Here is a 127893-nt window from a genome sequence, read left to right on the forward strand (position 1 = left end):
TTAAAAACGAGTCGGCTCGACTCGGCTCATGAAATTAAACGAGCCGAGTTCGGGTAGATGTTTAGACTCGATTAAGTGTAAAATTATACGAGCTGACTCGCTCGACTTGTTAAAACCAACTCGTTTAGCTAAATGAGCCGGGTCGACTCGATTTGTGAAATTAAACGAATCGAGTTCGGACAGAAAATTAGACTCGTTTAACTAAACGAACTGGTTCGACTCGATTAAATTTGACTCGAATTAGGCCCGGCTTAAAACTCGACAGGCTCGACTTGTAATACCCTATCTGTGTATATATGTGTCGACTGTGTGTACTGAACATATTCATCTAATCTAAAATTCTCAATCAATTTGTTACGCACAAGATGAATTATTAACAATATTTGTGTGGAAACTGGGCAGTGGACGACAACCCGACTTTAGTTTTGTAGTTGGATGGTTAAAAAGAACATGTACACTTTCTAACATTGTGTTTTTTGACTTTTACGAACTTTAATTTCTATAATTTATAATATTTTTATACAAATATAGTTTATAGTCTTTATTTGCATACTTACAAAATATTTTGATTATATTACTTGTTTATTCAGAAATTTTATTTCTCATACTTTTTACACATCGAGAAATTTGATTCAGATTTAACAAATGACACGAAATTTTATTTGTGCAGGAATTTTACTTCTTCAGATTTTTTTTTACTCATCCATAAATTTGATTTAAATTTAAACAAATGATCTCTTAAATTACGAGAAATCAATAATACTAGGTTTTTCTAAAATAAAATTACAAATTTCAAAACAAAAGTAAAAATTGAATCTTGAGTTTCTTTATGGGGTGAATCTGCTTTATAATTCTAGGCACATTCACAGAAGCTTGAGGTTTGGATGTTAAATTGATTAGATCAAGATGAAATAAGTCTCTAAGAAAGACCAGCTAAAAAATGTAATAAATAATTTAATAACTAACTTAACAGCACGAAGCTTAGATAGAAGAAAGAGGAGGGAGACAGATCAAAACTAGTATGAATGTGTTGGGTTAATTTTATATGGTAAACTGGTGACTCTTTTCATTAGATTTATGATCGGAATATAGTGGTTACACTAAAAAGTTTCTTTGACGAAGAGTGTTTTCTTTTGTTGATATTATTGTATCATTCGACAACTATGTATAGTGTATGCTGACAAGGCCTAAGGCCTACTGATATGAAACCACAAGCACAATAGACAATTATACAGTAGGTGAGATGAAGCGTTTAAATCTAAACACATTAGATTACGGTTGTTAGGGAATAAGGTGGAAAAAAGTGTTGGACGAGAAAATATTAGAATTTTTTTTTTCGCTTGATAATATTGTATTTTTCAACAATTTTTTCCGTCTTAGAATCCGGATCCTTGGATTAATTATCTGGTTTCTTATAATCTGAACCGTGATCTTTGTTATGAGAAATTTACTTAAATTTATTAAAGCGACTTATAGAGTCTAGTCAGTCAATGTTGTCAGCTGCTTCCTAGAAGATAACTGAGTGGAGTTTGTCAATCAACTTTTTCAGCAACCAGCTCTCTCCTTCCTCCCAAGTCCTGATGAATTTCTCATTCTTTCTCTGAAACATATAAGAGCTCCTTACTTCTACTAGACACTCAATTCTCGCATTCTCTTTTGTTATGCAAAATGGCCAGAGGAGAAGAGCCTGTGATCGGAATCGATCTCGGAACCATGTACTCATGTGTTGGAGTTTTTCAAAACGGTCATGTAAAGATAATTGCCAGTGAGCATGGTGGGAGGAAGACACCATCTTGTGTGGCTTTCACTGATACTGAGAGGCTTATTGGCGAAGCTGTAATTGACCAGGCTGGGATGAATGCTGCTAACACTGTCTTTAGTAAGTATTCTTGCTATTTTATGTCTGTTTTCGGTAAGGATCGAATTAGGACAAATTTAAATATTCACGCGCACATATTTAAGCAAAGGCCATCGTCTTAACACGTTCAGGTTTTGGGAGGATCGAGAACTTAACATATCCGTTAGGACTTGGGCCAAATTTTATTTATTCTTCATAGGCAGTGTGGTGATACATTTTTGTAGCGTTTCTCACTTCTTAATGTTGCAAAAGCATTAATTAAGATTCAAGTTAGCCTATAACTGACAGAACTATTGTTTGTATGATCCTAACAAGAACTCTGTAGTTTCTTCACTCCTTTACCTCTAAACCATTTTATAGCTTAAGATCTAGACCTCGAAGTTCACGAGTACAACCGGCGCTGATGTATTTTTCAAACAAACTACTAAAAAGTTAGATAATGTAGCATTATTTTTGGAATAAGTGTTATTGTAGTGTCTTAAGATTAGCAGACCTATTTAAGATAATACTCCATTCCGATTTCTGTTTAATCTGTCATAATCTCCGCATTATCTGTGAGATCAGTTTCAACCCTAAATGCTCTCCCTTGCTTACCCAAAATAATCAAAAACATAGGTTGGGAGGGGACTTTTGTTACATTTTCCGGATGACTGAGGAATAAGATCTGAAGGCGCATAAAAAAAAATTAAGTTGATTACAAGTTATTCTGCTAAACGTGTCCATGATCTGATGTTGCCTGTCCAAAAAAAGTAATTCTTATCCTTGTTACTAATATTGTGATTTATAAAACAGATGCTAAACAGCTGATAGGCAGAAAATTCAGCGACTTGTCTGTACAGCGCGATATAAAAAACTGGCAGTGTAAAGTGTTCTCAGGTCCTTTGGAAAAGCCCATGATTTTGGTCAATTACAAAGGTGAGGAGAAGCAGTTCTCGGCAGAAGAGATCTGCTCCATGGTTCTCGTAAGGATGAAGGAAATTGCGGAGAAGCATCTTGGAACAACAGTAAGAAATGCTGTTATCACTGTCCCTGCTTACTATAATGACTCTCAGCGCCAAGCAATTAGAGATGCTGGAACCATTGCTGGCCTGAAAGTAATGCGCACAATTGCTGAGCCAACTGCAGCTGCAGTTGCTTATGGTTTTGACAAGAAGCTGGCAGGAATCGTTAGTTCAGACGGGGAAAAGAATGTGCTCATCTTTGATCTTGGTGCTAGTAACTGTAACGTGTCTCTTCTTACAATGGAAGATGGTATATTCGAAGTGAAGGCTACACATGGTGCGAGTCAGTTTGGAGGGGAGGATTTTGTTAATCGTATGGTCAATCACTTTGTTGAGGAGTTCAGAAGGAAAAACAATAAGGACATAAGTGGTAATGCGAAATGTATGAGAAGATTGAAAAAAGAATGTGAGAAGGCAAAAAGGTTGCTCTCCTCTGTCCCAGTGACCAACATTTATTTGGATTATTTTTACTACGATGACAGTTTCTCTGCAAATATAACTCGTGATGATTTCAATGAGTTAAACAAAGATCTGTTTGAAAGTTGTGTGGAGCTGGTCAAGAAGTGTTTGAGGGATGCGCGGATTGATAAAAGACACATCCATGAGGTGGTCCCTGTAGGTGGATCTTCTAGAATTCCTAAAGTGCAGCAGTTACTGAAAGAGTTTTTCAATGGGAAGGAGCTGTCCATGGGTTTAAATACCGATGAGGGTGTTGCATATGGCGCAACTGTCCAGGCTGCGGTTCTGAGTGGCAGAGGCGACGAGAGGTTTCAAGACTTGATGCTGTTGGATGTTAATCCCTTATCCCTTGGAATTGATATTAATGGTGAAATGTCTGTCATTATTCCTAAGAACTATAACATTCCCGCTAAAAAGTTTAAGATTTTTCCAACCACTACTGACAATCAGGTTGCCGTGTTCATCCAAGTGTTTGAGGGTGAACACAAATTGACAAAACATAACAAACTGTTGGGAAAATTTGTATTCTCTGGCATTCCTCCTGCGCCTAGTGGTGTTTCAAAGTACATAGTGTACTTTGATATCGATGCAGATGGATTGTTCAATGTTTCTGCAGAAAATGAGAATTCAGAGCCGTTGGAGGAGATAAAAGTGCCAACTTACGAGGATAGATTTTCAAAAGAAGAGCTTAAGAAGTTGGTACAAGAAGCTAAGAAGTACAAAGCAGACGATGAAGAGAACAAAAAGAAGATGGAGGCAAGAATTGCTGTAGAGTCTTACTTCTATAACTTGAAGAACATCATCAGTGACGAGAGACTAAGTTCCAGATTTGGGGTAGCCAGCAGGAAGAAAATGAAGGATGCTATTGATATCGAAAACCTGTGGTCAAATGGGAACCAGTTTGTAAAGTTGGAGAACTTGGAGGAAATTATTAAGGAGCTCAAGGGACTCGCAATATTTTAACAATGCTGCACTTCTGGGAATCTTGATTTTGCCGTGTTGATAAGTAAGAATTGCTCGTTTTCCAGTTGATCAGCTTGTGCAGAGGGGGTATTCCTAAAGATTGAGGAGGGTTCTGTCAAGGTCTTGTACCTGCTTGTGTTTGCTTTGGTTGAAAATTCTGTTTTATATTTTATCTGGTATCATGTTCCATTATACAGCTTATATTACGTGAATATAATATAATTCTGGAAAATAATTATAAAATGTTACCTGGGTTATATGGTGACACATATGACATAAATAATATTCAAATATTAGAAAAAAGACCCAACTATATAAAAATATTAAAATATTCATTATAAATGACAAGTAAGATCTTAATTCATATCCATACCCATATTCCATATATTCCATATATACTTAATACATGCTAGTGAATACAATGGTACGGATATGAATAGTATGAATAGATATAAAATTTTAATTATCTATTTATTAAGATTATCGCAATAGTATGAATAGATAGTATTTATAATACTATTTATTCAATAGTATGAATAGATATAAAGTTTAATTTTTTATAAATAAATTTTTTCTATATGAAATCAACATGGATAATTTGATATTATACGAACTAGGAAGAGTAATCGTGCTCATCGTAGTTTATATAATTGTTGTTAATACTATTATAAATTTGCATACTTTTTATCTTTTTTTTTTGATAAAAATCGTGATTTTTTTTTTTGTATTAATAATTATAAAATCTTAATGGGAGCTCACGAAGCGCGGGCATAATTGCCTAGTACAATAAATAACATGTAATATTTGAATAACAAAAAGAAAATATATAATTTCCATAAAAATCTACTCCCTCCGTCCATCAGATTCTTTACAGTTTTTTTTTGATGTCCCATCCAATTCTTCACATTTCAAAACTTAACAAAATTAGTCGATGGGTCCCACCACTACTCCCTCCGTCCCTTTTACATGTCCACTTTGGAAAAAAAATTTGTCCCAAATTACTTGTCCACTTCTCTTTTCAAAGCAACTTTTTGTATGAGTTTTCAAAAAGTAACAATTTTCAATGTTTAACTAATATATATATAGGGGAGGGTTCTGGTACAAACTTACAAACTTTTTTTGTTCAACACATATATAACTTGAGTTCAACATTTTTTAAGATATTTTGTTGAACATCGATTAAAATTGTGTTGGAGAAGTACATAAACTAATTTTTTAATATAAAAACTAAGTTAAACCTATTATATAACCAAGAGAAAAGTTATATGGAGACCACTTTTTTTGGAGACCGTGGAGACCATTATATTCTGCAAGTAAAATATTGCATAAAAACATTGCAAAACTCATAATTTTGCAAATCAAAACACATTATTTTGTGAAATATGTACTACAAATATCACAAATTCATCAAAGTTATTGAAGAACATCTATGTTTAATAAGTAGAATGTGTATGTTCTGCAAATTGAACAAATGTTCTGCAAACTAAACATATTCCGCAGGACAAAACATTTTGTAATATTCTACATGCAAAACATACATGATATTCAAGATTTTAAATGATATAAGAATCTTTGCACAACCTGTTTTGCAAAATTATGAGTTTTGCAATATTTTTATGCAATATTTTACTTGCAGAACATAAGTGGTCTCTACGGTCTCCAAAAATAGTGGTCTCCATAGAACTTAACTTATTTATATTTCTAGACCCTACCCAAACCCCAGAGGTATAGTTTAAGCATCTCTATAAATGTATTCAACACAATGATAACTAATGTTCTACACCCAATGTTGAACCCCAGTTACAAATGTGTTGAATGCACGATTTATTTATGCGTTATTTTTATAATTGTGACGTTTTTTCAATAATTTTAAATATAAATACTTTCTATAACTAAGGATTAACAGGTTGGGAGAATAAAAAAAATTCAAAAAAAAAGTTTGTAAGTTTGTAAGTTAAAAAAGTTTTTATTTGATCCTATCCCTATATATATATATATACACAACTCTATCTAATTCATTACATTTATTAGAGATATGTATGAAAACAAGATATCCAACTAACATTTTTTTAAGATACGTTATTTTTTCAAAAGGGACAAGTAAAAAGGGACGGAGGGAGTATCTAATTTTTCCTCTCTTTTCACGCTACTTTTACTCTCTTTTCACATTACCTTTACTCCACTATCTCCTTTTTATACATTAAAAATTAATGGGTCCCACCACTTCACCCAATTTTCTTTCTCTTTCACTATTTTATACGTATTTCTTAACCTCTGTGTCCAACTCCAATGTAAAGAACTCACCGGGACGGAGGGAGTACTTAGATATGCAATATCTAACAATTAATATCATTTAATATCTAATTAGCAAAAACAAAACATGCAATATCCAAGAAAATCCACAAGATATGCAATATCCCAGAAGATTTTTATAGATTTAATTTCTAACAATATTTATTACTAGTTAATACACAACAACTATAAATATCATGCACATTTTATTTCCAAGCATCATCCTCACATCAAAGACATTATTCATTTTGTTGAATTTATAATCAGTTGTTTCTTAAGACCTAGTATGGAGAAGGCTCGAGTCAACAAAATTATTTCTCTTCTTGTATTTTGGTCATGGTGTGCGATATGTCATGTAGTTCTACATAGTTAATCTATCAATATATATTATAAATAATATAATTTTGTGCTTCGTGATCTCTGATGTCAATGAAATATTATTATTTTTGATAATTTATGCAGATTTAAAATTAATGGGAACAAATGCATCAGATACACAATGCAAAAGTGACAATGATTGTGATTTAGTATGTACCGATAAAGCCAAATGTGCAAAAGGTGAATGTCAATGCGTACTTTTTGGTTACGTTCCTGGCCCTATTCGTGGTCATGGTTTTGATGATATGTATGGTAGGTAAACAAGTATGCAAGAATGGTGTGTGCAAATGTGTAGGACATATCGGTGACGAGAATGAAGGACGCGGGGGCATTTATTAACATATGTATAATGATTATTTTTTCAGTGATATCAACTTAATGATTAGTTCAATTTCTTGCTCGATTACTTTCTTTGTTTTGACTCGATTTTTTATATTTTCCGACACTAATTAAGTATATAAACTTTTTTCCAACACAATACATATATTAAGACAAATGAAAGTAAAACAAACATCATTTACCTAAAATTACTAACCTTCTAATTTTTTTTATTTCTTTGGTCACAAACTGACTTCTAATTTAACCTTGAATAATTTTTTATTTTCAACAATATGAAATATTCTCAACTAGTGACGCTTCATAATTTGTTTTGGGGCCAGTTGATAGAGGAATACAATCGACAGAGTAAATTAAATAAGAGGATGTAAAATCGTGATCGGTTACGTGATTAGAGTAAAACTCAAATAGACAAAAAAAACTTAAATTAATAAACATCAGTAAAAAATGAATTGTATAGAGTCGAACCAAAATTAAAAAGTTAGAAACAATTAATTTTTTTAAACTTTATTAATAAATTACAACCAAACGGAGAAAATCAGACTAATTTGATTATTAAGATAAAATCCTTTTAATAATATATATATACATATATATATAGAGAGAGAAATCTATATATATATTATATTATAATATATTATATTATATTATATAAGTAATATATTTTTAATATATGCAATTTTTTAAGTTACTAATCTCTAAATTATTAAGCAATGTGTTGTTAATTTTCTTAAATGGCAAGTTGTAGGGGGTGTATTCCGTTGAGATTTTAATGAATTATATATTGAGTTTGTGAATTTTAATGGATTGTATTTGATTTAAATTTTATACAGATTCTTAATAAAAAATGACTGAGTTGATGAGAGTCTTTAGGATTTAAACACGATACTTCAAAATCTCATAGATTTTGGTGGAATTTCAAATATCCTAAAATACACCGAATAATCTAAAATATCCATCATTTTATGAAGTTCAAAAAGAGCCATGAGCAATTGAATACCATCAATGGATTTTAAATAATCCAAATTGAATACCATCGAATTTTAAAGCATAATTTAAAATCCTGATTGAATATCACCAGATTTTGTAGCATAATTTAAAATCCTAATTGAATATCCCATGATTTGATCATTTTTTAAAATTCGAGTTCAATACCCTCGAATTTCATAAATAAAAAGAAATATTTACAATTCCAATTAAATACACTCTCTAATTTAGTTTTATGGATTTCTTTGATAATTTTAACTTGCCACTTGAGTGCTTGAGCATGGATTGTCCATATATATATATATATAAGGATATATTGTCCTTCTATGGTCACCTTGATATCTCGATTTATTCTTACTCATCCTATCATTGGACAAATAATTCTGTAGACTTCAGGCCCGCGATATTTTCACCCGAGAGTTGCAGGGACTAAGAGCTTTAAGGTTTATAGTAGAAATATTATTTCAATTAAATTTTGTTTATATTATCTCACTAGATTTTATAATTTAAACCAAATTAATAGTGATTAGCCCATGTTTTTATTTTAAAACTGTCAATTACAGCTGCGCTTTCGACGTCAAATATCTAATATATCTGCTTTCTTGTAAGAAATGTGCACCAATGTGATTCGAGGATCATATTACATGTGATTTAAAACAAGTTTGTGAGAACAAAGAACGGTAAGACAATCGTCCATATCATGATAAAATGCAGAACTATATATCAAGAATAACAATAATATGAAATATGCGATATTAGTTTTTGATTATGATCGACAATTACACAAAGAACATGCACCATCGACCTAATGCGAAAAATGTTTGACAACAAATTCTATAATATCTGTTCCTCGAACAATCGAGTATGAACGAAATCATTGTTACCAGTATTACATACACATACGCCCTTATCACAATCCACAAAATCACAGGCCATTCGAGGACAGTCCGCTTTAGTTTTGCATCGGGCAGCATTTGAATTTTGTAAAGTGCCTGGATGAATAAATTGATATACTTGTTAAATTAATTAACATATTATAAATTATTCTCTATGTAGCTCTATAATGTAAACATTGCAACTTGGTGAACAAGATAGGACATACCGCAAATCATAAGCAATAAAATAAAAAACCCGCACGTGTTTAGTGAAAGTTTGAGCATGTTGTGCATAAAAGATACTAGTACTATTTATCGATATTATTAGTAATTGCAACGTACAAGTTTCATTGTAATATTGCAATTGCTTATATAATTAACATGGTCCATATTGCATTAAATAAATGTATTAATGATAAATTTATTGTCTCCAGCTAACATGTAATATGCCAGGTAACGATAAATTTATTGTCTCCAGCTCACATGTATATGCTAGTCTCCCATCAACGAGTGTGAAGACTATCATTCAGTTTTATACAAACGAATCATGATCTTTATTTGGGGGCTTGTGATGGACTTGTAGATTACTCAAATCTTTCTTTTTAACATCAATCATCAATCCCTAACTATCGTCAAATTTTCATTCAACAACATCTTATAGCTATCTATTTCTTTTTTTTTAACTAACTAAATCTCGCTCCAACTTGGCTCATATTTTTTGAGAAAATAATTTTTTCATAAACGACTTTTTAAAAATTTCCCGTATAGGATTGGACACCTTATTCCTCTTTACCTATCGCCCACCTCTTATTCATAAGACACCAATTATAAGCGCTTCCCCGGAGTTGGTAGCTTGCAAGACTAAGTTTAACTTGATGATTTTTTTTTTCCATCTCTAAACAGGATGTAATCATTTATCGACTTTTGAAGGTGTTAGGTAGATTTCTCGAAAGGTTGGGGACTTGCCTTCTCAGGATCCGTTTTAAGGTGTTGATGAAATTTGATATACTCTTAGAAAAAATCCATTTAAAAAAGTGATGTAGAAATCAGATAACTGTTTTGCAATTTTTTTGATATTTATATATTTTGAGTTATAAGATAAAAAAAATAATTTTTGGTGAGTTTTAATAGTAAAAAAAGTTTTTTCCAAAAATATATGGGAACCTGCTTTTCCTAAATATAATTTTTGAGCTAAAAGCCGCTATTCGAAAAATCTGCTTTTAAATATAACAAACAGTTTTTCACATGTTTTTCAATAAGAAAATTTATGTTGCTGTTTGTCATAACAATGCCAAACGGAGCTTTAAACTAAAGTTGACTTTTTGATTCAGTTGTTTGTTCCCAACCAATGTCGTTGAAGTTTCGCCAATTAATTCATCATATTTATATCTTTGTTATCATTGTTATTACCGTTTCCGCTTTTGTTTCGTTGGTGAGTTATGACTGCTACATAATTCATTTATAACTTAATCATAGTACAAATAGCAAACAATATTCGAACAAATATGCATGACAAAATAAACGCAATGCTTGAATTTGTACTAGTAAATTGACTGAAAAAGATAATTTTTGACGACTTATAAGCCTATAATATTGTGTCACTATGTTTTTGTGATTTTAATGAGTTGTAGATTTAATTTATGTAACTTTCAATTTTTTATGTGATACAATAATTCTGATTCTACAATAACTATGAAATTATAAAAATATCAAATGAGGTGTTTTATTTGAATTATGAAGTTAAATTTATTTGTATAACTCAATACTTACGAATTTACACATATTTAAGTTAGAAAGTGAGAAAAATTGACTTAGATATATCTAAATTATTAGTAATTTATAGAGCTTCATTTCCTTGCATATATATTATATTAGACTATATTTTTCTATGTTGGTTTCTAGGAATTCTATTATCATTTTGAATTTTATTTCCTAATTAATTCATGATATTTCAGGTTTAGTTTTAATGTTTAAATGAAAGCTAACTGTCTGAAAATTTATATTAATACATTTCAAATTTATTTCCGTCAAAATACATTTAAAAAAACTAGACATATTATACTAAGTTTAGAAAAATAGGCTTTCGGCCCAAACCAACAAATATTATGCTCCAATAACACAATATAAATTGTAAAATTCTAATCAAATTTTGATTCTGATATTTAAACCATATATGTATGAGTTTAATTGTATACATTTTATTTGAGATTTATCGAGGAATATTAAAATATTAATTATAAATAACAAGTAAGACCTTAATACAATAAATAATATGTAATATTTGAATAGCAAAAGAAAATATATAATTTTCATAAAAATCTACTAGATATGCAATATCCAACAAGTAATATCATTTAATATCTAATTAGCAAAAACAAAACGTGCAATATCCGGAGAAAATCCATAAGATATGCAATATCCCAGAAGATTTCTATAGATTTAATTTCTAACAATATTTATTACTAGTTAATACACAACAACTATAAATAACATACACATTTCATTTCCAAGCATCATCCTCACATCAAATACATTATTCATTTTGTTGAATTTATAATCAGTTGTTTCTTAAGACCTAGTATGGAGAAGGCTCGAGTCAACAAAATTATATCTCTTCTTGTGTTGGTCATGGTGTGCGGTATGTCATGTCTACATAGTTAATCTATCAATATTTATTATAAATAATATAATTTTGTGCTTCGTGATATCTGATGCTAATGAAATATTATTATTTTTTGATAATTTATGCAGATTTACAATTAATGAGAACAAATGCATCAGATCTACAATGTAAAAGTGACGGGGATTGCAAATATTATGCTGAATGTGTCGATGGTAAAATGAGATGTGTAAAAGGTGAATGCCGATGCATACATTTTGGTATCCCTGGCCCTCAACCTAGTCACGGTTTTGATGATGATAAGAAAGTTAACAACGAGGTTAGATGTAAAACAATGAGAGATTGTTTAAATTATCTATGTTTAGTAGGTAAACAAGTATGCAAGAATGGTGTGTGCAAATGTGAAGGACATGTTGGTCACGAAAATGAAGGACGTGGAGGAATTTATTAATATATATATATGTAATGATTATTTCTTGAGTTTTATCAACTTAGTGAATTAGTTCAATTTCTTGCTCTAATTACTTTTCTTTGTTTTGGCTCGATTTTTAATATTTTCCAACACTAATAAAGTACATAAATTTCCCCCCCACATAATACATGTGGTAAGACCAATGAAAGTAAAACAATCATCATTTGACTAAAATTTCTGACCTTCTAATTTATTTATTTTTGTGTGTCACAAACTGACTTTATACTTAAACCTCAAATAATCTTTTATTTTCATTTTCAAGAATATGAAATATTATGAACTAGCAACACTTCAAAATTTGTTTTGAAGTTATTTGATAGAGGAATACAATCGACAAAATAAATAAAATAAGAGGATGTGAAATAGTGGTCAATTACATGATTAAAGTAAAATATTGGATAGATACAAAACTGAAATCAATAAAAATTAGTAAAAACAAAATCATATAGTTGAACCAAAATTAAAAAGTTGAAAACAAATACAAAAATTAACTTTATTTATCAATTACAAAGAAACAGAAAAAAATCAGACCAATTTGATAATTAAAATAGCATCCTTTTAATAATTTATATACATTTTTTATATAAATAATTATGTATTTTTAATATTAGCAGTTTCTTAAGTTATTAATCTCTAAAATTAAAATTGAGCAATGCATTGTTAATTTTTTTATAGGGGAAAATTCTAGGGGGTGTATTCAATTGAAATTTTAAAATTTTTTATATGATCTATGGATTTTAATGGATTGTATCTGATTTTAATTTTATACGGATTCTTGATAAAATATGACAGAGTTGATGAGAGTCTTTAGGATTTAAACAGAATACTTCAAAATCTCAAGGATTTTGTTGGAATCTCAAATATATTCAAATACACCGAACAATCTAACAAAATTCATCATTTTATGAAGTGCTAAAAAATTCATGAGCATTTGAATACCATCAATGAATTTTAACTAATCTCAATTGAATACTATCGCATTTTAAAATATACTTAAAATTCTGATTGAATACCACCAAATTTTGTAGTATATTATAAAATCCTAATTAAATATCCTAGGATTTGATAAATTTTTTAAAATTCGAGTTGAATACCCCTAAAATTTCATCAAAAAAACAAATCTTTTAATTCAATTGAATGCGCTTCATAATTTAATGTTATGGATTCCTTTAATAATTTTAACTTGCCACTTGGGTGCTTGAGCATGGATTGTCCACATATATAAGGATACATTGTCCATCTGAGGTCACCTTGATATCTAAATTTGATTCTTACTCATCCTATCATTGGACAAATAACTTTTTATTTGGAAATGTTACAAGCACCGTGATATTTTCTCCCGAAAGTCGCAAAGACTAAGAGCTTTAAGGTTAATAATAGAAATATTATTTAAGTCAAGTTTTGTTTATATATCATTAGATTTTATAATTTAAACCAAATTAATAGTTATTAGATCATGTTTTTATTTTAAATCTGTCGATTACAATGACGCTTTAAATATCAAATATCTAATATATTTGCTATCTTGTCAGAACTTCGCACCAAAGCGATTCGAGGGTCATATCACACATGATTTAAAACAACTTTGTGAGAACAGATAAATGTAAGACATGCGTCCATATTATGGTAAAATTTAATTTATTAAGCTTGTTATATTAATTTTTAAAAATATGTTGTGATTAGTTGGATTTAAAAAATCGAATCGGCAAAGTAACTTGCACAATTAGTCAATCAAATTGGCAATTTCTGTATTGATAAGTTGTTCAGTTTCTTAAATATATCTTGCACTCAAGTGATTTCATCTGTTGATAAGAAGACCAGGTGATTAGGTTACATATTATCTTGTGTTAGTTCTCTAATTATTTAATTTATTATGTCGCGGTCTTTATTTATGAATACTAGTTGATGATCCGTGCCAAGCACGGGTTTAAATAAAATTTTAATTTTTTTTATTTATTGGAAACATAATATTTTTTGAATTACATTATCATATTTTTATTATATTTATTTAAATTATTATTTTTAAATGTTATTTAGATTATTATTAATTCGATATAAGACTTTCTATATATTAAAATTTGATATTATTTTTGTAAATAATGAATTTTAATTATATAACATATTTAAGTTAATTAAATTAAAAATTCCTTTAAACTTCGGTATTAGTTTGTCATACAAACAACTACTATTCCTAAGTCTAAAAGAACTCCAACCCACATTAGAATTACCCATTCTAACTCTAAAATAATTACGGATTAAATATACATAACACATATCTATTATAACTCTAAATTAATTACAAATATTAGAAGTCTAAAAAAATTCTTAAGTTAAATAACTTAAATATGTTTTTTAAATAAAATTCGCAATAAATAATGAAATAAAAATAAAACAAAATAATAATTGAGTTTCTTAGCTTATTTTTTATTTTATGTTCTTATATCTACATAAAAACTCTGTCGACTTATTATATTTATTTGATAGGAATTTTATTGAGTTGATTCATATTTATTGGATAGAAATTTTACAGAGTTAATTCCTATGTTAAATTGTTCGATAAATATATAATTTGTAATTAATTTAGAGTTATAATAGATATGTGTTATGTATATTTAATCCGTAATTATTTTAAAGTTAGAATAGGTAATTCTAACGTGGGTTGGAGTTCTTTTAGACTTAGGAATAGTAGTTGTTTGTATGACAAACTAATAGGGTTGGTTCAGCTGGTTAAAGAGAGGACATAGGTTTACCCAGTGCGCACCCGAAGGGTAGCGGCTGCGGGTTCCTACGTTAAAAAAAAAAAAAAAAATATAGAAGTTTAAAGGAATTTTTAAGTTAATTAACTTAAATATGTTTTATAAATAAAATTCGTTATTTAAATATTTAATTTATTTTATGTTCTCATATCTGCACAAAAGCTCTTCTGACTCCCTATATTTATTTGATAGTAATTTTATACAGAATTCATATTTATGTGAAAAGGATTTTATAGAGTTAATTTCTAAGTTAAATTGTTTCAGTTCTAAAAATTACAATATTTAGTTATATTGGGATAGAATTATATACTATGAATAATCGTTATGTAAAAAAGTCATGAGCAGTATAATGACCAAATTTTGGTACTGAAACGTGATTTCGCTTATTAACAAAGGGTATTGATTGTTTCCGGAAGTTCTTGCAAAAATCTAATAAGAGCAAATTTTTGTGATTAATTTATGAAAGGTCCTACCATGCACAATCAAGCAGACAAATGGAGATGAAAAGAAAAGATTGCCCAAACACGCCCTATATAGGATCCAGCCATTCAAGATTAATGGATTGGTCTGAAGTCACATTCTGAACTATTAGCCAGGGATTTACTTGTAGTTACCGTTGGTAGAATTCTGGAACATCGGTTTCGTTGGTGAAAGTGATCACAATGAGGTTACTCTGCTCTGAATTATTGCGGCCTGCAGCGGCTAAAATTTGAGTTGGCTTGAAAAATGATGTGTATGAACACATTGAAATTAGCCTTTTGCTGTCTGAATTGTTCATAGTCAACTTTATAGCATCCTACATCGTCCTATTGATTTTTTTTTTCTATGCAGATTAGTTATTTCAGCAGAAGAACTTTATGTATTTTTATTGACTTTATATTTGCACTTTTTTTTAGGGTTTTGGAGAATGGCTGGTGAAGCAGAAGGGCCTGCAGTTAGGATTGATCATGTGCTCATGTGTTCCATGTACAAATTTCAACTGTTTATACCAATAAAATTACAGACCATGGCCACACAATATGATCACAATTTTACGCCTTGTAAACCTATATGTTATGCTATCATATCGAAAAATGAATAAATTTAACCACTTCAGAAAGAACTTATGCGTCAATTCTCATCCAGATTGCAGAATTACTGGATTTGAAGAAACTAATGAAACTCATTCAGAAATTTGCAGTTGACTAAAAAATGCAGTACAGTATATTAAGCCTTTTGTTCTCTTAAGCTGCTCAAAAGTGCGAATGCAGATTTTATTTTGAAGCTGAGAAGGCAGATTATATTAAGCTTCTTGTACTAATATTTTAATTAGTCTTTGTTTTGATGTTGTATTCCCGTTTAAAAGTGTTTCAGTTCTAAATTGGCTTAATGACCTTTTAGCCCTCGAAGTATGTATGAATGTTCCGATGCGGCCTCGATGTTTAAAAGCGTACCTTTCGACCCTCAAAGTATCCGATACGTACCTTTTAGCCCTTTTCCAAAAAAACGGTATAAATCGGGGGGTAAAGTAGAGAATTCCTAATTTGGGTTAAGTTTATGCGTACCCTTTAAACCCTAAAGAATACAAAAAATAGAAAACACAGTGAAGAAGCTCGAGCTGCTGCGGATAGAAGAAACAAGGCGCGATTGGGTGTGGATTGAAGTCTTAGATCGTGATGGCTAGCATAAGCGACAGCTCCGCTGGTAATTTCTTAACCCTTTTCTCAATTGAATATGATGATTAACACCCCCCCCCCCTTGTATCTGCATCATTTTCATAGGGTTTTTGTTTTTCTGTATGATTATTTTCCAATGTTCATCTCGTGATTTTGTGATTAAAAGGTGATGATGCTATAATGTTGAGTATGTTTCATGGTGGGTCTTTGAATTGGGTCCCCGTTACCGAATATGTTGGGGGTAGAGTCACCGTGTACAATTTTAGAGACCAGGACGAAATTAACATGGAGAGTCTGAGAGCATGGAGTAAAGCTCTGGGTTATGGGGGTTTGAGCTGTCTCTATTATAGGATTCCTGATAGAGATCTTGATGGAGGGTTGGTTTTATTGAAAGATGAGAAAGATGTAGGAGATATGTTGTCATTTGCTATGGAAAATGACAACAAAATAGATGTTTATGTGCAACATTCTAATCAGGAGTTTGAAGAAAATTTTGGAGGGGTGAATGATGCAGCTGAAGAACGCATGAGTGTGGATGAACTTGAGGACTCTGATTTTGCTGAATCAGATTATTCGATGACTGATGATGACTTGCTCTTTAATGATAAAGTTGATGCTGGAGTTGAATGGGTTGGTGTATTGAGGGCTGGACTGGGATTAGCAGAAGAAGTGCCGTTGGAGCCAGAAGATGAAGAACAGAGTGAGTATGACAGTGATGATCTTGAAAGCTTGGATGGCAATGATTTAGAGGAGGGTGAAGGCAGTAGTAGAAGGAAAACATTTCCAATCTACAAGGACACAGAAGATCCAAAGTGGACAGTTGGGATGGTTTTCACTGATCACAAACAATGCAGAGAAGCTATAATGAAACATTCAGCTAGTGAAGGTAGAGTGATAAGGTTTGTCAAGAGTGACAGAACAAGGGTGAAGGCTGTGTGTAAAGCTCCATGCCAGTGGTCTCTTTTTGCCTCTCTCAACTTCAACAAAACCATGCAGTTAAAGAAAGTGGGCCCAGGTACATTTTGAGGTTATTTGTGTCTTTTTACAATGCCAACTGGGTGAATGCATATTGTATTTATGTCTTCTTTTTCTGACAGAGCACACATGTGCTAGAGAGCAGAGGGGGTTACCTCTGATAAATTCAGGATTCTTGGCAAGGAAATATCTGGCAGAATTCAGAATCAACCCCTCTTGGCCAGTGAAAGCATTCCACAACACAGTTTTAAGAGATCTGCAGCTGGATATCAAGCCTCACATCTTGAGAAAAGCAAGGAGAAAGTGTATGAGAATTATGAATGGGACACTTGAAGAGCAGTTCCAGAAGCTGTGGGACTACAGGACAGAGCTTCTCAAAAGGAACCCCAACTCAACAGTTGAGATTGACATAGAGCCAGGTATTGTATCTAATTATTTCACTTTAAAATGCTTTATGTGTACTTTTTTTTTAAATTCCAGATCTGTGCTTGTAGGGGCTGTTGGAGTCTTTAGAAGGATGTACATCTGTCTAGGAGGGCTCAAGCATGGCTTTAAGCTTGGTTGCAGGAAGTTCATAGGTTTGGATGGCTGTCACCTGAAAAGTGCTTACAAAGGTCAGTTACTCTGTGCTGTGGGTTTAGATGGCAATAATTGTATGTTTCCTATAGCATATGCAGTAGTTGAGGCTGAGAAACTTGATTCCTGGAGATGGTTTGTGGCTTATCTTGTTCAAGATTTTGATATAGGCCTAGGTGATGGTTGGTCCTTCATTAGTGATAGGCAGAAGGGGCTTTTGAATGTAGTTCAAGAGATGTTACCCATGGCTGAGCATAGGTATTGTGTTAGACACTTACACAATAATTTTAAGGGTAAGTATGGGGGTAGGTCTTTGAAGGACAAGCTTTGGGCTTGTGCTAGGGCATCAAATATTGAGGCATTTCAGGTTGCTATGACCAACATTAAAGAGGAGAATGAGGGTGCTTGGAAATGGTTGACAGAGGTTCCATTCCATCATTGGACTAGATCTCATTTCAAAACAGAGTCAAGATGTGATCTTCTTTTGAACAATATGTGTGAGAGTTTTAATAGGTGTATTTTGGGGGCTAGGGAGCAAGGAGTTCTATTGATGTTAGAAATGATTAGAGAATACCTGATGAGGAGGCTGCAGACAAAAAGAGATGAAATGGTTTCTTGGGAGGACAAAAAATTTACTCCAAAAATCTACAAGATTATTGAGAAAAACAAGAAACTGAGTGGATCTTGCTACTCCACATATGCTGGTTATGATGAATTTGAAGTTACTACATTCACTGGTTCCAAGTATGCTGTCCATCTAGGAAACAGGACCTGTGGGTGTATGAGATGGGACTTGTGTGGCATACCTTGCCAACATGTCATAAGTTGCTTGAATAGGATGGGGTACAGTGTAGAGGACTATGTTGACAAGGTCTACACCACAGCCAACTACAAAAAAGCTTACTCTGGAATAATCTATCCCATGAATGGTCACAATTTGTGGGAGAAGAGTGGTTTAGTAATGAAACCACCAACTGTTGAGAGGCAACCAGGAAGGCCCAAAAAAAGGAGAAGACCAGAGATGCCAGACTTAGTTGAAAAGGAGATTGAAGGTGTGAAGACTTTAAGCAAGAAAACTCAATTAACTGTGAGGTAGTAATTTCCTATATTTTCTATATTTTTTGCCTTTTTTGCCTTTTTCTATGCTTTATAAGATTTTCTTACATTTATGCAGGTGTGGGAAGTGCAAGGAATTTGGCCATAACAAAAGGACTTGCCCTTCACTTCATCCAGTTGAGGCAAATGCTGAGGCAGAAGCTGCAAATGCTGAGGCAGAAGCTGCAAATGCTGAGGCAGAAGCTGCAGATGAAGGAGATAGTGCTGAACTGCAAGAAACTGCAATTGATTATCCTGACCAAGGTCCACCCTTGACTCAACAAAGTCAAGAGTTTGAGGGACCTCTTGTTGAAGAAGAGGGGGACAGTGAGGGTGAAGCTGCAAGTGAGGACAATGAGGGTGAAGCTGCAAGTGATGCAAGTGAGGAGAGTGAGGATGATGAAACCCCTCTAGCAATTGCAGCAAAGAAGATTAGGCAAATGAGGATCCAAAAAATGGGGTTGACAACAACCAAAGATTCACCTATCATGGTTGCAGCTGGAAAACTGAAGACCCTTAAAGAGATAATGGATTCAGAAAAGAAGAAGGAAACAAGTGTTGCAGAGGCTCAAGCTGTTGAAATGGAGGATGCTAGGAGGAAGACTGTGAAATAGGAAATGCAACAGAGGATTGACAAAGGCAAAAATCCAATGAAAGTCTCTGAGATTGAACCTAGGAGAAGCTACAGATTGTTTAGGAAAACAGCTCTTAACAAATTCACAAACACAGTGGATACCCCAGTTGTCATTGATGAGGCTGGGGAGGAGGATAAACAACCTCCACGGGTGCAGATTAATTCTTACACAGGCCCTATGAAACTAGGGAAGAAACAACCTCCACCAGTGAAGCAGTATAAGGCCATTGTTGGTCAAACAGAGGTAAAGTCTGCACCATTCTTATCACATGGCAGAACTGTAATCACAAAGGGTACATTGGCCAAAGCTCTCGGTGCTTTGAAAAAGAGTTATCTCCCAGGTTCTACAGCAAAGGGGAAGGATAGCCAACAGCCTTGATTTTAGCAGTTTTTCTCTATTATTTTGTAATGCTATGACATTGGTACTTTGCCTACTTTCTGGACTTAATTTTATTTCAGTTGTAATGCTTTTGGGGATGTTTTGTAACTTGATCTTTTGCAAAGAATTTAATGTAAGCTAATGATTTCCATTCCAAAACATCTACTTTCATTTCATTACAATAGATGCTAGTACATACTGCATAGTACAACTAGGGTAGTTCTAACACACTAGGTGAAGCATTTTTGTTTGCCCTTACAAACACCCATACTATTAACAACACAAACAACAAAACCAGTATGGGCTTTTTTCTCTTCACGGGTCTGTTCACACCAGCTGCAGCCTCATTTTTCTTTGCATCATCTTCGAGATTTCGAATGCGCCGCAACAGTCCTGGGATTATTGCTTTTGATCTTGCACACATGGGTGGATCAAACCATTGGTGAAAGTTACAAGCATTGCTTCTGTTATCCTGCAGTTAAATTAGATATAGTTAGATTACATTTAAGAACAAAAATGAGAGATTAGAATCTGCTTACCTTGAATCTCATACATCCCCAGAATTGCCTCCCCGGATTAGAATCAGTCCACGATGTCTTCAAAGCAGCAGCTGTTCCACACCTACAGTTAGGCTCCATCTAGACAACTTGTTCTGTTTTACACAAGAAAATGACAACACACACAACTATGATACATATATATATACACAAGAAACATCAAGGGCAAAAGGGGATGGCGGGAGACCTCCAGATTTTTGGAGGGAAACTGAGGGTTAAATGTCTTGTTTGTCCCCCCCCGATTTATACTGTTTTTTTGGAAAAGGGCTAAAAGGTACGTATCGGATACTTTAAGGGTCGAAAGGTACGCTTTTAAACATCGAGGCCGCATCGGAACATTCATACATACTTCGAGGGCTAAAAGGTCATTAAGCCTTCTAAATTTTTATGGTCTGCACTGTTTACTAGAATTATTATCTGGGAATTGTAGCACTGTTTGTTAGAAAATGGTAAGTTTAAGACATGGAATTACCTTAATCTAATTGTTGGAGGTTGTTCCTTGTAATGAGGACTTAAACTTTCATGTTTGGATCTAAGACATTTTCTTAGTGTAATCCATAAATAAATTGAGTTGAAGTTAGTAGATGAAACTAAGACATTTTCTTAGTGTAATCCATAAATAAATTGAGTTGAAGTTAGTAGCTTGAAAGTGGTAAAATATGTTATGTGGGTTAGTCCCACATTGATATTGGAAAGTGAGGTTGGTGGCTTTATATAGTACATGTGCAAGTGTAGTGTTCAACTACTAAGGCATGTGGGTGTGCAAGGTTGTAGTGAGCGCCCGCCGCCGCCGCCCCGGGTCGGGTCGAAGGGCGATTTGGGCAAGCTAAGTGATTTCTGTCTTTTCTTGTCGATTTAAGGTACCTGATATATAACTGCCTCATTGTTGCGCTAATATATATAGTTTAATATTTCCAACACTGTTCACATAGACTCTTTTCATCAACATGTAGCTCATATGGGAGGATCATGTTTAACTTTGAATGCAGGTAAGCAGTTCAATATTAATATAATAAGGAATATAATTTCTGCGATGAAGATAAAATGCTTATGGAGCAAATATAACTTGGTCAAAATGAAATTACTCTCTGAGAGGAGACTTTAGATCTGATCAGAGTATCAAACAGACAGACCTTATTAGACAATTTGACTAATTTAGATTAGGATGAAGTGCATGTGTATACTATAAGTTGGTAGGGAATTTGCGAGTCAGTTTCTCAACCTCTAACTTCATCTTCCGGATTTTCTATTTTATTTATTTATTTATTTTAAACGTAGGAACCGCAGCCACTACCCTTCGGGTGCGCACCGGTTCTTTCTCTGCAAATTAGTTTTCTAAACAGAACATCTCTTTATTTTTATTCTACTTTCTATTTTCAGTTCTGCATTCTGCTTCTCCAAAATGGCTGGAAGAGGAGAAGGACCTGCAATTGGAATCGATCTCGGAACTATGTACTCATGTGTTGGAGTTTAGCAAGGCATGTTGGATTTTATATAATCTTAAACCACGCTAGTTAATTATCATTATTGTTTTTGATTTCATTTGCTGTAATAACGAGTGGCTTGATATAAGTCAGCTACTAGCATCTAGGACCGTGATTGTCTGGCAGTAGAGTTGGTTTAGGAATTTTGTTGGACTCATGTCCTTATTTCTGGCTTTCCAGTTTTTGAGTCTGTAATCTATTTATGCATTTTTCAGAATAAAGAAAAAAGCAAGACTTTGACGAGCAAAACAAAAGCTTTTCGATCTCTCTCAGTTATATCAGATTGTTGATATATGTTTATTAACAACACTTGGTATCAGAGCTGAAGTTCTCTATGAATGTCAAAGACGCCAACAATGGAGATGAACAAAGACAAAGGCGGTTCAATCGATTTGAGTTACCCAAAGGCACCGGTAGAAGAGAAATTGGCATGGCTATGATTTCCAGTTTTATACTCCTATCAAATGTTGATTTACAGCTTCTTCTTTTTTTTTGGTAAGGAATGTTGATTTACAGCTTTATATTCAAAGCATACATGATTTATATACTCTTTCTCTTATAAACTGTTTTACAATTATATCTTTCTTTTATTCATATTGATACTGCTGTTTATTCATATTGATACTGCTATTTATAGCTCACCCTTGCAAACTATGTTCATACATGTTCCAGATGCCTAGGACTTGAGCGTTAGCTAGGAGACCTGTAGCAGGGGCTCTATCCATGCCCCAACTTTGGATCTTTTGAGGTAGAGTAAGTCAGTCTTCTAGTTCTGATTTCAATACTAGAGCCGATCCTGGTTGAAATTGATTTTTAATTTAAATCATTTTTAAAATATGCAAGTTTTGAAATATATGTTTTTACTTTCTTTTAAAATTAGAGGTTTTAAATTGTTTTTCTTTTAATGACACCAAATTCAAATTATTTTTATTGACTCCGGAGAGATGTCACTATGGTAGAGTTATATATTATAATAAAAGATTTAGAGAGCTTCATTATCTTGCATTTAGATTATATTAGACTATATTTTTTATGTTGGTTTCTAGGAATTCCATTATTATTTATAAAAAAAATCTAATTAATTCATGAAATTTCAGGTTTAGTTTTAATCTTTAAATGAAAGTTAATCATCTAAAATGCTAGGCCTTTATAATTTAGATTTATGTCTATTAAAATTCATTTAAAAATAATTAGACATATTAAATTAAGTTTAGAGTAATAGACGTATGGCCCAAACCAACTAGAATTTATCCTCCAATAATACAATATAAATTGCAAATTTTAGTAATTAACTAATAAGTAATTTTGATTTTGATATATGTAATTTTGATTGTGATATTTAAAACTCAAAATGACACATATCCAAGTATATAATATTTTTTGAGCTTAAATACATTAATTTTATTTGAGGATCAGGGTGGAAATATTAAAGTTCTCATTATAAATGACAAGTAAGAATTTAATACCATAAACAACATGTAATATCTAATTAGTAAAGAGAAAATATATAATATGTAGAAAAATCCACTAAATATGTAAAATTTAGGTTGTGGAAATATCAAAGTTTTTATTATAAATGACAAGATAGATCTTATCTATTGCAATAAGTAACATAAATAATTAGCAAAAATAAAACGTGCAATATTCAGAGAAAATCCACTAGATATGCATATCGAGGAAAATCTCTAGAGATTTAATTTCTAACAACATTTATTAATAGTTAATACAAAACAACTATAAATAACAAACATATATCATTTACAACCCATCATCCTCACAACAAGGACACAATCATTTTTGCACAACTTATAACCAGGTGTTTGTTATGACCTAGTATGGAGAAGGCTCTAATCAACAAAAATATTTTTCTTCTTGTATTGGTCATGGTGTTTGGTATGTCATACAACTCTACATAATTAATCTATCAATATATATTACATATAATATAATTTTGCTTAATGATATGTGATACTAATGAAATATTATTGTTTTTTTATCATTTGTGCAGATTTACCATTAGTTAGATTAAATGCATCAAATAAAATATGTAAAATAGATAATGATTGCGGAATTTCGGCATGTTCCAGTGGTGTAATGAGATGTGTAAATGGTGAATGCAAATGTGAACCATTTTATTTTGACCCTGCCCCTGTCCCAAGTCAAGTACCTAATGATGATAAAAAAGTTAGCAGTGAGATTAGATGCAAAACAGTGCACGATTGTGAAAAAACTGTTATATGTATGATAGGTAAGCAGTATGAAAGAATGGTATGTGCAAATGTGTAGGATATATTGGTCACTAAAATTGAAGGTCGTCAGGGCATTTATTGATATATGTATGATGTTCGGTGCTTTAATATTATCAAGTTAATGAATTAGTACAATTCGTGTTTGATTACGTTTCCTTGTTTCAACTTGATTTTTTATCCGACGCTATAAACACACACACACACACATACATAATATATATATATATATACACACACATATATATACATATATATATATATATGTATATGTATATATGTATGTTAATGATCAAATACAAACTACAAACTAATCTAAGCCATTAAATCAAGCTAATGTAATTGCCGTCCACTCTACCCTCTCACACATATTCCACAGATTCCCTCCATTTTTAATTTGATTTTTCACGTCAATCAAATCACTTTTTTTGAAATCCGACTTCACTGTATTTTTCTTCATCTCCCAGCAATCAATTTCCATACCATATTTGATATATTTCGATGCGATTTATAAATTTTTTATTTTGGTTTTTAGTTTTTATTCTAAGAAATGTTTGTAGTGGAGGAGCATCCTATATTATATATATCTATATAAAAGAAGGCTCAATGGAGACCAAATATTTTGGAGTCCTTAGAGCATCTCCAATGGGAGGTGCCAAGAGGGGTGCCAATGCCATGTGGCATGACATGGACCGGCACTCTCGTTGGCACCCCCATTGGAGATGTTGGAGTGCTATTGGGGTGCCAGGTGAGTTGGCTTTAGGGTGCCAAAAGTTGGCAACCGATAAAGTAGGGTGCCAACTTCATTTGTGGTCCCAATAATACATAAAATATAGATTTGTGGTCTCAATAATACATAAAATATTATTTCTCTATTAATAAAGTTGGCATCTTTGGAGTGCCAACCATTGGAGTGTATTTTTAAAAAAGGGTGCTAAAAATGATTTGGAAGAGTGTGAATATAAAAAATAATATTTTGAGTTATGTGTTAAAATTGGCACCCCTTGAAGGGTGCCAGCCATTGGAGATGCTCTTGGAGACTACAAGATCTACCGTTAATATAATCTGGCAATTAACGAACATGATTAAATATTTTTGTCCTGCATTTCTAGTAATATTCTTGTCCTGCATTTCTAGTAAACAACAATTGCAGAACATTGTAATTTGAAGAATAGATTCTTGAGATATCATAGCTTCAGTTGCTTCAAGATCATCAACATGAGTTTTAGTTTTAATTCAAAATTATCTTTATAATTTACTGTATTCTTGTCGTAATGTAGTATTAATAATTTGTCCCGCATATTTGTGATATATCTAAGTGTTATTTTGTCTCGCAACAAATTCAATTCGTTGCAGGACAATAACGATGAGTTCAGTGCCAATCATAGCAATGTCCAACTACATCTTTGTTTTGTATCCAATTATTATTTTTATTTTATTAGGATTTCGGTGATTGAACACCAATATCATGGAATTATTATTTTATGTTCTGCAGGATTTAGAAATTCTGCATGTTGTTCACTGATTTAGAAGTGCTGGACAGGAGGACCTGCAGTTAGGATTGATCTTGGGACCATATGTACTCATGTGTTGGATTTTGGAGATGACACCATCTCATGTGGTTATTGCGAGTGTTTTTAATGAAGCTTAGCAAGGACATTAATTCTGATGAGGCAGTTGCACTGGATGTCGCTGCCATAGCTGACACGATGATTAGTGACGAAGGTGGTGGAATGATTAATGTGATGCCACTGGATATTACTTCTGAAGACCTTAGTAGTGGGAATTAGACTGTTCTATCTCCAAAAAATACAAGCTGTCCTTGACTTGGTATTGATCCAAGTGTTTCAGATTAGGGTGCTGGTCCCTGGCATATGATTGCCAGGGAGGGGTTAAGTAACACATGGTTTTCTGGCTGTCGGATGCATATCTAGCGGCCAGGATTATAACATTTTTCTTAAGACGTCTAGCAGTTTTTAACCGCTAGACGCTAGACAGATTTTCCCCTTCTAGCGGTTAAAAACCGCTAGACGTGTTAAAATTTTGTTATAATCCTGGCCGCTGGATATGCATCCAACGGCCAGAAAACCATATGCCAGTTAATCAGTCCACAGCCATCGATGGCTGTGGACCAGGACCCTTCAGATTATGCCTTGTTACAATATGAATGTGTATTATATCGAAAATATAATTACAGATTATGGCCACACAATATGATCAACAATTTTATGCCTTGTTAACCTATATGATTAGTGTATAATGTATTATATCGAAAAATGAATAAGTTCAATCACTTCAGATAGTACATATGCATTGGTTTTCATCCAGATTGCAGAATTACTGGATTTGAAGAAACTAATGAAACTCATTTAGAAATTTTCAGTTGACTAAAAAATGCAGAACAGTAGTATATCAAGCTTTTTGTCCTCTTAAGCTGCTCAAAAGTGGGATAGTATATCAAGCTTTTTGTTTTCTTAAGCTGCTCAAAATTGGGAATGCAGATTTTGTTTTGAAGGTGACAAGGGAGATTATATTAAGCTTCTTGTTCTATTTTTGTTAGTATTAATTTGTTTTGATGTTATATACCCATTTAAAAGTGTTTCAGTTCTAAATGTGTATGGTCTGCTGTGATGTTTTTAGATGGATCTTCACTAACAAAATACCAATTCAAAGGAAAACAAGCACCAGCACTTAATAATAAGATCCAGAACCAAGTTGCTTACAATGAAAAGAAACTAGAACAGATAAACTGGACAATTCGAGAAGCCAGAGTCTCCTTACTAAATTGATTAAACTAAAATGATATTCTCCATAAGCCCCTCCTCTCAACCCTAATTCCTCTTATCCCCTCGCTTCCTCTTGCTGTTCAGTTCCCTTTCTACCCTTGGGCTTCCTTCTGTTGAATACTAGTAGCTTAGTGGGCTGGGCCTGATCTGTAGGCTGGGCCTGATCTGTTACATTACTCCCCGCCAGATCCTGAACCTTGTCCTCAAGGTTGAAAGCTGGGAAACGTTGGTCCAACAAAGCAGCTTGTTCCCAAGTAGCATCAAATGAGGGCAGTCCTTTCCACTTAATCAGTGTGACAGCCCGAGAATCCGGGGGTCTGGATTCTGACGTCACCACATAAAGCCATTTTAAAACACTTTTGAAAACCTGTATTTATTTGAAAAGATAATAAAATCAAAGGATTTAAAACTTGAAGACTTTAATAAAAGATTTAAAAGAAAACACTTTAACCCCCTAAAAACAGGATCGCATCCAGGTCACAGTATTGAAATTAGAATCAACCGCTATAAATAAACAATGTCTTACAACCTCAGATCATCTTCGATGAGAAGAATCACTGCCAATCTATTTAAATTATGATTACAACTGAATCTCAACAATTCTATCTAGAACCAACCTTGACAATCTCCCTGAACATTTCCACTTGTCCTCTGTATACTCTATACTCTGACTCCTCGCCTAGCCTTAGCCATACTCGCAACCTCAATCATGCAATTCATCGTTAAGCTTTTCTGAAATGGTTAAAAAGGAATAGCAAGGGTGAGCAACAATGCTCAGCAAGTGTATATAAGCAACAATAGTCCTGAAATATTTTATCAGGGTTCACAAGTTCAGGATATGCAATTGAAAACTTCACAATTCTTATCAGCAATTGAAATCAGAATTCAAACTTACAGAAGAATTGTCGAATTGGATTCATCACATTTTTACTTAAAAACCAAAGGTTAGGCTGCTGATCAGTCACGCACTAACCCCGAACATGGCACACAGCCCTGTTCTCTATACTGGATCCAAGGCACACATTGGCCTATAATTGACCACGTATCTGGTCTGACCACGAATCTGGTCCACATATTTTATAAAAACTAATCCAATTCTAACAATTTAAATCAACAGACAATTGAAACAACAGAACAAAATCATAATCATTATCAGCAACAGAAATATTTCAAATCAACTTTTGGGAATCAACATTTCATAAACCACAGTCTGTCTTTTGATAAATCATAGTTCAGGAAATTCCTAACTATTCAGTATCCTCCATTATCGGCTAAGCAACTGAATTTAGCCTGCTAAACCAGCATGACAATGGCGGGTTGAATAATCAAGAAGATCCCATTTCATTCTAGGCTCTAACTATCACTGAGCAACACATGCTTCAATGACGGTTTGAACTTCGAATTAATTTGTAGAACTGGTATTTTTAAAATCTTGAGGATTGGAAAGAATGGATCAAAATAGAAAGTTGAGAGTAATTAGGTGTTTGGCTTTTCAAAACTTGGAAGAAGAAAACAATCATGGGATTCATTCTCAGAAGTAAGAGTTTGTTTGAGAAGGGTCTCAGCATAAACAATATCATAATCTTGACAGAATAATCAGAACATGCAATATATATATGAGGAAGGATTTAGGAATACTTGCCTTAAATCCGCCTCCACACCCATAGCTTAATCTCATCTTTCCAATTCACAATCTATGCATATCATAACCTCCAGACCATCTCTGTATATACTCTATTCGCAATACGACTTCGCTTTCTCGACTCGTTCCTTATTCGCTTTGCAACATCGTTTGACCTTCTGTACGTCTTCAATCGTATACGCCTCGTCCAAATCCTTTACGAGAATAAAATACTACCATAATTACTAAATAATCTATTGATTCTTATCTTATTATCAAACTCGGTATCATAACCTATCGCATATACATATCACGTATATCGATAGCATTTAACACATAATCACATATCACCCTATATAATCTCTATGCACTTATCAGGTATCACTTAACATATAATCATGCTTTGACTCTATCATATAGTCACATCATACTCCATGTAGCATACTACAACTCAATAACCATATATATCCTATTGAAAATCTGACAGCGTCTTGTCTATTTATAGGACTATCCATCTGTTAATCTATTTCAACCAACAACCAATCAATCAACTCAAATTCCTGTAATCTACATATTCTTATCCAACATTAATCAAGATAAGATGCTATGTCTCCCAAATCATTTATCAAATCAAATGGACACGTATTTCATATAATCATCACTATATAGCAAATAGATCACGTATAGTCACATTATGCATTTTCAACAATCTTTATACACATTGGAAACTCAATCATATTGTTACATTATATTAAACTAGAGTTTCTAAGCTTTAACCTCTTTTTCGTTTCACTCGATTCTGAATTACGGATCAAAAGTTATTAACAAAACAGTTTTCTAACTCCCTATCGACATATAACATATCACACAGACAGCAGACAACACATTGCACATAAGGTTTCCCATCCCAATCGATATCCAATCAAGTCTCAGGTTAAAAATGATTTTTCGAGAATTTTCTGGAATTTTCTAAACATTTTCGGAATTAAAACAGGTAAAAGAATCCATTTTTGAATAAATAATCAAATCCGATTGCTCAAGATCGGATCCGGAATCATTTGAAATCATTTAACGAGCCTCAAACATATTTTAGAAAAATAATCCAAAGCTCGAAACTATTTCTCGGAATTTTTAAATCAAAAGAAATCATTAAATCTAATTAATTAATCAATTAAAATCAATTAATAATTAATTAAAATAATTAATCAATTAATATTAAAATTAATTGACCAATTAAAATAATTAATTACTAATTAAATTTAATTAATAAACTAATTTCAGATTTATTTTTGAATAAAGAAGTAATTAAAAAGCATTTTTGAAATTCAAATAATTAAATAAAACAATTTTTGAAAATTAAAATCAAAAGGTTTATTTTGTAAACTTTTGAAAGTTTTCGGCCAGGGTTCAAAATGCAACTTTTCAAAGTTACAGGGGGTGTTTTGTAAGATTCAAAACTTGGATACGATGACTTCATCATCTTTATAAGTTGGGTGGCCAAACGGCAATTTGCCGCCGGCCACCACTAACTTCGCCGGACACGGCGCTGCCGCCCCCCAACATGCATCAGAAACTCCAGAAACAATGTATACACTACCAGGATCATGTTCAAGTCGTTAAAATCAGTAACAAATCGAAGGGTTGGCCGTAAAATCTTAATAAACAACCGCCGCCGGCGGACCCATTTCCAGACTCCGGCGACTCCATTCGAATTCCAACATATAAACTAATTACACGAACAAATTCATCTCCTCATGCTCTATCCAGTGATATAAGCCATAACAGCCCAGATTTAGCGAATTAAAAACCCCCAATTTCCGATTGAAAATATTCATAATCCTTCAAGAACATTCAAGAACACAACCCAATAATCAAACCCAATTTTATATATGTTATCGAATTCCAAAATCGACATATAATATATGAAAACGAATGGCAGAAGATGCTCTACAACATGGAATCATCAAATCAATCAAACAATCACGTTTGCAAAAATTCACTATTTAAATCATAATAATTCGAATTTTATAAAAATAAAATAAAATCACCTGTTCAATCTGCATATAAACGGATGATTATACTAGATTCTACTCGTCAAGAGCTTCGTTTTGACTATTTATACGCCTCTATCCGATTCCAATAACGCCTTCAAATCCTCGTTTGATTATGAAGAACACGAAGAACACCCGTTCGTTTTCTCTCGGTATTCGTGCAGAGAAACTGACGAAATGATTATACGCGCGAAATAAACTGGTAAAGGATATTTATAGAAGAAGATAAGAGAATATTCCTTGAATATGCTTTGGAATATTCCTGGAATATGCTTCACGCATTACGAGATAACCAGATAATTATTAACTTTAAAAATATTAATAAAACCGTACCGGATCATTTACGGGACAAACCGTACTCCGGATCGAAAAAGTTAAAACACGAGAAATGCTCAGAATGTCCCAAATAGCTTAATGGCGAAATTTTCCCGAACGCCCGCGGGGTTTAAAATGCTAAATAACTATTTTAATATAATTAATAATCAAACGAGATTAAATTCACAAATCGATTCTAAAATCACGTAGCAATCCAAAAATCGATATGAACATATCTAAATAAACTATATTTTATCCTGATCATATAGAAATTGAAATATCTCAAATCCGAACACATATGAGCAGTCAATTCAATAAACCAGATAACACAAATCTTACAACAATTTATATAAATATCACATACTATTCATAAATTATCAGGAAAATACCCAAATGTTTTATATTTTATTTTGAGAATATAAAAATTGAAAACTCGTGATTGCAACATATATAAGCAATCAAAATAGAAAACTAGTCCTCATATGATTTACCAAATATTCATATAATATTCAGAAATAACCATAACTAGTTACACGACCATTACACACGTAACACTTAATCAAGTAATGCATATATTCAAATATTAACCATCTAACTTTCATGACCAATCTCTGTATTTTCAGAAATAATTTTTGAAATGAGTTTTGAAAGGACACTCATATATCCATATATAAATCATTTGAAAATATCTAAATAACATATGACTCATTCTGATAATATCAATAATTAAACCCACAGTTCTAGCACATATAAATAACGTTTACAGAAATTCAATTTGCACCAAAATTCATACAATATTCACATTAAATTATCATAACTAACTAAACTCACAATTCCACATGCAACACTTAGCCATATAACAATAGCAATCTTTTAAATCTTTAAAATCAATTATATAAAATATAATTTTGAAAAGACAACCCTGTATTGATAAAACAATAACCCGGAATTTAAATATAAAGTTTTGAAGACACATTAAACTGGAATAAAATATTGAACTTTATTCCTTTCTCTCTAAGAAAATTACTTTCATAACAATAAACAATTTTTGAAAAATCCGGGTCGTTCAAATATACGAAATTCCAGAAGAAGAGTGCACAATCTGTTTAAACCTTATAATTTTACATCACAATTATACTCATACTACACAGACTATTCATCTTTTCAGATAAAAGTCAATTAAAGCCAATAATAATATTCAAAAACTTATCTCGATTTTAATAAACTAATTCTTAAAATCTGGGATGTTACAATCAGTATCTCAACTTGCTGGTCTGGGGTCTGTCTTACTGCTAACAGCTGCTCCGGTTCCACACACAACTCCATATCTGCTGTTAGCTGCTCAGGGATCGTTGCTCGCACTACTTCTGTTCCAACATGTCTTTTGAGATGAGATACATGAAAGACTGGGTGAATTTTACAGCCCTCCGGTAGTTCCAGTTTGTAAGCAACTTCCCCCACTCGCTGTATTATGCGAAACGGCCCAAAGAATCTGGGTGATAACTTCTCACAAGGACGACGAGCCAACGAACTTTGTCGATATGGCTGAAGCTTAAGAAAAACCAAATCCCCAATAGTAAACACTAAATCCCTGCGTTTAGTATCAGCTGAACTTTTCATATGGTGCTGGGCTTTAAGCAAGTTGGCCTGCAGTTCATCTAACACAGCGTCTCGGACGCGCAGCATCTCGGACGCGCAGCATCTCGGACGCGCAGCATCTCATCAATGGAGTCGACTGGGGATTGTCATCTTCCCAACCTGTACAATGACGGTGGTTCACGCCCATAGACTACTTGAAACGGCCTAAACTTTGTTGACAGGTGTGGGGCTGTGTTATAGGAGAACTCAGCCCAAGGCAACCATTCCGCCCAATTCTTCGGTTTGCCCTGGATAAAACACCTGAGATACGTTTCAAGCCCCTTATTTACATTCTCAGTTTGACCATCCGTTTGGGGATGGTACGCGGTGCTCTTCTTAAGCACTGTCCCCTGTAAGCGAAATAATTCAGACCAAAAATTGCTGAGAAAAATACGATCACGGTCGGACACGATAGCAGAAGGGAACCCATGCAAACGCACAATCTCTTTAACAAAAACTCCTGCCACTGTCACAGCACTATAGGGATGGCGCAAACCCAGGAAATGAGCGTAATTGGACAAGCGGTCCACAACAACCAATATCGAGTTATACCCCTTTGGTGACGGTAATCCATCGATGAAGTCAAGAGATACCTCTTCCCACACTAAATCTGGCAAGGGCAATGGTTGTAACAACCCCGCTGGGGACTGTTGTAAGGCCTTTTGTTGCTGACAGGTCTTGCACTTCTGCACATACAACCCGACATCTTTCCTCATACTTTCCCAAAACCAATCTCCTGCCAATCTCAAATAAGTCTTCAACTTCCCCGCGTGACCTCCCATCATAGAGTCATGATACTCGTGCAACAACCCAGGAATGAACGCTGACTTCTTAGGAATCACAACTCTCCCTTTGAACATGAGAGTGTCATCAACCACTGTTGTACCCTTTGTGAGTTGTGCTCCCCTGAGTGAGCTCTGTTTTTACCAGCTGTAGCTACGAATCCGCCGCTATCTCTTGGCGTAGCTTGCTCCAATCTAACACTGGGCGACATACTAACGCCCTCAACAGAACTTCACCTGCCTGTTTACGCGACAGGGCGTCTGCCACGCGATTGGCTACCCCAGGTTTGAACTGCACTTCAAAATCGTACCCCATCAGTTTTCATACCCACTTCTGATACTCCAACCCAATTTCACGCTGCTAGGTGATGAATTTAATACTCTGCTGGTCAGTTCTAATTACGAAATGTCGGCCTAGGAGATAACTCCTCCATTTCTGTACGGCTAAACACACAGCCATCAACTCCTTCTCGTACACGCACTTCTGCTGAGCCTGAGGACCTAAAAGCTTGCTGAAAAATGCCAATGGCCGTTGGTCTTGCATTAGTATTGCACTAATACCAAACCCGGATGCGTCGGTCTCCACCACGAAGCTTTTCTGCCAATCTGGCATGGCCAGTACCGGGGGTTGTGTCATCGCACTTTTCAATCTGTTAAATGCAGCTGTTGCCTCTTCCGTCCATCCAAACTTATCTTTCCGCAACTGTTCAGTAAGCGGTTGAGCAATTTGCGCGTAATGCTTGACAAACTTACGGTAGTACCCCGTGAGCCCGAGGAAACCCCGTAAGGCACGCAAATTTGCAGGCACGGGACAATCCATGATTGCTTGCACCTTCTCCATATCAACCTCCACCCCTTTCTCTGAAATAACATGTCCCAAGTACGAAACTACCCGCTGTCCAAACTCACATTTCTTCTCATTTGCGTAAAGCTGGTGTTCGGCTAATTTACTCAACACCTGGCTGACATGATAAACATGTTCACTATCAGACTTGCTGTATACGAGGATATCGTCAAAAAAAACCAGCACAAATCTGCATAAGTATGGACGAAACACATCGTTCATTAGAGACTGAAATGTTGCGGGCGCATTCGTCAAGCCAAAAGGCATGACCAGAAATTCGTAGTGGCCGGCGTGTGTATGAAAAGCAGTCTTATGCACATCCTCAGGGCGTACCAAAATCTGGTGGTACCCGGCTTTCAAGTCGAGCTTTGTGAAAACCTTTGCACCGTATAGCTCATCAAGTAACTCTTCAATGATCGGAATAGGGTATTTGTCCGGTATTGTCTCCTTGTTCAAAGCCCTATAATCAACGCAAAACCGCCATGACCCATCTTTTTTCTTAACTAGTAGTACTGGACTAGAAAACGGACTAGTAGATGGGCGGATCACCCCAGCTGCTAACATATCTTGAATGAGGCGCTCAATCTCATCCTTCTATGATTGCGGGTAGCGGTAAGGTCTTACTCCCACCGGATTACTCCCCTCCCGCAATGTGATAGAGTGGCCATGGCTTCGCTGTGGAGGTAAGCCCGGAGGCTGCTGGAACACGGTGTGGAAGTCATGTACCACAGACTACAAGAATTCAGGCACCTCACCCCCCCCCCCCCTTGTAGCTACACATCCATCCATCTGGTTACATTCCATGAGATACCCACCCCCTTCCTTCCTTAAAGTTCTGATCATAGCCTTCAACGACAGCTGAGCCCGGACCAAAGACGGATCCCCAACCAACTTCACCGGCTGTCCATTCATATCAAAGATCATCACCTGAGTTTTCCAATTGGTAATAACCGTTCCCAGTCTCTCTAACCACTGGACACCGAGTATAATATCAGAATTGCCAAGCTCCAAAGGCAAAAAATCAGTCACGACCTCCACCCCTCCATCTAAGTGTAGCTTGACCCCTTCACAGATGCCCTTACCTCGTATAGCCTCTCCGTTTCCCAAATGTACCCCGAAACTGCCCGAGTCCGTCACCACAAGGCCGAGTTCCTTTACTACCCCAAGTGCGATGAAGTTGTGCGTCGCACCCGGGTCAATCATGACTACCACTGATCGATCCTTAACCAAACCCCGCAACTTCATTGTTTTGGGACTAGACAACCCAATAACTGAGTTCAATGAGACCTCAAGAGTGGGTTCCTCCACCGTGGTTACGACTTGCTCCTCCTCATTTGGGCCCTCCATATCCTCCCCGCCATCCATCCACAACATGCTCAACTCCTTTTTAGTGCAACAATGGCCCATGCTCCATTTACCATCACACTTGAAACACAGACCCTTAGCCCTCTTTTCCTGAAATTCCTTGTCGGAGAGCCGACGTACTTCACCTAACAGCTTGGGCATTGCTACAGTACTGGTCTTAGCCCCAGAAACAATCGAAGTTGAGTTGGAATTGTTATTTTACACCAACTATGAGAAAGATTGTAGAAGGGGGGGTTGAATACAATCTTTTACAAATTTAAAAGATTCAAGAACAATACACTAAGAACACAATAAACAGAAAAACACCAAGTATTAAAAATACGGGTGGATTGAATGATCCACCCGTGAGATTTTATATAGAAGAATCTGTGGATTGTTTTACAATTCGCACAGCTGCTGGTTCATCACTCAAAACAAGTTCTAACTCTCAGATTTTTCTCTCAAGTAATTGAACAAGTTCAACTGATGCTACTAACTTGGTTATATACTCCAAGTTTTACAAAGCTTTTAGCTAGATTACAAAATGCACTCTAATCTAAAAACAATGCTGCACAACTTTGTCTTATGCATGCTTTCTGAGATGTCTTCATCTTTGACCATCATCTTGATTTGATCCAGATTGCGCTGCATGAGATAAGTATGTTTCTGCTTCTTCTTTATTTTCCTAATTAGGCTTCCATGTCTATTTTAGTGTAATTCGATCCATGTGATTTGTCAGACTTAAGCTCTAGTCACTTTCAACTGCTCTTTGCTTCATCAGTTGAAGGTTCTGGTTGCTTTCAACTGCTATTGACTTTATCAGTTGAATGCCTGGCTCATCAGTTGAATGAATTACAAACTCCATCAGTTGAATGCTGTTCCAGTCTTATCAGTTGAATTCCTCAGCATTATCCATTGAACACTTTGTCTTCAGTTGAATGCTTGATTTTCATCAGTTGAAACATCATCCAGTCTTTATCAGTTGAACAGTTACATCTCATCAGTTGAATATCCTTCACTTAGATAAAATTACATGGCATTGGATATTTACAATTAGCCATCCTATTCTACCCATCCGTTGATAATTCCCAAAGACAAGAAGTGTAACAATTACAACTGAAATTTGATAAAGATTCTAAGTAAGACATGTTACAAAAATGTTTATGTTATCATCAAAAATTATTGATTCCTAACAATCTCCCCCAATTTATGACTGGAGAAGATGCAGACATAAATTCTACACTTGATGATAACAAAACATTAATAAAATAAAATGCAGAATTTAAATACAAGAGTTAGAAAAGATTACAGATGATTATGCTCCTCTAGACTGAGCAGTTACTTGTTCCTAGAAGATCTTCTTCTTCTGGACTTAAGTTTTTCTTCAAGAATATTAATCTGCTTCTGAAAGATCCTGTAGAACCATTCTTCATCACTATCTTGTCTGTTGAGCTTGGATTGGAGAGTCTTCAGAGTATTCAAGCTAGCAACCTTGAGTTGATCTTTAGGTCTGAAAAATCTCCTAACACCTTGATTGTCCCTAAATTCCATGACTGGAGTAGGTTCATGATGAATTTTCTTTCCAGTGTAGGGAATTTTCAGCCTTCTTTGTAGACTAGCATCTGAATTCCATTCCTTCCTGATCTCAAGGATTCTCTTTAGTACCATTTGCTTTGCAGGTGGTGTAAATCCTCCAGTCCTCTTCATAGATCCATATATTTTTGTTAGAGAACTGAATCCCTCAGAATTCAGAACTCTGTGAAGAGGCCAGATGACATCACCCTTGTTTTTGTAAGAGAATACCAATCTTTCAGGTAACTTTGAAGTTGCTTCTATTCCTCTTACTTCTTGAAGATCATCCAGCTCCAGATCCAACTCAGAAATTTCTTCAATGTTAGCAATGATGAGATAGTCATCAAGGTTCTCAGGTTCTTTTGGAGGTTTAGGAGGGTTAGCCATCCTCTTAGCCACAGACTTGACTTTCTTCTTTGGCTTGGAAGATTCTTGGACAAGAAAAGCTGGAATTGGAATATCTTCCAAGTCAATTGGCTCCTCCTTTGGCATTATTGGCTCATCATGGAAGTTGACATCTGGATGTACTACTGTGGTATCCTTGATTGGAGAAGAAGGCTTTGAGATAGACTTTTCTGGCACTTCTTCTCTTCTCTTGGCTGTCTCAGGCATCTTAGTTTTAGATTTGACTCTCTTTTTCTTTGGAGAAGATTCAAGAGGCAATCCTTTCTCATTTAAAAGCTCAGTTGCCAACTCCTCTTCCAGCTCAATAGCATACCTTTCATCCACCTCTATTTGGTTCAAAGAGAGTTGGGATTCAAACTCCTCTTTTTCACATTCTCTGGCCACCTCTTCAGCTTTTGCAAATGAGTAGTGAGGATGGCGAGTTCCAATAAACAGCTTCTGGCCTTCTCTGTAGATGATGGCAAAATGAGCCTTTAAGGCCACATCTGCACAGTCTTTATAACTTTTGATTTCTTGGCCCAAAAGCTTGTACTCATTTTTGTCAGGCCTGGCTAGTGGAAAGTAGATTGAGCTTGAGTCTTTCCCAGGCTTGGAGTAACCACAATTGTTTGGAAACAGAATGGGCTTGAATTCATTCACAATTGATGGCTCACCCTTTTCTGTCTTGGAAGGGGTGACAATCTCAGGTGTAATCACCCTGAGAATTGTGGTTGTGGTTGGAAAAGAGATTTGAGCTGTGGTGGCTGTAGAAGATTTCTTGCCCAGTTGAGCCACTCTCTTTGCAATGGAGTCCAATTCTTTCATCCTTGCAATCTTCTGCTTTTCCCTTTCAGTGTGGAAAGGGGGAGGAATTTGACTGATCAATTCTGCAGGAGTTGGTAATTCTTTCTCCCCCTTTTTGTTAGCAGCAAGTGTAGGGGATGAACTGGGAAGTGAAACACCAGAGGCAAGAAGAAGATGTTGAAGCAGTCCAGTCTGAATTCTTTGATGCTGCAACATCTCATCCATTCTAGAGTTTAAGGTATAGACATTTCCTTCCAGAGCTTCCACTTGCTTTTCCAATTGGAGTTGTTTTTGTGCAGATTCAGAAAGAGCTGATTTAACCTGAGCTGGAAGCTTTTCATCAATTTGTTTGGTCAAGTCAGTCTTAACAGAGGCAATGAGAGAATTGAGATGCTCTATCTCATGCTGAAAATGGAGAGATTGAAACTTGTGAAGCTTGAGATTGTCCAGAGCTTGACTGGCAAGAGTGGCAGAAATGGCTGGAGGGGAGGATGAGCTTCCAGGTTGTGATTGAAGAATGGTGGAGGCTTGCCTTTCCAGCTCCATGCTAACAACAGTGGCATTGGCAGATGATAAGTGGTATTTATACACACTTATAGGCCTTCATTTCCACTTAAATTGGTTGATTGTACTTAAGTGTGTAGTGTCTTTTGATGTGTTTTTATTGTTTTTCTGTGCAGGTCACGAGTTGAGGTGATGAAGTGATTTTCTATCATTTTAGGTTGGTTTTGGTGCATTATTTGCGAGAATAGAGAATTGTGGATTCACCGAGACTTGAGATTTTGTGGGTATATCTTCTACAAACCCTCACGAGAGCACACTCGTCCACTAGAGCTATCTAGGGGTTTAAAGGGCTTGTTGCATGTGCGAAATGCAACCGTGATCACCTACGGAAGTGGTACTAGAAGCGAGGAAGGACATGCACGCGAGAACGAGCGAGAAACGAAGAAACGGAGCTGCCAGTGCAGACACTAGCGCGCCCGCGCTAAGTGGTAGCGCGCCCGCGCTACTAACTGCATCACTAGCGCGCCCGCGCTAGAGTAGCGCGGTGGCGCCCCACTGAAGCTTCCCGGGCCGATTTTTACAGCTTTTCTGATGGATTTTCGCAGCGGCCGAGGCCCGGTTGACTTAGTCAATGCATTTTATTTCTCGTGTGTAAAAACCCTAGCCTCATAGTAGTTAGAATATCGAAACAATATCATAGCTAGTTTTCTTTTGTAATCGAACACATTATCAGTTGTATTAGATCGTTCTTCGCGAGGAAGTGACAGTTTCGAGCAAGATCGTGAACTTCAATCTGTAACGTGTGATCTTTATTATTAATTCAAGCATTTTTATTCCAATTAAGTCTTGTCTTTTCTTTATCATGTTTTCATTAGAACCCATGATGTCGATTAGTTCGATTATGAACTAACCGCCTTCATGGGATTCTAATGGATTTATCGATGTAGTCTAGTAAAGAATATTAATTACTCGATTTTGTGACATATGTTGATTTCTTTGCATGAGCCGTGCTTATTCTTCTTAGGAGCGTAGCTAACTTCTAAGTTGTTTGTTAATTCTTTCTGAAGCGAGAGTGGATGATTGAATTTAGAACTATGCCATGTAAACATAGGATTATGTGAATGAAACATAATTTGTGGTAGACTTGAACTATTTTTATCACCCTGTGTAATCACGATAGACGACTTGTTATTAAACCTCTCTGCTTACACTACCGCTATAGAGATATAGGGTCTGAGCTTTGTTGGTGTCCATGAGATTTCTGTCTTAATTGCGGATTTTGATTGGTATGATACGTGTGCAACGAGAGTTGGCATGTATTACTTTCGTGTTGTCTGATTAGGATCAACAGTCGCATGTTAATCAGTAATTTCAATTCTAGATGAATTCGATAATGAAATTAGAATCCCATGTGTTTTCCTATTCTGAATTTGATTAGTAAATTTAGTTATTAGTATAAAAGAAACCATCCTTGTTAATTGTCTTGGCAGTGAAAATTGATCATACATTGTTGCATAGGTGCGTATTCTTAATTCACCAGTCTCTGTGGGATCGAACTTAATATATTACTTGTGATCACGTGCGCTTGCGTGTAGATTTCACCGAACAAGTTTTTGGCGCCGCTGCCGGGGACTCGGTGTTAATTAATTAGTTTACGTACTTGTCATCAGTGTGCATTTAAATTCACTGACTCGGATTCTTTTCTCACTTTTCTTAGTTGTTGTTGTATCTATTGTTTTTGTTTAGTTATTTATAATGTTTCCTTTGCCTCCTTGGGACTTCAGTTCCAAGTGAGGTAGCTTTTACTGCGTTCTTGGCTGTGTTTGTGCTGTTACAGGGTTACAATGGAAGAAGTCGATACCTTTGCACTTCTATCTTCCATAGTTGAGGCATATTCGTCGAAAGCTACAGAGCCGACCTTGTATCCGATGAGTGTCGATGAGATGTCACAAGTTGCCCCTACAACATACAGCTTCTGTCAAGTTTGTGGTGTTCAGGGTCACTATAGTTATGAATGCTCTTATAACCACTTCAACTCTCAGAATACTCAGTCGGGACATGGATATAATTATCAAGAAGGATATGAGTACAATCAGTATTCTAATTCTTATGATCAAGAATGGATGGATCAACCAGATTTCTCTTACATGGACAACAATTTTGGTGATTTCCCATATCATGGTCAACATCAATTTCAAGAACAAAAATTTCAGCAACAATGTTATGAAGAACCTCCAATGCAACAATATGATCAGTTTGAGCAACAGTATTATCAGCCTCAATATGAGCAACCACAATCTCAACAGTATCAATATCCTCAAGTACAAGATCTACAGGTTCCTCAACCCACTGTAGAAGTGCTTTCTGATCAAACAAATGAGGTATATGATATGTTGGTAAACATAAACAAGACGCTTAAGGAACTCAAGGCTACACAACTGATGATGGAGGCTCGACTTGAGCGGTTAGCTAGTTCTTTTACTGTCGAACAACCCGATTCTTCTCCACTTATAGCCACCCAAGTTGAAGATGACATAAATGCTACCATTCTTACAAATGATGGAGATTGTGATAGTTTTTCGACCTGGGATGATGATGTGCCTATTAATAAAGAGGAAGATCGTGTCGCTGACGGCAAAATCGATGAAGTTGTTGTTATGGACCGTGTGGGCGATGATGAGGTGCATGAAAAAAGCAATATCGAGTTGATCGTAGTTTCTCCTACACCAGGTGTGCTTGAATTACATTTCCTAAAGGGGATTAGCTCAATCAAGGTTGCTCCATGTTCTGATATTGAAAATTTGGCTTTCAATCCAACCTCTACCCCTATACTTGAGAGTACATGTTTTAAAGCTGACATGATGATTGTCCAAGATGATCTTACACAAAATCTGGTGGGTTATCCAGTCCAAAAGGCTCTTACACTTCAACTCTTGGAAAAAGAGGATAGCAATTTCATCTCTTTATTCAGTGACATGAAAGGCCAAGAAGTTCTTATGACTCCTGTGAAAGTGAAGAGTTCTGAAAAACCACCACCCGAGCCTCCACCTTGTGTGAAAGTCGAAGGAGTTCGGTCCTTTAATGGATGTGAATTTTTTCGTTGTTTTATCACAAAGTTCTCTGAAAGTATAAATGTCGATCAATGGTTACTTCTTGAAGTGACAATTAAGTTTACTAACGTTTGTTTGGAGACTTTCTACAGGACAAAGACAATATTTGATGCTCTTGATTTTATTTGTGGTGGCGAGATGTTGTTTGAGAAAGTGGATACCCCATTTCTTAAACCTAAGCAATATCCTCCACCGGATTCACCTCCGGCAGAGGAGGGGGAGGACTCCGATTAGGTACGTGTTCGCTCTAGCCTTTTTACCGCTTTCAATGGGGACATTGAAAATTTTAAGTTTGGGGGTGGTAATCTAAGGAAGAGCATATTATTATAATGTAGTTTATTATTGCATGTGTTAGTTAGTTCATGTAGTTCACGTTTTTTTTTATTTTGCTTTGATTATTTCTCACGTTTTTTTTTATTTTTCTCACGTTTTCTTCTATTTTTCTCAATTTTTTTTATTTTACATGTTTAGTAGTAATTGTCGTAGTCAGTATCACGAGCATTTGCATGAATTATGAAGTTAAGCCAAGTTAATTGCCTATGATGAGTTATGTGCGTAGTTCTTGATTAGTAGTTTCAATTGCAATGCTAGGTTAGTACTTGGAAATTGCTTGTGTTGGAAAATGTAATTCACATATGTTCTTGAGATAGGATTTAGACGAAATTCCATGAATTCTAGGATTGAATTGAGCATCCTTCAGCTTAGGTCTGTAAATCTTAAGTTTGGGGGAACTGAGGAGTAGATATGCCTTTCTAAAAAAAAAAAAGAAAAAGAAAAAAAAAAGAAAAAATAGTAGTAAATAAATTCACTAAAAAAAAAAAATAAGTGGTAGAATTAACTAGGTTGAGCTCATTAGTACTCGAGTAATTAAGTCTGAGGGGACTTTGTGCCTAACAACCTAAAGCCCTTCGTGGTTTGGGATTGTTGACCCAACACTCGCTACATGGGTACTAGTGCATAAATCTTTAGGGATCTCAACCATTGCACGGTTAAATAAACCACTAGAATAAAGTGAATAATTGGTGTGTGAAGTCTTGTGGTGTTCGTGACGCATTTACACTGCGAAGCGCTCTGACCTTAGACCGAGCAATTAATCGCCAATAGAAAAAATATATATATATATAGTGAATAAAATAGAAGGGTGTGGACATTCTTTGGGACCTTGGCTTTTAGTTGGACTTGAGTGACGGGGTGTTAGTTTAGACTTTTACGATTCTTGATTGGGATTCTGTGGGAGTAGTAGTTTTTGTCTTGTCTCAATAAAAGAGCATGCTTGCACACACGGGCACTCCGCACTTGTAAATAGAAGAGTGATTGACTTGGTAGCGAGAGAGATGAAAGTCGAGAACATTAGCACAATCTGAGGTATTAAAAATTGACAAGGCAATGACTTCATAGTTTACTCATTCATCACGTAGTTGCATTCATGCATTGTATTGTATTATTGTTAGTGTCGTTGACGCTTGAGGACAAGCATCAGTTTAAGTTTGGGGGTGTGATAAGTGGTATTTATACACACTTATAGGCCTTCATTTCCACTTAAATTGGTTGATTGTACTTAAGTGTGTAGTGTCTTTTGATGTGTTTTTATTGTTTTTCTGTGCAGGTCACGAGTTGAGGTGATGAAGTGATTTTCTATCATTTTAGGTTGGTTTTGGTGCATTATTTGCGAGAATAGAGAATTGTGGATTCACCGAGACTTGAGATTTTGTGGGTATATCTTCTACAAACCCTCACGAGAGCACACTCGTCCACTAGAGCTATCTAGGGGTTTAAAGGGCTTGTTGCATGTGCGAAATGCAACCGTGATCACCTACGGAAGTGGTACTAGAAGCGAGGAAGGACATGCACGCGAGAACGAGCGAGAAACGAAGAAACGGAGCTGCCAGTGCAGACACTAGCGCGCCCGCGCTAAGTGGTAGCGCGCCCGCGCTACTAACTGCATCACTAGCGCGCCCGCGCTAGAGTAGCGCGGTGGCGCCCCACTGAAGCTTCCCGGGCCGATTTTTACAGCTTTTCTGATGGATTTTCGCAGCGGCCGAGGCCCGGTTGACTTAGTCAATGCATTTTATTTCTCGTGTGTAAAAACCCTAGCCTCATAGTAGTTAGAATATCGAAACAATATCATAGCTAGTTTTCTTTTGTAATCGAACACATTATCAGTTGTATTAGATCGTTCTTCGCGAGGAAGTGACAGTTTCGAGCAAGATCGTGAACTTCAATCTGTAACGTGTGATCTTTATTATTAATTCAAGCATTTTTATTCCAATTAAGTCTTGTCTTTTCTTTATCATGTTTTCATTAGAACCCATGATGTCGATTAGTTCGATTATGAACTAACCGCCTTCATGGGATTCTAATGGATTTATCGATGTAGTCTAGTAAAGAATATTAATTACTCGATTTTGTGACATATGTTGATTTCTTTGCATGAGCCGTGCTTATTCTTCTTAGGAGCGTAGCTAACTTCTAAGTTGTTTGTTAATTCTTTCTGAAGCGAGAGTGGATGATTGAATTTAGAACTATGCCATGTAAACATAGGATTATGTGAATGAAACATAATTTGTGGTAGACTTGAACTATTTTTATCACCCTGTGTAATCACGATAGACGACTTGTTATTAAACCTCTCTGCTTACACTACCGCTATAGAGATATAGGGTCTGAGCTTTGTTGGTGTCCATGAGATTTCTGTCTTAATTGCGGATTTTGATTGGTATGATACGTGTGCAACGAGAGTTGGCATGTATTACTTTCGTGTTGTCTGATTAGGATCAACAGTCGCATGTTAATCAGTAATTTCAATTCTAGATGAATTCGATAATGAAATTAGAATCCCATGTGTTTTCCTATTCTGAATTTGATTAGTAAATTTAGTTATTAGTATAAAAGAAACCATCCTTGTTAATTGTCTTGGCAGTGAAAATTGATCATACATTGTTGCATAGGTGCGTATTCTTAATTCACCAGTCTCTGTGGGATCGAACTTAATATATTACTTGTGATCACGTGCGCTTGCGTGTAGATTTCACCGAACAGCAGACTGCATGGAGAGCCATGAAGGTAGAGAAGTTGTAGGTTGTTCAACAAGGGATTCCTCAAGAGCATCATTGAGGTCTTCATCACTATCATCATAATGAAAATCATCTCCAGCATTGGCAGGCAGAGCTGTGAATGCCTCCTTTGCTCTAAGCATGGAAGATGTAGTGTGAATCAGATTGAGGTGCCTCTCAGCTGCTTGATTGTCCAATCTGGCAAAATCTTGAATGGAAGACATCCCATGAGTAAAAGTCTCAGGGTCTAGTGAAACACCATCCAATATGGATCTGTATTCAGCTTGAAACTCTTGTTCACTAAACCCTTCATTGACACCTGCATTTCTCTCAATTTCTCTCTTTTCTTGCATCAAGGGCTCCCCTTGGCTCACCACACCACTCACCTCTCCCTCACTTACCCTTATTAAAGGGTCCCTCTTATCCTCTCCTTTTTCCTGGCTTGAAGAAAATGCCAGACTCTCCACACCCTCTCCTTTTGCCAGCTCACTAGGCTGCCTCTCCACTCCATAGCTCACTCCACTCAATCCTAGAAGTGTTTGTGCTACCATGTGATCAACTGCTGTAGAAAAAGGTAAATTAATTGAAGTAGCAGCAGTTGTCAACTGATGAGGGACATCAGTTGAAACATGAGTAGAGGATGAATTCAACTGATGAGAGCTGTTAAGCATATCAGTTGAAGGACAAACACTTGTCAACTGATGAGGGAGATCAGTTGAAGAAGATGAAGAAATAGGTTTAGAGGCTGTGACAGTTGAGTCTGTAGTGATTGATTTTAAAAGGAAAATCCACAGAACACACTGTCACAGAGGAAGGAAATGGAAGAGAAAGATCCAACAAATCATCAAAATGATGATGATCAATCTCAGATGGGGGCTTCTCCATGAAATCCAAAGATGGAGAATTTACAAGTGTGGTGTGAATTAGTTCCACATCCACAGAAGAGGTTGGGGATTGTGTTTGAGTAGTAGAGATGGTAAGATCATAAATATGGGTGATTGGTTGAGATGAAGAAGGGGGCTGTGACTCCACATTTATTGGAGTCACATCAATCTGACTTTGAGAAGTTAAAGGCATAAAATCCAGAATGGATGCCTGTGTGTGTGCAGAGTGCTTCAGTTTTTCACTTCTTAGCTTCTTTCTCCCATAAGCTTTTATTGGTGAAGAAGTGGTGTCCCTTCCCCTTTTTAACTGTGTCCCTGGTTGAGGACTATTTTCAATAGCAACATCCTTTTGGGAGGATGCTGCTAGGGATGAGTTTAATTCCATATTAACTTCTACAGTCTTTTGGGAGACTGCAGAGTGGCCAGGCTGGTCAGCACACACCTTTCCATCCTTATTCTTAGGGCTTCTTTTATGTTCACCCTTTCCCTCCCCCTCACATCCTCCAATCACAATCCCCTCAGGTTTGTGTTTCTTGGATTTTACAACAGATGTCTTTTGGGAGGCATCTGAGGTTGGTTTAGAAGACTTGTTTTTAGAAGGTTTTGCCACTTGTGTGGACTGTTGATGGGCCTCTTCAACAGCCCTGATGGCAGAAAGCAAAGAAGGTGAGGGTTGAGAAAAAGTAGTAGGAAAGCCATGTACCTCTTTGTGCTTTCCAGCCTCCATTGTTGGCAGGTACACCACCTCCAAGGAGGGATATAAATTCATCCTAAAGAGGTCTTTAAAGACTCTCTTTTCCTGCACAAAACTGGGAAGCTTGGCTTCCTTGTTAGTAATAACTAGCTTTTTGTTGAGATGGTTAGCTAGCATCATGAGAAATCTGACATAATAAATATTCCTAGGTCTATCAATTTTATCACCTAGTTTCTCCCCAATTTCTTGGATCATCAAACCACCAAAGTTGAAATATTCATTAGTCAGGTACATGTAAAGCATTTGTAAAATCTGGGAAGTGAGAGCATTGAAATTACTAATCTTACCAGAAAATGCCTTAATAAAAGCATCACATAAATAACTCCATTCTCTCCTAAGACCCCTCCTTTCTATTTTACCTAAGGCATCAGTTGGCAAAACATAATTCATGGCATAAAGTAAATTAACCAACTGATTATCACTAGGCAAAGATAAAACAGTATCTTCAGGAATCTTAAAGCATGCTTTCATAACATCAGCATTGACAGAGTGAGTTTTATTATTGACAGAGAAAGTTAGAGTTTCATGCTCACTATTAAACTCTGCAGAGGTCCACATCTCTTCTACTATTTCATGGTAGATGATAGGAGCTTCAAGCATAGCATAAGAGAGCTGGCTTGACTTGATGAACTCCATCATCCTGTGATACTCCTTCTCCTCCACAGCCTTGGTATCCACAAATGACGCGAAGTTGTTCTTCTCATAAATAAACCCACTTGGAGCAGTATACTTCTTCATTGGTGCCATTGTAGTTACAGAGAAAGCTTGAGGAAAAATTAGAGTTTGCTTTTGCACAGAGAGAGAAGAGAACTTGAAGAATTCGAAAGAGTGAGATGAAAGGAAGTGAAAATAAATTAAAACACTTAAATACTTTCTCAGAAAATTGCTGTGATTGGCTGAGAAATTACCGTTGAGAAGAAATTACTCTTATTTATCTCTACAAAAATTACACACACGATCGTGTGTATAAAGTAGGTGAGAGACAAAAGAAGTTTCAACGGCTCAGATCTGATAATACTTTCAACGGATGAAATAAGCGCCTCTTTAAACTTCCTATTCAACTGATGAAGATCAGTTGAAGGCGTCTTCAACTGGTGTCATCAGTTGAATGAAAAACAACGCAAGAGGATATTGTTTCAAGCATCAGTTGAAACAATTTCACTAGTTCATCAGTTGAAATATTATAGACTTTATCCAGAATTATAATTAATTCAATTTTGATAAATCAAAATTAATCAAATTCTGGCTGCCAAATTACAGAAAAATTCACTCTAAATTAGGAGAAATTTAACATACCTAATTTACTTACCAACCTTGTGAATGTGGATTCATCAAGAGGCTTTGTGAAAATATCTGCAATCTGTTCTTCACTTGGAACAAAATGCATTTCAACAGTACCAGCCATCACATGTTCTCTTATGAAGTGGTATTTGATGTCAATGTGCTTGGTTCTTGAGTGTTGTACTGGATTTTCAGTTATAGCAATAGCACTGGTGTTGTCACAAAATATTGGGATTTTTGAGAGATTTAATCCATAATCAAGTAATTGATTTCTCATCCACAATAATTGTGCACAACAGCTTCCAGCTGCAATGTACTCAGCCTCAGCTGTAGAGGTTGATACAGAATTTTGCTTTTTGCTAAACCAAGAAATCAATCTGTCACCAAGAAATTGACAGGTGCCAGTTGTACTTTTTCTATCAATTTTGCATCCTGCAAAATCAGCATCTGAATATCCAATTAGATCAAATCCAGAGTCTTTAGGGTACCAAATACCAAGATTTGGTGATCCCTTAAGATATCTGAATATTCTTTTTATAGCAATAAGATGTGATTCTTTAGGATCAGATTGAAATCTAGCACAGAGACATGTAGAAAACATAATATCTGGTCTACTAGCTGTCAAATATAAAAGAGAACCAACCATGCCTCTATAATTAGAGATGTCCACAGATTTCTCATTAGGACTTAATTCTAATTTAGTGGCTGTTGGCATGGGAGTCTTAGCTTCTTTGCAATCCAATAAATCAAACTTTTTAAGTAGATCATAAATGTACTTAGTTTGATTTATGAATATACCTTCCTTTACTTGTTTAACTTGTAAACCAAGAAAGTAGGTGAGCTCTCCCATCATGCTCATTTCATACTGACTTTTCATTAGATTAGCAAACTTTTTGCAAAGTTTCTCATCTGTAGAACCAAAAATTATATCATCTACATAAATTTGAACCAGAATAAAGGCACCATTTACATTTCTGTAAAATAGTGTTTTATCCACAGTTCCTCTAGAAAAATGATCATCTAACAAGAATTGAGACAGAGTGTCATACCATGCCCTTGGTGCTTGCTTTAGTCCATAGAGTGCTTTTAATAAAAAGTAAACATACTCTGGAAATTCTGGATCTTCAAAACCAGGAGGCTGACTGACATATACCTCCTCTTCCAGTTCACCATTTAGAAAAGCACTCTTGACATCCATTTGATAAACTTTAAAGTTTGCATGAGCAGCATAGGCCAGGAAGATTCTTATTGCTTCCAGTCTTGCAACTGGTGCAAAGGTCTCATCAAAATCAATTCCTTCAGATTGAGAGTACCCTTTAGCAACAAGCCTTGCCTTGTTTCTGGTGACAACTCCATTCTCATCCACCTTGTTTCTGAACACCCACCTTGTTCCTACAATAGTTCTGTTTTTAGGTTTGGGTACCAGCTTCCATACATTGTTTCTCTCAAATTGATTTAATTCTTCTTGCATAGCAAGAACCCAATCAGCATCTTTGAGAGCATCTTCTATGACTTTAGGTTCATCCTGTGAAAGGAATGCACTATACAAACACTCATCTTGAGTTGCTCTTCTTGTTTGTACAGATGCATTTGCATCTCCAATAATTAGCTCAAAAGGATGATCCCTTGTCCACTTTCTTTGTGGTGGAAGTGATTGTCTTGATGATGTGGCTTCATTATTGAAGTTCAGGTTTCCATGTTGGAAAGCTCCCCCTAAATTTGACATCTCATTATTTCTAGACTGATTGAAACTTTGAGACATTCTTTCAACTGATGATCCTTGAGATGTTTCAACTGATCCTTCCAATGTAGTTTCAACTGATGCTTCAGTTGAGTTTCCAATAGCAGTTGTTCCTTGCACCAGAGAGTCATCAGTTGGAATATTAATTCCAGGATTAATTCCAACATTTTGAATAATGTCATCATCATCATCACTGTCATACAGATCACCTTCACCTTCATTCTCAAATCTGAGATTATCATGAAATCCTTCATCTGAGAATCCTTGAATCTTCTTATCATCAAAAACCACATGGATTGATTCCATAACAATGTTGGTTCTCAGATTATACACTCTAAATGATTTTCCATCAGAGTATCCAACAAAAATAGCCTCATCTGCCTTGGCCTCAAATTTTCCAAGATTTTCACCTTGATTCTTTAGAACATAACACTTGCATCCAAATACATGAAGAAAGCTAATTGTTGGCTTCTTTCCTTTGAAGAGTTGAAAGGGAGTTAGATTATGAGGTTTGGTAATTAGTGAAATGTTTTGAGTGAAGCAAGCAGTGTTCACAGCTTCAGCCCAAAAATAGGTTGGAAGTTGAGCTTCATTAATCATGGTTCTTGCAGCCTCAATAAGAGTTCTATTCTTCCTTTCAACAACACCATTTTGTTGTGGAGTTCTTGGTGCAGAGAACTCATGAATAATTCCCTCTTCTTCACAAAATTCTTTCATCACAGAATTCTTGAATTCTGTTCCATTGTCACTTCTTATCCTTCCAACTTTGACATCTGGATTGTTGTTTAATGCCTTGATATGATTGATGATGATTTTCCCAGCTTCATCCTTAGAATGTAGGAAGAAAGTCCAAGTAAATTTTGAAAAATCATCAACAATCACTAAGCAATATTTCTTCTTTGAAATGGACATTATGTTGACTGGTCCAAATAAATCCATATGCAAGAGCTGAAGGGGCTTCACAATTGATGAAATAGTCTTGCTTTTGAAAGAGCTTCTCTTTTGCTTTCCTAGCTGACAAGCTCCACAAAGTCCATTTTTTGAGAATTCCAGCTTTGGAAGACCTCTTACCAAGTCCTTCTTTACTAACTCATTCAAGGTTTTGAAATTTAGATGAGACAATCTCTTATGTCATAGCCAACTGTCATCTGAGCTTGCTTTGCTGAGAAGGCAAGTGATAGATTCAGACTTTACAGAATTGAAGTCAGCTACATACACATTTCCTTTTCTTTGTCCAATCAGAACCACATTGTTGTCATCTCCTTTGGTGACAACACAGGCTGCAGGAGTGAAATTGACTTTGTAACCTTTGTCACAGAGCTGACTGATGCTAAGCAAGTTGTGCTTAAGACCAGACACCAATGCAACTTCATCAATGATGACATTCTCTTTTGCAATCAAGCCATATCCCATAGTATATCCTTTGCTGTCATCTCCAAAGGTAATGCTAGGGCCAGCTTTCTCCACAAACTTTGTGAGCAGGGAGGAATCACCAGTCATGTGCCTGGAGCATCCACTATCCAAGTACCACAAATTCTTCTTGTGGTTTCCCTGCACACATTTCACAAACAGATCAAGTTGATTTTGGTACCCAAATTGCTTTGGGTCCAGATTTGTTAGTCTTAGCAGCCTTTTCCACTTTCTCAACCTTTTCCTTGGATTGAATTGGTTCAATCTTTGGTTTTGGTTGAGAAATTGGAATATCAACTCTGTTTTCAAACACAGGCCTTTGAGACATGCATAAATTGTTCATTCCATGCAAATTTGAATGAAATTGAGGCATGTTAAAGGCATTGAAATAAGGATTGAACATATATGGCATGTTAGGCTGAGAATAAGGATTGTGAGGCAATAAACCAGGCATCATATTCATAGCAGATAAATTCATGTGAGGAACAGATGTCATAGGAATAGGCAAGGATAAATTAGGAGCAACCACAGTTTTACAATTAGCAGATAAATGATTTACACTACCACACTTGCTGCAGGTTTTCCTAAGAGCACTAGCATTGGGAGTGTAATTGGTGTGCTTGTTAACTCCTATTTTGCCATTTCTATTTCCTTTCTTCTTTTTAGTCTCCTCAGATTTATGCTCATTAGTATCCAAATTCTTCTTGTTCTTGTTACTGGAATGAAGAGTGTTATTAACACTATCACTGGTCTCAGAAGAACTATTCTCACCTTTAACAAAATTCTTTTTAACAGGACCATATTTCTTGTTAAGCTTCTTGAGAACATTCTTGTCAACTGATGAGTTTTTGTTCAACTGATGACTCTCATCAGTTGAGACTTTGCTCTTCAACTGATGATCATTATCAGTATTCTCATCACCTGAACTGTTCTCAGATATCTTAAGCACTTTCTTATTCCTCTTCCACTCATTCTCTACAAAGGTCTCTCTACCTTGCATGTTGATGATATTGGTTGAAACATCCCTACCAGATTTCCATTTGGCAATAATCTCTTGTTCCTTATCAAGCTGCTTTCTTATGATCTCTTCTCTTTTCAGAACAACCAAGAGATCATCCTTGGCTGTCTGACACTCAATTTTCAGCTTCTCAAACTCAATAAATTGAGCTTCTAAGACACTGTTTCTATCACTAAGAAAGGTGTTAGCTTCCTTAATCCTACTATTTTCCTTAGTGAGAGATTTTAAAGAAACATACAAGTGATACAATTCTGTAGACATTTCATTAATAGTAGCATTGCATTCATCTTTAGTTAACTCAACTAGGTTTGTAGTGAATACCTGACTACTGCTTCCAGTGTTTTCTTCTTGATCTGTGGAGTTGGCCATTAGAGCTAGATTGACAAACTCCTCCTCTTCATCAGAATCATCTTCAGCTGCCCAATCATCCTTTGTGATGAATGCTCTTTCTTTTTGTTTGAGAAGTTCATAATATTTCTTTTTGTAGTCAATGTTTTCACTTGACTTCTTCTCAACTTTAGGCTTTCTGCACTCATTTGCAAAGTGACCTGCATTCCCACAGTTGAAGCACTTGAATTTTGATCTGTCTACCATGCTTCTATCAGACTTGGGATTGCCTTTAAAAGATTTTGCAGAATTAAAATTCTTTTTGAATTTCAGTTTGGAGAATCTTCTTGACAGGAAGGCTAGATGTTCATCAATTCCATCACTTTCTTCACCAGAATCAGCTACTTCTTTCTCCTTTCTTCTTCCTTTGCTTGACTCTGAGCTCTCCTCTTTGACCAACTTCTCAGTTTCTTCAACTTGAGACTTTCCCTTGTCCTTGACAGTATCCTCCAGAGATGCAACTAGAGCCACAGATGAATGCCCTTTCTTTTGGCTTTTCTCAATCTCTTCATCTTGTTCCATTTCAAGCTCATAAGTCTTTAAGGTTCCATACAGTCTCTCTAGAGTATAGTCTTTAAACTCTTGTGTATTTCTGAGAGAGACTGTCATGGGCTTCCATTCTTTGGGAAGAGCTCTTAAGAATTTCAAGTTTGAATCCTTAACTTGATATACTCTTCCAAAGAGCTTTAGACCATTTAACAGTTTTTGAAATCTGTTAAATGTATCACTCAAACTTTCACCAGCCCTGAAATGGAATGACTCATATTGTTGAATAAGAAGCTGCATTTTGTTCTCTCTTACTTGCTCATTCCCTTCACAGATGGTCCTGATGGTGTCCCAGACTTCTTTGGCACTTGTGCAGCTAATAACACTATCAATCATTTCTTGATCCAAACCATTGAACAGAAGGTTCATGGTTTTCTTGTCCTTGTGCACTTCTTCAGTATCTTCTTGAGAATATTCATGGATAGGTTTTGGAATCATCTTACCTACCATGTCTTCACCATCAGCTCCAATACTTGTGCAGACCTTCATGGGGACATGAGGTCCTTTTTCAATGCAGTTCACATAGCTTTCATCAATGGACAACAGATGCAGATGCATTCTCACTTTCCAGTGAAAATAGTTGTCTTTGTCAAGAACATGAATCTTCACTCCAGCATCCTTCTTTCCCATCTTTCTCTAGCAGTGTTGATCTTTTTCCCTGTTTGTTGGGAACCTCGCTCTGATACCAATTGTTATTTTACACCAACTATGAGAAAGATTGTAGAAGGGGGGGTTGAATACAATCTTTTACAAATTTAAAAGATTCAAGAACAATACACTAAGAACACAATAAACAGAAAAACACCAAGTATTAAAAATACGGGTGGATTGAATGATCCACCCGTGAGATTTTATATAGAAGAATCTGTGGATTGTTTTACAATTCGCACAGCTGCTGGTTCATCACTCAAAACAAGTTCTAACTCTCAGATTTTTCTCTCAAGTAATTGAACAAGTTCAACTGATGCTACTAACTTGGTTATATACTCCAAGTTTTACAAAGCTTTTAGCTAGATTACAAAATGCACTCTAATCTAAAAACAATGCTGCACAACTTTGTCTTATGCATGCTTTCTGAGATGTCTTCATCTTTGACCATCATCTTGATTTGATCCAGATTGCGCTGCATGAGATAAGTATGTTTCTGCTTCTTCTTTATTTTCCTAATTAGGCTTCCATGTCTATTTTAGTGTAATTCGATCCATGTGATTTGTCAGACTTAAGCTCTAGTCACTTTCAACTGCTCTTTGCTTCATCAGTTGAAGGTTCTGGTTGCTTTCAACTGCTATTGACTTTATCAGTTGAATGCCTGGCTCATCAGTTGAATGAATTACAAACTCCATCAGTTGAATGCTGTTCCAGTCTTATCAGTTGAATTCCTCAGCATTATCCATTGAACACTTTGTCTTCAGTTGAATGCTTGATTTTCATCAGTTGAAACATCATCCAGTCTTTATCAGTTGAACAGTTACATCTCATCAGTTGAATATCCTTCACTTAGATAAAATTACATGGCATTGGATATTTACAATTAGCCATCCTATTCTACCCATCCGTTGATAATTCCCAAAGACAAGAAGTGTAACAATTACAACTGAAATTTGATAAAGATTCTAAGTAAGACATGTTACAAAAATGTTTATGTTATCATCAAAAATTATTGATTCCTAACAGGAATCACTTACCCCAGAGATGGTATTGTGACGAGTGAACGGGCTAGTTACAAACCCTGAACTGGTAAATCCTGTGGCAGAACTCTTCTGCCCTGTAGTTGCCTGCCCCCCTTTAATACACACAGACCCATTCTTGGAGTTGCCTACTGCCTTATATTTTTCCTCGACTCGCAAAGCCATCTCCATTGCCTGTTCGAGATGTATCGGGTTCAGGAGTCGTACTTCCGCCCGAATGTCCTCCTTTAAACCAATCAGAAATTGCCAAAAACAAAATGCTCTCAGGGATGCGATCCAAAGGAGCTGCCGTCTCAATATAACTACGCTTATACTCCAAAACCGTAGAGGTCTGTTAAGTGGCCAACCATTGTTCATACAACGAGCCCCCATCCGCAACCCGGAACTGCTTTAGTATGAAATCATTAAGATCACTCCAAAGCCGAATTGGCCGCCTCTTATTCTCCCATTGATACCATCGCAGAGCGTCCCCTTCCATAGCCACAACCACCGCCTCTAGCATCTCCTCCTTCGATAAGCGATAAAAACTGAAATAACGCTCAACCCGGAGTATCCACCCATCCGGATCTGACCCATCAAAGACCGGCATGTCCAACTTACGATAACGCCAGTGGCCGGGACCACCACCCGACCCACCGCCCCCAAACCCATGACCTTCCCCAGTAGGTGGAGCAAATCCGCGGTGGCCCTGACCGCCTCCACCAAAAGGCATGCCGAGGTGAGTGGGGTGAGAGGAGCTTCCTTCACCACGATCGACGCCCACAAAATTAGTGGAAGTGAGACCTGTGAGAGCAGATCTGAGTTCAGCCTGAAACTTGAGTTGGTCATTGCGCATGAGATTAATCATCTGCTCATGGCTCTCACGAGATCTATTAATTCGCCCTTCCAATCGAACAGCCAAGGCATCGATATCCTCCCCCTATTTGCGCGCTGTGGCGTTCTGCCCTTGAACTAACAACTCGGTGAGCGACGCGCGCACCGCCCCCATCGCAGACTCAACTGCTTTCGCAACGAGCTCGGCCATAGACTCCTCGAGCTCCGTCGCCTTCTCTTCAAGCTGATCAATACGCTGAGTGACTGTTGGCGGCCCCATGGATGCAAACGCTTTGATACCACTTGTGATGTTTTTAGATGGATCTTCACCAACAAAATACCAATTAAAAGGAAAACAAGCACCAGCACTTAATAATAAGATCCAAAACCAAGTTGCTTACAATGAAGAAAAACTAGAACAGATAAACTGGACAATTCGAGAAGCCAGAGTCTTCTTACTAAATTGATTAAACTAAAATGATATTCTCCATAAGCCCCTCCTCTCAACCCTAATTCCTCTTATCCCCTCTCTTCCTTTTGCTATTCAGTTCCCTTTCTACCCTTGGGCTTCCTTCTGTTGAATACTAGTAGCTTAGTGGGCTGGGCCTGATCTGTAGGTTGGACCTGATCTGTTACATCTGCGCTATGTGTATGATCTACAGAATACACAAGGCGATACTCGTTTACTAGAATTATCAAATATAAACTCGTCAAAATGAAATTACTTTTCAAGAGGAGACTTTAGATCTGATCAGAGTACCAGACAGACAGACCTTATTAGACAATTTGACTTTATTTAGATTAGTTGTTAGGGAATTTGTGAGTCTGTGATTGCCAGTCCATATGATTCTGTTTGTGAAATTAAATACTGATTTGTCCCATCCACTTCCATCACTGGTGTTGCTGTTCCCGGAAATGCACTAACCTCTCTCAGCCACTTTGCGCCGATCGTATGATTTTTCCTACGGGGTTCAGCTCGCATCCATGTACCATAACCATAAGGTTTTTCAATCAGTTCTATTGGAGTCTTGAACAATCTTCAGCAAAATTTCTCACTATGCTTAATCATGCCGCGTATGAAACAAAAATAATATTATTTTGAAATTCCCTAGATTTGATCAATTCTAAATGTCCTCGTATTATATTAAATTAAATATAGTATGAGGGAATGTAATTCCTACTCCTAATTTCGGAACCTAATTAAGATCTGAAAAATCTATATGTGGTTTCATTCTGATTTTTGAAACTAGATGTGGTTTCATTCTGATTTCTGAATTTGCACCATCTAGTATTTAATGGTTTTTACACCGTTCGAACAGAAATAAAGATTCTCACAAGAATTTGTGAAAAATCCGAAATACTTTTAAAATAATTACTACTTAATAAATTACTCAAATATGAATCAATATATAATCATGGTATAATTAAAAATAAACATAAATTATTATTAATAAAATCATATAACAATATGAAATAATAAAAGTACATATAATATATATGAGAATTGAGGAGCGAGATAAAATATAGAAAAGATAGCGGGGTTCTGAATTAAAGGGTCATAAAATTTTCAATTCTCCGTTCGGAATAAAGCGATTAAGAGCAGTCGGTGATAAATTAAAATAATAAATATTAATTACTGATCGAAGTATAAATTAACTTAAATTAAAATAAATAAATATTGATTAGTGATATAAAAAAATATATTTACATAAAAATTATACAAACATATTTCATGTAAAATTGGGAGGTGATTTTTTTTTTCTTTTGTAACCTGAAAATATGACAGGGGAGCGAAAATCAACGCAAGTCATAAGACACGGCACAACGTTAGCAAACCAGAATTTAAAATAGAATCCCAACATAATATTCTTCTATCCCCTTTTACGTATGTTCATTTTGATTTTAATTTTTAATTAAACATAACAAATTATCTATTCATTATTTTTAAAATCTTAAAATTGCATATACAAAAATATACAAAATATATTTTCTAATGATATAATTTTTATTATTTTTTCAATTATATAATATGTAAATTTCTGCAAAGTATAGTCAATTTAACTGATAAAAGTCAAAATGGACACATAAAAGGAGACGGAGGGAGTAATTGTCTTCCTAGTTAAAGTTGCGAAGCAAAAGAAGATATGCAATCTTTCTTTCCGACATCGACCATCAATCCCTAACTATCATCAAAATTTTGTTTAACATCTAATAACTATTTAGTTCGAATGCAATCTCATGTCTCTTGACAGTCCTTCCTCAAACTGATGCGCCTACTAACCTCCTCCTTTCTAATCAAAGTTACATCATACTAACCCATAATGAAAAGTCAACTTCATGCTCGGAAATAATTTGTTTCTCTCTTTTTTCCAAACTAATTAAATCTCGCTCCAACTTAGCTCATATTTTTTGAGAAAATTATTTTTTTATAAACACCTCTTTAAAAATTTCCCGTATAAGATTGGACAGCTTGCTCCTCGTTACCTTTCACCCACCTCTTATTCATGAAACACCAATTATAAGCGCTTTTGAGTTGGTAGCTTGAAATACTAATTTTTAACTTGCCGAATTTTTTTCCATCTCTCAACAGGATATAATCACTAATCGACTTTTGAAGGTGGTAGGTAGATTTCTCTTAAGTTTGGGGACTTGCCTTCTCAGAATCCATTTGAAAGTGCTGTTGAAAATTGATATACTCTTAAGAAAAGTAAAGATAAAAAAAATAATGTTGTGCAAATTAGATTAATGTTTGACAATTTTTTTTTATATTTCCATATTTTGAGTTATAACATAATTTTTTTGGGTGAAGTTTAAAAGTGAAATCTGTAACAGCTTCCTACAAAATTGAAAAATCAGCTTTTTTTCAAAAATATATGGGAACATGCTTTTCTGAAAAATTATTTTTTAGCTAAAAACTGCTATATATAAAATAGTTTTTCACCTGTTTTATAATAAAATGTTGGCATTGTTGTTTATAATAACAATGCCAAACGAAGCTTTAAACTAAATTGTTAGGCTTTTTGGTTCCCTTGTTTTTTCCCAACTAATATCGTTGAAGTTTTGGCCCAAGTAATTCGTCATATTTATATATTTGTTTGTTGTCATTGTTATTGTTGTTTTCACTTTTGTGGCGTTGGTGAATTATGACCGCTACATAATGCAATTGTAACTTAATATCATAGTACAAATAGAAATAATATTGGGAGAAATATGCATGACAAAATTAAAAGCAATGCTTGAAATTTTACTGGTAAAAAAATTTAAAAATTAATTCTTCACGACTTATAAGCCTATAACATTGTGTTATTATGTTTTTGTGATTTTAATGAGTTGTGTATTTAACTTATGTAACTTTCAATTTTTATTGTGATACAATACTCTGACTCCACAATAATTATGAAATCATATAAGATAGTAATTGAATGTGGTGTTTTATTTGAATTATTAAGTTAAATATATTTGTATAACTCAATACTAATGAATCTAAAGCAGTGTTCTAAAAGTCGGCGATTAATCGCGGATTAATCGCTGTTCGGTCGGCCACCGTCTCGATTAAGCGTTAATCGGTGAAAAAAATCGTTTTTTCTGAAAATCGGGATTAATCGGTCAAAAGTCGGGATTAATCGGAAAAAGTCGGTCAAAAATCGGCGAATTTAAAAAAATTTAAAATAAAACGTAAAAAAATTTTAAAATTAATTTAAAATAAAACAAAAGGCATGGAAATGACAAAACACAGAAATTAAAGTTGTTTTTTATTACCTTTCACTCTTTCAATATTAGCCTCTAAATTCTAATTACATAAATTTGCAATATCTTCCTTCGCAGATTGAATCAAATTCAAGTTTATATATGAGATGACTAGACTTGTATATGTATATAAAGGCATGTTTTGTATTATAGAAAATCATTAATCTTTTGATTTTATATGTCTATAAATTTATACTATATATAATTTTATTAATATATATATAATTTTAAAAATAATATTAAATTGATCACGATTAATAATCTGATTAATCACTCCGATTAATCTCCGATTATCCGATTAATCGTTGGACGGTGTCTTCACCGACTAAGTCCGATTCCCGCTTTTTACAACACTGATCTAAAAGTATATCTAAAGTTTGAAAGTGAGAAAAATTAACTTAGATACACCTAAAGTTTTAGTAATTTATATAGCTTCTATCCTTGCATATAGAATATATATGTTACACTATATTTTTCTATTTTGGTTTCTAGAAACTTTGTTATCAATTTGAATATTATTTTTTCTCTTATTAATTCATGATATTTCAAGTTTAGTTTTAATCTTTAAGTGAAAGCTAACCGTCTGAAAAGCTATATTAATACAATTCAATTTATATCCATTAAAATACATTAAAAAATTGAGATACATTAACTTAAGCTTAAAAAAATTAGCTTCGCGCCCACACCAATAAAAATTATGCTTCAGCAATACAATATGAATTGTAAATTTTAATAATTATTAGTAAATCTTGATTTTGATGCAGGCTATTACGTGAGCTCGTGGGTTTATCCAGTGCGCATCCGAAGGGTAGCGGCTGCGGGTTCCTACGTTAAAAAAAATAAATAAATTTGATTTTAATATTTATAACTCAAATACATTTACAAGTATGTAATATATATATATATATATATATATATATATATATATATATATATATATATATATATATATATATATTTGAGTGTAATTATATTTATTTTATTTGAGATTTATAGTGAAAATATTAAAATTTTCATTATACATGACAAGTAAGATATTACTACAATAAATAACATGTAATATCTAATTAGCAAGAAAAAAATATAATATCTAGAAAATCTACCAGATATGCAATATCTAACAAGTAACATCATGTAATTACTAATTAGTAAGAACAAAACGTGCAATATCCCGGGAAAATCCACAAGATATGCAATATCCGAGAAGATTTGTGTAGATTTAATTTCTAACAAAATTTATTATTAGTTAATACCCAACAACTATAAATAACAAGCACATTTCATTCCCAACCCATCATCCTCACATCAAAGACATAATTCTCTGTGTTATATTAATAATCAGTTATTTCTTAAGACCTATTATATATGGAGAAGGCTCTGGTCAACAAAATTATTTCTCTTCTTGTGTTGGTCATGCTGTGTGGTATGTCATGTAATTCTACATAGTTAATCTTTCAATATATATATATTATAAATAATATAATTTTGTTCTTCATGATCTCTGATACTAATGAAATATTATTATTTTTTGATAATTTATGCAGATTTACAATTAATGAGAACAAATGCATCAAATATACAATGTCAAAGTGACACTGATTGCAAATATTTTCCTGAATGTGTCGATGGTAAAATGAGATGTGTAAACGGTGAATGCAGATGCATACCATTTGGTGTCCCCGGCCCTCAAGCTAGTCACGGTTTTGGTGATGATAAGAAAGTTAACAACGAGATTAGATGTAAAACAGTAAGCGATTGTGCAAATACTTTTCTATGTTTGGTAGGTAAACAAGTATGCAAGAATGGTGTGTGCAAATGTGAAGGACATATTGGTCACGAAAATGAAGAACGTGGAGGCATTTATTAATATATATGTAATGATTTTTTCTTGAGTTTTATTAACTTAATGAGTTAGTTCAATTTCTTGCTCTAATTACTTCTTTGTTTTGGCTCGATTTTAATATTTTCCGACACTAATAAAGTATATGAATTTTTTTCCGACATAATACATATGTTAGGACCAATGAAAGTAAAACAATCATCATTTGACTAAAAACTTCCGACCTTCTCAACTTTCTACTTAAATCTCAAATAATCTTTTATTTTCATTTTCAAGAATATGAAATACTCTCAACTAGCAACACTTCAAAATTTGTTTTTGGGTTAATTGATAGAGGAATACAGGCAAAAGAAATAAAATAAGAGGATGTAAAATAATGATGAATTACATGATTAAAGTAAAATACTGTAATAGATACAAAACTAAAATCAATAAATATCAGTAAAAACAATATCGTATAGAGTCGAACCAAAATTAAAAAGTAAAAAAAAATAAAAAAAAAATAACTTTATATATAAATTACAACAAAACAGGAAAAGATCAAACCAATTTGATCATTAAAATAGCATCCTTTTAATAATTTATATACATTTTTATATAAATAATTATGTATTTTTAATATAAGTAGTTTCTTAGGTTACTAATCTCTAAAATTAAAATTAAGCAATGTATTGTTAATTTTCTTAAATGAGAGAATTCTAGGTGCTGTATTCAATTGAAATATTAATAAACTTTATCTATGAAGTTTAATGGATTGTATCTGATTTTAATTGTATACGAATTCTTAATAAATTATGACGGAGTTGATGAGATTTTTTAGGATTTAAACACATAGTTCAAAATCTCATGAATTTTGTTGGAATTTCAAATATATTAAAATACACCGAACAATCTCACAAAATTCATCATTTTATGAAGTTCAAAAAAATCTGTGAGCATTTGAATACCATCAATGAATTTGAAATAATCCCAATTGAATACTATCGCATTTTAAAGCATACTTAAAATTGTTATTGAATACCACCAAATTTTGTAGTATAGTATAAAATCCTAATTGTATAACCTAGGATTTGATACATTTTTTAAAATTCAATTGAGTACTCTTAAATTTCATTAACAAAAAGACAAATCTTTTAAAATTTCAATTGAATGCACTTCGTAATTTAGTGTTATGGATTTCTTTAATAATTTCAACTTGCCACTTGGGTGCTTAAGCACTTATTGTCCACATATATTATAAGGATACATTCTCCTTCTGTGGTCACGTTGATATGTAAGTTTGATTCTTACTCATCAGATCATTGGACAAATAACTTTTTATTCGGAATTGTTACTAAGCACTGTGATATTTTCTCCCGAGAGTCAGCACAGACTAAGAGCTTTAAGGTTAATGATAGAAATATTATTTCAGTTAAGTTTTGCTTATATTATCATCAGATTTTATAATTTAAACCAAATTAATAGTAATTAGACCACGTTTTTAGTTTAAATCTGTCGATTACAATGGCGCTTTAAATATCAAATATCTAATATATTTGCTTTTTTTTTTGTCAGAAATTCGCACCAAAACGATTCGAGGATCATATTACACGTGATTTAAAACAACTTTGTGAGGATAGAGAAATGTAAGACATGCATCCATATTATGGTAAAATTTAATTTATTAAGCCTGTTATATTAATTTTCAAAAATCTATTGTGATTAGTTGGATTTAAAAAATTGAATCGGCAAAGTAATTAATTTGTACGATTAGTCGGTCAAATTGGCAATTTCTGTATTGATAAGTTGTTCAGTTTCTTAAATATATCTTGCGTTCAAGTGATTTCGTCAGTTGTTAAGACTTAAGAAGACCAGGTGACTGCGTTACATATTATCTTGTGTTAGTTGTCTAAACTTTATTTATTATGTTGCGGTCTTTGATTTATGAATATTGTTTGCCGAAGTTCTTGCAAAAATCTAATTTTTGTGATTAATCTATTAAAGATCCTACCATGCACAATCAAGCACATGCACAATCAAGCAGGCAAATGGATCGACGCCATTCAAGATTACAAATGGATTAGTCTGAAGTCACATTCTGAACTCTTGGCCAGGGATTTACTTGTAGTTACCATTGGTAGAATTCTGGAACATCGGTTTCGTCGGTGAAAGTGATCACAGTGAGGTTACTCTGCTCTGAAGTATTGTGGCCTGCAGCGGCTAAAATTTGAGTTAGCTTGAAAAATGATGTGTATGAACACATTGAAATTAGCCTTTTGCTGTCTGAATTGTTCATAGTCAACTTTATAGCATCCTACATCGTCCTATTGATTTTTTTTGAGTATATTGCAAAACGCACCCCCTGATTTTTGCGAAAAGCACTTTTTACCTTAGACTTTCCAAAATTGCACTATCCACCCCCATCATTTGAAAAGCCTGGCAGTATGCACCTGGTTTGACCACAACCGTTAGTCTCTCCCGTTAACGTTAAACTTTAAGGGTAAAGCTGTAATTTCACCGAAGGCTTTACAGTCCACTTCTATTTTTCTACTAATTGTTTACCCTAAATATCTAATTCCCTCCCAAATTGAGACCCTAGAATTGATATACTTGCACTAAACTTTTTGAAGCTTTGTAATTAACAGCAATGAGAGGGCGTTTAAGGATCGGCGTTCAAGCCCGAAATGATGGTGACCTTTGGAAAGAGGATAAAGAGAAGAAGATTCAGTAAGCCATGATTCAGTAAGCCGATTTGAAGAAGAAAAAAAAACGAAGAGAAAAGAGAAGAAGATGCTGTGGGGTTGTATGTAGTGTGCGTATATAAAGCCAACATGAATAAGACCGTTGCTCAGCATTTAATTAAAAAGAAACTGAAATACCAAGCATACCCTCAGCATTAACTAACGGTAACGGATATATTTAGCGGAAGGGTCTAAAATGTCGCGCCAAAAAAATTATCGGGCTGGATAGTGCAATTTTGGAAAGTCTAGAGTAAAAAGTGCTTTTCGCAAAAACCAGGGATGTGCGTTTTGCAATATACTCATTTTTTTTCTATGCAGATTAGTCATTTAAGCAGAAAAACCTTTTATATTTTTATTGACTTTATATTTGCACTTTTTTTTAGGGTTTTGGAGAATGGCTGGTGAAGCAGAAGGGCCTGCAGTTAGGATTGATCTTGGGACCATGTGCTCATGTGTTGGAGTTTAGCAGCGGGATTGTGCTGAAATTATCTCCAATGATGATAATAAGAGGATGACATGTCTCATGCTGTTATTGCGAGTGTTTTTAATGAAGTTTAGCAAGGACATTAATTCTGATGAGGCAGTTGCACTGGATGCCGCTGCCATAGCTGACACGATGATTAGTGATGAAGGTGGGGGAATGATTGATGAGATGCCACTGGATATATATTACTTCTGAAGACCTTGGTATTGAAACTATTAGTGAAATAATGACTGTCCTATCTCCAAAGAATACAAGTGTTTGAGGGACGAGGGTGACAATAATATGACAAAATATAACTAGTGTTCCATGTACAAATTTCAACTATTTATACCAATAAAACTACAGACCATGGCCACACAATATGATCACAAATTTATGCCTTGTCAACCTATATGGTATGCTATCATATCAAAAAAAAAAAATTCAACCACTTCAGAAAGAACTTATGCGTCAATTTTCATCCATATTGCAGAATTACTGGATTTGAAGAAACTAATGAAACTCATTTAGAAATTTGCAGTCGACTAAAAAATGCAGTCCAGTATATTAAGCCTTTTGTTCTCTTAAGCTGCTCAAAAGTGGGAATGCAGATTTTATTTTGAAGCTGAGAAGGCTGATTATACTAAGCTTCTTGTACTACTATTTTTATTAGTCTTTGTTTTGTTGTTGTATTCCCATTTAAAAGCGTTTCAGTTCTAAATGTTTATGGTCTGCACTGTGATGATCTACAGAATACACAAGGCGATACTCGTTTACTTCTCATAGACTCTTTTCATCAACATGTAGCTCAAATGGGAGGATCATGTCTAACATTGAATGCAGGTAAGCAGTTTAATATTCATATAATAAGGAATATAATTTCTGCGATGAAGACAAAATGCTTATGCAGCAAATATAAGTTGGTCAAAGTGAAATTACTCTCTGAGAGGAGACTTTAGATCTGATCAGAGTATCAGACAGACAGACCTTATTAGACAATTTGACTTGGTCATTCTTTTTGCAAGTTGACTAATTTAGATTAGGATGAAGTGCATGTGTATACTATAAGTTGGTAGGGAATTTGTGAGTCAGCAGTCAGTTTCCTCAACCTCTAACTTCATCTTAGAGATTTCTTTCTCTGCAAATTAGTTATCTAAACAGAACATCTTTCATTTTTATTTCACTTTCTATTTTCACTTCTGTATTCTGCTTTTGCAAAATGGCTGGAAGAAGAGAAGGACCAGCAGTGGGAATTGATCTGGGAACCATGTACTCATGTGTTGGAGTTTGGCAAGGCAGCCATGTCGAAATCATTGCCAATGATCATGGTAGCAGGACGACGCCATCTTGTGTGGCTTTTTCTGATACAGAAATTCTGATTGGTGATGCTGCACGCAACCAGGGTGGAATGAATCCTGATAACACCGTCTTCAGTAAGTACATTATGGCTTATGCTATGTTTTGTCCCATTTCTACAATTATTATTCAATTTTTATTCAAGCAAGCATAGCGACTCAGATGTGAAATCACCCAGACAGTGTTTTTCTTTGTTCATTTGTATATAGTTTTGCATAATGACATGTGTAATACAAGTAGATTTTTGTTTCTCTATTGTTAAACTTGCTCAGAAAATGTCATGACCTAAGGAGTAATGATTTTGGCTAGTGTTTGACAGTGTATCCCATTGCCTATAGAATTTTTTATGAACCTGATGTTTCTTTCGTATTATTTTTGTTGCATAAAGGCGTTAAACGGTTAATAGGCAGAAAATTCAGCGACTTGAGTGTACAGAATGACATGAAATTTTGGCCCTTTAAAGTCATTTCTAATCATGGCGGAAAACCTATGGTCTTGGTCACCTATAAGGGGCAGGAGAAGAGGTTTTACGCGGAGGAACTCTCCTCAATGATTCTAATAAAGATGAAAGAAATTGTTGAGAAGTGTCTTGGATCAACTGTAAGAAATGCTGTTATTACTGTCCCAGCTTACTTTAATGACTCTCAGCGGAATGCAATTATAGATGCTGGAGTTATTTCTGGCATTAATGTAATACGCGTAATTTCTGAGCCAAGTGCAGCAGCAATTACATATGGTCTTGAAAAGAGGAAGGCGGATAGTAGTACAGGCGGTGAGAAAAATGTGCTTGTCTTCGATCTAGGTGGTAGTAATTGTAATGTTTCTCTTGTTGTAATTGAAGAGGGAATTTTTGAAGTAAGGGCTACCACTGGTGCCAGTCACCTTGGAGGAGAGGATTTTGTCCATCGGATGGTGAATCATTTTATTCGGGAGATCATGAGGAAGAACAAAAAGGACATAACTGGTAATGCTAAATCTATTAGAAGATTGAAAAATGCTTGTGAAAGGGCAAAGAGGACACTCTCTTCGGCTGCAATGACATCAATTGAGTTAGAATTTTTGTATGATGGTGTTAGTTTCTCTGAAAATATTTCTCGTGACAAATTTGAAGAGTTGAACATGGACCTCTTTAAAAGTTGTTTGGAGCTGGTCGAGAAGTGTTTGAGGGGTGGCAATATTGATAAGAGAAACATCCATGATGTGGTCCTTGTTGGTGGATCTACTCGAATTCCAAAAGTACAGCAGCTATTGAAAAACTTTTTTAACGGGAAGGAGCTCTGCATGAGTTTGAATCCTGATGAGGCTGTTGCAAATGGTGCAGCTGTGCTAGCTGCAATCCTTAGTGGCGAAGGCCACGAAGCTGTTCAGGACTTAATGCTGTTAGATGTCACTCCTCTATCCCTTGGGATCGGAACTAGTGGTGAAACAATGTCTGTCCTTATTCCAAAGAATACAACTATCCCCACTAAGAGGGAGCAAATTTTCTCAACCTCCATAGACAATCAGCTTGATGTGCTGATCGAAGTCTTTGAAGGCGAAAACCCAAATACCAAGGATAACAACTTGCTGGGAAAATTTGTACTCTCTGGCATTTCCCCTGCACCTAAGGGCGTCCCTCAGTTCACCGTTTGCTTTGACATTGATGCATATGGGAGGCTAAATGTGTCTGCCGAGGATAAGACTACAGGGAAGAAGATCAAGATAAAAGTAACCAATAACGAGGAGAGATTGTCGAAGGAAGAGCTTGAGAAGATGGTAAAAGAAGCTGAGAAGTACAGAGCAGAAGCTAAAGTGAACAAGAAAGCGACAGAGAAAAGGTATGCTTTTATTTCCCCGGGATTTTTTCCTTTCTGCAAATTAATTACTTTGACAGAAAAACTCTATATCTTTATATGAGTTTTTATTTACACTATTATGCTTGATTTTATAGAATGGCTGGAAAAGGAGGACCTGCAATAGGACTTGATCTTGGAACCATGTACTCATGTGTTGGAGTTTGGGAAGGTAACCATGTCGAAATCATTGCCAATGATCATGGTAGCAGGATTACTCCTTCTTGTGTGGCTTTCTCTGATACTGAGGTTCTAATTGGTGATGCTGCATACAGCCAGGGTGGGATGAATCCTAATAATACTGTCTTTAGTAAGTACCAAGTGCACTATGCTATCATGCTATGCTTTGTATATGCCTAATCCAGGATCTGGTTTGTGTTTCATAATTGTGCATTTTAAGATAGTCAAAACAATAGAAAAACACGACGTAAGAGCATCTTCAACGGGGTGTTAATATTTGGGTGTCAATATTATCAAATTATTACGCTAATATTTTATCCTCTCTCTTCGATAGTACTTTTAGAACCTTTCTTACCAAAACTTACTTCAATGATTGGCACTCAAAGTTGCCAATCATTTAGACAAATATATTAATAATAGATATTAAGATACATTTATCTATTTTGAAAGGGCGTCAAAAGTTGACAACTTTACTTGGCACCACTTCAACGAAGAACCAACAAGAGTGTCATGCCACATCATGTCACATGTCACAATAGCACTCTTCTTAAAACTCTCATCCGACTCATTCTAAATATACATATTTCTTAACATTTGTCTTTTCACTTTGGAATCTAGTTTCACTGCTTCGAATATGTATATAATTTGTTACTGTTGCATACATAGATCAGGATACCAATATACAAGCTGTTCAAGCATAGTGCAGCTACCTAAAGTAAAATCACCCATTAATTTTTTTGTGAAATTTGTTAGTTAATATATAGTTCTGTGCAATGTAACAGAGAATCACATTATAGCAGCAGTAGTAGTAAAGCTTGCTCGAACAAAAATCAGAACTAAAATAAATGACTACTGAAGATGATCCTATTTTAGACTATACAGCACAAGACTTTTTTAAGGTCTCTCACTGGTGTTTATGAGCTCCGGTGTAAAAGATGTGAAGTAGATGTAAAGAGAATAGATTATAGAAGGGCTGTTAAATGTCTTCGCCTCCCCTTCCCCGCTCCCAGTAAGATTCAAAGAAACACAGAGATCATAGTGGTTATGTTTGGGAACTTAAATTTCATTTATAATTTTGGTTTTGATCAAATAACGTGTTTGGATATATGGTAAAAAAAATAATTAGATTTGGATTTCAGTTAAATACAAGGCATTGAAATACTAGTATAAATTTAAGGATCTGAAATGACAACTCAAATCATTTCATTTGAAATCCAACGTTCGGAATAAAATACATGTTCCCGATAGCAATTATTTATTCACTGATGTTGGTCTTTTCTTTTCTTTTCCTTTTTTTGCTTCAAAGGTGTTAAACGCTTGATTGGCAGAAAATTCAGCGACTCAAAAGTACTGGGTGATATAACATTTTGGCCATTTAAAGTAATCTCCGGTCCCCGTGAAAAGCCTGTGATCTTGGTCACCTATAAAGGTCAGCAGAAGCAGTTTCATGTAGAGGAAATATCCTCTATGATATTAATGAAGATGAAAGAAATTGCAGAGAATTATCTTGGATCAGTTGTTAGGGATGCTGTTATTACTGTCCCCGCTTACTTCAATGACTCTCAGCGCAATGCAACTGTAGATGCTGGAGTCATTGCAGGCCTTAATGTAATGCGTATTGTTGCTGAGCCGAGTGCAGCTGCAGTAGCATACGGCCTTGAGAAGAAGATGGCAGGTAGTAGTACAGAAGGCGGAAAAAACGTGATAATCTTTGATCTTGGTGGTAGTAATTGTAGCGTCTCACTTGTCGTAATTGAAGAGGGTATTTTTGAAGTAAGGGCTACAACTGGTGCTACTCACCTCGGAGGAGAGGATTTTGTCAATCGGATGGTGAGTTATTTTGTTAAGGATTTCATGAGGATGTATAGAAAGGACATAAGTGGTAATGCTAAATCTGTTAGAAGATTGAGAAATGCTTGTGAAAGGGCAAAGAGGACACTCTCTTCTGCTGCAATGACTACCATTGAACTTGAGTATCTGTATGATGGTGCCGATTTCTCTTCAAATATTACCCGTGACAGATTCGAAGACTTAAATATGGACCTATTTAACGGTTGTTTAGAGTTGGTCGAGAAGTGTTTGACAGAAGCCAGTATAGATAAGAGAAACATTGATGATGTGGTCCTTGTTGGTGGATCAACTCGAATTCCAAAAGTGCAGCAGCTATTGAAACACTTTTTCAATGGGAAAGAGCTCTGCTTGAGTATGAATCCTGATGAGGCTGTTGCAAATGGTGCAGCTGTGCTGGCTGCAATCCTGAGTGGTGAAGGAAACGACACGGTTCAGGACCTAATGCTGTTGGATGTCACTTCTCTATCCCTTGGGATTGGAACTAGTGGCGAAACAATGTCTGTCATGATCCCAAAGAATACAACTATCCCCACTAAGAGGGAGCAAATTTTCTCAACCTCCATAGATAATCAGCTTGACGTTTTGATCGAAGTCTTTGAGGGTGAAAACAGAAATACCAAGGATAACAACTTGCTGGGAAAATTTGTGCTCTCTGGCATTCCTCCTGCCCCTAGGGGTGTTCCTCAGTTCATCGTATGCTTTGACATTGATGCATATGGGATGTTAAATGTGTCTGCCGAGGATAAGACTACCGGGAAGAAGATCAAGATAAAAGTAACCAATAACGAGGAGAGATTGTCAAAGGAAGAGCTTGAGAAGATGGTAAAAGAAGCTGAGAAGTTCAAAGCAGAAAATTCAGAAAATAAGAAGGCAGCAGAGGGGAGAAATGCTCTGGAGGATTACATCTTTAAGATGAAGAACGTCATGAGTGACGAAAAATTTAGCTCCAAACTTCCATTTGCGAGCAGAAAGAAAGTAGAGAATGCTATGAAGTTGGCAACACAGTGGTTGGATAGGAATCAGACCGCAAAGGTAGAAGAGTTGGAGGGAATAATGAAAGGGCTGAAGGGGTTTGCAATTGCTTGAATGTATACCTTGTTTGAGATAAAGTCCCTTTGGCCGCTGGCCGGTGCAAGAGGTGAAGGCCGGAGACGGTAAAAGCGGATTTCCCAAGTTGTTGTAATTTCTAGATAAAATTGATTTGTTTCTAATATGATTTGATTACATTTTCTTAGTGTTAGGGAGAAGGATGTCCGCTAGGGACTACAGGACGGATAAATTTGGAACTTCAGTTCATGTTCACAATCATAAGTCTGAAAGGAAGCTCGGCAAGAATCAAAGAAAATATGGAAGGGCGTTGTAGATAATAGTCGAATTCAAATTAACATTGAGATTCTCAACTAATCGGTTAATTTATTGATCATTTGGGATTCACAATTATAAGTTTGAAAGGGAGCTCACCCAGATAAGAATTAAAGAAAATATGGAAGGGAATTGAAGACTATAGTCAGAATACAAACACTTAAAACATACTTGAAACATAACATAAATTGAAAAGTGAAAAATACTACTTAAAACATAATATAAATTGTATAGAAGAAAAAGGCAAGATGATAAAGTTGAAAAATTCATTTAATTTTAGTTTATGGAATAAAATTAGTAAACAAAAGAAGCAGCATGCTGTTTTAATATTCTTAAACCTATCACACTAATGCTTCTGTCAAATCGACATATGCACGCTGCTCACGCCAGGGAGAAGGGCGAAGGCATACATGAACCTCATGTTCTTCTGGTCCAACACGATGTTTGGGAACCTCGATCTCAAGCATTGTACCTGTCTCATCCCCATAAGCTTCAAGTTTTGCATCTTCTGGAATGCGTGCTGGAAGGGTAATTTCCCTAACAAATTCCCCTGGTGGGCAGTGTTCCGGTGTCGGATCTGTTAACTTGAATGTTCTATCTTGCCTTTTAATGATTGGCATACACCCAGTGCTCACACAAGATATCTTCACAATTCCATGCGAGGGAGTGTTTCGCCAAGTGACTTTCACCCGCTGCAAATCAGCACAAGGTAAGCTGACAATAATCAAAAAACCCTTATCATCCTCATAAATTGTTTTCGCAGCTGTTACTGGCCCGTATGTGCTCCTCATTACCCCAGTAAATTCATTAACCCAGTGTGGCTCAATGGAGTGTGCGTCCACAACCCCATCTGAATGTGAACTGTTATTAGCCAACGTACAATCATAATCATTTTCGGGTGCAAAATAATTTTTCGGCCGTTTGTTACAATTAGCCAGAAGGTCCATCCCTTCACCATTTACATGGTTTGGTTGCTGAGTTGATAATTTCAAACCACACCCGTTAAGCAATCGTTTTGGTTGCTGATTAACATTGTTCTTTAATGGAGGCAGTCGCTCAATCTCAAGTTCTGTGACAGGAAGTGTCCTCCATGAGCTGAAATCACTAGCCTCAAGAGGAATTGAGAAATTCAAATCTCTTCCAGTAAGCTCCATCCACTTCTTGCATTCTCCCTCGTCTAGGCCAGCAAAATTGGGTGAAGGAACAACTTCTATTCCATGAACACATTGGGGATTAGACAGACCCCTATAGTGTTTCCTCTGCATTCTATGAGATCGAACAAACCCCTTATCAGCACTGAATGGAAATGGACGTTCTCCTTGGCGTGAATGACCATTCATGTAACTCCTTAGCTGCATTTTGCCTAATGCGTTATCAGGCCTATCCTTGAAAACCCACATATACATATTCTCCATATCATGCTGAACCAAAAAGACATCCAGCTTCAAATCAGTTTTATCATACCCGGAAACTCCATTAGTGTCCCGCACAGCAATCTTAGACTTAGACTTCTCATTTAAAGCTGGCTTAAAGTAAAAATTAAAGAAAAACCAAGCACCCCACACACTGTCAAGCCGTTTAGCACACTTCTTTCCAACTTTAGTCAAATTAATATGTGTCTCCGCCTCATAATGCTGAGGAGCATGGCTAACATCTAAGATATCACAAGCATCATTCCAAGAAGGCGGCGGCGGACTCGGTTCCGCTGACAAAGGGAGATTAATATCTGGAGGACTCGAGACATTAATTGCACGATTCAATTCTCTCTCAATTTCCTCATGAGACGACAAACTCGAATCCATGGACAACAAAGTACACAAATGACTATCCATAGATAATGTAGTAATTACAGCTCCCCCCATCTTTTCTTTCGTTGGCATAATTGTCGCTACTTCGGTGGAATCAATAGTCCCACCACAGTCAACACTCAAAAGCATGAGCACCTCACACACATATTCACCCTCTAATTCTAACCAATCAAGAAACTTCCAAAGACGACCCTAATCAATTGACAACATACCGAAACACCATAACCACCTCAAAGCCATTCTAAACTAAACCCTAAGAGAGAGAAAAACCAAAAAACAAACCAACCAATTCAGAGAAAACCCATCAAACCCCAAAACCTATAAAACCAATCAAACCCCTTAAAAACCAAAAAAACACCAAGAACTGATTAGATTGAACTAAAATATAGAATTATTCTAAGCAATCAATCAATCCACAGCATACCCAAAATCCCAAAAACACTTCATAGCCATTCTAACCCAATCTAAGCTCAAACCCAACAGATCAAATCAATAAAAACTAGCCTAAACCCAATAAAGATCCAATCTTTAAGATTCAAACAACCCAATAAAGATCCAATCTTTAACACTCAAGATATCAAACTAACCTATAAAACACACAGATTTCAAAGATTTCTTAAATTAGCAACAGGGCGTCCAATCTTTATCTTTAGCAAAAGTAAGATAAAGAGAAGAAATCAAAGAAAGAATAGAACGGTACCTTTGAAGACAACGCATTGATCCACAAAATGAGGGAGATTGAGAGAGATGATTGAAAGAGAAACAAAGAGAGAGGAGAGAAAGAGGAGAAGATGGGGTTAACGGAGTTAGTTTATAGAGAGATGGAGTTGGGACCTGCACCAGTTAGAACCGGTGAGGAAGATAACGGAGGGGCGTTAAAATAGACGGTGGGAATGATGAGATAGAGAAATGTAATTATTACTATTATATGCATGTATGTTAATGTTGTTGAGATAAGAGAAGTGTCAAACTAGGCGTCTGTCTGAGTGTGTGATTGGTTGTATAATGTATGCAAGACTTTTGTGTAATGTAGGTAACCCTAAACGGGAGTTATGTTGTGTATACGTATACAAGGTTATCTCTATTATGTTGTGTGGCTTTCACTTTTGCCGACTGTGGTAAGGTTAGTTGTGATGATAAGTCATGTATACGATTTATTGCAAATACAAGTAGTGCGATTTCGTTTTTTTTTACAAAGATAAGAAGATTTCATTAACTTGAATATAATACAGCTGGAATAAACCCTCAACTCTTGATAGTATAATGGATCAAAATTTATTAATATCGTAAAAGAATAATATTATATATCAAATTAGATATAAAATTTGTTATAGAATAAGATGACGTGACATTGATAATGTGATATTTCCGAATGACTTAATCAGAATATTCAAATATACATGAACATATCATTTAAGTTATAATTAATAAAAATATAATATGTGTCATTTTGTACATGTTTTTTTAATTTAATTTAATATTTTTAACATTTTCTATTATAAAATATTGAAATTTGATATTATGTGTCACTAAGCGATATTTTGTGTGTATTCAATATACATGTCATCTTAACTAAATGACGTTGATGATGATAATTAACTGAACTAAAATAAAAAAAAATTGATTAACTAATTATCCAATAAAATAATATTGTGACGAGCAATTTGAAGTGACTGTATATGATATATAAAATGATATATGTTAACTGCTTCAGCAATATCGAGGTTGCGTGAGACATAATCAGCCTCTTATTAATAGATATGAGAAGTGTGGAAAATATAAATGAATGATGTTAGATAAGGGAGAAGGATATTAGTAAAGTCTATATCTATAACTTATATGACGGTAATTTTGATAATATTCATGATTGGAATCAAGAGTCTCGATGATTTTTTTTGCCGAAATGTGCTAGTTGTGTGTTATTTTAGACGGAGATTAGACTTTTGAGTTGTCTCCTTGTGATCTTATGATCTCTACTCATGATTTCCTCATTTGCTTATATACGCATATAGGGACGGATCTAGGGATTTTAGTCAAGTGGGGGGGGGGGGGGGGAATCACTTTTTAGAGACAAAACGAGACAAATTTTCATTTAACCAAAATGGTTTGAGTTGATTGATGAGTTAAAATATAAATTTATGATAAGAAATATACAAAATATGAACAGAAATACTGATATTAGCCCAGCCTTATGGGACTGCTGAGAGCATGAGACAAGTAAATATTAGAACAGAAGGGGTTGAGACACGAGAGATATTAGCCCAGCCTTATGGAGCTGTTGAGAGCCTGAGACAAGCAAATAAGATATTAGCCCAGCCGAAATTCAGATCGAACCGAAATTCTAATATTTTCCGGACCGTACCGGACCGAAATTCTATTATGAACCGAAACGAAATAATTCGGTACGGTCCGGCCAAAAGAACTGAAAACTAAAATAAAAATTACATTATAAATAAATTTAAATTTTATGAATTATTTTAAAAAATAATATTTATTTATCACCAACACTTCATAAAAAATAGATTTAATTAAATTTACAAATTACATATTATTATTATAGTATATAAGATATATATAAAATATAAATATATATTATATATTGTTTGGACTATTCTATCTATTCAGTCTGGACCAAAATATTTATTTAAGGACCGGATCGAACCGAATTTTTATTTTGGTCAATTCGACCCGAACCGAATAGACCGAATTTTCAGAAAATCAAAACACTTCAGTTCGGTTTTCCGCTTCCACTTTAATTTTGCTCACCCCTATTAACAATTACTCTATTTTTTAGTTCGATGTTGGATCTCTATTCGCTCTCATCTCATTAATAATGATGAATTGATGATCTTTCTGCATGCAAAAGCTCCACACTAGAAAGACCTTTGTTATTTTGAGCATGAATATTTCAACTTTTTATTTAATTCGATTCGATACGATACGAAACTTTTTATGGCCCGGTTGACATCATCATCACATACTTATATAATTAGTTAGAGATGCAACAGTGAGTTTATATATCTATATCAATAATTGGCTAATTCTGCTGTCAAATTATAGTTTTAGTCATCCATAATCTTCTGACGCGGTGTTTAGATTTCTAATCACCTCTTTGTAAGGCCAGTTATCCGACACACCCACACTCCATGTTTGTTTTTTCGTATATTTTAGTTGGGTGACCTATTATGGCACCTAACTTATCTTTAACATATTGTTTATGTAATTATATATTTTGTTGTCTACATGAAAATGCGGATATTCCTTTAATATATTTATGAATATCCGATTTGGGTCTTAAGATAATTATTTAAAAAAATAATCTTTATTGTTTTGTAAGATTTAGTCAATATGATTGCATTTATCAACAAACTATACATAGCTTAGCAGCATACTATATGCTATCCTTCTTCTCAGTTTTCGGATTTTTCATGGTTGTTACTCTCATCTCAAATATTAATGATCATACTGATTAAACTTTATTTGAAAAAATATTATGATATATATAATATAAAGAAATTAAAAAGTATAACTAAATATCTTGATATTAATTTTTTCAGATTATATACTTCTCGTCCTTCTGATTACTTTACGGTTCTTTTACATTTCTTTACATTTATTTTAAAGTGCATATAGTTTCATAATTTTTTAAAATTTTATATAAATATTTAAACATTAATTTTTTATTCAGATAACAAAAAAATTAAAATAATTTATAAAACTATATCTTTTATAAAAATATTAAAATACCTGTCAAGCTCCCATTACACATATTATGATAAAAAGTATATGGTCAAAGAGAGTAGTATATAGAATCCGTAAAAAAAAAAAAAAAATAAACACAATAATCATATTGATTTTTCTCTTTTTAAGAGTAAGTTTTGAGAGAGAAAATGAAATTTTAAAATATTTTAAAATCATCATATAAGAAATATTAAAAGCAACATATAAATCAGAACTATATAATTTTGATTAAAAAGAGTATTTTACTAGTTATCTACGAAAATATAGATTGCGGTTAACCTATTTGAATGCGTCATCTAACAAGTGTTTAGTTACTTAAACACTCAACATGCTAAAAGTGGACATATCATCAAATAGTATAAGGGTAGACTTTTCCCTTATATATTTTTGTATTATACACACAATGTATAAATTTACGTATAGGCTAGTGGTTTCCAGAGTAGTTTTTTTTTTTTTGATAAGCAGCATTAATATTAATATCTCGGAAAGTCTTACAGCAAGTGTACTAAGCCACCAAAAGGATGCACACATGCATCTGCCACCTAACCTTGCAGCAAAACAACTAAAGAACCTAGAGAACCTACATAGCCAACATGACTTCCATAATCTTAGCAAGAGGGTCCGAGACCTAACATAGAACTGAACAGTTAATAAACCGAAAAGCTAATAAAAGCGACAAAAGATATGAAAGGCTAGAAGTGGTCAGATGCTCGCGCTCCTACGCAGCTTTCTAACCCTTAACCCAGCAAGTGTAGCATGAGAGACATCGCGCTTTCGTTTGAGTGTTGGGGCAGGGGGAGGACCATCCTCAACTTCTCCCAGGCCAAAGTTAGGAGCCACTTCATCGATCGGAGCCTGCAGCACCATCCCCATATCGCGATCCACATGATATTTCAGGTCACCAAACCAGCCCGGGGTTTCAGCGAAAACAGAGAGATGCTGTAACCCATAGTCTGCTAGATACCGAGCAGTTGAGTTCATTTCAGTGGGAATCCATATGATCTTCCTATTTGTGGTGTTCACCTTGAAGTGGTTGGCATGCACTGTGTTGAATAGCCTGAAAGGTTCCAGTTGGTCATCACGCAAGAAAACATGCTCTTGAGTTGAGATAGTTTCAAAAGTGTTATGGTTGGACGTTTCTATAAGCGTCTTTTCCCATTTTTTGTGCACAGATTCCACACACGCCGCTTGAATGCCAGCCATGATCGCCTGCTCTTCATTCAGCCCATTCATTGGACCTGAGGCAGTCCACACATTTGCACCAGCATCATCACGGGCAATCACACCCACCCCTATTGAGTTTCCATTAGCGAGAGGCTCAGGAAGAACTTCACAATGGACATTAATTTTAATGTAACCCTCGTCAGGAAGCTCCCAAGTGACATCCATTAAAAACAAAGTGAAAGGAGAGTGAAAATAGAGAAGGAAAGAGGTGAGTGAGAGAAGATTAGAAGGAGAGATGAATATATAGTCAACTTGGGGCAGAGAAAAGGAAAGCAAATATACAGGTAATTGCTACAACCCCTGGACACGGAGAAGAGACCGATGGACAATGCACTGGCTCGACTGCAGAAGTTAACGTTGGAAAAGCCAGCAAATCTGAGATTAGCCGCCAATTTTAGAGGAAATCTTTCATTGGTTCCCTAAAATCAGAGACCCCCTCTAAAAAAGCTGGCATGAACAGTAACATTGAAAATGTCAATACTAATAGAGCTGTTCCATGCATTTGAAATAGGTTAACTAGCAGAACAACAAAGAAATGCCCGGGAAAGTGAGATGGCAAAATCCAGGGGTCAAGTGTCAATGTGACTTGAGGCCCAATAGCAATGAAAGTTAGGCCTGTTAAGCCCATCTTTGGCCAACTGGTCTGCAGAATGATTAAAAGTACTGGGGACAAATTGGATGCTAACTAGTCCTGCCAGCAGTTGGAGAATGTCAAAGTCCGGTTGTAGTAGTGGGAATGAATCGGATAATCCTCTGTATATAGCATTTATAGCTCCAGTAGAGTCAGAGCATACAACCACCCTTTTGTTAACTAATTTACTGGATTGAATGTAGTTAAGGACATGTAGAATGGCCATAACTTCTGCCTCCAGCACAGAGAAGGCTGGAACCTGGCCAGAGAAGCAGTAAAGAGTTTGTTTGCTGCTATTTTTGATACAACCTCCCACCGCACAACATAACTTTCCCCAAGCATTAACATTTTTTGCACCATCAACCATGCAGATGTAATCATAATTTTGGAATTTAAAATCCCAGAACGACATTGAAATGGTGTGGTGATGTATATTAATTGCACCAATTGGGTTCACCTTCCACAGAGGATCATCCCCAAAATTCATTAGATTCGAAGCAAGTCCCCATTTAGATGAACGAATGAAAATAATCTCTTTCATGGCTGCTCTCGAAGTTCTCTTAGATTGGAAAATAAGCTCATTTCGCGTCAGCCAAATTGTCCACAAAGTAGCTGCAATCACCATTCGCCAAATTGGAGAGACATGTTTCTTGTGAATTAGGCTAAATAATGAGTGTAGAGAAAATTTGGGCACTCTGGCTAGTTGTGGCTTGAGGCTCCACCACTGTCCAACATAATCCCAAGCCCATATGGCTGGAGTGCATTCCCAAAACACATGGTTTACAGATTCTACTTCAGAGTCACACCAAGGACAAAGTGCAGACAAATTCTTTAGCCGGACACTGAGAAAAGACTTGGTTGGGAGAATGGCCCAAGCAAGTTTCCATAGGAAAGCGGTAATTCTTGGGGGTACTTTTATAGCCCAAATGCAGTTCCAATGCTTGGATGAAGTGGAGGACGAGTGATTAATCCCCAGTTGAAAGAAACCCTCTCTAGAGGAATATGAGCCCTGGTTGGGTATCCACTTGAGAACATCCTCCATGTCATCTAACAAGATTGCCTGCAGGTGAAAAGTGATATAAGAAATAGATTCCAGATCACTGCTAGAGAGCTGTTCTGCCCAAAGTTTCACCCCGGTTTCTCCTTGTAGCCAGATACCAACTACTGAGCGAACAATTGTTAAACGCATTGCTGATTTTTTATATAGGCAGGGAAAAAGGACTGAGAGTGGTTCATCTCGAAGCCAGCTGTCTTCCCAGAAAAGTACTCTCCTGCCGGATCTAACTCTCCATTTAAAATTCCTCCTTTGTACTAGTGGTCCAACTCTCGAAGTGTTAAAAACCGAGAGCATACTTTTTATGACTGGAGAGGTCTTAGACATTTCAACCTTGGAGAGGTCATAGTTCCACTCCTTACCATAACGCTGGACGAAGAAGTTGTTCCAAAAACAACCACGTTCCTTGTAGGCTCGCCAAACCCATTTCGCCAACAGGAGATTGTTTTTTAAAGATATAGGAACTAAACCTTGGCCTCCAGCACTCTTTAATTGACAAATACTCTCCCAATTTAACAGGTGCATCTTTTTTTCTGAGTCCTTAAATTGACCCCAGAAGAAATTTCGACGCATTTGTTCGATAATGTTGACAATTTGAGAAGGCATTTTATACAAGCTGAACCAGAAAAGGGGCACGCTATCAATTACTGCTTTGAGAAGCACCACTCTCCCGGCAATGGAAACTTTCGAAGCATCAAAGGACTGCAACTTCCTTCGAAGTTTGTCAATCAGAGGGGTCCAGAAGGAGATAGAATGTGGAGACGAACCAATCATTGCTCCAAGATATTTGAAAGGTAGGGACCCAACTTGACACCCCAGAACTCCAGCCGAATTTGTTAAACGTGAAGTCGTTGTATGAAAACCGAAGAGCTGACTTTTTGAGAAGTTTATTTTTAACCCCGACAATAGTTGAAAACATTGTAGTATCCTCTTGATCCCATACACTGAGCCTTCATCTCCTTCAAGAAACAGAATGACATCATCCGCAAATTGCAGATGAGTTAAGGATTCAGAACAGCCCGGAAGAGATATTCCTTTGAAAATTTTTTGAGCCTCGCCTCTGCAAATCAATTGAGATAGTACTTCCCCCACCAGATTGAAGATTAGAGGGGATAAGGGATCCCCTTGGCGGAGGCCGCATTTAGGACTAAACTCAGCTGTAGGTGATCCATTAACGAGGATCGAAATTCGAGAGGAATCAAAAATTTGTTGAATCCAGTTGATCCATAAAGAGCTAAAATTCATCTTGGCTAAAACCTCATAAACAAAATCCCAATTAACACGATCAAACGCTTTCTCGAAATCAATTTTGAAAATCATTCCGGATGCAATCTTCTTTTGTAGCATGAATACAATTTCATTGGTGAGAAGTATACTATCCGAAATTTGTCGTCCCCGAATGAAACCTGATTGTTGCGGGCCAACCAGAAGGTTCATAAATTTGCTAAGCCTGATCGACAAGACCTTCGTAAGGAGTTTCACTAAAGCATTCATAAGACTGATTGGTCGATATTCCGAACATTTCATCGGCTGTAGTACTTTAGGAATTAGAGCTATGAAAGAGGAGTTGCATCCTTGAGGAAGTGAACCAGTAGAATGAAAATTTTGAAAAAACAGCAGGACCTCATGCTTTATCTCAGGCCATAGAAGAGATAGAACGCCAGCATTTATTCCATCAGGCCCCGGAGCCTTGGTCTTTTCCGTAGAAGACAGAGCAAATTCTATTTCGGTTAATGTGAATTTGGCATCTAGAAAGCTACACTGGCTCGGGGACAGAGTAGACAAAGAGCACGAGCCCAGATTGAAGACCATCCTTGGAGGCTCCTTTGCTAACAAATTGGAGAAGTGAGAGTAGAAAGCTTGCTTGATTTCAACCGCCCTGGTAAGAGTTACTTGCTCATACTCGATTTTTCGAACAGTGTTGTGAGCCCTGCGTTTAGCTATAGCCCGATGGAAGAAACGAGTATTCTTTTCCCCATAAAGCTGCCAGCTCGTTTTGGACCGTTGACATAACATACGAGACCTTATCCTGTATAACTTATCAAGATCAAACTGGCATTTGGTTGATGATTTCGGGTTTGAAAGTCCATTGTCTTCCCTATCCCGAGCTGTCTCTGCTTCCTTTATTTTGATATCTATATTACCCATCTTGGTTGAATTCCACATCTTAGCAGCCTCTCTTAACGACCTGAATTTATGATGAATATTGGAGGACTGCGAGCTCTTCCATGAATTTCGTAAAGTATGAGCGAGTGTGTCATCTTCCAGCCAGCAATTAAAGAACTTGAAAGGGCGCGGACCCCAATCCTGAGTAGAAGTTTTGAGTAAAAGCGGCTTGTGATCAGATAATTTCCGACAAAGAGCCTGAATGCCCCAGTCTCCAGACATAAACCACGCAGGAGATACTAATGCCCTGTCAAGACGACCTTTCTTAGGAGAGGGACCAAACCAAGTGAACGTGGAATTGAGTATTGGGATATCAGCTAACCCACAAGAATTTAGGAAAGAGTTAAAAGCATCCGAGAGCGCATGTGAATGATTACAACCAAACCTTTCATCTGCAGAACGAACCACATTGAAGTCTCCAAGTAAACAGACGTAGGATTCATCTAGTAGTCCTAATGCAGTACTAAGATCAGCCCAAAGTTGCAGTTTATCTCGAGCACCTTGAGGTGCGTAGATATTAAAACACGCAAAGCGGGTGGAATTAGAAATCATGGTGCCTCTAATTAATAACCAATGACGGGAAACTTCAGACGAGCTAATGTTTACCTCTGCTGTGTTCCACACTGTAAGAAGGCCCCCCGAAAGGCCTCGAGCCGGAAATTCAGCCCATCCTGGATCGTGGCCCATACCTAATCTTTTCACTGTATTTGAGTCCCACAGAGTACATTTTGTTTCCTGCAGACAACAAATGACTGCCTTTGAAGATTCGTTTAGTAATCTGACAAATTGACGACTATCAGAGCTGCAAGCACCCCTGACATTCCAGCTTAAGAAAGAGTGTGTATTCATAAAAACTTAAACAATGAAGTAGAGAGAAACGAGAGAGATTAAGCAGCCAGATTCTGCCGGATGAGTTCCAGTGATTCTTGCCTCGAATTATTAGGGAGTAATCCCATCAGTAGTCCAGTTTCCAAAATGGATTCTGCCTCATCAGTTGAGTTGTTAAGAAAGAAATGTGAAATCTGTTGAAGACCTTCCCCTTTTTTCCTTCTACGTTTCGGAAGTTTGAAAGATTTGTTAATCTTGTTTGAGTTGAGTTTACGAGGGCGTCCTCTCCTCCCTTTCACTTTCAGTTTATCCAGATCTTGCAAGATGTCCATACTCCTATCCTGAATTGAGATAAATTCATCCAAGGATTCCTCATCCACAACTGATCCATTGGAATCCGAAGCATTTAATGGGTCTGAGGGTGAGGTATCTCTATCACGGGGAAGCCAATTTGTTGTGACCAATGTGATAGGAGACTCTTCTGAAAAGGGTGTTAGGGGGTTTATGTCAGAGTTGGAAACTTCCCCTGCTAAGTTTTCTTCTTCAGGAATAGTGATATCGCCACACCCCTCATCCGTCAAGGTGTGGGTCTCAATCTCTGAATCAATTAGAACTACATTCCCAGTTCTATTTTCCTCCAAGATTACCTCTTCATCTAAGATCTCTTCCTCATCTTCAGCAAGTATTTCCTGAACTTCCTCTTCATCATCAACTAGTTCATGATCATTGAAGTGATTATGCTCGGGAAGGGCAGTTGATCCTGCTGGGTTACTTGAGATTGACATACATTCCCCCTCAGATTTCTTAGTGGATTCGCAAGACCTCCTTGACTGAATGAAGTCATTAGCAGGAGAATCCCGGGAATAACTAGAAAAATCATTTGGAATAGCATCATTTAGTTGAGACAAGTCCCCAGTTGTTTCCAGAAAACGTACCTTCCAGATTTTTCCCATGAGATTAATGTATTTGATTTCATTGATCTCAGAAACGCTCTGTGTTTCTAACAGGAATTTTGGAGTTTGGTAGAAATCCTCCTCATCACGAGTTTTACCGAACTGAAGAATGGTTCCAAAGCTACTAAGAATATTCTTGAAATTATCTTCATTCCAACCAACAATAGGCAAACCTCTAACTTCGACCCATGTTTTCCGTGATGGGAGGAGATCATCCAAATGCAGGTCACGAACCTCAGCAAACCCAATCTTTAGGAACTCTCGATCAGTATCTTGCAGATCCATGTAGTGCGGGAAATAAGCAATGAACCTATCCCCAGATAAACCTCTGATTAGAGCATTGACCGCACCTAGTCCCTCCGCAATCATACCCACAGTGTCTGTTGTTTCATGTTTGACTGTCCTCAGGAATAAGCTATTTTCCATGATATGAATAAAATCTTCGTCCGGCAAGAGCTCTACTGAGGCAGGGGGGGAAGGGAGATCCCGAGGCAATGAGTGACTTACAGATTTAGGGGACTCAGGTGGGGTAATATGTACCTTTGGAGCCCGCGTAGAACTAGCAGATTTAGGGGGCTGAGAGGGAGGCTTTTGAGCACCCTTAGCTTTAGCCAGATATAATTTCCTTGAGCCAATAAGTTTGCCATTAAGAGCGGAAATGATGTTGTCAGCCTGTTTCTCATCGGACACCAACAAGAACCCAAATCTATTGCCAAATTTGTCTCTTTTCCGAGGCAGAATAATATCCCTAATTTTCCCTTCCTTTTTAAAGAGAGACCATAGATCTTTCATATGGAGGCTATCATCCAATTCTGTAAAGAAAATGGATGATTTAGGCGCCATATCACCCTTCTTTCGGGAAGATTGGGATTTTGGGGGAGGGGATCGTTTAACAGTAGGGGACGGCCTTGCTGAATTCTTAAGCAGAGCCTCTCTGAAAGTTTGTGAGGGAGACTGAGGAAGGGGTTTCGTTGAAGCGTGATCACCCGTCAGTGTGTGATGGTGGATCTGTCCTAGAGCTAGGGAGAGGGCCTTGTCATTACCACCTAATGCGTCTTTAAGTACACCAGGCTCCACCATAGAAGCATGAACTTTGAGAAAATCATAAGTGATGATCTTTTGTTCTTCCACCATGTAATCCTTTTTATTGGGCGAAATAAACTTTGGTTTCTTTTGTATTGGCCTAGCGCTGAGAGAGCCAAAATGAATCTGATGGAGGGCCATACGGACTCCTTCTTGGTCTCCATTGCTAGCTTTAGCGATTGTATTTGGATGTACCAAATCCGCATTCGCCCTTATAAAGTTTAAAAGAGTAGTGTCATTATTAGCTTCAGAATACTGACCTTGAGATAGTTGCCGGAAACCATTGATGTAGAGGGCTGAGTCTTGAGAATGTGGCTGAGATTGCTGAAGGTTGACCGGGCGGACCCTAGATCCCTGTTTCCCCCTTTTCGCCATCACTCCTGCTTGTGCTTGAAGCTCTGAAACATTTGCTCCTTTGTTATCTGCTCTCTCGCCTTTCGTCATTGAAATCCCCTTTTGCTCCTGCCTTGCTAATTCTATAGATCCATAATGAATTTGATTTAGAGCCATTCGCACTGCCTCTCTCTGCCCTTGTAATGCCTCTATCCTTGTATTTGGGTGAATTAGATGCTCATAAGCTGATAAGAAAAGGAGGAGAGGATCCATAGTAGCAGAATCTCCTTCCTTGTCATTCCTTTCAATTTCTAGGTTTGAAGCCTTCTCCCACCACCCATTATTGTAGAGGAATTCATGTATACTCCACAACGCCTCCTCATCTCCCTTGACTCCTTCTTCTAACAACTCTCTTGAAACCACTCCCAAGAGAAAGTCCACCTTTGCCTCTGCCATGGGTAGCAGAGCATGATTCCCTTTGTTAACTGCTGCCACTAATTCATGATCAAGCAAGAACCAGAATTTATTGATTGTTTCCAGCTGCTGTTGCTTTTTAATTTCCTGTTCCGAGTTATTTCCAAGCTGTGCTTCCTTAAAACCAGATGAAAAGCTTCCATTCCCTAGGTTGGTTGCTCCCTTACTCTGAATCTCACTTCCTTTACTACTCTTCTCGCCGGAGGTGCCCTTGGAGTTGTTATTACCTAGCGGTCCGTTGTTGGGTTTTGTGACCGTTGAAGCCATATTTATATCCATGTGCAACTTTCCTTTTTCGGTTTCCAGAGTAGTTGAGGGAGTAGAGGATGGCGAGTTGATATGATAATTGGAGCTTTTGATGAAGAAAGTGGGCATGTAACGATATTTGCGAGTAGATTCTCCAGATATTTCGTAACATGGGTTGGTTATTTATTTTCATTATTTTATTTTATTTGTTGTGGAAATGAGAGAGCACGTGGCTTCTTAGTGGTGGTAGCCTGCCTTATCAACATTGTAACCTCAGTTATCACCTTTCTCAACTTGGTATTATTTTATTGTCGAGAGAAAATGAAGGCCTTTTTCTTTGGTTAGCCAAACTTTAGTTTTATGCATGTGACTATGTGAGTTAATATACTTGTACTTTCTCACTTTTTAGTAGAGCGAGACTTGTTGTTTACAACTTTATTATGAATATAAATGAATTTAGAATGTGGAAAACAAGTGTAGAAATATGGGAAAGCTTGCCCAAGTTGGCAAGTAATGCAATCAACTACCCACTTGAAGTTGAATAACCTATATTAATGATTTGAATTAGATCTTCGATATTTTGAAAATATATGTTTCTCAAATATGTATATTAAAATATAATATGCTGTGAACTCGATTTTAATTTTAATTTTTAAAAACACAAGTAAGGAATCATAGTTTCATTCTCACATCCCTATGTACTCCCTCAGTGCCGTTGAGTTGTTAATGTTCACCGTTTACACGTATTTTGAGATTCTTATAAAGTATAGTTCTACAAAAAAATTTTAATTTATTTTTTTTGAATAAAAATTTAAATATTCAGATTTTTTTTTGGGAAAAAAAACATCATGAAACTATATTTTAAAGAGATCTTAAAAAACATGCCAAAAAGTAGGGCTGGCAATTTCGGGTTTCGGGTCGGGTTCGGGTCGGGTTGACAGTCGCGGGTCAAAAAATTTACCCAACCCGAACCCGACCCGAAAATTTAATGGGTCAGAATACTCAACCCGAACCCGACCCGCATTACCCGCGGGTAACCCGAACCCGACCCGAAAATTAATATTTATTAATAAAAATATTTTTTAAATAATAAATAAATATTATTTTAATCCAAATAAATTAATTTTTATTAAATTAAATAATTTTATATTAAATTTAACTAATAAATTTTATAAAAATAATAAAAATAATATAAATATATATAATATTTATATTATATATTAATTTTCGGGTAATTTCGGATCAATTTCGGGTAACCCGAATTCAACCCGAAAATGACCCGATTTTTCTGGGTTGATTTTGGGTCAACCCGAATTCGACCCGAACCCGAAAACCCCCAACCCGAATTCGTATTTTGCGGGTCGAATTCGTGTCGGGTTGTCGGGTCGGGTCCAATATTGCCACCCCTACCAAAAAGTGATGTTAACAATCCAACGAGACGGAGGGAGCTACGAGTTTTGAAAGAAGTCCCGAAGCTCCCTAAAATTATGACTCAATGTGATTTATCAACGAGTAGTGCTACATGCACAAAATTAGGTACATAATTTTATACAAAATGATATGACAATCTAGGTGAGAAATTTTAATGGGTGCTATTAATACATATGTAGGGGCATTCCAATCACAAGTTAACACATACTCATTCTGTGAATGTTTTTGTCCCTAATTCTGAGTATGTAGCATTTTCCTTTAACAATTATCGTGATTTAATGTGATAAGTGGGAAATTTAAAATATCTATTTGGATAATTTTTGATTTATTAATGACATTATGAGTTATTAAAAATATAATACTAGAAATAAAGATGATTTATGGGTAACTTATGTTTTATGAGTAATTTTTATCTAAAAAATTGTTTTTAAAAAATAAATCAAATATCTCAAACTAACTTCTGTCTTTAAATCAGTTTCTGATTTGTTTTTAATTTTAAGCAGACTTCTAACTTATTACCCAAATAAATATTTTGTACGCGCCAATAAGATCAACAAAGGCATTCGTGACACTGGTGGGACACGGAAGTCATGGGAAGTCATTGGTCTGAGGCTTCGGGTGAAACCAATAATTAGCTCAAAATGGAAAATGACTTAAATCCTGAATTTTAAGTCGAGATAAATAGCATTTTAATATCTTTTTTCCGGTCTAATTTTTTATGAACAAAAATACATTACACCGTGATCAAATAGTTTTTTTGTATGAACGAAAATGCATTATAATGTGATCAACTCATAATTGGATGAACAAAAGCACAGTACAATGTGATCACCTGACGTTGGATGAACGAAAACACGTTAGAATGTGCTTAGTTTTGATTATTGTTTATACATCGTATTCCATTTCCCTAAAGAATTGATTAACCTTGAAAAGGGCCGGCAGCTTTTTTGAATTGTGTTTTGGTTGATAGTTTAATAATCCAGGAGGTTGCCCACTAACTTAGAACTCCAAGTCTCCCACCAGTTCGTTATAAGTTTCAAATGTGTTAAATTTCCGTAGCCCATTTCAAACACGGCCCAAAAACTATTGCAACAAGATCTTTCAAAAATAAATAATTGACCTTGTCTGAATGTCTGATATCAGAAGTCCAGATTCCAATTGCCAAATGGGGTCCCAGAAAACGCCAATTTTTCTTAAACAACAAACATGTCCAAACTATGAGAGCAAATCCAAGATGAGACAAACGTTACATTTAAAATATCTGTCAAACATTATTTAAGGGTCTTTTGATGTCAATGAACAACTATTTTTTTGGTAGTAGAGATTTTTGAGCATGCAAAAAACATCATTATTAATGAGATTGAAATCGACACAAATATGTCAACTAACTAAAAATTGGTTGTCAGGGTGTGTCCTAGAAAACCGAACATTTAATAATGTTCCATATTTTCCCCTAGCTGCAGGCCAACACACTCAGTTTCCAACTCCTCTGCATCATGGCACAAGACAATGAAGGCAGCTCTAGTTCCATCGTGCCCAAACTAGTCATCCTCTTAGTCGCCATAGCTTGTGCTGGCTTCATAATTGCGTTGTACCATTGCATCCGTGTCGGTTGGTGCACACAATACCAGCAACGTCCCCCTCTGCAACCGCGAAATAGGCCTTTTCCTTTCAGACGCGAGGAGCAGCAGAGCAGCGTTGAAAATTCTATTGCAGAGCTCATTCCTGTACGTAAATTTAGCAAGACTAATTTGGACTTGGAGGGCGGGGATAACCATACGTGCTCCATTTGCTTGTGTGAATTCGAAGAAGGGGAGGAGCTACGTACATTGCCCGAATGTGTTCACTCTTTTCATGTAAGTTGCATTGATATGTGGTTTTATTCGCATACTAGTTGTCCGTTGTGCAGAACTGATGCTACGCCATCTCCACGGGGACTCATACATTATTTGGAGTTGAATTCGGAAAGGCCAGCTCCAAGGCAAGGTTTAGAATCCAGTGAAGTTTGAGTTTGTTTTATTGCCTATATTCTGAACTTGTGTCAGCCTTCTTGAACTAAATTTTATTTTATCAATGAGATCGTCTCCTCAATTGGGACTTTGGGGAAGTGAAATCGTAGTGTTTTTTTTTTCGAACTTGAAAGTAGAAATGTAAAAGTAGGGGAAGGTTCAAATGGAAAATTTGGTCTCTGGAAACTTGTATATTCTGTATAAAAAGTGGCATCTGCTTAAAATTTTGTAGCTAAACTTTATTTCGAAGAAATTATATTTTTTTCTCATAATAGTGCTTTTAACTATTGAACCCATGTTTTTTTCATATTACAAAATTATAATGTTTAAAGTGTTTTTCGAGTTCTCCATAGAATCCACAGTTAGTTTAACAGATCACTGGCAAATTACTAACTGCAAGATTTATGTTCACGAGACAGTAACTAATAAGCGACAAACTAACTAACTAAAACACTGAACTGAGTAATGTGTGAAGTACATATCACAGAACAACGGGAAAAGAATTAAGAGTATAAGTCTATAATGGGGAGGGTGATCCTTGAAACAACAATTCTGAAAACAAAGAGATTTTCCTCCCTTATGAAATCTGAACTGAAAATATGACAATTAAGACCATTCTTACTTGAAACAAAAATTCTGAAAACGAAGAGATTTTCTTCCCCTTTTTTTCCCACTTAAAATATGAGAATTAAGACCGTTCTAATGATCACAGGAGACCAAACTGTAAACACTGCAAATTCACAGGAGTCCCCTTCCTCGCAAACCCCCTTATTTCATCCATGCACATGAATACGGAGTATACTGAACCAAGACCAGACGTCATAGTATTGCAGCAGTACTGTTTTCTATTCCCAGTACTTGATGAATGATGATAAAATTTTATTGCCAGTTCTGCATGTGGATGAACTGGGAACTAGTAACTGTACATTTTGTATTCCAGATAAACCTTTCGTTCTGATTGCTGTCATAAACAAGTTATCCCAGATCTCTAGTAAGAGATTTCTTGTAATGATAACATCATATTATAAGTCCATCTCTTGCAGGATACCTCTTAATCTAGAGGAAGAAAGCTTGTCACATCATATGGAAAGCTAATATGTAAAATAAAGAATATTTCGACACATCTGTTAATTACTTCATAAAATTCAAATTCCCGCTCTGGAATTGAAAATTGACTTCCTGTACAGACTAAATTCCAAGCGGAATCGCCAAAATTGTTGTCGTCATTTTGTGAAAGAGCAGACATATTAAAACTATGAAAGCATACAGAGGCTTTACATAGTAAGACAAACACTACATAATAATTATCAACCCAACAATGACTATTTGATATGCACTCATTTCCAACCATTCCTCTACCATGGCACAAGACAACTCTAATTCCCTCATACCAAAATTAGTCATCGTCTTGGTCGCTGCAGCCTGCATGGCCCTCGTTATTGCATTGTACCATTGCATCCGTGTTGGCTGGACCACGCGATACCACCACAATGAAACACCGCAGCAACATCATCTTGGGCAAGAGGAGCAACAGAGCTTTGAGAATTCAATTGCAGAGCTCATCCCCATACACAAGTTTAAGAAGTCCTGTTTGGATTTGGAAGGCCGAAATGATCATACATGCTCAATTTGCTTGAGTGAATTCGAGGAAGGGGAGGAGTTACGTACCTTGCCTGAATGTTCACACTCTTTTCATGTAAGTTGTATAGACATGTGGTTCCATTCACATACTAGTTGTCCGATGTGCAGAATCGATGCTACGCCATCATGGCACGGACTGATGCATTATTTAGAGTCAGACTCAGAGAGGCCGGCAACAAGGCAAGGTCTGGGATCCAGAGAGATCAGAGTGTAATTTTTTTATTCTGCATTTGTCGCAGATTGGATTAAATTTTATTTTATCTCTTTGTCGCATATTTGGCCAAAGCAGCCGTATCACATCAATACTGATTTAATTATTTTTTAAGATCAGACCATATGCTGATCAGTTGATATAACAATGCAGAATGCCGGTTTAATTATTGTTCCATATCCCTCTAATGAAAGCCAAGGCAAAGCTCATTGGATATATAAGTTTCAAAATAAAATATTACACTAAAGCTGTTCATAGTATTTAGCTCTAAAGAGAGATTCGGTTCATGAGAGTGTGCTAATAATTCTTAAAAGTTACAAAGTCGAGTTAAAAGTATCCTTAAATTTCGCCTAAAGGATACCCCTCTCTTAGTCGTTCAATGTCAATGATCGAGTATTTATAGAAGTATGAACTTGTGTGTACTAAACTATTATAAAATCCAACTTCGATTACAAAAATTATACATGACACTGGCAAACGGACCAAGGAAATTTTGCCCTTCCCTAAAAAAGATCAAAATATTATCACTTGGCAAGACAAATTTTGACTCATTCACATTAAACAACTACAATTATCTTGTAATAACCGTCATGGCTACATAGATTTTGAAATGGCCTTTCTATCTAGCTAGTAATTCTCTCCTAAGCAACTGAAAGAAGGTCTTCACTTGTCTTCACAATGTCTAGCCTCAATTTTCTGAGTCATTTTTATATCCTCTTTCTTGTAGTTGCATCCATGGCCTTCTTCGTTACAATTTATCACTGTATTATGGTGAGTTGCCAAAATAGAATTGAGCGTCACAATTCTGATCAAGTGTCACAGTCCACTGTCATCAGAATACAGAACTTCTTACTTTGGCGCAATGGACAAGAACTTAACAGTGCTCAAGATCGTGGTGCCACGGTCCTGGGGCTTGAGAACTCGAAGATTGAGCTAATTCCAAGACATAAATTTGAAAAAGGTAAAGGGATTCTTGATGCAGAGTGCGCTGTTTGCTTGAGCGAGTTTGCAGAGGATGAAGAAATACGAACTTTGCCAGAATGTTTGCATTCTTTTCATGTAGAGTGCATTGACATGTGGCTTCATTCACATCCTAATTGTCCAACATGTCGGGCCAATGCTTCACCACCATCCTCCTCCTTGCTATTACATCCTTGCCCAAAGTGATACCGTGGTTATGGCATAGCATATTAGGAGAGATGAAGAATTGAAGAAAGGGACCGTGCAGTTAGCTTGGTTACATGCAAATGAAAGGACAGCGCAGGGCCGGCCCTTCATAAGGCGATCAAGGCGAATGGCTAGGACAGCCCTTCATAAGGCGATCAAGGCGAATGGCTAGGACATCACTGTCCCACGGGCACCAAAAAAATCTATGCATATGTAATAAATAATGATAAATTTATGCATTTATAGACATACATTTAAATTGATTGTGTTGTTAATTTTAAAATAACGTTTTTATTAAATCATTGTATATTGATTTGAATGTATGTAAAATTTTCATTTACTATCTTGAAAAATAGGGACATCAATCACATCATTATCAAAATTCGTCTAGGACACTCAAATCTGTGGGACGGCCTGGGTCAGTGCGTCTTTCTTTAATGTAGCAGAACTTGCATTACATGAAAACTGAAAGACTTGTTACCAGTTCCTTATGTCAAAATTAGAAGAAGAATTTAATTCGGTTATATTGCAAGCTGCTGCAGCTGTTAGCTGTTACCCTATCTTTTCTAATTTCTGTAGACAATGGTATTAGATTTTTACACGCCTAACTAAAAATTATTACAATTCTAAATCAATAGAACAAGAAGCACATCTGTCATCGTTTGGCCATTAGTCTGTGACCTTCAGATGAATAAAATCATGAACTCGAAATCTTGCTTTATTTTAGCAACGCAGAAAACAAAGCACAAATGTATTGATGTATATAAGATTTAATTTCCATTACACTTTATTGAGAATGAATAAGAAGGATGGTCAAGACTTGGATATTACTAAGTGCAGTTACATGCCTAAGGTTTCATACCCCTAAGACCACGTCTGTGAATTTGATCTTGTTTCCCAGTACAAACGCAAAGACCATCGACACACTTGCCTCCAAACGGACACACGTTCGAACATCCAGTATCAATGCATTTTGAAATTTGATCTTGTTTCCCGGTACAGACGCAAAGACCATCGACACACTTGCCTCCAAACGGACACACGTTCGTACATCCAGTATCAAAGCATTTTGAAATTTGATCTTGTTTCCCGGTACAGACGCAAAGACCATCGACACACTTGCCTCCAAACGGACACACGTTCGTACATCCAGTATCAAAGCATTTTGAAATTTGATCTTGTTTCCCGGTACAGACGCAAAGACCATCGACACACTTGCCTCCAAACGGACACACGTTCGTACATCCAGTATCAAAGCATTTTGAAATTTGATCTTGTTTCCCTGTACAGACGCAATGACCATCGACACACTTGCCTCCAAAAGGACACTCTGTCAAACAATTAGTAGTGCATCCATGTACATGCACCAATGACACAGTAAACACCAGGACTAGTGTTAAGACTATAGAAAACTGCTTCATATCTGATGGTTTTTCTGGAGAATATATATCTGAAAGATTTAAAAGAGAAAATGTTTTCTCCTCTCCTTGCGAGTGTTTTATTTCCGATGAAGATCCTCCACAATATATACAGACATATTATACAATCACTCCATCCGAAAGACATAACTGTTGGATTTCATAATAAATTCATATTAATTGTCATTAATATGATAATTAACTTATGTAACTTGCAACTATTCACTTAAGTATATATTTTAGGATGTATCAATGGAGATTTTCAACTGTTCGGTAGGAATGAAAAATGAAACCATCTGGTGGTATATCACAGTTAAACTAGCATAAAAACCCGTGCGAGGCACGGGCCTCTAGTTTGTGTTTCTGTTTTAAATAATATTCATGTCTCGTCATATTATTTCGAGCGTAACTATCACGTTTTATTCATTGACAAAGTATGTAAATATGAAAATGTAATATTTGCAACCTAGCATTAATAGTAATAATAAGTATTATATTTTTAAAAAAAATTATGGATCAGAAACTACATTTGAACAGATTTTTCTATATTCAAAGTCGTTAGGATATAGAGGCCACTACCGTACAATCTACATGTTCAAAATTATATTCGAAATTAATATTGAAACTTTTAAATTTTAAATATATTATACATCATTAAAAGTATCTGTAATTAAATTATTTCATCTAATATAACATGATTTTGATTTAAACTTGTTCTTGATATGTGAATTACGATATCTTAAATCATGATTAAATGAAGATGTGTGGTCCGTATTGTTTTATATTTATTTCTTCTTTTTTAAGTGTAAGTTTGCGTAATAATTAAGTGATACATGATGTGGCATATCATCAACACATTTTTTTTTAGCATTGTTGCACACACCTTGTATAAGTAGAAATTGAACTATGTAAAAAGACTCATACCCTATTTTATTATAAAAGTGTCTATTGAATTACTAACCTTATAGTTGTACCCAAAAAAATTCTGACACCTTTGATATGGCTTACCCTTTTAATTTTCATCTCAATTATATGGTATTTCAATGTCTTAGATTTTTATTGTTAATATGTTATAATACTGTCTCGTTATAAAAATTTTATTTTTATCATTAGTTATCTAAGCTTGTTGATTAGTACTTTTAATGATTTTCCATTTAATTGTTATAAACCAGATCTCAAAATAATTTTCTGGAATTTCAAATAGCAAAAAGAGAGTATATATGAGTTAGGCCTCAAGTTCACAAAAACATGAAATATCTAGTTTAATTAGTTGTGTAATTACTTTTTGTAGTTTTGTACAAACTCACATTTTTTAAATATTTTTATACTCGTATTTCTTGGGGGTGAGCAATGTAGCATATCATTTTCAATTGTTAAAGATCAGATCAGGTATTCGATATTCTGGATTATGGAAAAACTATCCTTGTTCTAGTCCCGTTTAGTAAGATATTAGTTTTCATCATATCGCGTCTGATTATCCGGCTCAGAATTAATTATATTTTATTAGTTTAATTTGTAGATGATTAATTAATTTAATTGTAGTTTGAATCAATTTATTTAACTGGTATGTTATATATTGATTGATGGCATGTTAAAATTATAGCTTTAAGATTTTAATATATATGACTTATTTCTCTGTGTTATTTTATTTTAACCAAGTAAAATTTATAACTCAATTCTTTTAGTTGGTCTCATAAACATTTATTATTATTATTAGTTGACTTTTGATTAACAATATAGTGGGGCTGTTTGGGAACCGGAAGCAATTTCTGCTTCTGGCTTCTGCTTTTCTTGACCCGTTTGTGTAAAGAAGTAGAAGCACTTTTAAGAAGCTGAGAATGCTAACTTCTCTTTCACAGATTCTGCTTCTTTTCCAAACACTTTATTAACTTATTTATTTCTCACTTCTACTCCACTTCTTTACTTTAAACATAGAATCACTTTTTTTAAGCTTGGCGAAACGGCGAAACGGCCCCAGAATTTTTCTAAATTCACCTTCATATCACAAATTACTATATTTCAAATTCATTTATCATCAAAATTACATCATTTAGATATATTTTCTAACACCAAATTTGATATCTTTGTCATTGTTCTTATATTTATAATTTTCTCAAAAAAAAATTTAGTTACACGCCGAATTCTGAATTCATAAGTTTAACATAAAAAATATTTTAAGTAAGAATATTCTTTCATTTACATTATTTCGTGTTATTCAAAATATTGTAATCTCTTTATAAATCGCCTTTTATAAAAAATAAATAAATTAATATGACATTGTCCATGTTGAAAGTCCATCAATTATTTCTTTCAAAGATGCTAACTAAATCCTTAGTTTTTGTGCTTATTTCTCACATTTATGACTTAAAATTTCTGTAATATTGTATTCGTACTCGTTTAGAGTATTAAGTTGGATTTGAATTCTTTCATTTTTATTCGAATATGAATTATATCTATTTTTAAAAATCTGAATCATGATTCGAGCCCGATCATTCAGATTCTTTTTCTATTCTAAATTTATTTACGTAAATAATTGATTTATAAATATTAATTAATCATGTAAGCAATATATGAGACTTATCTGAAATAATAACTTGTCTCAAAGAAATAAGAAATTGAAGAGAATGTAAATACAACAGTTTTAATGCACGTGGTTAATGCTTTTGAATAACAAAACTAATTGCTTATGTAGCTCAAGTGGTTTGAGTGATGTATTTGTATTGGAGAGATCTTAGGTCCAAGTCTTATGAAAAACAATTTTTTTATATATATGAGGAGGAGGCAGGTTCGGAGTTAGGCTCGGGTTCGGAGCTAGGTAATTTATTTGCTCAGGAGGGAGGCTTAACACGAACCTGTTGTGCTATTATATATATAAGTAGAAGTCCCCTGCATTGTCAATTTATCATAGTAACTTTCACTCATTTGCCGTAAATTCAAATTTCCATAATTATGCGTAATTAAAACAAGTACATTATTTTATTTCCTACCTATTTTTGATATATATACTCTCTTGTTTTTGCTTTTTATTAGATTTACTATCATTTTTACATTAATTAAAATCTATAAACATATATGTGTGTGTGATTTTGTTGTATATTGATTTATATTTTGTTTGTTTGTTTTTTCTCCGTATATCATGGAAGCGAGCTGTTATGTGACTTATGGGTATTATTTTCTCATTCATTTATGCTCTGTTGTCTAAACGTCCGGAACTATACTTGCATGACTTTAGTTAGATGATAAACTTTCTTTGAAAGAAAGAAATCTGGAGACGGTTTATTGTATACCGTTCATCAGCCGGAACATAGACTAAAATTATCTTATAATGACCGTCACGACTACATAGATTTTGAAATGGCCTTTCTATCTAGCTAGTAATTCTCTCCTAAGCAACTGAAAGAAGGTCTTCACTTGTTTTCACAATGTCTAACCTTAATTTTCTGAGTCATTTTTATATCCTTTTTCTTGTAGTTGCATCCATGGCCTTCTTCGTTACAATTTATCACTGTATTGTGGTGAGTTTCCAAAATAGAATTGAGCGTCACAATTCTGATCAAGTGTCACAGTCCACTGTCCTCAGAATACAGAACTTTTTACTTTGGCGCAATGGAGTAATGGACAAGAACGTAACAGTGCTCAAGATCGTGGTGCCACGGTGCTGGGGCTTGAGAACTCGAAGATTGAGCTTATTCCAAGACATATATTTGAAAAGGGTAAGGGGATTCTTGATGCAGAGTGTGCTGTTTGCTTGAGCGAGTTTGCAGAGGATGAAGAAATACGAACTTTGCCAGAATGTTTGCATTCTTTTCATGTAGAGTGTATTGACATGTGGGCTGTGGCTTCATTCGCATCCTAATTGTCCAACATGTCGGGCCAATGCTTCACCACCATCCTCCTTCTTGCTATTACATCCTTGCCCGAAGTGATACTATGGTCGTGGCATGGCAAGGCCATGTGGTTAATCTAGCATATTAGGAGAGATGAAGAATTGAAGCAAGGGACCGTAAAATACAGGATTTTAGTGCAGTCTGATGCTTGGTTACGTTACGTGCAAATGAAAGGTCAGCACTGGGCCAGCCCTTGCTAAGGCGATCAAGGCGAACGCCTAGGACACCACTGTCCCACGAGCACCAAAAAATCTATGCATATGTAATATATACAGTAATATATAATGATAAATTTATGCATTTATATATATATACATGCATATAAATATACATGCATATAAATTGATTGTGTTGTTAATCTTAAAATAATGTTTTTCTTAAATCATTGTCTATTGACTTAAATGTATGTAAAATTTTCCTTTACTATCTTGAAAAATAGGGGCATCATTTTCAAAATTCGTCTAGGACACCCAAATATGTGAGACGGTCCTGGGTCACTGCGTCTTTCTTTTATGTAGCAGAACTTGCATTACATGAAAACTGAAAGACTTGTTACCAGTTTCTTATGTCAAAAGTAGAAGAAGAATTTAATTTGGTTATTTTGCAAGCTACTGCAGCTGTTACCCTATCTTTTCTGTAGAAAATGGTTATAGTTTTTTACACGCCTAACTAAAAATTATTACAACTCTAAATCAATAGAACAAGAAGCACATTTGTTATCGTTTGGCGATTAGTTTGTAACCTTTAGATGAATAAAATGATGAACTCGAAATCTTGCTTCATAACAACGCAGAAAACAAAGCGGAAATGTATTGATGTTTATAAGATTTAATTACCATTACATTTTATTGAGAATGAATAAGAGGGATTGTCAAGACATTGGCAATCACAAGTGCAATTACATGCCTAAGGTTTCATACCCCTAACCATGTCTGTGAATTTGATCTTGCTTCCCAGTACAAACGCAAACACCATCGACACACTTGCCTCCATACGGACACACGTTCGTACATCCAGTATCAAAGCATTTTGAAATTTGATCTTGTTTTCCGGTACAGACGCAAAGACCATCGACACACTTGCCTCCATGCGGACACACGTTCGTACATCCAGTATCAAAGCATTTTGAAATTTGATCTTGTTTCCCGGTACAGACGCAATGACCATCAACACACTTCCCTCCAGAAGGACACTCTTTCAAACAATTAGTAGTGCATCCATGTACATGCACCAATGACACAGTAAACACCAGGACTAGTGTTAAGACTATAGAAAACTGCTTCATATCTGATGGTTTTTCTGGAGAATATATATCTGAAAGATATTAAAGAGAAAATGTTTTCTCCTCTTCTTGCGATTGTTTTATTTCCAATCGATGAAGATCCTCCACTATATATACAGACATATTATACAATCACTCGGAGTGATTGATATTTACACGAGTGAATCACTCCATCTCAAAGACATAACGGTGGGATTTCATAATAAATACATATTAATTGTGATTGATATGATAATTAGAGTATATGTGTTGGTAAATCATACATTCTTTGTTTTAAAAAATTTGATTACAATCATAGTCGACTTGATTATTCCGTGAAAATCTCAGAGAAATTGGGTTCTTTTTAAAAATATCCATCTGTAAAATTACTTTTCTAAAAATACTACCATCTTTATCATTGTTTTTAAGAATATCTTTTCATAAATTGTTTTTTTCAAAAATACGATTTGCAACTCCAGGCGGCGCCAGCCGTGTTGCAACTTCATTTGCAACCTCATTTGCAACTTTTGCAACCTCATTTGCAACTATATATAGTTTTCAGTTGCATTTAGTTGCAACTGAGGTTGCAAATGAAGTTGCAACTGCAGTTGCTTGCAACCTCATTTGCAAATATATATATATATATATATATATATATATATATATATATATATATATGTTGAAACAGAGGTCGAAAATGGCAACTGAAAACTAGAATTTGCAACTTACAGTTTTCAGTTGAATTAGTTGCAATTACAATTGCAAGAGTTGAAACTTTCTATTTTTATTTGCAACTTTTGCAACCTCATTTGCGACTTTTGCAGCCTCATTTGCAACTGAAATGGTTGCGCCGCCCAAGGTTGCAAATGAGGTTGCAAACCGTATTTTTGAAAAAAAAAAATTTATGAAAATGTAATTTTAAAAATAATTCTGAAAGGTAGTATTTTTGAAAACAATAAAAGAAAAGGTAGTTAGTTTTGTAGACTTCCCATAGAAATTCCATTTAACTAGGGTAGGATAAGTGTTAATTAACTAATCCTACTAAAATATTGATAGTAATATTTACATGATCATATAATATTTTAACATTTTTCTTATTTAATCCAATTTTATATCGAGCTTGAATTGTGGGTGTACATAAGTTTGCTTTAGTCTCCACAAGTCTAAACTCATATTACTCACTCCGCTCAATTTATAAGTCCTTTTGTTTAAGTTTCTTTTACTTTTCCAAGAGTCTTAACTAATTTTGGATCAACTATTACAAAATATTATTTGTTGTTTTAGAAAATAAAAAGTTACATATTAAAATTGATTTGATTTATCTTTTGATGATTTTTTTTGCCAGAGAAAACTCAAGTATGAAGAAAAGCGAGAAAATCTGTGTTAATTACGTACAATGTATAGTATTCTTTTCTTAATTGCAATCATAAATATAAGGGCAATTTTGGACAGAATCTTGTGAATAATTACATATCTTTTATTTATGGTATTTCCAAAATTCAATTTCTGCCACAATTAATGTGAATTACATTTCCAAAATTCAATCAATTAAATTAATTTTGAATATATCTTAATAAATATATTAACTCCTAATAAAACACTTAGTGGAATCAACCAAATAATAAATTTAGCAGACATAAGATTTTACAAAAAATCGTACTAATAAATACATTATGATTCTATTAAGAATTTTATTAATATGTTACAAAAAATGTCATATCAATATTATTAAGATTTTACTAAGTAATTCACTAATGACATCGGATTTCTACTATTTTAATATTCGATAAATTTATTCCATATTATTAAGTTCTATCATTTGATTCCCTAACTATATCAAGAATTTATTAAAAAATTGTTTCGTCCGTTAGTCATATATTGACATTATTTATTATGTATTCTTTTTAAACAATGTAGAATTTAATATAATAAATTTTAATGATACATTAATTAATATTCTAATAATTAATGCATTAAATTTTCGAATCTTAATAAAATAAAATACTTAAGAGAATTTTAACAAAATATTTTGTGTTGTAGATTAATTAGTATTAGTAATATGTAATAAAACATTTTTAAGTGTCTTCAAATAGAAATTTTTATTATTTATTTTAAAAGAACATATAATATATTTTTATATATTATTATTGTCTATTCTAGATATTTAACAATATTATTAAATTTGTAATAAGATTTCACTAACAATATAAAATTATTATAAATTTCTAAATCATGTGAATAAGTGTATTTTATAAATACGTTAAGATTCTAATAAAAAGTTTTATCAGGTTATTCGTTAGAACAATTATTAGAGATTCGTTAGAAACACGAGTAGAAAACATTAGAATTTTTTTATATTATATATAATCAAATTATCAAAATACATAATAAAACTTTTCGAAGAATCTTAGTTTATTTATTAAATAAGTTTAATAATAAAATTAATAATAAAATTTAATTTAATAATAAAATTAATATATATAGAAGATTCTCTAAAATATTCTATTATTTATAAGTAATAAATATTTGTATCATGCAAGATTCTTTTAGAATATTTAATTTTTTTTATATATTATTCACTCTATAATATTCTTTTGACTCTTCAAATATTTTTAAATTAATATTATTTTGAAAAATTTCAAACTAATTAATATTTAAGAATTCTAATTTAAAATTATAATAATATTTAAAGGAACACTTTAAGAAACCTTCAAATGTTAAATGTTAGAGGTGAAACACTTAACAGAATCTTAATATTATTAATATATATAGAAAATTCTCTAAAATATTTTATTATTTCTACTAATAAATATTTGTATCGTGCAAGATTCTTTTGAAATATTTAAAATATTTTTGTATAAATTATACATCCTATAATATTTTTTTGACTCTTCAAATATATTATTAAATTATTATTATTTTGAAGAATTTCAAACTAATTAATATCAAAGAATCTAAATTAAAAATTATAATAATATTTAAAAGAACACTTCAAGAATCTTTCAAATGTTGAAAGTTATAGGTGAAACACCTAATAGAATCTATACATATTATTAACATATATAGAAGATTCTCTAACATATTTTATTATTTCTAGTAATAAATATTTATATCGTGCAAGATTTCTTTAGAATATTCAATGTTTTTTAAGAAAATATTCACCCTATAATATTCTTTTGACTTTTCAAATGATTTTAAATTAGTATTAAATTAATATACAAGATTCTCTAAGATATTTTATTATAAATATTATATGTTAAATGTAAAATGTAAAATAGTAGTTTTCAAATCTTTTCAAAGTGAATCTTTTAAAATTTGAAATTTGAAATTCAAACTGAATATACATTAAATGATTGATTGATTGATTGAGATATGAAGAATCTATTTAAATATGATATTAATGTGCGATTGATTTTATATATATTTATGTTACAAAATTACCCTATATACTCTAGAGTTGATTGACATAATTAATATGTACAATACATAGTATTATTAAACAAGTATACGTGATCAACGGTGATTAACAGGGTTCCTCAGTTTTCTTAATAACAGCATCTCCAACGGGGTTGGCTATAATCGTTGGCTAAATTGAACCTGTAAGACAATATGTAAAATTTGCCGAACCTGTAAGACATTGTACTTCAATGGTGTTGGCTATATTGGTTGGCTATAATTTAAAAATAGGATGTTATTAATATTTTAGATTTTTAAAATAGAATATATCAATTTAATATGGTACTAAATGATGTGTAATCTTCCTACAGATCTCTTACAAGCCTGTAGAGGTTCGACAAATATAGCCATCTATAGAAGGTTGACTAAAATTATTGATAACAGATTAACATGGTTGGAGGGAGACCTTTTCAACAGATTGGCTATATTTTTTATATTTGGCAAGACAACTCATCATTTAACTAAGAGGTTTGTATGGTTGGAAATGCTCTAAGTGGGTTTTCTTAGGATCTTCCTCATGATAATTAACTTAGGCATCGAACCCACAAATCCGTCCATACTCCCTATAAAAGACATAGGCATCCTCAATAGTAGCGAATTGCTGATTCGCATAGGGTGTCTTACTGACGCATTTAGGAGTATAATATTTTATCCCATTTGCTTCAACACATGTCATTTCAGGTTCCTCAATACTGTTAAATTCAACATTACTTGACTGTGTTGACAAATGTTCAATTTCATCATCCGAATATGAACTACCAATGTCTGGAACATCAGATTCATGATCAGATCTCTCTGAGTCTGAGCTCTCAATATGTGGGGCAGACACGGAACCTACATCGCAGAAGTATATCGTTAAACGTACTTCGGAACATACACGCTAGGAAAAACAAACTCAAAAAACAATGTAATTAAAAGATGTTCTGCAGTATACAAAAAATCAGATACAAGTACAATGTAATGCTTTGTATGTCAAACACTATTGAAGAACATATATATATATAATCTGTTCTGCATTATAACGCGAAATACTAACAAAAGCCAGATTATAAATCAGAAAGAGGAAAAAACGAAAAAAAAGAACCATTCCCATCAGACACGATTAAAACAAACGAACACACAAATCACATCAAATCAAATCATCAAACCTAGGAAGAAACACAATAACGTACTTGGTTCTTCATATTGAGAAGCCATGTCAAGCACAGAACACAAAAATCGAAAAAATATTTACTCGTGAATCTTTGGTTAAAAAATTGTATCAAAAACAGAACACAGATTGCAAGCCCAATAAGGTGTGACTTATCAAGCGTAATTGTTTCCCCATAATTCTGCACTGCACTTACGTGATGTTAACAGCGTTAAAACTAACGGATTAGATAAAAGAAACTGTAAAACTATTTTTTTATATTTTACTTAAAATAAAAGAGACATAAAATAATGACCATCAGATTAAAATGTAATGGATGGCCAGGATCTTGGACTCCTAAGACTCCAAAAAATGTGTGAACTCCATAGAACTTACTTCATAATATATATATATATATATATATATATATATATATATATATATATATATATATATATATATATATATATATATATATATAGGCCAACATTCCAGGGAGGGACTCCTTATATGGAGTTACATAGTGCGCCACTATAAATCATCAATTTTATTATAAATTTTGTTATAGAATACATATAAAACGTGATTCTAATATAGAATACTATAAAATAAATCCATTTTAAGTAATTTAACACTTAAAATTTGATTAAAAAAAGTATATTTTCGAAACTGTTCTACAACAGAATAATTCTGGATGATTATTATTCTGTTATAGAATCATGTTGAGATATTGCATAATTGTAGATGATCTTTGGAATAAAAAAAATGTATAACTTCGTTTTCAGTTTAATAATCAAAATTTGTAATTATATTTCATAAAAAATATAACATAATATATATTATGTATATATTTATAATGATGTGCTACGTAACTCCATATAAGAGGGTATGCTATGTAGTGCTACCCTATATATATATATAGGGAGCTATTCTAGTACAAACTCAACTAATCTAAAAACCTACAAACCTGGTCCGATCCAATAGCAAAGCCCAGTCCAATAAACATATTATAACACCGCCCAGTCCATCATACAAAACATCCGCCAGTCAGACAAATTTAATATTATAGTCAGATATACCTATACATACATTACAGTGACGCTGCTTTTGCTCTCGCACTGTTCATCTTCCTCAAAACAAAAGGTACGAATAACATTTTCTTTCAATTACTCACTGATTTCTTCGTGTATTTGATACAACGGTTCAATTTCATAGCGAAATCGAGCACTGAAGTCGAGCAATGAATTAAGCAAAATCAGTTTCAAAAATCTTCAAAAGGTACATTCCTATGCTTTTTTAGTGATTTAAGTGAATAAATCTTTCGTAGTGATTGCATGTCAGTATAATGATGATTCCCAGGGTTTATTTTTGATTTTTGACAAAAGCTAACTGTTCATTTTAATGTTTCTCTATGACAGCAGGTAAATCTTATTTATTTCATAGTGAAGGCATAATTTAATGGCTAGAACTAAAGGAGGTATGATTTTGAAAATTTTCTATGATTGCATACTTTTTTTCTTTTTTTTATGATTTGACTGTTATTGAATATCAAACTGCTAGTGATTGTATTTCTCAGCACATTATGTGTTAGTGATTGTATTTATCATAAAAAATTTTGTTATTGCATACTTGTTTTTTATGATTGTAAGTTTCAGCACATTATGTGTTAATCACTATCTTCTGACTCAAATTAAGTTAGTAATTATTTGTTTATATTTTAGTGATTGTAATGCTGATTGTGATAACAAATTGAATGTATTAAGTTCTCCTATTGAAACTCCAGTGATTGTAGAGCTATATTAGTGATTGAACAGCCCAAGCTAATGACATTTCAATAATTAAATAACATTGTTGTTAATTGCTAGTAAATTTGTAGCCAAATGTATACATACATTAATGTCCCTTAAGACTGGATAATTGTAACTTTAAAAAATCTATATCTACATATATAAGAAACTACTAAGAGTCATGTGATTAATTTAGTACCTTAGGCTTGTATTATAGTGACTGATTAACTTATAATTGTCATTGTAGTCATTCTAGACTTGTTTTGTAGTGATTGCACGCTCTTATGATAAAACACAGAGTATACCTTCACCTTAGTGCTAGCATATATAGTATTATCACCATATATGTTGTTGATAATTTTGTTAGTGTCAAAATATTTGGTGCCATTCACTATGTTATTAGATTCAAAATTGTTGTTATGAACTTGAAATTACTTTTTTAATGTGATATAATATTATATCTGCATAAACTTAAATGGCATACACTTGTGCAATATTATGTTGATTAGTGCATAAACTACAAAATTTTTATGTCACTGAATATTTATGACTTTTAGAGCGGGGGATGATTACTTTTAGAGGGCGGGTGATGACTTTTAGGAGGGATGATGAATTTTACAGGGCGGGTGATGAATTCTGGGGGGGGGGGGATGATGAATTTTATAGGGCGGGTGATGACTTCTGGGGGTGGGGGGTTTAACTAATTTAGTTTTTATTTTGTGGTTTTTGTTGGAGTTGTTTATAGTGGTTTTTGCAATACCAATTTGTTTAAAAACAGCATGATATTGTGGTCTGTCTGTTTTAGTTGATTGTAGAGTTATATATTTTAGTGATTCTGATAAGAGTCCTCTGATTCTTTTTTTAATTTAGGCATGAATAATAGTGATTGTAGGCTTATTTTATAGTGATTGTTTACATTACATAGAGTACTGTTAAGATACAATGTTAATGTTAAATATAGTGATTAATCCACTAAATAAGCTGAAAAACTTAGTGATTCTAGTCTTGTTTTTCAATGATTATAGGCTTTATTATGGAAAGACCATTATTGTCATATAAACTACTAAAATACAGAGTGATTGTAGGCCTATGATGAATTGATTGTAGCCCCTAGGGGCATCATGACATATGGGGGGGGGGGGGGTGATGACTTCTAGAGGGGGTGATGACTTTTAGGGGGCAGGTAATGACTTCTAGGGGGCGGGTGATGACTTCTAGGGGGATGTGGTACTTGTTATTTTGTCATTTGTATTCGAATAGTTTTTATTGGAGTTGTTTATAGTTATTGTATTATATTTTGTTAGTGTCAAATAATGTAATCACATATCTACATAGTTCTACATGTCAAAAAATGGCATGTATGTTTAATCCCTTTCCGAGATTCATGTTTGCAGGACATAGACCACAGCTTAGAAGAAGCTCCAAAATAAGACAACAAAGTTTCCCCAAAAGTACAAGCACGGAAGCAATATATCTTGTACAATCAAGCAGTGCTTCAGAGCCTGACGATAATATGGACCGCCAAACAAAGATATATCGTAAGTCGGGAAATAAGGCTAAAGTCACAGCAGGAAGACCAGTTGAAGATCCTCATCACACCACTGTATATCTTTGTTATTGTTCTCATATACTTAATGTTAACATTTTACAAAATTGTATACTACTAAAATATTTATTCTGTATCTATTTACCAGGAATCAAGCGGACGTAACTACACACTAGCAAATTTGCAAAAAAACTCACCACCAGTACTCTTAAAGAAGCCGCCCACCACAACCAATGATTGTTTCAACAACTACTTTTGATGAAATCCATGACGACAACTTGACAAACAATGATTGTTTAAGAACTAGTTAGCTTATTTTTGTGAATACTCGACAAGCAATTATTGTATGGCAAATTATCTGTCGTATTCTATCTTAATTATTCACTTTTTCATGATGCTATTGTACAAGAGATTCTAAACTGTTCTACAAGTATCAATTTTACTTTTAACTTCTTCAGAGGTTGCAAATTCAGTTCAGTAATATGAGTAATTTAATTTATGCTATTAACATGTTCCAAATTTGTAGTATGTGCTTCAAATTTTACTATAATATGTACAAATCTCAATCCATTGAACTGCAAATACAAAAATAACGACTAAAAAACATAACTACTGTTTTTAAAATACAGCTAAACTTCAGTGATTGGAACTCACATTCTAGTGATTACAACATCACATTTTAGTAGTTGGACCATAAAAAATTAATGATTGGAAAATATATTTACTATATAATCCACAATATATTCATTCAAATGAACATAAACTGTCAAAAACTAAGTAATATCAAATTCATACTAACTACTGTACATTTTAAACAAAATATGACCACTTTTACAACAACTTTTCTTCAATCTACACTTTCTTCAATCTGTGCTTTCTTCTTCTTCTTATCACATGTCCTGGAGTCATGAGTAGTTGCACCACACTCTTTGCATTTTCTTACTCTTTTTTTGGCTTTCTTCTGTTCCCTTACGAACATCAAAACCTCCTAAACGATCATAATTCTTGTAAAATACAAACGCTTTTTCCAAGCTGTCATGAACTTGATTAACAGCTGGCACACAACTAAGATCAACAACAGATGGTAAATAATATTTCCGTCCACCAGGAGACAAAACATAGCTTGATACTGAACCATCATTTTCACTAGAAGAAGGATCACAACTCGCATTTGAACTACTAATATGAGATAAGTCACCACAACTAGAACCTGCATCCGCACATGAATAACAATTAAAAGCAAAAACTACACACACTACTAATCAACTGCATAACAATTATAAACCTATATTATATTGTAGTGATTTACATCATCAAACTATAGTGATTGTAGATTTATATTATAGTGAATATGGAGTTACATTGAACAGATAACTTTGATACACTACAATAAACCACAAAATTAGATTAAGTTCAGCCATAACAAAACAACAATATCTCACTGAACAAAACAAATTTATATGTGACCAAAACACAGAACAAGTTGAATAATAAACCAAAACATAAACATGAAATTATCACTGAATACCTATATTACTAATTAAACTCATCTGATTTACTAGTTAACATCATATATTATTAAAAACTACTAGACATTCATACATATGCAAATTGAAAACAAGAAACTACAACTTTCAAACAAAACATCTAGTACATCATCATCTCCATATCTCCATATAATCATTCACAATGAGAAACTACAAATGTAATAAAAAAAACTGTTAATCAGCATCATTTGGCAAAAGAAAAAACAGTACAATCACTAAACAACATATACACTACCATCATATCACAAACATTACACACAAGAACAAAAAACTGAATTTACGGGGAAAATACATACTTGACCTCAAAAAAACAAAAAACCACACAGGATAAGCTAATTTCAACATCAAAACAACACATTTTTTAACACTAAAAATACTAAACCGAATTGCAATAACAACATTATTAAAAGCGACAATTGCAAATAGTAAATTAAACACAAATTTCATATAATCGAGGACATGAAAGCAAAAAAGTAACTCTTGCCTTGATTATCACTGATTTTGATAAGATCTCTTGTAATCATCGTGTACAACTTCAATCACCGACTCCGACAAAAGCTTCAACACGATAATGAACGCCTCCAGTACGATACTACCTCAATTGAGCATAAGAGCAAGCATACGAAAATCTCTCCAGAAGCTCGAAGAGAACGAGATGAAAATCTGAAGACAACAGTAACGATAAAACATGAGAGAGAAAGAGAGATAGTAGAGAGAGAAGCAGCAACGCGTTAAATGACACGTAATCCATATCTTTTGTTCTTATTTTAAAGCAAATAAACGGATGGCTACGATTAAAACTAGCTACACATATATCAAGGGCCCAGATTAGTTCCTAGTTTTTATTAAAAAATAGGTTTGTATTTGAACAAAAGCCTATATATATATATAATAATTTTTACCTAAGAGCTCGGTAGGAAGAAAATTGAAACCCTCTGGTATGTCACAGACAAAGTCCCCTGCATCGTCAATTTATCATAGTAACTTCCCCTCGTGTGCCGTAAAATTCAAATTTCCATAACTATTCGTAAAAAAAACAAGAGGATATTTGTGTAAATAGAGGACATCCACGTATACAAACTGAATGACACATCACTTTTTTATATTACCTGATCCCATGTGAGCATTTCTTGGACAACGTGACATCTTTAGTCTCAACATTAATTTAGACAAGGATATGTTATGCCCACCCTTTTTCCCACTCTTTACTTACCCCCTCCAGCTGTGATTTTATTATTATTTTTTTCTGCCCAAGTTTTTAGAGTTTTGAGATTAAAAACTATTATTAAACTCATGGTTAGCACAAAGTCATATTCCATTTGTTGTTCATTTTTCTGTTTAGTAATCATGTGATTATCCCCATTTTATAGATTGTCTTTTTTGGTTTTAATAAAGTTGCAAAGATAGAGAGATAAGTTTTTTGTAATCATACTTCATGATTCAATAATGTGATTTTGTGTAAAAAGGGTCTTTGGTCAAAAGTGTTATTCACTCTTGGATTCTTGTTTTTGTGTTGTGTCTTGGTGAAATGAGACTACTCATTTATAGTACCTAAAAAGACTTCAACTCTCTTTCTTGTGTTTTTTTTTGTACTAGTTTTGTGGTGTAAACAATCTGCTTGCAGTTGAGGAATCAGGATTTTGGATTAGTGGGAGCTGAAGTAGACTAGATTGAGATCAGATGCAAAGATGAAATCTTTAAATACAGTAGGGCTAGCTCTGAGTGTTGTGTTTGGGTGTCTTTTGCTAGCTCTTGTTGCTGAAATTTACTACTTGTTATGGTGGAAGAGAAGGTTTAGAAGTAGAGATTTAGAAGATGGTTATAACAGCAGCCCAGCTACAAGAGAGTTCTTTTACATGTTTTGTTGGAAAAAGCCATCATCTTTGAGCTCAACAGCTTTAAATCCAGGGGAACTCACAGAAACTAGCAGCACCCATGTTCAAGAATCACTGTCAAATGGTCAATCTAGCAAGGACTTTTGGTTCAGACCATTTGGTGAAGATAGTGTAGAAGCTGAGCTCTTGGGCCTGCAGAATCTCTCTGGCCCACCAAGATTTCTGTTCACTATCAAGGAGGAAACTAAAGAGGATTTGGAATCTGAAGAAGGTGGTGGCAAGTCAAGAAAGAGCTCAAGAACCAGGAGTTTGAGTGATTTGGTTCTTAATCCAGAGACTCCATTTTTGACACCTCTTACTTCACCATCTTATTTTACACCTCCTAGAACACCTATGGATACTTTGTACAATCACAATGGATTCAACCCTCTCTATGAATCAACAAGTGATGCTGAGTTCAATAAGATAAAGTCATCCCCACCTCCAACTTTTAAGTTCTTGAGAGATGCAGAAGATAAATTGCAGAAGAAAAAGTTACTTGAAGAAGCTGAGAATTGCTCTCATAAGAAAGAAAGATTTGTGACAGAAGATGAAGATTCTTCTTTTATCACACTCATTGTGCCTAGACAAAACAAAGAAAGAGACACATTTTACTCTTCTAGCTCCTCACAGGTTCTTCCTCTGTCTGCTTCACCTCCCTCCTACAAACACTCATCTAACAAGAAACCATCTTTACATTATAATTAGAGACATTTTTGTTGTATTTGTAAGATTTCTCATCTTATTTTGTATGAATCTTTAATTTTTCAGTAAAAAAAGTGGTATTTATTCTAGATAAGTTTAAGAATGAGCGAGAATCGAACTCAGAACCGCAATCAGATAAACCATGGCAACTTGGCTATGCCATTCTTTAGTTTTTAGAAATCCTTACTGCTAGACTTTTTTAGTTAGTTTGTTTTTTGTTACATGAGTGATGAAGTTGATGATGCAAATGCCTAGTGCTAGAGAATTGCATCCTGAATTTTCAGAAGGAGACAGCATTTCCTTAGAGACTTTAACTGATTGTAAGTTTGGTGAAATGATGCCATTGGAGGGGCTAGTGAGAATGATTTGTTTTTATTCAATCTATGTGTCCCTTCAGCTGTGTAATGATTCAACACATGTTATCATTCTTGTGGATGATGATGCTAGTTTAGAACTCATTGTATGATATTGTCAAAAAGGTCATTGTATATTCTTATCAAAATTTAATGTAAAATCAACTTTTTGTTGTCCAATAAATCTCTGTAAGCTGGGACTTATCTATTGTGACCAACTCATTCATCCATATCGTAAGTTTCATTGGAGGCACTTGCTCCATTTCCCGGATGCTAGTGGTCCTGTCTCAGTTCTCAACCAGAAACTGCCTTATAATGTTAATCGATCATCAGAACTAACCGATTGACCTTTTATCAGAAATTTATCATCAATTTTTTCGATAAATCAGAGATTTTAGTCTGATCGAAGTATGATCAGTAAATCGGTAAAATATTTTTTAATGATCAATCAGATATTAATCGAGAATCTTCAAAATATTCCTAAAACTTACGGATAACTTTTACAACCGACATGAGATAACCCGTAAATTTCGACGAAATTTCTAACTTATAATGTTAACCAATTTATATTCGAACAAAGTCCTTTCTTCAAAATTTAAGATTCTGCACCTTGCACTGAAGCTGAAGCATGAGTGGTCTGCGAGCACTGGGGATAAGGAAACCTCATAGAAAAAGTGCATGAGTTTGATTGTTTGCATAAATTATTAATATTCTATATTCTCTCGTTCTAATAAAGTATTGAATCTTATAGCACTATATTGTAGAAAAATGTGATAGTTTTGGTCATTTACCTAAACAACAAGGAACGAGAAGCAAGCGTTCGTGACAATATCTGGTTTGGTAAGGCCGAAAGGCAATGCACACACTGAAGAATCATTACAGAGTTTACTTTGACAGAGCACTTGTATATAAATATATGTTGTTGAATTTTGTGGGTGAAATTTACAGGCTTTAGAATAGGCGCCAATCATACACATGGGTCTGTCTAATGTAAAATTATTACATACGAGACCGTAAGATTAAAAATAAAAGTTAATTTGTCCAGTTTCTCATGTCACGTTGCAGGATTTTTCCAACTGTTAAAACCTGATTTGTGAGGTTAAAAAATGCAAGGTACAGAGTTACAGGTGAACTTTTTTTTCATGAAGGTAAATATAAAAAGTAAGAGCCTGTTTGTCCCGACTTAAAGCCGGGATTTAAAGTTTATCCAAATTTAAACTGAAAAATGTCAGTTTGTGTAATAAATTAGAAGTCAGTTTAAAGTCAAAAATAAGTCAGGAAGTTGACTTAAAGTGAGAAGTCAGTTTGAGGTATTTTTTTTCAGGGACTTAATTTTTTTGAACTTTTTTTTGATAAAATTTACCCCTAAGTCATAAGCTACCAATAAATCAATTTTATTTTTATTTTTATATTTTTAATAACTTTTAAGTCATTAGTAAGTCAAAATTACCCAAACATACATTTAAAACTTTTAGTTTATCACATAAATTTCGTTAAGTCATAAGTCATAATTCCAGTCGAACGGGCTCTAAACCTAAAAGGCTTTTAAAGTTATGTATTACTCCCTCCGTTTCAATTTACATGTCCACTTTTAAGAAAAATTTTTGTTTCAAATTACTTGTCCACATCAACTTTCAATGCAAATGTATATTTCCAAAGTCAATTCTACTCCACATATCTTTTATTTATATTTCCTAGATCAATCTCACTCCACATATTTTGATCATTTAATGCAATTAATTTGTGAATATTCACTTTTCTTAAATTGTGTGATTTTTTAAAGTGGACATCTAATTTGAAACAGAGGGAATATCTAATATATACACCGTCATATGAATAAACATGATTATAAATTGTTTATTTGTAAAGGAGGAAGAACAGATAAAAGTCGCAAGGGACATGAAAGAACACATGTGGCCTGTTTGATTTCTAATTTAGTATTTTATGTACTCATATTATAATATTTACTAACATGCAAGTTCTACTGGGGGAGTGGACTGGTGAAATATACACGATCACTTGATTTTGGTTTGTGGACGGTTCATTGAGATTTGTTAATTTATAGATTGGAATTTCCCGACTTTAACTCTTTTAAAAGCTTTGAGATTTAAGAAAATTTTGAATCTGAAGCTTTGATTTTGGTATGTATTATTTGTATATATAATTTGCATGTAATTATTGGCCAACATGTTTTCCGAGTAATATCATTGAAAAAAATTTATGAACATTTTGTTGGATCAGACTTTTATGCTTTTCAATATTTTTCAACATATCTGGCTGTGATAATGAATTATGAACCAAACCAACATATTCGTTATATCCCGTTTTAAATCGGGCCTGAAGTGGGTAAAATATACCTCCTACCCTTTAACTTAACTAGAGAGGTGCTTTCTTTTATCTCTCGTTTTGAGAGTCGACTCCCGTATTAGGGTTTCAGCCGTCACTTCTCCGTCTTCCAGATTTTCATCTTCACACCAATTAACCAATTCGCTCTCTCATCCCTTTTATTATTTTACTAGTTTTTTAATAAAAACAAGATCTAATCTTGTTTGAGTACCTTGTTATCAAGGTTGTGTGCCCATCTTTTTGGGATGTCAGTGTTATGTTTTCGTATTTTTATGTGTCTTGATGTGTCGTTCGATTATCAATCTGAAAAGGATTTATACGGTATTTTGGGAGATCGGTAAGACTCGCATCGATTTCGGAACGATGGTGGATATCGCAAGAGCTCACCTTTCACAACAAATAATTGTTCATGTTTTGGAGACGTTTGGTGCTCCAAGATCAGTTGATTTGACTGATAGTTCTGAACATTGGGCTACAGGTGATGCTTATGTGAAGGTCAATTGCGATACTACTAGTTTCATAACTGATGTAGGTTGGATTGCTCGAGATATCATTATAATACTTTTTAGATCAAAGAATATGAATATTCTATTTGTTAAGCGATCTGAAAACAAAACGACTATTTGTTTAGTTCGTTCTTTGTTTCACAATCAGATTGTAATTGACAGTTCGGGGGTTTGTCCTGGCTGGTTTTATGCTTCGTATTAAAAAATCCTTTGTTTGTCAAAAAAAAACTAGAGAGGTGCTTTCCGTGAAAACTCCGACTTAGTGCATAATAAATAAAACAGTGTGATATAATATTAATATAATACATTGACACATGACCTTTTTCACATGGGACTTACTTAAATAGTTTCGATTGTCGATGATGGGCGACAATGATTTGGAACCAAGATATCAGAACTGTCATTGCACACTTTCTTAAATTAACTTGATTCCTTTTTGTGTAATTCATTATTCTCCATTATCTACGTTGCTAAAGCAACAACCGCCAATACACTAACTGCCATCATTCCAACGGAGCCTATTTCTTTCATGCCCTCACTCCCATTCCCATGTAATACTATTGTAGATGCCGACACGAATTCTGACGCTTCCACCACAAAAATACGGTTGTCAAATTTAGAAACAGCGTGAAACCTTGCCAAATCCTTCAACAAACCAACATCAGTAATGATTCATTGGTATGCGCGGGTTAATATAAATGATTCTAAACTATGAACGTTGATCCTATTTTGATATATATAAATCTATGTAAATGAAGAAATTATAATAGTATATTGATTTTTTTTCCTTTAAGGAATGATGAAATCAAGTTGCAACCATAATTTCTTGAAACAAAGAAGATAATTGGTATCATATAAAATTTACTACCTCTTTCATAAAAATTCTTAATATTTATCACTCATTTTAATATATGTAAAAGAGATCTATATATACTATTTAATATGTATTGTAATTTTATCAAATATAAAATTTATATAGTCTTAAAATATTGTTTCTCGTATCGTATATATTCTAATATGTTAAACCTGTAAATAAATAGGTCGTATATATTTTTTTGATAAATATTTAAATATATATAATTAGAGTTAAGTTCTATGGAGTACACAAAAACATTGGAGTATTCGAGTACAAGTCTTAATTTTTTAGTTTAATCATAAATAATATATTTGATTATACAAATTTATATACAATCTATCATTCATAAGTTGTCTTGCACATAATTGTCTATCAATCTTTAATATCTTTCAACTTTAACAAGTATTAACATTATTGTTCTGCTTATTAGTTATATTGCAGAACATAGAGTCCTGTAATTTATAAAAGTCATTATTCTACCTTTTGTTTACAATGTTTATGTTGTGTAGAACATAATGTGCAGGTTATTAAATGTTTACGAATATTATTGAACAAAAAAATTGAAATTTAGATGAATAGATTATATTTTATCCAACTTTGTACTCCAATACTCCAATATATTGTGTACTCCATTGAACTTTACCATATAATTATAATAAAAAGTATATATATATGTGTCAAAATAATGAAGAAATCTATAAATGGACATATATCGATCAAAATAGTTATTAATGCAATAATATAATTCAGTATAAATTAGTTACTCCCTCCGTGCCTCTCATTTCTTTACACTTTTTTTTGCATTGTTCGATGAGCATTTTAAGATAGAATATAATTTTATAACCTTTTTCTGAAAATTTTCTTTTCTTATAAAAATTTAGATAATAACTATTTATTCTGAAAAAAAATTGAAATATATTTTCAAACTATATTTTTCCCTTCCCCCGACGTAAACGGAGGGACGGAGGAAGCAGCTGATTTGAGGTCGTTTACGTGAGCTCTCAGGCCCATGTTACGGCATGCTCTTTCTGATCCGTCCATGGATTTCCAACTTTGGGTTATCTACACGGGCCTGTTCAGCGAGTTTACTATTCGAGAGTCAGATATGCCCACATATCGTAGTCATAGTACCACTGTACTAGTATGCAAGGTCGGAGCCCATTCCATAATATTTAAACTTCTGAGCTTCATATATAATGCCAATGTCTATACCATTACTAGCCTCAAATTATATTTTAATATTATTTAATATAAAATGTTCAATTATGTTGTGAATTATCATAATTACTTTGTTTAGTATGGAAAGTGAAAACCATCGTAATTATTTAGCCAAACACAATATATTTCAATTTTCCTAAACTTGTAAGAAACAGTACATAGCAGTATTCTTTGCGGAAGACTTGGTAAACCTTTGCTTGATAAAATGAAAAAAAAGTAATTTTTCTAAAGTTTCCGCATGTTTTTTAAAATATTACTTTAAAATTTATGAGAAGCAAATCTCTATATAAAATCTTATAAAAGTTAATTAACTTCGTGCATTCTGCTTGCACGGTTTCAAAACTTTTATCACATTGTTGTTAGATTTCTACAGCAACCGAACTTTTTCGCTAGCACTGTTTTGAGGGACACACCTTTTGAACAGGATTCTAAAATCATTACTTACTCCGTCTCATTTTACCAATTTCATGTATTTTAAGTTGTTAAAAAATTCACATCTAAATATAATTTTTAAAAAAAAAATTATAAAAATCTAAAATTAAATTTATATAAGAATTGATTTTTTTTATTGTGTGTAGATATTTTTTTTTACACCTCAATGTATTCAATATAGGTGTGAAACAGTCATGGGAATAACAAATATTTGAAACTTTAGTGATAATATATAAAATATTACATATTCCCTCAATTATGGCGGTATCGTACACAAACCCTGTTGAGTAAACTGTAAACCATCAAGACCCCCGCTATCATAAGTCATAACAGCACTTTTAAGCTCTCTGAGCTAATTTCACAAACACCTGGTGTGCGTTTTGCTGATCATCCATGAAAGGAAGCAAAACAGCTGTATCTGTCGTTGAAAAATGCAAGGTAGCATCCCTTTATCCCCCTCTAATATCTACTTGCGCATATATGTGTGTATATATTTTTGATAATTTAATTTTTATTTGCTTATAATGTATTATGTTCATTTTGTAGACTATATTGACATCAAATTGGCAAGGGAATCTCAATACCATCATGGCTGACGCTCAAGGAAGGTATTCACTGTGCCCCCATCACGCTGAAAATAAATTATTTTGAATGTTTGATCAGTTACATTTCTAATGCAGCAAAGGGGAGATTTATACGTCGAAAGTTAATTACTTCATTAAGAAAGGGAAGCCGTACTTATGGGTACCCGAAGAGGACTTGCACAATGTGGTATGCAACTTGTTTTTGATTGGTTTATTTTTGTGGATTATATTATGTGAAATTTTTGCAAGCATGTGTGTTGCTTGTGTTTATTCGTAATTATATTGGTGTGTTTTGTTAAGCTCCTGAGAAGTGAAGCAGTTCATTGAAGTGTTTTTGTAGATCGTTGTTTCTGTTATATTGTATCATAAACATGATAATTTTAACTATGTTGTTATTACTGTAACTGTTATTTTTGTTGTTATCGGTGCTGCTTTTGAATTTGGTTTGGGGGTACTATAGCCTTGAATCTCTAGTGCATTTTGGCTTGCACGGAGAGAGAAAGTTTCGAAACAATTTTTTCTGGCAGTGTAAGTGTGTAACCAAAAAGACGTGCCAGATAACGGAAAACCGGTGAGTGGTGGCTATCGAGAAGTATGTGTAACAACCAAAATAACTTAAACCCAATTGTTTGATTAATGTAGAGTAAACCTCAGAGTTGTGGCCAAAGTTTACATCGATTTTCAAAACGTTGGCTATAGTTCCAAATTCTCAAAAAGATGGCCAAACTTTGGCTTCGCTTTTTAAAAGTGTGGCTCTCGTTAAATGTCACTAACGGGAGCCCAACGGGAGCTCATTTTTATCCTTTTGTTTATTCCAAATTCTCAGAAAAGTGGCCAAATTTTGGTCCGCTTTTCAAAAATGTGGCTCCCGTTAATACATTTAACGGGAGCCACACTTTTAAAAATCGGAGCCAAAGTTTGGCCATCTTTTTGAGAGTTTGAAACTCTGGCCAACTTTTTGAAAATCGGTGTAAACTTTGGCCACAATTTTGAAGTTTACTCTTATAGTTGTGTGTAAGAAGGTGAGACAGGGTGAGACATAACTTGGAATTTGAGATGAATGTATGTCTTTAAATGGCAAGACTGAGTGTAAGATATCATTAATTGAATGACTGAAGTACTGCATGGGCAACTGTTTTCATTTCTTGTTGTGTTGAATATTTAAAAAGTTATTGATGTCAAGTAATTTGGCTTTTCAACCAATTTTAGTGGATTAGAGAGAATCACTAAATGAGTGATCACAGTTCTCCAATAACACAATGAAATAACTTTGCATTTCATCTATAAATAGCTAGATTAGTCTAGTTTTAGGATATTTTACTACCATTAGCAGTAGTGCTCTTCACTCCTGCTAGCACTGGAATGCAAATGTGCACATTACTTAGCTGTACGACATTTTTGATACTAATCGGAACCAATTCCTGGTAATGGCGTGTTAGTATAGTAACTAACTCCAAGAATCTTCTGACTAGTCATCAATCCAGACGGTGAATGTATCTGCATATCTTTCTCAAAAGAAATTAATATTTGTGACTCCCGCCAGATCATCACCAGCCGCGAACCTAAACTTGGATAATAATTTCAGAAGTATGAAATGTCGTTGTGCTTGAGCTTCGTCCAAAAGTAATTGTTCTTGTGCATCGAAAGTGATTTTTATAAGTTCTGTTTTTTTAATTTTTTTGTTACATATATAGTACTTGTGATATAATTGACAGTGAAATCAAATCAAATTTGTAATTTTTGCAACATGAATACTGGTTATTATTTTTTCTTGTACACCTTAGTTGTTACCGATCTTCTATTTAAGCTTCTCCTTGACGAATTTACAAACATGTTATTGGTTTGCTGCATGGTTCAAAGTCGTGGACAAAATTAACTGCTCAATTTGACTTCTCTTACTTTTCTAGTAACAGTGTGTAGCTAAGTAATTGAACTCGTCTTTGTGTCTTTTTATTATGTAGAATACTATCATCGACGAACGCGGATCATTTGCTGTGGCCACACCTTTTCCAGGCCCGCTTTTAAACATACTCCGGTCAATGAAAAAGGTTTCTTGTATATAATTCTATTTCATTCCATTTCTTCAATTGAAATTATCTCTTTTTTATTGCATATATATATACAGTAGCTGGCCAATCATATATGAACTTTGTAAAATAGGATCTTGGATTCTTCAGACAAGTGACTTAAGACACAATGACACTTTTAATATAACATATTAGATGGTCTGTTAAAAATATTCTTGGTTAATATATAAACTGGAATTAGAGAAAAATATGACTTTTGGAAAATAATTTCCTAAATAGCATACATGTGCATCAGACATGTATCACTTATCTATATTATCATTTTTTTATTTTATTGATCACTCACTCAAACAAATTTCTAATTGTAAACACGGGCTCTGCAATAGCACATTTATTATAATTTCATGTAATATTGTGCAGTTACCACCTCGAGTTGCTCTAATGGGAGACATTGTTCCTCTTAAAGATGAAAAGGTATGATATCTATTAAATCCATCAGATTCATATATAAAACTTCTTTCGAATGACTTCGAAAATTTTCTTAACTGTTTCCCTAGAACTGTTTTCTTTTGAGGTGATAGGTCTGTACTCTGTAGCATGACATAGGATTTGTCACATTAACTGTTCTGATATTCTTCCAAGTTGGTGATTCTTATTCCTTTGGGGTTTTCGTCATCTTAGAGTTTCTTGCTGTTTCAAGTGTTGGTTTTGTGGCTGCAGTGAAATTTTAATGGGAAATTGCTTAAATAATTATTCAGGGTACTTGTGTCGCACAACCTACAGTTACGCCCCATTAAGTTCGAAGGAAAGATCAGGGGGACAATGGAATGAAATATTTACTATTCATCATAAGTTTATTCCTTTCCTCATTTTGCTCGAGCAAATTTTGCAAATCACACTATAGCTCAATTCTGCCAATCAAGGGACCGATGCTTGTTCCCATGTTCCTACCTCCTGCTTACATCCTTTACAACCCTTATTTGTAGATTATTGGTGCCTGTTCTTGTTCACTTATTTCTACTGTAACCTTTTAATCCAATCTTGATTTCCTTGCAATTTCTAATTCCATTCCTCCTAGCCGAATGAAACATAAGCATTTAACATGGTTGCTTGTACACAAGGGATAACTGACGGGGACCTAATTCTTTGGGAATTTTTGTATTGAGTTTATTGCAAGTAGTTATAGACTTTCTGATGTATTATGCAACTTCTAATTATCGCAGGTAAAACTTGTATTTTCATGAAATATAATTTAATTTGTTGGATTTGAAACTCCACCATTTGATTAGTCGCTACTCTGTGAAGCACCCCTATACATGTGATGTAGGTTTAGCTTTTTAGGTTAACTGCTAGTATTAACTCCGTAATTTCTATTTTCTTTCCGTCATGTCGCAGGTTCAGTTAGCTACAGAATGCCTTAGAGAAACCATAACTTCTGAACAGAAAGCATTTAAGGAATCTAGCTATTCAGTTTCTGGTGTATTAAGCACTGCCAATCTGGAGTCCACTTCAAGAAGCCAAAATCTTCAGGATCTCCTTGATAGCAATAAAAGCTACACAGTATATAAGTTGGATTTAAGGTAGCAAATTTTATTATTATATCGTTTACTTTATACAATATTTCATCAAAATGTTGTTTTGTATGGAACATAGAAAGTTAGAGAAAAGTACTTGAAGTATAAGACAAACACACATCGAAGAGGATAAACTATTAAGCAAAGCAAATTTATCTGTTATATTTCGCTCGTAGAGCATGAGTCTGGAGTGTAAGATGTTTGCAGACCCTACCTTGACTAGTTGACTCATGAAAGGATAGGCTGTTTATGCAAAGACCCTCATCCCTAAGCCTTGACAACGCAATTACAATAATAAAACACATACATAAAAGCAGTATAGACACGAACACAATACAGTAGGAGCCCTCTAAGTTAATACGTTCTAAACCTATAACTCTCTAAATTGATAAGAGGTCCCTGTCCCAAGTTGGGACCAATATTAAAATTTAATAACCCTTCTGTTGTGATAACTAATATATTTTAAGATAATCCCAGTGTTAAATATCGGTCCCAACTTTTGCATAAAGTGATGTTCTCGACTATATACAATTTTGTATACACTTTGTGATCGTGATTTTTTTTTTTTTTAAATATTTATCGGTGCAATTTTTTCTTGTTAAACATCCACACCATGTATTATTATCTAAATTACTTTTAATTCATCTTTATGATATCTTTTATGTCATATTGATGATTTTTTTTTCAATTTAGGGAATGTTATTTAAATTTATATGTGTTATTTTGACCCCGGAAGCATGGTTGTCATGTCGGTCGACTAGTCGCGACTAGTCGGCGACTAGTCGATTAAGCGATGAAGGGATGTCGACTCAACATTTCGACTAGCTGAATGTCGATATTTCGGTCGCCTGGTCGACTAGTCAGTCGACTAGTCGACTAAGCGGTCGACTAGTCGACTATTTCAGCTACAGATTGAGCATTTTGACTTTTTTTATTGCCGACTTCTTATTGTTTCCACTTTCCAGCAGAATGTGTTTACTGATATGTTAATGGTTTCTGGTTATGTGTTTCTTGCATTCTGTATTTCTAATTTCTGCACTCCGCAGTTTGATTTCTGTTACTGTTTGTTCTGCACTTATGCAGATTTCTGCTCTTTATTCTACAGATTATTGCTTTTGCTCTGTTTATTTGTAATCTGCATTGTGCATAAATAATTCTGTACATATTATTTCTGTATAATTTTGTTGTGCACTGCACTACCAGTACCATACTTAATTACAAATTACAACACATCACAGTATCACACAATTGTTAATTTGTTAATTGTTACATATTTTACATGATCAGAAGTACTTTGCTTTGTTGTTATTTGTTAACTCTTTCCACTTTTCCGTCATTCTCTTCACGTGTTCGATCTTTAATTCCTTAGATTCTGGAATATAATATTGTGAAGGTGTCAGAACTTGGGAAACCTGAATTACATAATGTATATATATTATATTCAATATATAATAATATATTATTTTTTGCCGACTAGTCTGCGACTAGTCTACGACTAATCGACTAGTCAACTAGCCGAAGGTCCATCGACTCGCTTCGACTTACCGACGTGACAACCATGCCCGGAAGTGTTAATGCATATAAATATAAGTAAATCACTTGAAAATAATGGATATGATATGTATTAGTAGGTAGAATATTTATTATAATTATTTTTATCAAAAAATAGAAACCTCTCTTATATGATAAGTTGATAACCTCTCTTAAGTGATAAACTTCTCTAGTCCCAAAAATATAACTTTACAGGATTTCTACTTATAGAACTCTATAAAGTGAATACCAAGAGGTAAAATGTCAAGCACTAAATGGACGGAGAACAAACGGGAAGCATATTACACCAAAAGAAATTAACCATTAAGCACTCCCGTCCGCACACCCACCCACACTCCTATACTACATTACTACCATCCCCTTTACCCCCAATTACAGGAACTTTCAACCCTTTAGGAATGTCAGCTGTTATGTCCTCAAATAAGGTTCAACTTTAGATGTTGATGTAATGAATTTTAGTATTAACTGCTCCATTCACCACGATGAACTATGTTAACCTTAACAAATCTGCTTTTTTGTAATTCTGAAAATTCGAATACCACAAAATACAATTAGTGTTGAAATATAATGTAGTAAATGGTTAATTTTGCCATTTGTTTTGTCTTTGCTTTTCTGTCTTTCGTGTTCCAATTCTTACCACCTTATTCTGAGTTCTTATATACAGTATATCTTATTGCTTGTTTCACCCATGTACTGTTTATTGCTTGGCTGAGACTAGGGGTGAATAATCATCTTATCTTCTTAGTATTTGTTGTCTGTTTTGAAATTACAAATTGATTACCAGTACTGAAAGCTACTTTTTCACCTCCCTTTACTTTACATGGTAAATTATTTATCTATGGTCAAAATGGTATCACCCTTTTATTTCTTAAGTATCTTTTTGCACATTAAAGATATATTAATAAAAAGTTTGAGTTTCAGTTGAAACTCTGATTGGAGTAATCTATGTGGGTGAGGTAACAAGGCAGATAATAGTTGTAAAGTGTTAAACACACTGTTCACAAAGTTTAAAACTTTCATAGCATGAAGCTTAAAGCTAATCACCGTTGCTATCCGAGGTACAATTTTAGAGATTTGAGACAATGTAGGCCTGTAGGGCTCAATTTTATATCTACCACTTAATTTACTATAATTAAAGTATGTACTAGCCATGTGATTAGCTATTACTTATCTACCAACTTTTAACATTTTAAAGTCCTGGTTATCTTCTTAGTCCTGGTTTGTCCGATTTTTGGCCCTGGTTTGGTGTTTATCAAGGCAAAGCCTTGAATTTGATAATACTAGTACCTTGTTTGGGATACAAGATTCTGATTAACAAAAAACATATAATTGCTATATTTACAGTATCATATGTATGTACCTGAAACTCTCACAGTTAACCCAAGGGTCATGTGTTCATATCTGAAATTCCTCTACCGCTGTTGCGATTCCGATGATGATTCCAAAATAATCCCTACCCTAACTGCTTCCCCAACATCACAGTTTTCAGTTACTGTCCATTCAACTCGTGTCACCAATTTTCATCCCAATATTAACATTTTTATACTCTGGAACTCACTGCAAAGGATTGAAGCAGTGGAGTTCCTAAATAACATTAGATCTGTAGCAGTTCCTCAGACATATGTCATTTCTAAAAAGCGATATGTTGTAATATTGTGAAACCTGATTATTTGTAAACCATATACTCGAAAGACAATGTAATGGGACTCAAACAGATTGGTAAGTTTTGAGATTTATTCTTTCGGTATATAAAATTAATATCAACATTGAAGGAAAATTTATTCATGAAGTCACAAGGTAAAATACGTTCAAGCTGGAAAAAACAATCATGCGTCTGGCGTAAAAATGAAATCAGACCAATTTTCCAATGGATTCTTACTTGGGATACTAGGATGACATTGTTCAGTATGCTTACTCCTGGTAGCGAAATTAAGACTTTCATGCAAAAGAGTTTTATTCATCCCGTATTGACATTACAAAAGGACCCTTGTAGAGATGGCAGAAAAAACCGATCCGAATGGATACTCGACCGTTTCGACCCGAATGGATATTACCGAACCCGATATTTTGGATTTGGATTTGGATACTAGGTTTTCCTTATCGAAACCCGACCCGAAATCCAAACCCGATCCAAACCCGAAGCCCCAAAAAAAATCAAATATATATATATATATATATATATATATATGTGTGTGTATGTATACTAATATACTTTTTTTCAATTTTAAATCTACTAAATTTTGTTTATATATATATAGGTAGAGTGTGAATGTGTATATTCTTGGGTTATAGTGACTTTTTTTGTTTAACTAATGAGTTACTTTAAAATTTCATACTCCATATAGCGAAGATTTGTGTTTAGAAATTATTAAATACTGTTCAAGATTTTATTAATGTGTAATAATTTATTATTAAAGTAGTTTAGTTTTAAATATAATGAAATTTAAGGGCGAAAAATCAAAAATAATATTTTTACAATATTATATAAATTTCGGGATTCAGGTTTTGGATAAACCCGAACAAACCCGAACCCAATCCGAAACCAATCCGACCCGTTGCCATCTCTAGACCCTTAGTATGTAAATAAATAGATTTTAGTCGAATCAGTAAAGGTTAAGTTATTGATACCACTTTCTTGATCTGAAAACTTTTCTGCTATGTGTATCTCTCCGCAGCTCATGTACTTACATAGACAGCAACGGAAGTACCCATGAAGTAGATTTGGAGACAATTAGAAAAACTAAAGCAGACGCTCTATGTAAGTTCATAAAATTCTTGTCTTCCCTCCCCCCATCTAAGCGAGTCACTCATGAGCAGTAATACCGTGTGTGTGTGTGTGTGTGTGTGTAATAGTTGCTGGTAACTATAATATTTTAGTTTAATCCTTCTTAGTCCTTACGCTACGAAATTGTCTTCTGTAGCACCTTTCTCTATGAGTTTAATCGATGGAATTAATCAAAGTGAAGCAAGGAGGAGAGCACTGATCTTTTTCTGCATCACATATTTAAATAAGAATGTCAAGGTAAGTCATTAATCATCAAATTTCTGTGAACACCAAGGAACCATGTATAGTATGCAGTGAGATATAGGAGAAATCAAATAGGGCTTACTTAAGGCTTTTCTCTGCACATTTGAGTAAATAATACTTCCTCCACTTTCGATGAATTGATATATGAAGTTTGGAAACAATGAGAAATTGGTTTGCTGATATTATAATAATTTAGAAAATTCACTAATTAAAAAAGCATGAGTTTTGTAGTTCATGTGTATACAGACAACTGGAAACTTGGGTAAAAGCCGCTAAATAATCTTTACATTTTATTTCTGGAGAGAATAAGTTGAGATAAATGATAATTTGTGTGGTTAGTCAATAAGTCAGATAGTTGTAGTAACTGATAACTCTAATATGAACACATATTTACATATTCTACGGCAAGGTTGCTATCTTAATGGGAATGAGGATACTAATATGTGTTCAAAGGCGTAGCTTGTGACTCACTCGAGTCTAGCAGAATCAAATAAGAATTTCAAATAAATGAACTTGAGCCATATCTGATTGAGGCAAAACAAAAATTAATTGGAATCTGAGCGAGTTATATGAATTCGAGTAGAATCTGACAATGTAAGTATTCGTAGGCATTTTATTTGGTTTCACCCCTCTCCTAGTAATTAATATGTGTGGAATATTAAAAATTTGGTGCGTTCACTTGCCTAAATAAATTGAGGTTTGAGGTTGTAATTTGAACACTTTACTTGCTGGAAAATAAATATTGGAAAATATTACTAGTTCTACTTTGAATCACATGATAACAGACTTGTACCTGTACTGTAATTTATGTAGTAAAATAATAAATTGTGGCAACATATACTTCCTAGAAGGCTGAAACTTATTGTAAATTCTAGCACTGATAATTTGTAATCCATCATGCAAGCTACAGAGAACTAAAATGTTATACTATTATCTCTGATGGAATATACTTGATCGACCATGAACTTTCACGTTCTAGTTCAAAGCTATGTGATGTTAAGTGCATTGCTAAAGTCTTGGACTATCAATCCATAATAAACTATTGTCAGCAGTTTCCTAGAACCTGTTATTCTTTCACCCAAGTTCTTTCCCTTGTATCATACGGATTCCTTCTTCAAGTAACCTTTACGTTTCCTGAACAGGACGCGTTAATGCTCTCTGCCGATAGGAAAGGCTTTGACGTTCTAGGCAAGACTCTTGGGCCAGTGATGAATGATGGTTCCCGTCAGTACCTGTGGGAAGAACTCAGATTTGAGCTCAATGAAGAAGCAAAAGATATTGAATCATTCTGTCAACAGCTTGTCTCAATGGAAGTGGAGGCCCTTAAAACTGTCTCCAAGTTCAGTGGTATATGATGCGCATAGCCATATTCATACCAGTAGTGGCCTATGAGAATGAGACATGATGTCTGCAAAATTGAGGTAAGACTGGAGAATTAGATTAATTTTGCCAAAATAGTTGTATGCTTCTGTCTTTGTATACTACATTTATGATTGTGTTTTTTTGAAAAAAACTTCCGATCCTTGAAATTTCTAATCAATTCGTCCAAGCCAGTTTTCTTAGGTTCAGCTCTCACAGATATACACGGTCATGGACCTTTGGATATATGATTTGGTGGAATTGGCTTGGGTTGTGAAACTGGTGTACCATAAATTTTACAGTTTAAGATTTTCTATTCACTTCATTGTGCTAAGTCTGCAAATTTGTCTGGTGGCTGCAATACTCCAGAGAGATTTACAAGTATAGGAAAGGATTCAAAGTGATGATCAGTACACAATAAAAGCTATGATCTTGTACCACTATTTTTTTAAAGCCGGATTTCAACACAATATCATATTCTCATGCATGATTCGTAAATACGCAGTAATATGTATAATTTCGAGTAAAATGCATGACTGCTATTGGGTTGGCTTCGGAACTTAAAACTTGTCAGTTCTGTGCAGAAATATCATTTTGAACAATGCATGTAACAAAGATTTGTCCTCGCTTGTTCAAAATGTTGTTTTTTATTTGAAATTAGTTAAAATCCATATATTTTTTTGTATTTCGTGTTCCCGTGTCACGTGTCAAATCGTCGGGTCTAGAAATAAGTCATGCGACATAAACCCTCAAAGAAAGACTTCAAGACTATAAAGTCCGTTAACCACAAGAAATGGATTACTATCAAATATAGAAAAAAATGGGGGTTTACTATGAGCAAACTCGTGCGTTTACCAGCTTCTTTTATACATATAAGAGCCAGGCAAGAAATGAAGAAGATGAATGGGGAGACCATTCAGAAGTGACGTGGCACGTGAAGAAAAGCAGTAGGAGACTACCAAGTCCGACCATAAGCATCTTCTGCTTGCGGTAGAGCCTCCTCAGCTCAAACTATATACTTTATATATCTTACTTTATCATATGTGTCCAGTGGTGATATCAGACACGACTCGAACCCGACCCGAACTTGTAACCCATTTACTGAAACAAAACTCGAAAGTGACTCGAAAATTACCTTCAATTTTCGAAATTTTCAATTTTCAGTTTTAT

The 127893-nt window shown here is 34.6% G+C and overlaps 7 protein-coding genes and 3 long non-coding RNA genes across 13 annotated transcripts; 7 read left to right on the forward strand and 3 right to left on the reverse strand.

Moving 5' to 3' along the window:
* Nucleotides 1–1251: 1251 nt before the first annotated feature.
* Nucleotides 1252–4473, forward strand: LOC108199595 (heat shock cognate 70 kDa protein). The gene is made up of 2 exons (XM_017367494.2): nt 1252–1879; nt 2651–4473. Exons 1-2 carry the CDS (start codon nt 1669–1671, stop codon nt 4279–4281), a joined length of 1842 nt encoding a protein of 613 aa, XP_017222983.1. The 5' UTR covers nt 1252–1668; the 3' UTR covers nt 4282–4473.
* An 11009-nt stretch (nt 4474–15482) lies between these two features.
* On the forward strand, nt 15483–71157 carry LOC108197161 (heat shock 70 kDa protein 18). Of its 3 annotated transcripts, none has more exons than XM_064082861.1 (7): nt 15483–15730; nt 15894–15963; nt 65451–65541; nt 65929–66131; nt 66443–67871; nt 67985–68196; nt 69373–71157. In XM_064082861.1, the coding sequence occupies exons 3-7, from the start codon at nt 65522–65524 to the stop codon at nt 71001–71003; spliced, it is 3495 nt and encodes a 1164-aa protein (XP_063938931.1). In that variant the 5' UTR covers nt 15483–15730; nt 15894–15963; nt 65451–65521; the 3' UTR covers nt 71004–71157. The 3 variants fall into 3 exon arrangements, with proteins under 3 accessions (XP_063938931.1, XP_063938932.1, XP_017220180.2); XM_064082862.1 differs by having other exon boundaries at nt 65932–66131; XM_017364691.2 differs by lacking the exons at nt 15483–15730; nt 15894–15963 and adding an exon at nt 65219–65352.
* On the forward strand, nt 22760–26799 carry LOC108197549 (uncharacterized). Its single transcript, XR_001802024.2, has 3 exons — nt 22760–22847; nt 23025–23100; nt 26094–26799. It is a non-coding gene; the product is annotated as an uncharacterized LOC108197549 (long non-coding RNA).
* Nucleotides 27265–31224, reverse strand: LOC135148228 (uncharacterized). Its single transcript, XR_010286157.1, has 4 exons — nt 31054–31224; nt 29027–29220; nt 28002–28116; nt 27265–27751 (listed from the first exon to the last, which is right to left on the reverse strand). It is a non-coding gene; the product is annotated as an uncharacterized LOC135148228 (long non-coding RNA).
* Nucleotides 71158–71528: 371 nt separating the features above from the next.
* LOC108199607 (uncharacterized) lies at nt 71529–74123 on the reverse strand. Its single transcript, XM_064082863.1, has one exon. It carries the CDS (start codon nt 73214–73216, stop codon nt 71621–71623), a length of 1596 nt encoding a protein of 531 aa, XP_063938933.1. The 5' UTR covers nt 73217–74123; the 3' UTR covers nt 71529–71620.
* Nucleotides 74124–88747: 14624 nt separating this feature from the next.
* Nucleotides 88748–89260, forward strand: LOC108199135 (RING-H2 finger protein ATL52). Its single transcript, XM_017366877.2, has one exon. It carries the CDS (start codon nt 88748–88750, stop codon nt 89258–89260), a length of 513 nt encoding a protein of 170 aa, XP_017222366.1.
* Nucleotides 89261–90344: 1084 nt separating this feature from the next.
* Nucleotides 90345–91128, reverse strand: LOC135148375 (uncharacterized). Its single transcript, XR_010286515.1, has 2 exons — nt 90929–91128; nt 90345–90847 (listed from the first exon to the last, which is right to left on the reverse strand). It is a non-coding gene; the product is annotated as an uncharacterized LOC135148375 (long non-coding RNA).
* A 752-nt stretch (nt 91129–91880) lies between these two features.
* On the forward strand, nt 91881–92279 carry LOC135148519 (RING-H2 finger protein ATL51-like). The gene has a single exon (XM_064083788.1). The coding sequence runs from the start codon at nt 91881–91883 to the stop codon at nt 92277–92279; it is 399 nt and encodes a 132-aa protein (XP_063939858.1).
* A 17250-nt stretch (nt 92280–109529) lies between these two features.
* LOC108197447 (uncharacterized) lies at nt 109530–111426 on the forward strand. The gene has a single exon (XM_017365072.2). The coding sequence runs from the start codon at nt 109999–110001 to the stop codon at nt 110890–110892; it is 894 nt and encodes a 297-aa protein (XP_017220561.1). The 5' UTR covers nt 109530–109998; the 3' UTR covers nt 110893–111426.
* A 5431-nt stretch (nt 111427–116857) lies between these two features.
* Nucleotides 116858–127221, forward strand: LOC108197557 (uncharacterized). Of its 2 annotated transcripts, XR_001802026.2 has the most exons (10): nt 116858–117038; nt 117147–117208; nt 117281–117371; nt 119146–119232; nt 119632–119685; nt 120607–120791; nt 125012–125094; nt 125258–125358; nt 126507–126785; nt 126919–127221. XR_001802026.2 is itself a non-coding variant. In XM_017365204.2 (9 exons), the coding sequence occupies exons 1-9, from the start codon at nt 116994–116996 to the stop codon at nt 126717–126719; spliced, it is 921 nt and encodes a 306-aa protein (XP_017220693.1). In that variant the 5' UTR covers nt 116858–116993; the 3' UTR covers nt 126720–127221. The 2 variants fall into 2 exon arrangements, 1 of the variants encoding a protein (XP_017220693.1); XM_017365204.2 differs by having other exon boundaries at nt 126507–127221.
* Nucleotides 127222–127893: the final 672 nt, after the last annotated feature.

Source organism: Daucus carota, chromosome 8 (assembly GCF_001625215.2).
Source record: "Daucus carota subsp. sativus chromosome 8, DH1 v3.0, whole genome shotgun sequence".
NCBI classification, from domain to species: Eukaryota; Viridiplantae; Streptophyta; class Magnoliopsida; order Apiales; family Apiaceae; genus Daucus; species Daucus carota.

Excerpts from the sequence above, each read along its gene's own strand:
- LOC108199595 (XM_017367494.2), top strand. The coding sequence starts at position 1,669 with ATGGCCAGAGGAGAAGAGCCTGTGATCGGAATCGATCTCGGAACCATG. Across the intron at positions 1,880-2,650 it reads TGCTGCTAACACTGTCTTTA|ATGCTAAACAGCTGATAGGC; the intron begins GTAAGTATTCTT and ends TTTATAAAACAG.
- LOC108197161 (XM_064082861.1), top strand. The coding sequence starts at position 65,522 with ATGTCTAACATTGAATGCAG. Across the intron at positions 65,542-65,928 it reads ATGTCTAACATTGAATGCAG|AAGAGAAGGACCAGCAGTGG; the intron begins GTAAGCAGTTTA and ends AATGGCTGGAAG. Across the intron at positions 66,132-66,442 it reads TCCTGATAACACCGTCTTCA|GCGTTAAACGGTTAATAGGC; the intron begins GTAAGTACATTA and ends TGTTGCATAAAG.
- LOC108199607 (XM_064082863.1), bottom strand. The coding sequence starts at position 73,216 with ATGCTTTTGAGTGTTGACTGTGGTGGGACTATTGATTCCACCGAAGTA.
- LOC108199135 (XM_017366877.2), top strand. The coding sequence starts at position 88,748 with ATGGCACAAGACAATGAAGGCAGCTCTAGTTCCATCGTGCCCAAACTA.
- LOC135148519 (XM_064083788.1), top strand. The coding sequence starts at position 91,881 with ATGGTGAGTTGCCAAAATAGAATTGAGCGTCACAATTCTGATCAAGTG.
- LOC108197447 (XM_017365072.2), top strand. The coding sequence starts at position 109,999 with ATGAAATCTTTAAATACAGTAGGGCTAGCTCTGAGTGTTGTGTTTGGG.
- LOC108197557 (XM_017365204.2), top strand. The coding sequence starts at position 116,994 with ATGAAAGGAAGCAAAACAGCTGTATCTGTCGTTGAAAAATGCAAG. Across the intron at positions 117,209-117,280 it reads ATGGCTGACGCTCAAGGAAG|CAAAGGGGAGATTTATACGT; the intron begins GTATTCACTGTG and ends TTTCTAATGCAG. Across the intron at positions 125,095-125,257 it reads AACTAAAGCAGACGCTCTAT|CACCTTTCTCTATGAGTTTA; the intron begins GTAAGTTCATAA and ends TGTCTTCTGTAG.